We start from the raw sequence: 121,896 nt of genomic DNA, 5'->3' as shown, positions 1-121,896 counted from the left end.
TTTACTTATTAAACTGTCTTTATCTCAACCCATGAGTTTTCTCATTTTTACTCTTCTGATTCTGTCCCCCATCCCACTGGGGGGGAGTGAGCGAGCAGCTGTGTGGTGCTTAGTTGCTGGCTCAGGTTAAACCATGACGGAAGAGAAAAAGAGAACTTTGGTAGTGTGGACAATCTGCAAAGTGGATGATCTGCAAGTACATCAATGTCTCTGTTCTCTGCAAAAGAATCGTTAATAATGAATTTATTAGTGGAGGCTGGAGAGTATACTGAACTGGCTCAGAAGGAGCACATGTTACTTGTAAGTAACTTTGCAGTTAGCTGAGGTGTTAACAGCACAAGAGGAAAACTGAGCAGATACTTAGAAGATGCAAGTTCTCAAAAACTCAGTAAAGTCAGGAATGTTCACTGCTGAGAAATGACATTCACTTCCCTCAGCAACAATTAGTGTAGGACAGCATGGTGACAGAATAGTGCTTGTTATTGCTCACTTATTCTAAATGAAATGAACCAAAGCATATTAAATCTGCATTACACCAATTTTAAATATTTGAACAAACAAGTCTTCTACATATTAAGGCAGCGATAAATATGTCTTTACATTCTTCTAGAAACCCGAAGCCATTTCTCTTTAGTCTGCAACAGTTTCTGGAATCATTTCTATTCATTGACCGTAGCTAAATAACTGTACAAATTAAAATGTACCTAGTTTCTACAGAGCTTTCTTAAGTTGAGCAAGACATGGTGTCTCCACAGGGTGAGGTCATTCCTACCTTTATTTTCCTTGGACTCATTTTATACCTTTCTATATTCAGATCTGAGGGCTAGAAATCCCTGTAAATCACCACTCTAATGCAGCTAAAACACATAGTAGCAGATCAGAAACTGTTTGGTCATGGCTTGGTTATTTCTGGGTCCCTCTGTCTGTTTAAAAAGGGCAAATTCAGAAGTAGGTGATACATATGAACTTGTTATTATCTGATGGGGAAACACCTTCCACATTTGTCAATATCATTTTTTAAGCATTACTGATCAAAAAAAAAAAAAAAAAAGAAGGGAGCAGCAGATAGTGTTTATTTGGGCTTCAGTGTAAAAGTGTTTTTGCACTCTGTGCAGTGCCAGGTTAGTTACACCTTTTTCCCTGTCGGGAGTTGACATCACAAATGAAACCAGCACACAAACAAACAACAAAAAGAAAAGCTCATACAAGTTTAAAGTTTAAATATTTTCCATCTCTGTGTTTTTAACTAATCTTTGCCAAGTGAAGGACAAAAGTCAGAAGGAAAAAGTTATTTTTCAGTCTTGTAAGGTCAAGTTCTAAAAATAAGTGAAAAACATCTACACCCTCTGAAATGGTATGCTAAGGGTTTTACAATGGTTCTTATATATTTATGGCCATAAAAACCCAAATTATATAAAACATGACCAATAAGGATTTCAAAAAACATCTCCTCCTTTTCCTCCCAATACAGGATCAATAGTACCAATGGCACTCTTCACAAAGACTTCTCTACCCTGTTCTTAAATGCTTCCAGCGATGGAGATTCCACAACCACCCCAGGCAGCCTTCCAATGCTTTATATTCCCACTTTCAGAAAATGTTTCCGAGGGATGCTCTTTAAGCCCATTGCTTCTTTTCTTATTCACTATAGACTCAAAGAGCAGATTAGCCCCTACTTTGAACTAGCACTATATATTTGAAAACTTGCATGTCAATTCTATACTTTTGTAAAAGAGCCTGGTAATGTATGCAGCTTCCAGGTTTTATACAACTGATATAGAAACGTAGAGATGAAAAATGATCATAGTCATTGCAGACTGTCAACAGTTAGTCAGTTCTGAGATAAATAAAAGTCTTGAAGTCTCAACTAACTCTTAATCAGTCATGATTTTTGTTAATTGTCACAATACATAAACTATCTATGACTCAGAAGATACATTATCTATTGTGGTGAACTGCTAGATTACAACTGAAGTTGAACCAACCCTGCATATTTCACTCATGAGTAGATCAGTAAAAATCCCAATACATCAGAATTTCACAGCAGTTTTTTTCAGCTTGTACTTATTTTGAATGCTATTGTCTAACATTTGCAAATTCCAAAGATACACACTGTGAAAAGGACTGGACACTGAAGTTTGAGGCCCAGCAGCCAGCAGAATCTTCAGTCTTGTCCTACCTTTCTACTATGTGCTTCCAGACAAAACAAAAACCTACTTTCAAAAGTTTGCAAAACATAATTTTACAGCTTGATTATGTACAAATACTTATTTCCTCCGTTGCTAAAACACAATCTCAACAAACAGGATTCCTAAATGATCTACTTAGAGCTATTTGCAGTCCTGAGGTAACAACTTTTAGGTATCGATGCTTTATGGAAGACAGATTCATTATTTGACATTAACACCTAGAGCGATGCAAATATTAGACACAAAATCCATCAGTCAATAGGTAAGAACATCCCCATCCGCTCCCTGTATGGATCATTCATTGCAAGATGGGATAAATAGGTTGTGGTTTGTTACATGTTTGAAGAGTTACAGCTTGCTGCAATCTGTTTTATGTCTCTAACTTCAAATTCCTCAGGAAAGCAAGGCACTGAAGGTCACTGAAGACTTATTATTAAGTACTTTTAATGTTTTTATCATTTAATCAATGGCAAAATGCAATGACAGAGAATCAAGACTGCAAAATATTATAAAAGGGCATGGCTCCATTGTGCACTATGCTAACTTTATCATTCATTCTTCTTGTTGTTTTCTACCCTACTAATGGAATTTGACTAATGTCAGTAAAGCCATTTACATGTGCTAAAAAAAAAGAGTCACACAACTCGCTGTCGCAATAGGCAGAATGACATAACGCTGGGCCACCACCACAGTGTCACAGCGATTGGCACACTGTGACAGGGACATCTCCTGGGAGGAAGCTACTGCCTTATACCACAGAAAGTGGGGCCTTCCTTGAAGTAAGAGTGGAGTTCCAGAAGGGTCAACTTCCCACTTGTTGCTTTAACACTATTAAAAATTAGAAACACTAATAGAAATAGACTTTTATATTTTCTGCGTATGAAAGGCTGACTTTCAAGGGAACATCAGGTTTTACCTTAAACATTTTCTCAGAGTTTTGAATGCAACAAACCAAAAACACTGTAATGTTGGTGTATAAAAATAGCTGCAAAATGGTTTCTGAAAAAAGGCGCAGAGATGCCTTCCAATGTCTGAGGGAGGAATCCCACAAAAAAGAGACTGATGAGCCAAGAACAATTCAAACTTTGTTTTATCCTCAGGTCCTAACCCCCAACCAAAAATAGTAACCAGAACCAGTATGACCTGAGTAGCGGTTTTCCAATATTTTTGGCTGTTGAATAGCCAACACAATAAATGCACACTTACTAAGCAGGAGACATTTGTAAGCCATCAAACACATATCAAGAAATCGCAGACTTTACCACCTCCTTTTTTTTTTTCAGTTCAGTGAATGCTGGGGTAGGGGTAAAAGAAAGGTGCTAGTCTGCAAATTTCTAAGTGTGTCAGTAGGACAGATTCCCTGTGCCTCTGGACCTGACCTAGGAAGCTACCAGTAAGAGTCCGAAGCAGCTCCTGTCCCACAAAGTTTTGGTTTTTGATCTCTCTAATGAGACTCCAAACAAGATAACCAATTTGTACCAACCATGAGAGTGCTAAATGGCCTGACTTTTCATTGCCACATTACTCTTCTGAGGAAGAAAGAATCCTGCTCTACAGACATGGAACTGAATCACTCAGAAGCTAAGCAGCTTGCGCTAGGTCACACCATGCAAGTAAATTGAACCTGGAAACCCAAAGCTCATGCCAGCACTGTAATAACTAAACCGTCTTTCTTCTCTGAAGAAGGGGAATCTTCATTCACAAACATTGGCAGGAAAAGATACTAAAAAAAAAATGCACAGGCACATTCATCTAAAATAAGTGATACTACATATTGTCTGGGCAGCCTTACCACCACTGTAAATGGCTGATCTTCCTGGAAGTGACATATTCTGCCCACATTGGCTGAGAACGACACACGATGACATAGGAACTCTGAGAAGCATCTGCAAGAAAAGCTGCACTTTTACAGGAGAAGAAAATATCAAACAACTATAGCCCTGCAACAAATAAAAAGTGTCTAAGCGCACAGAAAGAACACTGCAGTACAGTTTCATCACAGATGTGATACTGAACTTCCAATACTCAGAGAGCAGCAGGAAGCATGAATGAGGCTAACCTAGACTGTTCAGGTACTAGATTACTTGGTTACCAGTAGTTCCATCCAAGGAGTCTACTTAGGAACAGCAGGAGACAAGGCCAGTGACAGGACTGGTGACAAAGCCATAATACAGGTCCAAGGTCTATCCAGAGACAGGGCTACAAGATCACCCTGAATGTTGTCCTTCATTTAAAATATGGTCCAGAACTTCCCAGTGGCTTGCTGAGTTTTGATAATCTAATTTGTTGTCTCCAGAAAGGTCAGCACTGTCAAACGTTCCGCACTCCTGGGTCCCAAACTGATAATCCTACCCCTTCCAAAATGCCTGAGACATTGTGTCAACGTAATCCTGTCTGAAGAGAACTTAGACACCTGGAACTAAAATGCTTTTTGCAAAACTGAGGGCAGGAGGCCAATCAAAGGACCCACAAATTTCGTATCGGCCCTCATTCAGTTTTGCTTTACCCCTCACTTCAGCCTGCCAAAGACAAACTATGACAAATAGAAGCCCAAGGGGTCGAAAAGCAGTGGCATGTGTAGATCAAGAAGAGCTGTCTCCCATCCTTCCCTTCCTCTCAAGCAGCTCACTATAATGAGGCTTACAGATGGGGGTGTACAATGCTGCCAGAGCTCCTTCTCCCCACCACCACCCTGCTCAAAACTATTCCCCAGCATATGTTGTAATCATACACCCAGGAGGGTTATTAAAACCTTACAGGAAACATCTCACATTTTTTCCTTTACTATTCATGCCATTTTCTATTAGGGACAATAAAGATTTCTAACACTGGATTAAGCTCATTTGCAACAATGAGCTACTATAGCTCCAGGAGCCAGCGGGAGCTCAGACTCATTGAGGGATCTGGGAATAATTAACTGAAATGTACTGGAAAAAAGGAGAAGACTGAAGGCTGTTTTGACCAAGAGGGATGCAAACTGATGCGATGGTTAAGCCATCACGTCTTGCTGGGAATTATTGTTGGGAGTATCATTAATGCTTAGAATATGCAGTTTTCTTCAGAAAAACTGCTTTGGCCATAGTCTCCCTTTTTGGTTTTTGCTACTAGAAGACACCTCCCAGAGTCATAATGACAATAACACAGTTTTACTGATTGCTTTCACTCGTTGCTCAGTATGTACTAAGTCACTTCCCAAAACTCCTAGGGATGGCAAACCTTAAAAACAGAAGCTCTTCTAAGCAGACTGGTTTTTCTTCTCCCCTAAATGATGTATATAATTCATCTCCGTGGTCAAACTTTCTTATTGTGTAATCCAGGGGTCTTCAGCAGGAGTGTAAACAGGAATTGTCTCATTACAGAAGGGACTGGAAGTGCTTAGTGCTCTGAGATCACACATGTAGGTGGGCAGACAGCACGTACACTTTTTAATAGTCTAGGGACCTCTCTTAGGGAGCATTGACTTGGATTTGATCATGTACCAAGACTTATTAAGTCAAAAGAAACATCTGGCATTGACCTCTTCATAGGCAGAACACTGAACCTGAGGGACCCTGGAAATCTACTCTGATATGTTGCTGGAGCTGTCTGCACATGATTAGTTCAGTAGCTATACATAAATGCACATACTGTGTATGAATAATACTATTTCTGTATCATATATACAAGTATGACATAGATGAGTATTTGCTGTCCTCAAATTACTGCCTTCAACCCACAAGTTGGCACATACCATTAGCCTTTTGACATGCAGCTTCAAAAAAAGATCAAGTTTCCATCATGCCTTTCAGCAAGGAAGATCCCAAGGAACTTGACAATCTATTCATACCTAATACCACCAGAACATAGACACCTTTGGGACAGAGAGCACAGCCAAATACATAACAGAGTGCAGAACAGCAGAAAAAAAGGGAAATATTTGGCTTGGGACTCCAGAGAAAACCTTGCTTTTTATACAGAGAGCCAAGGAATGGTTAGCATCCATTCATGGGAGACAGAACTGTGCTTTCTATGGTCACATCCCAAAGGCCCACAGAGAAAATGTGAACTTCACAGTTTATTCTGCCTCAGAAGTATGAAGTGGTAAGTTACCTTTCCCAACAAGCTGGACCAGTAGTTCTAATAACTGTGTTCAGACAGACCACAAAGCTGTCCTTTCTGTGGACATCTCAAGGGAACATTGAGAAATTTTCCATGCCAGAAGTTATATTAAGCAAACCTGTTCAGGTCTCCTGGATACATGCAGCAAAAAGCTGTAGTTTTTTAATAAGTGTTGATTCAAGATTAATGATAGTTCTCTTGACATTTCCTCTCTTACTGACTGCAACAGGGGCCATTTTTTTTTTCTTCCCATTTGCTCTTTCTCACATAACCCCTCCATAGCAATTAGCTCTACTGCTTACACTTAAAAAAACCCACCAAAAACCAGAAGGAAGTTATCTAGTGTGATTTAACAGCTGGAAATAAGCAAATCCAGCACCAAGCAATCAGGTCTTTTCAGGACACCAGCAATCAAAAGACCACTGTTGAGGTACTCTGTAAAAATGTAATTTGCAGTCAGCTGTTTGCAGGATACATAAACCTTTTCACTCTTGAAAATTAGAGTTAACTTGTACGAAGAGGAAGAAAGGATAGGTCACACTGTATTAGTCCCCCCTCACATCTTCACTGGCTATGGGATGCTGAAAGCACGAGGTCAGAAGCCTGACCGTTGCTTTCTCCAGACTCAACTCTTCAAAAAACTGGATGGGACAGAAAAGGGGGAAAAGATCACTAAATGCAATACTCTTTGTCTCATCTCAGGAAGAGGCTACACACTTAAGTTCAGTTTTAATATGAGTAGTTTAAGACTTGCATGCAGAAATATGACTTTTTCTTACACAAGGGAAACAGGGGGAAAAGCCTTTATGAATTACAATGAAAATTCTTCAAGTGTAGGCGCTTTCTTCGATTGTTGTGGAATCAGGATGACTAGGAGATTCATGGAGGGCAAAAAGAATAGAGGGATATAGGAAGCACCAGCAGATTGTCAAGGCTGTTCTCTAAAGTCTCGTTATCCATACATAAAATGAGAATCTTGAATATGAAAATAGAAAATGGGTTTATTATTATAGCAGAACCTTAGTATTCCACAAAAATCATTCTTCCTCTTATGATGGTGGTAGAGCAGAACACTCTCTCAATCTTTTGTGCTTATAGCCCACTTCAACTGATTAATAACTTTTGTTACATTTCGAGCAAACAAGATTGAGTCTTCTTCCTGGAAACTGCCTTTTATGCCCTCATTAATTGTTCCCAAAATCTTGACCACAAAAGGATGTGAGCTCCTCAAGGATGAGCAGAGAATGACAATCCCAGTGTCTTCTAGACAGACCCCATCATATCACAAGGCAGTATATTCTCCACACTGCTGTCCCCCTTCCAGTGTTTGCCTGAGGCGTTCCATAGGCTTTCTGTCAAAGATAATTACGGCTGTCATAGGAATGAATAGACAAAGATGTTCACAGGGCCCACGCTCTGGGGGTGGGGAAGGACAGGTATCGTCCTCAGAAGCAGGAGCACTTTGTCTCTCTCAAAAGAGAGATGTCATACAATACGAAAGATGAATTTTCAAACAGAAATAATAGCACAGAGCCAGGCAGCTGAGCCCTCATTCACGTTTGGTTAGATAACAATGTTAAATACTCACGCAGAAGTATCTCCCTACTCAGGCCTGAAAGCACACAGGTACGACTCCGAAATGTTATCCAAGTTGCAGCTTTTGCAATGCTAAAGGGAACATCTGTGCTACCTGGTCCAAACTATTAGAAAGTTATTAACAGGTGCAAGTCAAAAGAAACAATTCAAGAGGCCTATTAGCCTTAGACAGTTTCATTTGTGAAACTGCTTGTTTCACCAACCTCACGGATTATGGAAACCAAGAAGCCACTGGCTACTAAATGTGTGCTTTTCCTGGCGCACATACTGTCAGTTCATCTTATTGTAGATCTCTTTTCACATGCACATTTTATTTTCATAAGCTTTGAGACATTACAGATTACTGGCTTTATCCGAAAATTGTGTTTCTTTGTACATCATTTATAAACTCAGAGGAAAATTCAACATCATCCAGACTATGGGTTGGTTTTTATTTCACCCCTAGAGAAATGGAAAAATGGCGTGTACAAAGGCTCACAAGTGGTGGGAAGCTCTCCAGAAAGATGGAGTCTGGAGACTAATCCAAACCTCTTGAGTTTTCAAGAAAATATCAGACCAGAAATCTCACAGGAATGAACTGGCTCTGGAGATTTCTGGCAATTCCTTCTCCTGACCCCACCCAAAGCTGAAAAACAGCCACAAAAGCAAATTTACTCTTTTTCACAATATTTTTCAGTATCACGGTCTGTGTAAAGATCCAGAGTAAGTCCTTGCTTCATCTAAACTGCTCTTCCCATCCAAAGGTTGCAAGGGCACATGTGTAGCCTAACTGTGATGGTCACACAATTGCTCTAATTTTAATTCCACATGGAAGATAGAAGTTTGATCCTCTGTATTTTCGCAATGCTTCCTTCAATAAAGGCCAATTGCTTTTGGCTAGCACAGCAGTCAGTTTCTTCCATTAACCTTTATTCAAGCCAAAACACTTTGGGTGTAAGTGACATCGAGTTCCTGAGACAATGACGGCCAGAGAAATACCTATAATGAGAGTGGAATCCAAGAGCTATCCCTAAACTCCAGCTGCCTTGTCTCTCCTTGACATCTTTTCAGTCTTTGAATGCTTTCTGCACAAGCCATTACACCCTTCAACACTTCTTCCAGGAAAGCGCGCACAATTCCAGGAACCCCACGCCTCAGGTGCATAAATAGCAATGACAAAAGCAACTTTCTACTGGCAAGGCAGGAGACAATGTTGAAATTTTGAGTCTCTATACACAAATGCAGTAAAGGCTACCATTAAGGCCAATATTTCCCAAGGAAATCAAATATCAATGCATGGTTTGGATAGGAGATCTTCTGGAAAGAGTAATGAACATGTCTAACCCTGTATACTCAGCAAAATCTGATCTCACAGCCTGAGATCATTTGCTGGCTTCAAGTCACATCTGGGAGTTACTCCTAACACATCGGGAAGAGAAGTTGTTCCTAGGGAGATCCAAGTTCCACTTCTAAATCTCCCTATAAAACAGGAGCTTTTGCCATTTAGTACTGCAGGTGCCCCCTCCCTTTCTTTTTCTTTTCTTTTTTTTTTTTTTTTTTTTTTCAGATGAGGTTTGTGGTGGCCTCTAGTGGAATATGGAACAAATGGTATAAAAAGGGAAAAAAGGAGCAAGGCATGTGCAGCCTCTTACAAAGCTGACCAGGCCTTCAGTTATTCATAGCTGAATTCAGTGGGAATTTGTTTAAAACTATATGTACTTCCTAGTAAAGGTCTAATCTCTATATCCTAGCCTAATTGATCCATCAATTCAGACCACTTGCAGCACCATAATGAGTCATCCTATAAAGAAAAAACCTGTAATAACAGTTTCTAAATGATATTTTTGATGTTTCCTAATGTTCATGAAGTTGTCAAGTCCACAAGAATAATAAATACACCTTGTTTTGTTTCAGCCTTTCTGCTTCCTCAGTAAAGGAGGTGGATGCAGGTTGTAACTGGATTTGTTTTGAGCCCTAAGAGAAAAGTTCAAGATCAGTCTGGGATCACAGGAACAATTCAGGCTGTTCCAGTGCTCCAGCTAGCCCATGATTTGGCTTCTGACTTCAAGACACATGGACTGATCACGAGTGAATACACTATTTGACTAGCATTATAATGCCTTCCTCCCCTCCATTTCCTAGTAAGCCCTCATGCTCATAGAAAATACTGGGTTATTTATCCTGCCACTCCTCAGGATTATTCTAATATGGCTTTTCCATCATGACCTTGCATGCTTTGGACTTTCCACAAGCTCTTTATTACACAGTGCAACTGCTCCTGCTGTAGAAGTTCTTCTGCATCTTGGCTAGTGGCCCTCTGTCGCTCTTGATCCAAAGGAATTCATTGCCCAATGTTTAACATTACTTTTTTGTTTAAATGACATCATTACTAAAGCGCTGCTTAGAATTACTGCTCTCCAGACCTCTTTCACATCCCTTTTGCAATCACCTCCTCCAGCAGTCATAAACTGATCTGCTGCCAGGAAGGTGGTCTAATATGTTAGTGTCTTGTCTGAGATTGGAACACCGCTTACTTGCCAGCAAGCTTCCCATAGCACCTTTGCTCTGTCTTCATACTAAAGCTGAAATAAAGGCCGTAGGATCTAGTTCAACAACATTTCATTTTCTTAATAACATTTGCTAACAACTACATAAAAAAATTTCTGTGTTCTGGGTTTCCTCTGTATGACATAAGGCTCAAGGATTTCTGGACCAGAATTGAGAAGCCGTTTGAAAACTTCTGTTTGATCATAAATCAAGCTCAGTAATTACCTTTTTAGTAAAAACAGCCCCAGTTCACAGTTTCCAGACTCCACGATGGGTTCATAGTGTTGCCACAGGCCTTGCTCAGGGTCCAGGAATTCAAGCAGACTCCACTTTCATTATGGCACCTGTAGCAGCTTCTGCAAAGTGAATCTCAAACGGCACCACTTGATAATTGCTGGTCTGCGTGACACTGGAGGGAAGAGCATAGAAGGACTCCTTATCTCTCTATCTTTTCATAGCTCTTACAGCACCTTTCCATTTATTTACTCGCTGTCACACTGGCTGCCTTCCACAGTGGGAACTCCGCCTCCTCACATAGCACATGGAAAAGCCAAAAGCAAAGGCTAGCTGGGCAGTTAATTTGGAAGTGCTGTTGAAAGCCTGGCAGTAGAAGGCAGATTGGATCAGGTCCAGAGAAGGTCCCGAGGTGTTGCCATCAGGGTGCTGCTGCTCCCAAGGCAGGTCAGTGGGTCTTAAATTGTCCAGTCTGAGGAAGTCTCAGTAACCAGCACCACCAGGTTGGGGTGAGACAATCGCTCCACCTCTGCCCTGTCTTAGCAGCTGAGGAGCAGGCTATGAAACTGTACTGAGAAAGGGAAGACCCTTAGCAAAGGAACGACATGAAACACTCCTTCACATCAATCTGGTAGTGGTAAACCTTGTTTCAAGCAAGTGGGGGCAAATGCCCTGTATTTTAAGCCCACTGTCTTTAGGAAGCAGGTGGTATAATCAACTGAAATGTTCGCTCTCAGGAGTACTGTTAAAATCTGGGACCCCACTGTGCTCTTGATCTTTTCATATGCTGTTTGATGAAATTCCACCAGTGGCCTGGGTACATTTCCAAGGAACTCATGACTTCTGGGAAGGCATTACAAAGCTACACTGTAACCATTCATGACCTGTGTTCAGTACTGGCTTGGTTCCTCCTCAAATCCACAACATTCTGCAAAGAAAACATTCTTTCCACTTCAAGTAAGCTTCTCCATCCTGAAACCAGCCTGGTTCAGGCACCCAACCTCTTCTTGCCCTGCACTCACCCCCAGACATCAGAAATACAGGCTTTCTAATGGAAGGGCTTCCATGATGGCAAAACAACTGCAACACCTAATACATTTGGTCTCCCTCGATTCTAGATCTGGGTTTTTTTCAGGCAAGAAATAAAGGAAAAGGAACTGTTAATATTACTAGCCTTACCTATAGCTGCTGCTAGGAAAGTATGAAAGTTCTTACACTCATTGTTTTCTGAAACTTTAAGATCTGCAATGAAAAGATGAACTCTGCATTTCACATCAAAAGGAACTGAGATGTCCATGAAAAAGTCAGAGAGGATAATTCTTGAGAGCTGGAGACCAGAAAACTAATTGATTCATATTTCAGGACAAAGACCTTCTTGGATGCAGGTGTTTAGTCCAGCAAGAATCTGAACCACTCCTGTAAGTCATGTAGCCACATTATATGGCTAAACACACATTCTTACCTGTGTGTTTAGATAGCCCCCCCCCCAGCAAAACCCAAAGGGCAACACACCTAATTATTGGATTGCTTACATTATTTCATTTTTAAGACAAATGCCAAATTAACAGACTTCTCCCACAGCAGGAAGAAGGATTTACTTGGAAGGATTTACTTTATATGTAGAGAATGTAAGTATGTTATTCACTTAAACAAAAAGCAAAGAAAAAGACGGGGTGGGACTCAAAAAATACTGTTTTTCAAATGATTTGTTCTCTTAAGATACTCTTTACAAAAACAACCTCATATTTAACTCTGTGCATGCTACCTTCCCCAAAAGTTAAAAACATGTCTGTAAAGCAGTAATGCTTTAAGAGAGCAAGCTGTCACCACGTTGGAAGTTGTGTTGGTAAAACTCAGATTATTTATAAATTTAAATGAGACACCAGGGATAACCTGAAAATTCACCACTCTCTTATTTTCTCCACTAAAACAGAGGGAGGAACACCAGTACACAAGAGTCAAACACACATCAAAACCCTTTGCGAAGTACTGGATTTTACATTATACTGAAATAACCTCACTGCTTCTCCATCTGCCTCGGATAACTGCCAGAAATTAAAACAAAGAAATATGTAAACTCTTTGTAGTCAATCAAGAGCTTCAAAATTTGTTTTTAAGTTCAGATACAACCACCTCTGTTTTGAAGTCCCATTTAAAGAAATGTTGATGCCCCTTTAGAAACAGATATTTTTAACAAGTCTGCTCCTTTCAGAACTCCTACCAAAGACAGATTTAATAGGGAACAGATACTCTCAAATATCTGCTTCAATATATCCATCAATTCCAGCAATTTTTTTTTCTGGGATTTTAGAAAGTATGCCTTTTTTGCTAATGATCTTTAACTTCTGTGGCCAGTTAGAGAAGTAGATCACTTCATGTAGTACTTTTGCAACCAAAAACCTGCAGAAAGCCAGAAGCTCTGTTCATAAAAAGATTTTTCCCCTACATTAGTTCCTTGAATTCAGATTCTGTGCTAACGTGGCATTGTTTCAGATGAACACACACTTCAGCTATTTTCAAGGAGTGGGAGTTAGAAAGGTTTTTAATACATTTTTGGAGGGAAGGATTTCAAATTTTATACTGAAATGAAGTATTTTTAATTAGTATTTTAATGTTAAGTTACCTTTTCACAGTTTATTAGCTTTTTAGTATCCACTTAGCTTAGACAGTGAAAGAAAACTGGTTTATAGCACAGAGTTTACAGCTAGTTTCATTTACTGGCTTTCAAATATTGCTATTATCTTTTTATGTCACTCATCACCTTAATATCTAAATACCTTCTTGATTCAAGATCACTGAAGAAATGTCAAGATCTTCTCCTCCTTTTCCTTCATGGTTTTAAGTTACCTAACCATGACTTGTTTCAGGAACACTTTTTATAGCCACAATTGAACCTGCAGGTAAACCAGTTGAAACAGAAATATTACACAATTTGCTGAAGGATAAAAGCATTGAGATTCCCTTGATAATGAGTAATAGCCCTTTTCTGTGAATCTTCTATAGTATATTACTCGTACTCCTGAAATCAAAGTTGGGTTGCATTTACTATTGCACTTAGATTTCTGGCATCTTAGAGAAATTCTTACATTTACACAAAAATACTTTTCTCACATGCTTTTAGTTTGTGAAAACATTCTGTGTATTAAAGGGCTTTTTAAAAATGACCATTCAATCTAGTACCACTTGACAGAGATCTTTTAATGTGATGTTAAAATACCTGTCATATAAATTTAGGCATTAAGACTGAAGTCCATAAAGCTGTAATTAAAAAAAAAAAAAAAGTCTTTATTTCCACCTTACTCAGAACAGCCCTTTCTCACAGTATTATTGTTCAGATCCCAGAAAGCAGCATGCCCGACTAGTGATGCCTCTGTCTCACCATAGCTGGAAATACAGATTTACTGATATTAGGGATTAATAGACTGCACATCCTTAAACGTACATGTTGCATTACTTTAAATCTAGTGCATATTAGGACTGCGCTTTTTTTAAAATTCCACAAGAGCCCAATAAACCCTTCAATATTTACTTAAGGGGATTTTATGGTCCTCTTAATTCATAAAGGCATTTATACGAGCTCTGATCTTATGACATTTGCATCATCAGCCATTAATTTGTGAAAATTAAATAAACAAAAATAGCTCCATAATCTTCTCCACATGCCTACTAAATGCTGCAATACTTGTTGGTCCAATAGCTAGAGATGGAACAAAAATACAGCCAGCCCAACCGCTCCCTGTCCCGACACTACTACAGACATTCCAATAGGAAAAAGCTGAGGAAAGATTGTAAAGTTCTGGGAAAAGATCCATTTTAGCTATTAATGCTTATTATCACATTTTCTAAGGTCTATAAAGCTTTTTAAGGTTTATATGGGATGAAGGAGGCTATAGAAATGTTATGATCCCAGAACATCTTCCTAAACAAAAGGAAAATGTATGTTGCTATGTAGCTGCATCAAGCTGTTCTTTTTTTTTCCAGAGCTGCATTAGCTTTCCTTCTATGTCCCTCTTGTGGCAACTGAGCAGAATTGTAACATCTGCAATGGAATCCCTAATTCGTAGCCTTCAAAAATTTTTGCTTTGTTGCTGTGTTTTTGGTGCATTTTTTTCAATAAAAAATTTATTTTCTTGAAATAGTATAGTGGGGAATAGTTTTTCTTTAAAAAAAAAAACAACAACAGGTATTCTTTGCTCTTCCATTTACTAATACTCAGGCTAGGTAAACTAGGTAAAATTGTATGGAATTTTCATTTGAAGATTTGTTTTAAGGAAGAGACAAGCAAAAGGAAAAACAGAGAGAGACAGAAAATGAAGAACTTTTACAACAGTATGAGCTACCTGAACATTAAACAAGAAAAGAAGAAACAGAGATGTGAAGTGACAGAGCAGATAAGAAAGTTACGCATAATAAATTTACTGATTGCATTTATTGTTCTCTATGTTAATGTATTGCTAACCACAGTACTTATTATATAGATACACCACCATCAGATGTGTAATGTGTGAGCATTCCTTAAGCATTCTTTGTCAAAAACATCTGATCTCTGCTTCATACTCATTTTCCCCTAACCTGAATTGTTTTATCCCAGGATAAAAATACACATTTTTTTTTATCCAGCCCTGTCATTTGAAGTAGCAGTTTTGCAAAGATTCCTCAGACTCAGTTTGATTGGCTCTGAACCCCCCACGTCATGATGACACTTTCTAGCACTATCTCCATGGCTTGGAGTTTGCAGAGACCAATCAGTTTATTCCTTTTCATAACAGCTTGTTTTCAGCCCTCTCTTGTGCAGTCCTGAGTGGAGGATGTTATCAAATCCCAGTGCTAGTGTGTCTTGGAATTGAAATGAGTTTCAAGGAAAGTCCTCTGGCAAAGCCAATTACTTTGAGTCAGGACTGTGTTATTTCTACCAACACCTAAACTGCTGTATGCATCAGTTTTACACTTACAATCATCAGGAACCTTCATTATCACCCCTTCAAGATAATCACCCTAAACTTTTTAGCTCATGGAAGCAAGCAAAAAGCATGCTTTTAAAAATTAAATTCACCCACATTTGTTCTCTTGGATAGCTTCTTATGGCTAAGTATGTCCTGCGAATTCTAGCTTCTAACTATGCATAAAAATGGTAAAGCAGCAACATTTTCAGAGGATGTATTCCAGTTTTCTGAAGTGTTACCTTTTTAAATTTCATATTGGATGCACAACAGTGAAGACCAATGAGTCAGAGTGCCATCTCTCTGCATTAGCCCAGATTTAAAAGAGAAAACTTTCACAAAACATGGCTTACACAAAAAATATTGTCTAGGAGCTTTGCAGTGTAGCCTGCATATGTGCCTCCATGTGTATCTTTAGAAGCACCAAAGCAGTCCACAGAGTTTCCAGCATGCAGTGAACTACAATTAAGCAATAATACAATGAAATTCAAATGTACCCTCTTCACAAGTCATGCTTCTATATTGGTATAAAGACTATTTGCAGTCTCCATTTTTAAACACAGTAACCGGGAGCCCAATGGTCACAACTAATCACCGGTTTGATCCCTCATCAAAATATATCAAAGTGGACTGCAGGTTTTCCACACCCGATTCACTCTGGTTCTACTTTTGCCTTGTGTGACAGGGGAGCAGGCCATCCCGTGTGGTGGGGGATCTCCTCGCAGCCCTCCAGCTTCAGCACCTCAGACAGCAGCACCATCTTGTCCGTGAACACGGCCAACGGTCCTTGGTGCCTCCATATCAGAAGACCAATTTACCTTCTGATGGCATAGCGAGCTGAGGACCTGCAATTTTCAGCGATTTTCCAAACAGTGCTCTTTAAAAGCACTGTTATTTTCTGTATTATGTAGGGGACAGGGAAAGAAACCCAGCAGCACATCAAAGCTTTTATCAGTTTCCAGAACTTCTGAGGATTCTGTAAACCAGCCAAATGTTGCAAGCACATTCTGTTTATTAATAAATAAGTGTTCATACCAAGCAGCCTACCTGGTTTTATAAATCTCTTCTTCAATTCCGCTTTCATCCTCAAGTACGATTTCATATTTTCTCACAGTTATGCTTTTCTCTGAACTACAAAACAGTTAATTTCCAGTTTGTTTTAAGAAAGCACCAGTTTAGTTCATCCGTGGAAGCTTTCCAACCAAACTTCCGGCGGGTTTTAATTCAGTTGTGTTTCACCCTTAGGAACCAAGAGTCTCAACATTAGAACTGTCTTGTAAAACTGAAGAACTGCTGTAAGGGTATACACTGACTTATCTTGATGTCACCATGCTAAACTGGAGCCAATGTGACAGTCACAATTCAACAATCAATTTTCCATTCTGCTTTTTGATTCTAGTGGCTTGTTGGGTTAACCTACTTTAATCTGAATCCTGAATTAGGATACATTTATGATAAGCTATTGGTACAGTCTATTCTTCCTAGAGGCTTAAAGCTAGAGATTAATTATAACAGTCTGAAGGCAGAAGTGCTGACTCCTGTATTCTCTTTACTCATTCTTTCCCTTCCTTGGTGCACAATATTCCTAGGACAAGGATGCTTTTCAATCTTCATCTAGATCTTTTCAGCCTAACAGCTGCAAATCTGGTACATGCTGTTTCAGTTCCAGGCTTTATCCTACACCAAAAGGAAGAATAAAATTGAAGTTACTTATAAAAGAAGATACATATTTGCATCTTATAGTTGAAGGCTTTAGTAGGGACGAGGGACTGAGTATCTAGCCTTTCATATCAATGTTTTTTACAACACAAGTTATCTCAAAAGACATTTGTTGTGTGCTAGTTAATAAAAGGATGTTGAAATGAGGGCACCCAAATCCAAAACTTTCTGTTTACTTATGGGTAGAAACATGTGTCATTCACCTTCCTTGACCTTCGAGAATCTCCACGGCCAACTCCACTACCCTGACCTCATAGCAACTCAGCTTTCTGACTATCATGCCGTTATATTAGGTATTACAAGTATAATAGGTATTACAGCTAGAGCAGGTATTACTATAATACCAGATCCTTCTTAATCAACACGTCTGTCTCAAAACACTTCAAGCCCCTGCATAACTCCCTTACCCAAGCTACGTCCCTATGAGACCCTACACACTCGTTTCAAACAGGAACGTGAGGCAGGCAGGCCACAGAACCAGCGGCTGCAGCTCCAGGCTCACAGCAGGCACAGGGGGGATAAAGGCCCCCCCGTTGCCCCCCACAGGGGCAACCACCACCACGCCTCCCCTCACACGTACCTGGTACCACCGCAGGGCTCCCACCACCACCACCACAGAGGCCGCAGATCCCCCAGAGCCCATCCACCACCAGAGCCCCCCACCCCCGCTCATCGCCTCCACAGGGGTCGACAACCACCACAGCCCCTCTCCTCCCTCCGACCGCCCCAGGGTCCTTCGCCACCTCAGGGCCGAACCGCCACCTCAGGGCCGAACGGCCACCTCAGCCCGCCACCGCCTCCACAGCCCGCCCTTCCTCCTCACCTCGAAGACCCATTGGCTGGCACAGCCGTCAGTCAGAAGCAGGCTCCGCCCCTCCCCGCGAGGAGGGGGGGGTGGCACTAAGCGCCCCTGACAGCGACCCCCCCCCCCCCCTTCCCCCGCCCGCCAGGTGGCTGGCGGCCCGCGCGCGCGCCGCGGCGCCAACCCCCTTCGCGCCTTCCGCGGGAGCTCCTCCCCCTTTTCGCCTGCCCTCCCCAGGTGTGTGCGTGCTACGTCACCCCTCCCACGCGTACGGGGCGTGCTGGCGTCGTCGTCGTCGTCCTCCTCCTCCTCCGTGCGCTCCGCGTCACCGCTCCTGGCCTGGCGCGCGGCGGCGGCGGCAGCAGCCGGACGGTTCCGCTCGTAGCGCCTCGGGGCTCGCTTCTCCGGCGGCGCTCGCCCGCCGCCTCCGACCGCTTTTCTCCGCCGTTGGCTCCGGCCGCGTGGGATTCCCGATTCCCTCCTCCCGCCACCCCCCCGCCACCCCCCCATCCGGAGCGGGGCGGGCGGCGGGTTCGTTAGTGGCCGGCTCGCTCGCGCGCGCGGCCTGGTGCGCGCGGCGGATCCCGCCGCTCGCGTAACGCGGGCGCCCGGGCTCCCTGAGGTGAGGCCCGGCCCGGGTCGGGTGAGGAGAAGAGAGAAGAAGGGGGAGCGGAGCGGGGTGGGGTGGGGTGGGGGGGGAGCTGGGGAAGAACCGCTTCTCCTCGCCGACCGCCGCCATGAGCGTGGAGGCGTACGGCCCCAGTTCGCAGACCCTCACCTTCCTGGATACGGAGGAGGCCGAGCTGCTCGGCGCCGACACGCAAGGATCCGAATTCGAGTTTACCGACTTCACTCTTCCCAGCCAAACCCAAACCCCGCCCGGGCCCGGGCAGGCGGGCCCGGGACAGGGCCAAGGCCCCCCCGGAGCGGGTCAGGGACCGCCGGGACCGATCGAAGCACAGGTGAGTCCCCGGTCGGAGGCGGCGGAGGGGGGGGTATAAGGGGCGGGGGGGGGGTCAGGGCGTCTCCGCCACAGGGGGGGGGGTCCGGAAGGGGCGGGCGGGCGGGCCCGGCCGTGGGGCCGGCGAGGGGAAGCCCTGGGCGGGCTGTGGGGTTGGGCCCTTTCCCCCCCCCCCCCCCCCCCCCCCGCTCCGCTCCTCCGCCTCCCTCCCCGGCAGCGCCGGACGGGGAAGTGGAAGCCGCGTGTGGCTGCTCGCCTGCCCCGTAGAGAGAGGAGGTTGCCGGCTCTGGAGCGGGCTCGGTAGCCGGGCGTTTTGCTTCTGCCCTGGAAGTAGAGGGGGAGAGCGTTGAGGATAACGCTTGAAGGCGGTTGTCCGCTGGTAAAGCCGGCGAGGTCCGCGGCTGTTACCGTGACAGTTGTGTCGCTTTTCGGTGCGGTGTTGAAGGAAGAAGTCGGAAATGCTTCTGGATGTCGTTTGAGGTTCTTTTTCTCTTCAAAAGAAAGACGGCTATAGGTGGCATTTGGTTATCAAAAGTTGGGTGCTGAGGAAGTTCAGCGTTACTTCCTTTAATTTCTCTCTGACTAAAAGCAAAATATACTTTTAATTTTCTAATTTTTTTTTTTAATTCTTACTTCTTTGCCACCTTTTCTGCGGCACGGTTGCTAGGCTGGTTTGTTTTGGGTTTGTATGGGAGTGACAGTCGACCTGGCCTGAGATTTAAGTTGAGAGGCCTAGTTCCCCATAACTTAAAACCTGGTGATTTTATTTTTTTTTATTATGGTCTGTTGATGGTTGGTAGGTGCGTGAAAATTGTATTTATTTCACAATTTACAAAAGAAAAAGTAAAGAAGGAACTAGGGTTATATGCTCACAAGTGAAGAAGTCTTGCAGATGAAGATACTGTCTGTCACTGTGCTACATCTTGACTGTCTCTGTAGTAAAAACAAAACCCCTAAACTCTTCCACGTGTTTTAAAAAGTCAAACTTTTTCTCCATTTAAAATCATGGAATATTCTGCTAAATTTCATTGCATCTATATAAATACTCATGTAGCCCCATTCTTAACAGTTAAAGGTTTGTATGTTGTCTACATTTTAAAGGATGATTTTAAAGAGGAGTTGAAATGCTTTAGGTAACTTTTTAATCCTGAACCAAACATAGTTTGAGTGGGCTTGATTTTTCCTTTTACTTGCAAAACCTGACGTATCAGGATCTGTAGATGGTAGAGCTGTGGAAACAGAAGCGAGCAAACTGAAAACAGGCCAGCATGTCCAGGCGCTGAGAATCTACAGGTGTGCAGCACAGACTGAAGGTGGTATTATCCTGTCCGAGCCGTATCAGGTTTATCCCAGGACAAATTTGAATGATTTTCTTGTGCTTGAAAGTGCTCAGCGTACAGCCTGGGCAAAGCTGCCGTGCGGTGACTTGCTCCAGGTTAGTGTGTTTATGAGGCAGAATTAGCAACGTGACCCTATGGGCTGCATGTTTATTTTCTGTTTGCTTTTACAGCTTTTGAATTTGGGTTTGGTAGACTTTATCTGGTTTGAGCACTGAGATATCAGAATTATTAAGCAGTGGTAGTAAAATCTTGTCTGTGTACACAGCCAGACTATACATTAATTGATTAAAAAGACAGTTTTAGTAAAGTCTTAGTTTTTAAAGCTTTAATGGGTTGTGATCATTCCAGAACTTCCTAGTAGAGAAAATGTGGCCAGAAGAAGAAGAAAAACCACCCCAAAATAAGCCTCATAAGCTAAAAGACCAGATGAGAGGATTAATTTGTCTGTTTTTTGTCTAAACATGTTTGAAAAGCCTTTGAAGTGAAAAGAAAAAAAATTATCTGGAGAGCACATTCAGGTACTAGTATGTCTATAACCATCTGTCCTGGCAAGAAGGAAGAGATTTTTTTATTATTATTAGTTTTTTTAAACCGAGTGCATTTATGATGTTTCCGCAAACTCTTGTGGTCATCCTGATCCTCGTTTATACTCTAGAAATTTAGGGTTTTTTGGGGGGGAGGGTGGGGAAAGGGAATGGACTTATTGCAACAAGAACTCTCAGAAGATTAATAAGTATAGTGTCCTCCTGAGCTGAAGTACAGCAAACCCCAGATCCCTGGATCTGTTTAGACTTGCACGTTTCAATGGTCTCATGAGCGATAAGATCAGAAATTGTGTATTTTTAAAGATTCTGGGGAAAATTTTGCTGCCTTCAACAAAAAACTTGTTTTGCCTTTTGGCAGGGGATGTACTAAATAATAACTTCTAAGGCCCTAAAATGGATCACATACATTTTGCTTAATTAAAAGTTGTCACTGTGATTATAATTAAAGCTACTTGAATAAATAATCTTTATTTGAAGCTGATAAACATTGGAGGTATATACTTTTACTCTGCTGTTCCATATTCTGGTATCTTTTTAGTGTCCTAGTGTTTAAAAATATTAGTTGAGCAACACAGAGTGCCTAATTTCTTAAGAAAATGTGATTGATTTAGGCAGTCTATAAGAGCTTCCTTTCCCAACGTATATTTAACTAATAGTTTAAGAGGATGTTGTTACAATTGATTAGTGTCCAATTGACAAAAGATAGTGAGAGGTTAGTAGCGCAGAAGCAATGTCTGCTGTTTTCTCTTCAGAAAACTATATTTCCATTGTTTACATGTGATTAAAATCAAACATAGGAATAGATATTTCTAAATATTTTAAGATAAATTCTGATTTCTGCGTTATTTTTTCATTCTTCCAGGCAAGGACTTAGTTTATGATGCTAGGAGGCAGTCACATGCTCAAGGAGTCTGATGGACAAGGCACATGGTGTTAATGTGTTAGCTAAGCTGTTTGAGTGGTTGAAGGAGGCTGGGTCAGCTATTAGATTTTTGGTCTAGACTATGGAGGCTGGATTTAATTTCCAGTTCTAACAAAGACTTTTTGTCTTAGCAAAATGCCTTGCTCCTTGTTGCGCAGGTCCCCATGTGGAAATACAGCTTACTCCACAGTGCTTTGGAGGTGGTGTGCAGGTGAATGTTCTCAGTAATATCCCCTTCCTTATTTTGAAAGAGAAAGCAAATCAGTATAAGAAATTATAATAAGGTACTGTAAATAGCCTATAGCTTTAATGTAAACAATGTACAAACAAAAAATAGTTGAATTACCCATGCAAGTCTGAAAGTGTGTATTTTTTTCTAAAGCATGAGGGAAAATTACCTGAATCAGGACAGTGTGACTGGGTGTCCTGCGGCTACTGTGCAGTGTTGAAGTGCATTGCCATGACTGATTGGACTGCAGTCTTGTAATGAGTACTCCTAGCAAAATACCTACTTAACTGCAATTAGTTTTCTTGTTACAGCTTGAAATGTACCACTTTAAAGTAGAACTACATGAAGTGGATATAGCTGCATTCACCTGTGGATCAGCTACAGAGGTGTGGGGGGGGTATGTTAGCCAGAAGGATGGGGAGAGATTGAGATGACAATATTCTGTTACCTCTGATTTGGGGACTCGCATATGGTCAGGAGAAGCCACTACATCGTCTGATTTACCATTGTGTAACTCTGTTCCCTGGACCTTTACTGTTGTCTCTTGAACAGTATTTTAGAGGCCAAAAAAGGAGCGAGGGAGGGACCAGTACCGTAGTGGTAGTTTCAGAGTGCCTCAGTGTTCAGATTGCTGTAGCTGTTAAACTTGCTGTGCCAGAGGTTTCAGTCAACACTTTTAAAATAGAGAAGCCCCCCCCCCGCGTCCCGGCTTATACAACAGTTGATGGTGCCAGATTTTTAATAATATGCACATAGGCTAACATCACAGTAGGTTTGAGAACAATAGTTGAGTCACTTCCTCATTGTGTGCCTGCCAAGGCCTAGTACTAGCTGCTGGATTTTCATAGTAACAGGTGACATCATTCCTGCCTAACTCTCTGAAAGGGTAGGAGCTCCCTGGGGTGTAACTAACAGTCACCTGGTGCAGAAGTACAAATAGCTTGCAGTTGTAGTTTCTTGTTTTTCTGCCTTAAAAAAAAAAAAAAGCTTTACAACTTCATTACTGTTCAGCAATCCAATTTTTTATGAGCACCCAAAAAAAATTTGAAACTTGTCAACTGATGTGTGTAATAATGTGTTATGGCTCTTTGGAATAGACTGATAGAAATGGACCTGTGAATGCCTGGTATTCGTGCTTCTAAGAAATTCAGATTAACTTAAGGCTTTGGCATTCCACCTGTCCCATGATCAGTTATAAGTTATCTTCACATTTTGTAAAAATGGCACTATCTATTTAAAATGGATACTTATCTTCAAACATCTGTGGAGATGCAATTACACAGTGAGCTGATTGGATTTGGGCTCATCATACTAATGGGTTGTTGTATGCTACTGCAATTTCTTCGTTTTTTTTCCTTTTTCCCCTTTGCTTCTTTTCACATTCTATACTGATGCTTCCTCTTGGCTGATCTTTCTATTAAAAGCCAGTACTTGAAGGTAACATCATGTTGTGGTTTAACCCCAGCCAGCAACTAAGCACCATGCAGCTGCTCACTCACTTCCCCCCCCCCCCCCTCCGTGGGATGGGGGAGAGAATTGGGCGGGGGGGGGGCGGGGAGTAAAACTTGTGGGTTGGGGTAAGAACAGTTTAGTAGAATGGAAGGGAAGAAAATAATAATTACAATAATAAAAGAATTGGAATATACAGAACAAGTGATGCACAATGCAGTTGCTTACCCCTCACTGACGGATGTCCAGTTAGCTCCTGAGCAGTGATTCCCCCTCCTGGCCAACTCCCCCCAGTTTATATACTGGGCATGATGTCACATGGTATGGAATATGCCTTTGGCCAGTTCAGGTCAGCTGCCCTGGCTGTGTCCTGTGCCAACTTCTTGTGCCCCTCCAGCCTTCTTGCTGGCTGGGCATGAGAAGCTGACAAATCCTAGACTTAGTCTAAACACTGCTTAACGCAGCTATGTTTTCAGTTGTTGCTATCAACATTCTTCTCATACTAAATCCAAAACATAACACTATAGTGGCTACTAGAAAGAAAATTAACTCTATCCCAGCTGGGATAGAGTGAAACCAGGGCACATGAATAGGAAGTCATACCATTTAGACTGGGTTTTGCAAATGCACCTCATTTCATTTGAAGATAACGAAACAAAGTGCTATTGAGTCCAGTTCCTTACTGCTGAGGGCAAGTGTGAAGTGGCTTACACTTACTTTTAAATTTAACTCTTGCAATTGGCTGTTAAATTTCTATATGCAATGCTGAAACTAGTTGGCATGGAATCTAAATGAGACTTTCAGAGAAGTAAGCTTGTTTTGATTTTCTTATGAGTTGCAGCTTTAAAATGCTACAGCAACTATTTTTATCAAATTTCTTTTAATAAAGGTTTAGCGTTCTTCTCACTGTGGACAGCTTTCTCATCTCTTGTCAGAGAATTAAGTTACAGATACCAGCTAAACTGCATTAAAAGTCGAAGTGCAAAAGAGTTATTAAAATACTGTCTTGATAGACAAAGGCCTTGAGTGATTCTTATGCTCCCATTGATTAGCTAGTTAAAACTTTCAGAAATAAGTATTTATCTAACCTTGTCTAACCCAATACCTTTAGAAACAATTGGAGGTTTTAATACATCTGATGGGTTTGCTTTGATAGGAAAGCTACCTCACAGCACTTGTCCCAGATGTTTTCTTAATATCGTGCTAATCATTGCAGTCACTGTGGTAGTCCCTCTCCCACCTTTTTCCAGTCAAAGTTAATGTGGATTATGGACTGTATGCTTATTCTCTTGGATTTTAGCAAGATGTTGCTAGACAGGTCAAAGAATCAAGTGATTGAGTGAACAGGATTTTGGAGTGGGTGGGGATCTAGCCATCTTGGGGGTTCTTGACAGCTTCATGTTAAGATGCTGCAGCTTCCTGTGGCTGTTAGTCTGTAGAGATGCAGCTGTGGAATTAAACCCAAACACCTGTGAGGCCCAAGGGGCAACAGCTGCTCTAGCCATGCCAAAATCTGATTTGTGACATTCACACTTCTTGATGCTCCTGCCTCGTGGTAAATACACTGTACTCAGTATTGCCAAAAAGGAGTTATTTTTAACTTGACAAGACTTGGTGTGTAAAAAGTGCTGATACAGCACCAAATGTTGCAGAACTTCATGGTTCTGGCAGTTAAGTGTATTGTCAGTGGAAAGAGCACACCTGTTCTGTGTGTGCTGTGTTAGCACACTTGATCTCTGAAGTGTGTTGCTCTGAAAACTTGAGCTGTGTTACTAGTTTTGATGGACTTTTACAGTTTTCTGGGATAACTTAAGCATCATTTTTTAAAGGAAATCATATCATAGCTAAAACAAATTTAAAGTAATGCAATAGTGACTGTCATACCTGATGTATTTAAGTGTGTTTCTTTGATTGTAATATGGTTGGTACATCTTGAACAAACAATACTGCCTGGACAGTTAGACACTCTGCTGAAAACCAGTTTCTGTTATTTCTTGCACTATTTCAATTTTATTTTTTTTTCTAAATTAGGCTTATATGACAGCAGGTTTCTCGATTACCTGCTCTCTATTGTCCAAGTGTCATGAAGTCGTGCTTCTGATACGTTGGCAGAGGGAGAAACATTGAATTAGTGGATAGACAACAGCAGAAATGGGTGGGGAAAGTCCTATACAATAAAGAACCTGGTTTTGGCAGTAAAATGAAGGATGAAAAAACAATGTTTGATACTGCTGGAATTGTCTAAATGGAATTTCGTGTGTTGTGTAAGACTGTATGGAAAAATGTGTTCTGCAGAAAAGCAATCTCCTTTTGTTAACTTTCTTTTACTTATCAGTTGTAGTGTAAATAATCCTGTAAAATAGGAGCTAATGAAGCAAATATTGATTATATAACTGGTATCTGAAACTGGTGTTTCAGCTCTTACCAGCATTTTTCTTTCCTTTTGAGATTTTCCAAATTAAACACAAGTTTTTGCTTTGAGGAGTAGGGGTTACTGTCTTCGGCTTTATGTTTTGGAGTCTGTGTTGATTGTATAACTTAAGCACTGACCTCGTATTTCAGGTTAATGGACCTGATGGCATTCTACAGAATGGAGCTGTGGATGATAATGTGGCTAAAACCAGCCAGCTTCTGGCAGAATTGAATTTTGAAGAAGATGAAGAAGATACGTATTACACAAAGGATCTTCCTGTGCATGCTTGCAGGTAAGACCTAATCTTTGCCAGAGGCTTATTATTTCCAGAGGGCAGGAGCGCTTCGTGTGAGTGAAGGGTGTATGCTTTGAGGGTTTTTTGGATTGTGAGAGCAAATTCCTTGGAGACATCTATGTACTGGTAGGAAGATAGTGCCCTCTGGTGAGTTCTTGTGTACGCTTACAGCTGCCAGGTCCAGCAGGTCTTTGACCTCTCTTGAGGAATAGGAGGCTAAGCCAACATAAAGTTGGTAATGGTGGGAAGTGTTAAAATACTTGTGACTCAGAAGTTTACCTCGTATCTGATGCTTTTACCAACACTTGTGTTCCCTAATTTTCACTTTCCCTTATTTTTATACACTACTACGTAGTTTAAATCTTGTATTTGAATTTTCCTATAAGCAAGTACCTAATCACTTCCTGTTTTTTCATTTTTAATTCCAGTTACTGTGGTATCCATGACCCTGCTTGTGTGGTTTACTGTAACACCAGCAAAAAGTGGTTCTGTAACGGGCGTGGAAATACATCTGGCAGGTAAATGGTCAAATGATGGAAATAAGAATGACAGTCTTGTTTTAGAATGTGTTTGTTTTGAAGTGGTGCAATGGCTGTGACTTACATTTTGGTGATAATCGAAGTCTAGTGACTTAAATGTGAGCCTCCAACCTCCTCTTTAGCTTTTATGCTGTTATCTACTTAGACCTTGATCTCAGCAAAGCTTGAATCACTTCTGTGAAATGATCTTGCTGCTTCTTCCCTCATCCTGTCTTCCTGCAAAGCACAGTAGAACTGATGCTCTTGACCAATGGAGTTTTTGGAGGCTTCTTTCAATTACCAGTAACATAAAAAGAATTTTTTAGGCATTCCTTATTCTTTCACACTCATTTACCCTAAAAACACTCATGTGCTGAGCAACCATTGAAACTGTGTTAGCAGTATCTTTGCTTGGATGAAAAGAGCAAGATCTTACCAATGTCTGCCACAGTGTAAATAGATTTTGTTTGTGTCTTTTAGTAACTGAGCTGATATATTAAGTTAGGACTAAATGTGATTTTTCCTATTAACTTCATATAAATGTATGTCCTCTCTGGTTTCAGCCACATTGTTAATCATCTTGTGAGAGCAAAGTGCAAAGAGGTGACTCTCCATAAAGATGGACCTCTAGGAGAGACTGTCTTGGAATGTTATAACTGTGGATGTCGTAATGTGTTTCTCCTTGGCTTTATTCCAGCTAAGGCAGACTCTGTGGTTGTTTTGCTGTGCAGGTGAGAGAATGCCTTTGTTGGCATGTTTGTGTCAAGTCTGTTGCATAACCTTATTTCTAAAGGGCAAGGCTTGCTTTCATTTTGTACCAAAATATATTTTATACTCTAATTTGCCACCATTTTTCCTTTAGGGGATTGTACAGACTTCATGAAGTAGATAATGCAATAAAGGGAAATCCTCTTATGCTAGGCAAATGTCTTAGTTCTATAGAAAAGTATTTCTCCCAAATGAAACAGTCCTTAATGGAAGAAAGGTGTGTTTCTCCCTTTTTAAAGTGGGATTTTCAGTTTTGGAAGAGTAACAGATCAGTTCAGGAAATTACTCTGGAGCCCTACTGGAGTAGTGACTGTATTACATAGTATGTTTTTCTGTCATCTTGTAGAATCATTTGAAGATGACAGTAGATTGGAAATTGTTCTCTGACAGGTTCTATCAGAAATCATGATTTTATAATTGCATGTATTTTAATTAAATGCTGTCACTTACGATGTATTTGACAGTAGGTGTGTTTCTATGGAATGAGTTCTTCTATTTGTTTAAACAACAGATGGGAAGTAATCCCAAGTGTTTTCTGATATATTGTATGTGTGCATAGTCTCAATGGACTTTCAAAGGTGAGTGTCATATTTAATATTTTGGATGCTGAAATTTTCAGTTCTAGAAACACCCAATAAATACAACTTATGATGCCGAGCCTTCCCAGTTTTGAAACGGCAAATATAGGAATTAAAAAAGAATTGGCCCAGCAGGTTAGGGTTGTTTTGTTTTTTCCTTTTAAATGAGATACTTGAGTTGTTCTAAGAGTATGATAAACCTATTTTTACACTTCACATGGTAGACTTTTTCTTACACTTGTCTAATTTAAAATTTTTTTCAATATTTTGGTTGTGCAGGCAGCCATGTGCCAGTCAGAGCAGTTTAAAGGATATTAATTGGGACAGTTCACAGTGGCAGCCTCTTATCCAAGATCGCTGTTTCCTTTCATGGCTGGTAAAGATTCCATCTGAACAGGAACAGTTGAGAGCACGTCAGATTACGGCTCAACAGATTAACAAACTGGAAGAACTTTGGAAGGTATGTGCTGCTTCTCAAATTCCAGTTATGTTTTACCAAGTGCCAATTTTGTGGGTTTTATGAAGGAAGAGCAAGACTGTTTTAGCAACTGTATAAGGCAGGGAATTTACTCAAATCAGATGAGGTTTAAATCCTGCAGATTTGACAAGCAATGCAACGGGGAATTGATCAAAGAATTCAGGAGATCATTTACCAAAGTAGGAAAGTTTCACCCTTAGGTTCTTCAGCTCTGTTCAAGTTGCACTGTCAGGCAATCTGAAAAAACATCTTTCCTTCCCTCTATGAAGTCCTTCATTTGTTTCTGCTTTATGTGATGACTAGCTGAGTGGGGAACTGTTAGTCCATGCTTGATATTCCATTACTGCTTTTTGAGAGGTTTTTCTGTACATCCTTTAAAGCATAACAAACCTGACTGGATGTGAGTGAGAATGATATATAATGTCTTGGTGTAGTTCTAACAAGTGGTTATACCTTGATATAACTTCTGTCGTAGTAAAACACGGTATTGGTAGTCCTGTTATACAGTGAGAGATTGTCACTTGTCTGTACTTAAAACTTTGAAACAAAACATTTGTGCTTTAAATTCTAGGAAAATCCATCTGCAACCCTTGAGGACTTAGAAAAGCCTGGTGTTGATGAAGAACCACAGCATGTCCTGCTTAGATATGAAGATGCTTATCAATACCAAAATATATTTGGTCCTCTAGTCAAGCTTGAGGCAGACTATGACAAGAAACTCAAGGAGTCTCAGGTAATATGCTTGAAATATGCCTGTTTGAGGAGGCTTCTGACCAGTTCTCTGGTATCAAACACATGGTCACTGTCAGCAGCATAGAAGGATGGCTCAAGTGAAATAAATGTCTTAATTACAGTACTACTACATCGCAGTAGTTACAGTAGTAATGATGATGTTTGATAGCAGGAGAACCATGTTCTATTGTAGAACTGTGCAACTTGGCCACCTTCTTTTATGTTATCCTCATAACCTGCAGTTACCTTTGTCAGTCAGAGTTTCCAATCAAACTTGAATTATATGAGGTCATGCAAGCACTTAGTGAATGTTTTAAAGGTGGGGGGAGAAAATAAAGCAGGTGGTGATTAGGATTTTGTTTCTCATAAACTCTTGTAGAACAGAATTATCTTCTGCAGATGATGTGAACTCAGTCCATAAGAATAAATACAGATATTTGTCTATACAGTGATATTGAACAGCAAGTTTTGTGTTTCGCCGCTATTTTAAAGTATAGGACAGTGAGGACCCTGGTAGTTGGCAAACTGCTCTTTAAGAACATAATAGATGCCTTTTCTTTGCCATTAGACCCAAGATAACATCACAGTCAGATGGGACCTGGGCTTGAACAAGAAAAGAATTGCTTATTTCACTTTGCCAAAGACTGATTCAGGTAATGACAGCTTGATTGTATGTTTTGTCTGGGTTTTTTTTATGCCTGGTGAATAACATCAGTGTTTAAAGAACTGTGATGATCTGGCCTGGGATATAAGATAGTACTGTAAATGTTCTGTGTTGGGGGATGATTGTTCATTGGTGAACATTTTTAAGAGCATTTTTTCCTTCCTTTGTAGATATGCGTCTTATGCAAGGAGATGAGATCTGCTTGAGGTATAAAGGAGACCTGGCCCCTTTATGGAAAGGAATTGGTCATGTTATCAAAGTTCCTGATAGTATCCTTTACTTAGTGAGCCTTCAGGAAGGCTTAATCCAAGGTTGAAGTCTCTCCAAGAAATCAGTAAAAGTGTGCAAAAGTAATTTTGAGATAATTTTAATTTGTTGTCGGGATTTGCTAGGAAAAAAACCACCCAAAACCAAAAATCAAAATTGGGAAAAATAAAATTCAAATTTTTGCTATAGATTACTACTTAACGAGGTTCTACAGATTATGGTGATGAGATAGCCATTGAACTGAGGAGCAGCGTTGGAGCGCCTGTGGAAGTTACTCATAACTTCCAAGTAGATTTTGTATGGAAGTCTACTTCATTTGACAGGTATTGAGAAGGCACTTCAAAACTTGGCAGATAGTGGGTGCCGTTGGTGTATATATCTTCCTTTACCTTCAGTGAGAATTTTTGAACAAGAAAAGCTGTATTGTTTCATGACACCAGCAATCAGAAATCTGAGTGTGCCCAATGTATCAAGTCGTGATATCTGGTTCATAGAGCAACAGGCCTAACTTTTACTAGAAATAGAATTAACCTGAATGCTATCAAATTGTCGATTTTTCTCATTTTGAAGGCACATCTGAGGTTTGTTGCAAATACATCAGGGAGAGAAAATTACCTTATGTTTAGTAATACTTGGAATATAGGAAGAAAAACTGTTTTGTAGTTCGGCTTCCTGAACACTGGTCCATCATGAAGTGTTCTCTGATTTTAGTTGGCATTCCTAAACTTTGAATTGCTTTAACTAGCTGAAATTCCAAGACATTTGAATCAGCTGTGAGGTCAATAGACTTCAGATATGCCTGTACTGCATTTTGTAAGATATGAGTTTGTTTATTATCCTGAAAGAGACACACTGAGTACAAATTTTCTTCCGATCTTGCACCTAGAATTACTGTCGCGGATTCTGTCAAAGGCTGGTGTTTCTCTACAGGTTTTTTCTGGTTATAATACTTCATAGTATTCACATGGGGAAAAACAAGATCCGTGTTCTCGGAGTCTAATTTTTGTCTCTTAATTCTGTTAGTATTCTACATTGTTCTCTTGTCCCAAGGTTTATTTTAATTTGTGCCTGATGTGTAATTAACCTTTGTGTAGGACACTTGTGGATAGTTGTATTTGAGGTCATACTGATTTTTTTTTTTCCCCTCCTTCCCTCATTTCAGAATGCAGAGTGCTTTAAAAACATTTGCTGTGGATGAGACTTCAGTGTCTGGGTACATCTATCACAAACTGTTAGGTCATGAGGTAGAAGACGTAATTATTAAATGCCAGTTGCCAAAGCGCTTTACAGCACAAGGACTTCCTGATCTCAACCATTCTCAGGTAACCTCATCTCCTTTTTACTACACACAAAGAATATGATAAAGGATGTACAAATAGAGGTTGTAACTTCTTATGCATTGAATGCTAAATAGCAATAAAAAAATTTTTAATAGGTTTATGCTGTGAAGACTGTCCTGCAGCGTCCTCTGAGCCTTATTCAGGGTCCCCCTGGTACCGGAAAAACAGTGACATCAGCCACAATCGTCTATCATCTGGCTAGACAGGGCAATGGGTAAGAACTATTCTCGCTAAGTCTTTATGTGTGAGGCTACTTTATTAATGGTTGAAGAATCAACTTGATTTAAAAAATCAAAATAACTTGTATCATTGAACTAAAGGTTTTCTAGAAGTATATTTTTCTGGGAAGACTTGTGCTTATTTCGGAAAATATTCTTCCCCAGCATATTTTTTAGGGGACGTGTTGTAACACTTGATTTTATTACAAGTCTAATGGAATAAAGTATACAGCTCATTGAGACTTACTTTTTGCTTAATCTTTTTCAAGGCCTGTGTTAGTCTGTGCTCCGAGTAATATAGCTGTAGATCAGTTGACTGAGAAGATCCATCAAACTGGACTGAAAGTGGTTCGTCTGTGTGCTAAAAGTCGTGAGGCAATTGACTCTCCTGTATCCTTCTTGGCATTGCATAACCAGATCAGAAACATGGATAGGTAAGAAATGGTTGAGGGGGGCAGGGGAATGAAAAAAACAACTTAAATATTGTGATGGACACAGCTGACTAACTGTGTAATGATGACAGCATGCATTTGCTTGATGTGATAACTTTTTTGGTTCTATACATGTGTCGTATTTAGTTTTACAAGTGAATTTCAATCTAATCCTACCAAGTTGTTAATTAAGCCGTAAAGCAAAATTAAAGCAAAATTCCTTTTATTTTTTTTGTTTTTCCCAGCATGCCAGAGCTTCAGAAGCTGCAGCAGCTTAAAGATGAAACTGGAGAACTGTCATCTGCTGATGAGAAACGTTACCGTGCACTGAAACGAACAGCAGAGCGTGAATTACTTATGGTAAGGTTCCATTGGGTCTAGCAGCTTAAATAATTGCCTTCTCCCACTTGAGGCTTAGTTGCAATTTGCTGGTGGAGATCAGAGTACAATTTAACTTTTGGGGGGATTTCTGGAATGGTATTGAATACTCTTCCATGTAGACATATTGTCTGTTGATATCCTACTTGATTAATTTCAGTTTCATTTCTGTCTCAGAATGCAGATGTGATCTGTTGCACGTGTGTGGGAGCTGGTGATCCAAGACTTGCAAAAATGCAGTTCCGCTCCATTCTGATTGATGAAAGCACACAGGCTACTGAGCCAGAGTGCATGGTGCCAGTTGTCCTGGGAGCAAAACAGGTAGGAGCCATTGGATTTCTTCAAAGAAAATTTCATTAAAGAAAGAGTTTATAAATAGAGAAAGTAGCATCGAGCAGTAACATTCACAGTATAGGCATGCAGGGGTACAAAATTCTTTCCTTTCGTGGAAAACGCTTCCATAATATAGATCTAAATGACTTTATTTTGTGTTAGTCCTGTTAGTTTTCTGTTTCCATGGCATAATCTTTGCCTAGAACATGTTGGTCCTGCTGGAACAATCTGGAGACTAAGTAAGATTTTATTCAGAAATGGTGAGTTGAAAAGCTAGCTGACACTAAAAGTTTATAAGCCTTAGATTAGATCTGAAGCTTCTTACAAGTCAGACTGATTAGTTCCTAATATATTTTATAGTAGGATATTGCTGTTGTTTCTAGCTATTGGGCAAGTTTCAGAAAACAAAAACTTAGATATCTACAAACTTTCTTTTCCACAGCTTATTCTTGTGGGTGACCACTGCCAGCTTGGTCCTGTTGTGATGTGTAAAAAAGCTGCAAAGGCTGGCCTATCTCAGTCTCTCTTCGAGAGGCTTGTGGTGCTGGGGATTCGTCCGATTCGCCTGCAAGTGCAGTATCGCATGCATCCTGCACTTAGTGCTTTTCCATCCAATATCTTCTATGAGGGTTCACTCCAGAATGGTGTTACTGCGGGTAAGCAAGAATGGTACTACTGCAAATTACTTTCTTTGCCGTTCATTAAGGATCAAAGGAAGGATTCTTTAATCTAGATGAGTTTGTTAATACTTTAGCTAAAAAAGAGAATTGCCACTGCACTTCTGAGTCTTTAAGGTGCTTTGATATGAAAGTGAGTGTTCTTGCTAGTTAAGCAGTGCTAACTTTTTTTACTGTTTTTGTGCTCTTCAGCGGACCGTGTGAAAAAAGGGTTTGATTTCCAGTGGCCACAGCCAGATAAGCCGATGTTTTTCTATGTTACACAAGGACAGGAGGAAATTGCCAGCTCAGGCACCTCTTACTTAAACAGGTAAACAAAATTCAACACTGAGATATAAACTTACACTGGGACGAAGTATTTTTAAATATCTCAAATGTAAGGGAGATTGTTAAATGAAACTATTAATAATCCTGTGACACCCCTTGGAGACAGTCACAATTAAATGAAGTCAAGGGAAAGTGCAGTATACAATTCCCGCTGCAGACCAAATATCTTGGCATTTCTCTATCCTTCAGAATCTCTGCAACAAAATTAATAGTATTCTGTAGTCACTGTGACTTGTGGTGCCTTGCAATGTGAATAAAGGCATAAGAGCTAAATAAAGGGCTTGTGTTTTTGAAGAAGAGCTACTTTCTGTTTCTGTGCAGGGTGGGATCTGTACTTCAAATGAGCCAACCCACAGACCTCAGATGTGTTGTGTGCTGGGATACAGTACTTCAGTGCTATTGATTCTTATGTTCTGCAGTAGTTCTTCTAAATTAATAAAATGCTGTTTCCTATTAACAGCTATGATTGAAATTGCTTGTATGCTTTTTTTTAATAAAAGCTGCCATCAAGGATAGTGCAGACTGAGCTGCATTTCAGACTTGATTTGCCCTAGGCTCCCTTTACAGTAGACAAAGAGAAAAAGGCATCTCCAGAGGGAGCAGTTCAGATCTTAAGTGTGTTTGAATTGTTCTGTGGAGGCGCATGTTTTCCTTCACTGGTAGTATAAGGAGCACGGGACAATTAAGTGCCTAATACGTTGGATGAATTTGGGCCAGCAAGTAAACTGACTGCAGCTGCAGCAGGAAATACTGATCAGGTTGCATTTTTGAAGTCAGAATTCCAATAGCTTCTGAAGCAGAGTCCTAAGTCTTAGATTTTGGTGGGGGTGTGAAAGGGAGGGGAATTAAAATTTCTTTTTTGTATCCCTTTTTTCTGCACATCCCAACTTCTTTTTCAAAGAATGAGCCTAAAACACTTTGCTCCTCTTGGTTGCATGCATTCGTTCATGTGCCTGGAAGGGAAACCAGACCAACTTATGAAAAATATCTGCTGTGATATTTTTAATCTCAGTCTGTTTCATGAACAGCATGTGCAAGACTGCTGAATGCAGCAAGCCAGATTGTGCACAAACAAATGGCATGATAGTTGGCTGACAGGGAGATTGGCATTAAAAACATTCTATATTTAAAACTTTAAGATAAAGCAACTGAAGGATCTGTTTGCACAGCAGGCTGGAACATTTTTAATGATCTCGCTCATAAAAGTACACGTGTACATTTAACTCTACTAAGAAGTTCCATTTGGAATGATGGCCACCATGAATTTTGCTATTCCAGGAAGTCTAGTTGTGTAGTTCTGAGAAGGTGGAGGTATATGTAAGGAGAAATTTCTGTGTCATTCTGAGACCTTTTTTTTTTTTTTGAGATGTTGGCTTTTGCCCATATTCCTCTGGCTGTGAATATCTGTGTATGGCCTAAGTTAAGAGGTGGTAGTGGTGAATGTTCCTGCAAAGCTTAAGCCGAATTAATCTGAGTGCTTGAACAGTCTAAAATTGATCTTTTTCTTGAAGTAGCCTTTCTGACAAAACACTAGCAAGGCATATATGTTAAAGTTTTTTAGACCCATTAACTTGCAAAAAGTTAGCCCTAATGCCTTGGTTCTCCTTAGATAAACAAATCTGTCTTTCTAGGACGGAAGCTGCCAATGTGGAGAAGATAACTACAAAGCTATTGAAAGCTGGTGCCAAACCAGATCAGATTGGCATTATTACTCCTTATGAAGGTCAACGATCCTATCTGGTGCAGTACATGCAATTCAGTGGTTCCTTGCATACAAAGCTCTACCAGGTATGGCGTCATTGCAGAAATGAGAACACTTGGATGCAGAGAAGCTAGAAAAGTCAGATATTGTGAAACTTCACAATGTTTTCATTTTTAGTCTGGCTTCTTAGGCATCAGTCTGTGTTTATTCTTCAGTAATTTTTGAGTTTAGCTGATTGTGGTTAAAATAGACCAGGGAGAAGAGTTTAGACGGTATCAAATGCCAGTAAGTGTCAGGGGAGCAGTTGGCCAGATAAAAGAGAAAGCCCTGTTGAGGTCTCTGTTGAAAGGAAGGCTTCAGTGAGTCTGTCATCTGAGGACTCATTGAAGCACAGAAGGGAGAGGTCATGAGTGCTTCAGCTGTGGAAAAGCTTTAGCTTGTATCTTAGATAAAAGCATCATGCCAAAAGACGTGCAGGAAACCAAGCTCCATAAATTCTGATGGTCATACTATTTATTTGCTGGAATTCTTCTACCAAACATTAAAATCTGTTGCTACAAACAAGATGGTTGTATGTTTAATATAGTCTGTTTTGCAATATTGAGAACTTGGTCAGTGTTTTCACTGAAGGAAAACTTGGTGGAAATACTCTTACTTCTGCCAGGAATGATCTGTCCCTCTGATTCAGGTTTCTTGGTAGCTGGGAGCAGCAATGCTAATTTGGAGCTGTCTTACTACGAGGTTTTGGAATAGTCAGAGGTCTTTTTGGCAACATACCTAGAAAAGGGATGCTTTCCATAGTGCAAATGCCAGTTTTAGGGAAATATGAGAATCATAAAGCAGTGAACACAAAAGTAATTTGTCCTAAACTGAGACTGTCTGTTCTCCTTTAGGGAAACTATTTAGTGACTAGTGGAATTACCAAATCATTCGTCATTAGAAAAATAACATTTTTGTCAAATGATTGGAACTGCTAGTGCATGGCCAATGCATTTTGTAATGCCTGTTGGTAGCGTAGCTGTTTTGCACTGTGCTTCCGTGATTTACATGTTTTCCTCTGTTTCAGGAAGTGGAAATTGCAAGTGTGGATGCCTTCCAGGGCCGAGAGAAGGACTTTATTATCCTTTCTTGTGTGAGGGCCAATGAACACCAAGGAATAGGGTTTCTGAATGACCCCAGGCGTCTTAACGTAGCTCTTACAAGAGCAAGGTAAAGTAAAATTGGGCAAATTTTTCTATTCTAGAGACCTAATCCGGTCTGCTAAAGCATCGATACAGTCTGACTAACAAAAAGTCTGTGTTTTATGGGTAGCGGGCCCATTCCCTGCTGCACCTGGTTTAAGGAAGCCTTGAATGATTTCCCCATTCCCTACAATTTACAAGAGCAATTTCAACCTAATCAGTGTTACCATTTGGCATCAGTAGTTTGTAGAAGCTGCTGTGTCGTTCCCCTTTGTTTGCAGGACAGAAGTCTTCCCTTCATCTGCTGCTTCATCCTTTCCAGCAACCTTTTTTTACCATTTTGCTTCTCTTAATGGATTTGATTACTGAGAAGGGTAATGTGGAATCAACACTATATTGGTTGGTTTCCTTGGTTTCTGCAAGCTTTCAAACCAATACAGGGTGGTGGTTGGTTGAGTACACTGATGTGTTTGGCAAGCCTGCAAAAGGAAGCTTGTGATGATTGAGAAACTGGCTGCAGCAATCTCTTTTCAAGTGTTTTGTCATACTACAGAAATCATCTGCTGTAAACAAAACAATTGTCAGGGTCTCCTAAACCTACCATTGTGGACTTCTGTTAGGTGCCTTGATTTACTGTAAAAGAGATAGACTTTGAGGCTGTTCTGACTTTAAAAATAAAGCCATGTTACATATTACTCAAAGTTAATTTTAGTTTTTCTGTTTATCTGTTGTTGTACAGGTATGGAGTAATTATTGTTGGGAACCCAAAAGCACTGTCTAAACAACCACTTTGGAATCACCTGCTGAATTACTACAAGGAGCAGAAGGTTCTGGTGGAGGGACCACTGAATAATCTCCGGGAAAGCCTTATGCAGTTTAGCAAGCCCCGGAAACTTGTCAATACCATCAACCCAGTAAGTTGACCTCTCCTGTCTCTCAGGTGTTTGTGGTGTGAAGCAATTGGGGGTTGATTGATCAACTATAAATGGATGGAATAAACAGTCACCCACATAGCCTCACACACCCACAACTTTCCATTTTTGTTGCCTAGTTAATGCAGTGTGACCCAATTAAGTTGCTGCTTCAGCTGTTTCTAAGTTGAGTGCTTGTAGAAAAGCCTTTTTGGTGCTTTTTTTATTGCTCTTTATTTACTGCAAAATTTTATGAGGGTGTAACTTATGAGGTGAATGAAACATAAAGTAACTGTTTTGTGAAGAAATGGCAAGCTCATTAGGCATGTGTACTTAATAGCATTGTACTCTAATCCTCAACCTGCAAGTTTTATACTTAGTCCTTTAAGTAGTTATTGGGGAGAGAAGCTTGTCAGCTATCACAGAAGGACAGTGGTAGGAATAGAGCAAGGGGAGAACTATCATCAGAACCTCAAAATAGACTGAAAATTCACCAAATGTTTCACAATTTGAGATAGGCTGACTGTAGAATCTTTATTACTTTATCTTGTTGTCATGATGTAGTTGAAATGGTAGTCGTGTGTTTTCCAGCACTTGTGAAGTATGCATGATCTGTGGAGTTTTACTGGATTTTTACCCAAAATAGCTTACACTGAAGCTGCAGTGCAAAGTTTTCTATGCAAAGGCTTTGTCTAATTCCTATAATGCTTCCAGGGTGCCCGTTTCATGACTACTGCCATGTATGATGCACGTGAGGCTATTATTCCAGGATCTGTCTATGACCGGAGCAGTCAAGGTAAAGGAAGCTGTCAAAATTAACATCTTTATAGATTTACTTTTTTTCCCCAACTAGTCCTTGGGGTGTGGTATCTTACAGATACCAAACTTCTAAATGTTTGAAGAGCCACTACAGAAAAATATGGGATTTAAGAACTGAAGATGTTTGTGATGTGCCTGGATTTTGCTCTCTGTATGTAGAAGCCCCTACAGTCTAATGTGATGTCTGCAGAGCAAATGAAAAATGAGGGGGAAAGGGAGTGTGTGTAAGCATTTCAGGAATCTTAGATGGTGCTGTAAAAGAGTAACTCTGTAGGGATGAGCATGTGTTAGATGAGTCTCTGACATTTTCAAGTGTGGAATAAATGGTGAACTAGAAATATTGGTGGTTCTTGGCAGCGGTAGGCTTGTCCTTTCAATTTTTGGTCCTGATTTATCCTGCTCACAAGTCCTCCCAGTACTGTTAAAAGCAGGAATGTTAATTGATTTTTAAATATTCAGGATGCCTGAAATCACTGTGGCTTTTCCTCCCCTCCCCAGGGCGCCCATCCAACATGTACTTCCAAACCCATGACCAGATCGGGATGATTAGCGCTGGCCCCAGCCATGTCGCTGCTATGAACATTCCTATCCCTTTCAACCTTGTGATGCCACCGATGCCACCACCGGGATACTTTGGCCAGGCTAATGGACCAGCCGCAGGTATGGGGGGCAAGGGTAAAGCAGTACAAAAGCCATGTTTTAGGTCTGAAGTCGAAGAATGGCTTTTGTTACTCTCGCAGCAGTGCTGATGAGAGTAGACGTGCTTCAGTAATAAGTCTTAGTTGTATGGAGTACAAACCCAACAGCACTGCAGCCTCCAGTGAGTGTCCCTTTGCCATGCCTACACTGGTGGTTCTGCCTTTTGATTTCTCTGCACTTGCTACTTTGAGTACATATAAAATGTCGCCTCTTGCGAGTGATCAAGTCTTTATAGAAACAGTTAATTCTCACGTGTTTGCATGTGTCAGACTTCTCACTGTTGGTTGGGATAAATGCTTTTCCAGGACGTGGGGCGCCAAAAGGGAAGACTGGTCGTGGTGGGCGCCAGAAAAATCGTTTTGGGATTCCTGGAACTAGTCAGTCAAACCTTCCAAATAGTCAAGCGAGCCAAGATGTGGTGTCCCAGCCTTTCTCCCAGGGTCCACTGACTCAGGGGTATATCTCCATGAGTCAGCCATCACAGATGAGTCAGCCTGGGCTCTCCCAACCAGAATTATCACAGGTAAGCAGAATTTTGATGTGTAGTCTGCTCTTTTTCCTGGGTATTGTGTTGCTGATCTGTGTGTATGTACATCCTTGTTTCCTAGTACTGAGGAAAATGGAAACTAAAGCCATTTTCAATGACAGCCACAGCATTTCATACCCCTCCACTTGGTGGACTCTCTAAGTACACTCAGGCATAGAAGTGAAATGCTACATGTATCGACTTCAACTTGAGCTGTAACTTTGAACTGCTTGCCTATTCAACAGCCAGCTATTGCAAAAACCTTTGTATTTGTGGAAATTCTGCAGCAAAAAGTAGATTTTTAAAAAACTAAAACACAACCAAACAAAAGAAATCCCCCAACAAAACAAAACCTCTCAGACTTTATCATTAATCATGGCTGCCAGGTATTCTGCTTTGTAAGGGAGCACTTGAACTTGATAATGAGTTAGAGGCTTAACACACACTTTCATTTTCAGGACAGTTACCTTGGTGATGAGTTTAAATCTCAGATTGACGTGGCGCTGTCACAGGACTCTACTTACCAGGGTGAACGTGCATATCAACATGGTGGAGTGACGGGACTGTCACAGTATTAGAGTGTAAGGCACTTGAGGTTCACTCCTCTGCTTCTTACTCCCCGATTTAAGTTCATGAACACAGTGTTTGCCTTAAGAGTGATATCCCTAATGCAACTGTTGTTTTGCTTTCTTGCTTTCAGGTTGAGGAAGAAGAGCTAAGCTTGTGTGGAGCTTAGTTCATCAGCATTTTATTCTGGGTAATAAAAAAAATAAAATAAAATGGATACCTGTTTTCCACTGCTAAAACTGAAGCACCACTGTGTGAGAGCAACAGGAGAAAGAAACCAACCAACGGAGAGGAGAGAGAGAGAAAGGAGCGCGCGCGAGAGAGCCCACTGCTAGCTCACTGAGACAAGGAGACTGACCGGAGAGGAGAGAGAGCACTGAAGGACTGGCTGGCGCCTCACTGGGAAGGCAACTCACCCTGAAATGAGTGGTCAGCTGAGTCCCTGCTCCCCCAGTCAAACAAGCTCGAGAGAAGGGCCTTAAGCAGGTTTCACTTCATTCCATACTTCTCTTTGCGAGCAGGGCATTACTTTTCAGAGCAGATGGGGAGAGGAAAACCCTCATCTCAGAGTTGTTCTCGTTTTAAAGGGGTACTATATTTTAGCAGTAACTGTTTACATTTTAGAAGCAGAGTATCAGAGAGAGAGAGAGAGAGAGAGTTCCTGACTTAAGTGACAGCAAGCCAAGCAGAAATCCAGCGGAACATAGCTGATGCTCAACTCTGAGATGCAGGTTTTGTTGTCCAACACTGGCTCTGAAATCCTAGTGTCATCGTGTCGCCCACATTCTGAACGGGTCTTTCGTGACAAGGTGGTTTTAAAGAGATTCTTTCAAAGGAGCACTGAATTTTTAGAAGTTTGTCTCTGAATTCTTAGTGGTGGACCTGGGAGATCCTTGTTCTGAGAAGCTTACAAAAAGTTTAAAACAAAACTAAATTAGAGCACCAACATTGAGAACTTTCAGTGTGATTTAAAGTTGCAGCAATCAGCCTCTTCTTCCTACATTGGATAGCAGTTAGAGTGAAAGGAGCCTGCGCGCTCGAGCAGGAGGAGGGTTTCAAAGTGTTTTCTGTATGCTTTAATTGGCTACTGTCTGGACTCTACTCTGTGAAAAACAAGCCTTTCTGTAAGATGAACTTTGCGCTTGAAAGGGGATGGGTTCCTGTGCCCTTCGGCCCTGGAGGAAAAGATGCTAACAGGCCTGCTTTACTCACTCCCTCAGATCTGGGGAAGAAGTAGTGGAAACTGGGGATTATATTGGTTTTGAAGTAAAGACTCTACAATGTTACCGAAGCAGGTTGGAAAAATGGACAAAGCAGGCAGTTGTTGGAAGGTGGCCTCTGATAGCTGGGTATAATTAGAGATAATGGGTTAGGCTTTTGTGTGGCTTCTTCGGTGATTAATGCAGATAGCTGAAAGATTCAGGTGTTGAAAACCAAACCCGGAGCCTATTTTTCAGGTAGTGGACACGGCTGTGCCATCAATGCTGGCTTGAGAAATAGCTGGAAGTCAAAACTGAAAACAGCACATAAGAGAAGCCATCCAATTTCTAAGTTGTACCCATGTCTTAAATAAGTCATATGGGAACACTGGGAGCATTTTATTTCTGTCTAAACCTTTTTAGAAACAGCGCAGAGAATTTAAAATTCCTACAGACCCATTTTTATCAGATCCCTAAATTAGACTAACCTCTACCTCCTAATTGGCAAAGAACAGTAGAGTGTGATTCACTAACCTAGGTGTTTTTAAAGTTTGAATTAAGTTAGCTTTATACTCAAAGGGCTCCAAGTGTTTCTAGTCTTTTTTTTGGGGGAACTCAAAATACCTCTCATATGAATGTACTTAAATGACGTAAAACCCACTTTTTGTAACTGGGGGGAAAGCCCTTTCATTACTGTCCTTTCTGTAGATTGTTGACCCGCTTTCATAACCTGTATTTGCTGTAGTTTTTCAAGAGTGTCTCTCCCCCAGTGCAGACCTGGTGTAGCATACCCACAAACCGTGAGTAGCGTGCACATAAACATGGAACAGGTGTTCAAAATTTTTGTTCAGTCCTGCAGTGAACATAGTTCAAGAACTGCAAAAGAAACTTTCCAGAAATGAAAACCATTCTTTTCTCATAAAAAGCCTCCAGAGTTTAGACTTCTAAAATGTGAAAGAATGGAGACACAGGCCACCTTCCTTCCTTGTAAGATGGACTGTTTTATTTATTAACATTGCCGAAGGGCTTTTTAATTTTTTTCCTTCTGTAGGCTGCGTAGTTGCATAGACTTTTCCGATAGGTTTAAGCTGTAACCCTCTGTGCAATGCAATCCATTGAGTAATGTAACCCCCTCCTCTCCCCTCACCCCCTTTATTTCACTGATGGGAATGCTTGCCTCTGCTTTGTGCTGGTTTTTTCCTTTGTAGCAGTTACTCTGAGTTTTATAAATCCAGACATCAGTGCTAGCACGGTGTTACTCTTTTTTGATTTTGTCTCAGTTTGTTTTAAACCTGTTTGTCATCAATAAAAATATTAATAAACAGCTCTTGCATTCAAGGTGGCCCCTAACTTTCAATGATGAAACCATGCAACACTCATTAAAACTTTAGTCTGATTGTATAAACTTCAAGTTTATTACTTTTTTTTAAACACAGACTAGTACAAAAGTGTGGTGTGTGCATAGCGTACATGGGTAAGCAAATGAACTGTGAAAACTCTGTTAAATGCCCTACCCCTTTTCCCTCCTCTGGCTCAAAGGGGACCACGAGGAGCCCCGTGGTGGTGGTCTGTGCCCATGTGTGTGGGGTGCAGGGGGGGAGCTGCAGGAGTTACAGAGGGCTGGTTCTAGAGGTGACCAGTCCAGCCTGGAAGATCTCTGCTCCCTCCTGCCTCCCCTGTGCTGCAGTAAACACAAAAATGGCTTTTACCTCTGTTACAGGCAGTTGCTCAGCAAAGCTCGGCCTGGCTCCGGTCACAGCTCAGTGTCTGCTGAAATGCAGCTTCAGCATTTAGGGCTGGTCTTGGCACTGCTCTGGCTATAAGCTGATTACAGCTACTCCAGGGCTGTCTCTGCTGTAACTCACCTCCTCACACCGCTCCCCACGGTCTCAGTGCTTGGACAGCATGATGGAGGCAGGCGATTGCCCTCCATGATGTTGGAGAACCAGGTAAGGAGTGAGCCTGACTCGCTGGGTGTTAAATGAGCTGAGCCCTTAATCTGCCACAGCACAGGCACAACAAAACCTAATACTTAAGGGTTTTCTTAATCCTGCCCATCTTAAATTTGAAAGAAATGGCTCCTGCTTGCTTTAGTTAAGTCAGTCCTACTCTAAGCCCTTAAAACATTTGAGTGCTTGAAATGGGTTTCAGCATAGCTCTTGTTCAGCTGCTGGAGTAAAGCAGGGCTGACCTGCCCTGGAGCTCTCTGCTAGTCCATGGCACTGTCAAGAAACACATTTAGACCTGAAAACATTAGTACACTATACAACTAAAGTACTCGAGCTACTCCAGTCCTGGTCATCAGCTACACAGTTCAGGGGTGTTAGCAAAAACACTGTCACAGGGGATGGGAAGACATTTCCTCTGCAAACCCAACAGTGGTTAAACCTTCAGTGCTTCCCTGGAGGGAGAAGGCCCAGCTTAGCTTGGTAATACTTCATCAGACCTTGACAATACAACATCAGTACAAAAACAAACAAAAATAATCTATGCTATGGTGTCAGGTTCACATTTTAAAAAAAACGATGACAAAAGATTCAAGTCTAACTCAGATTCCTTTTCAGGAAAAAAAAAAAAAAGCAAAGCTGCAGCTGTGTCAGGAAAGCCTCACCTGGAAGGGCTGGTGCTAAACCTCAGCCCAGGGCCCCACATGCAGCTGTGTTGGCTGTTTAACACAGGCCAGCACAACACAGGGAACAGCTTTAAACCTCTAGCTGCAATCAGAATTCACAGCCCACATGCTGGAAGGTGGAAGAAAAGCAGCAACTCCTCCATCAGTGATCACTGTTGCTCAAACGAGGTGGTGCAAAGCTGGGTCCCTGCTCCACGGCACTGCTCCGCTAGCTCATTAGTGGCCTTATCAGTGAGAGCGCAGTCACACTATTGCAATAGGCTGGATACCACAGCCCACAAAAAAAAAAAAACCAAACAAACCAAAAAAACCAAACAACCAAACCCTAAAATGCACAACCATGTGAATGTGCCTGACATATTGGGGCTGTAACACCACTGTGCTGTGCTGAGCTGCCGTTGCCTGATGCTCGGCTGCCATCTGGCTCCAGCCATGGTTCAGGCCAGTGAGCAGGGACATTCACACACACCGCCCTGGTCTCATCAATTTGCAAATGAAGTAAATTAACTAACTACTGACTCACAAGCAGACTGGGAGGGAACAAGATGCCACCGACTCCACTGCACCACATCCCCCTGCTTTACCCTTTTTTCATCAGCCAAAAACCGTCCGTCACGCAGCAACCTGCCCCTCAGTCTGCAGCTCCCAGGGGCTGCATTTGGCACCCAGCACCTCTGAGCCACCTATACCCCCACCCCAAACCGCCCCATCACCAACCACACAATAAAAAAAAAATAGCTCAGGCCTGAGTTCCTACAGCAAAAGAGAAACCCGCGCACCTCCAGGCTCTGCCTCCCCCGTGGGAAAGGATTCAGTCACACAGAGCCGCAGCGATGCGGCTCGTGCCGTGACACCATAACCTCTTCCTGCAGCAGGACCGGAGCCACCGCGTCACCTCCTCCCAGCACAGCCGCGCTGCAGCCTAAACCCTGCACCCGAGCAGCAGGGAACCACCAGCATCATTTCACAAAAAAAAAAAAAAAAAAAAATTTAAAAAATCATTTCTTTTTGCACAGAGAAAGCTGCAGCATTTAGCCAAAAAGCCAAAAAAGCACAAGCCCCGCTGCTGCTCTCCTGAGCAGGTGCCTCACTGGCACCAGCAGCAGCTTGGCCAAGCACAAGACGGGTCCGGGATTCACAACCTGGTGCTGCCATCGCCCGTGGAGAACGGAAGAGACAACCAGCATCAGACTGGATCATAATCCCGGTAATAGTCTGCTGGCTGCAGCAGACGGCTGGCTTGGAGGGCTGAGCACCCAGCTATTACTAAATCACAACTCCAGTAACGATCCCTTCGTGCCAGACCTCCACCCTGGAGAAGGGCAGCCCAGGGTGGGCTCCGACACTCCACGCACCACCGGGAAACTCCCTGAACACCAGCACAGAGGGGATTTAACACGCTTGGATTTATTCCATCAATCACTCAACATTTCAGACGGGACCCCACGGCACACGCTCCCCCAGCCGCTCCGCTATCTGCAGCCGCACTCGTCCACCACCATGTCCTCGTAATGCCTCAGCACCACGTTGTCGTTGTTATCGTAGTAGAGGATGGAGATGGGGGACAGCCTGACGGGGACGCAGCAGGGCTGGGGGGTCCCCTCCGGGTCCAGCGAGTGCACCATGGTTTGGAGGATGGCGTGGTTGGTGCTGTTCAGCTCCGCCGTCAGGGGAAAGGGACACTCGCCCAGGCAGTAATTAGCCATGTAGCCCTGCGGGGCGATGATCCAGTTCTCCCAACCAACGTCGCTGAAGCTGATGTAAAGCCGCCGGGGCTTGCAGAGGTTGCTCGGAGTGACGGGGGCGTAGTGAGCGCTTCTCCTCCTCCTGGAAGCCTTGCACTGCTGCTGGCTGAGGGTCACCACCAGGAGAGAGGTGTCCAGGAAGGAGTCGATGCTGGTACAGAGGTTCTGCGGCCCCCCGCTCGCCGGGGCTGATGCACCATCGCCGCCGCTCACCGAGATCTCCAGGACCAAGCCCAGATTCCTGCTGCGCGTTCTCCAGTCCTTCGCCACCCCGCTCAGGTTGAAGAGGAGAGACTTGTGCAGCTGGGCGAAGGACTGCTCCACCAGCAGCTTTCGGCTGTTCTCGTGGGAGGCCATCCCCCGGAGAGACATCTGGGAGGTTTGGTAGAGCCTCAGCTCAAAAACCTGCCCCTGGCTGGAGGTGTGGTAGGAGTTGTGGCTGAATTTGATCTCGAGCCGAGCCATCGTCAAGCTCTCGCCCTCCTCCAGCACGGAGAGGTTAAAGTACAGACGCTTCTGCAGACACAGCAACCTCTGGGGCTGCCCGTTATGAATGAAGTGGCCTGACAAAGAAGGAGAAATAGAGGTGGTGGTCGTTGAACCCTGTTACGCTGAGCGGGATTCAGCCTCCCAGCACTCCGACTTAAGCTCCTGGCTGCACGGCAAGAGGAAGATGGGGCTGACAGAGGCAGACAGCCAAGCACGCCTGCAGTCGTTGGATCAAGATGACAAGGCTGCAGTAAGGGCTATCAGCCCGATGGCACAAACGCTAGCCCGGGCTCCAGCCTGCGGCACTGGGACGCTACAGCCATTCCAGCATCTCCTCTACTTAACATCTTGGTGCATTATTTTTCCCCAGCTATAAATATCTCCCCCCCAGGACAGGGGGGGTTGTTGTGGGCGCCGGCTGTTTGGGATGGAGGGGAAAGGAGGGCAAATAGCAGCAGACTTTAGGAACTGGTAAGCTGCCCGTTTTAGCCAGCCCGAGGTTTCCATTGGAAACCTGGAAACACAAGAGAAGCGAGCTCCGGGGTGTCTCAAGACCTAGAGGACACCGACCAAACAGTTCCCAAGTAACTGAGAACGGCTCAGAGAGGCCACAGGCTGAAGCAGCCAGATGTGCCGCATGGTCAGCCAGAGGCATGAGGACAATAAGGAGGAGGGGGGGGACACACACAGCCAAACGGCCGAGCATCCTGTCGCTGCCCCAAGCTGGGTGCTGGTCTCACTCGCTGCACGCACGGCCCCAGCAGATGGAGGAGTCACCTCCACTGCCGGGAATCCAAAGGGTCGAGCCAGTCAGCCGGGATCAAACCGGCATCTCCGGACTGCGTTAGGTGACTCCAGGACAGAGCCTTACACAGCTCCACACCCTCACCGGCTACCTTGTCTACTGACTCATTTCTAAACCGTAAATAATTATCTACAACATCCAAAGGGACAAGCGTTTACACAGCAGTGATTTCTCCTGGAGACCAATTCTGGGCACTGCCCTGTCCTCCCCCAGCCTCTCCTACCTACACCCGAGACACAGAAAAGGAAGGACTGGAGCAAAGTCTCCCAGCCCAGAGATCAGAGGGGCTTCCAAAAGACAGGACCCAAACCATGGCGATTCTGTACCTTGGTCAGCGAAGACACGGATGATGTTCCCAGGGACATTAAATTCCTCCACCCTACAGGCATCCGCCAGGTCCTTGTTTGTAGAAGGCAGCGTCTTTCTCTTCTGGAAGATCCGCCAGAGCACAGATGGCACAGGAACGGGGGTTTTTGGGCTGGGCTTGGTGCTCAAACCCAAGGATTTTAACAGTAAACTTTCCTGCAAACTTAACTCCATCCCCAGAACCATGCTAAGGAGAGCCCAGGCGAGGCTGGCTCTAAAGCTGGGGAGAAGCTGCATTGCTCTGCTCTCCTTCCTGCAGACAAAGAGCAGCCTGAGCTGGGGACCTGAAGAAGGGGGCCAGGGGGGTGTTGATTGCCTGATTGGAGCCTTTGATCTAGTTAGTGCTCAATTAGCCCAGAGGGATTCCCAGGATTGGGCAGAGGGTGTGAATGGTCCCTCCAGGCTTCCCAGGACCTGTTAACCCTTTGAGGCTGCGTGGCAGGAGGGCAGCTGCCCTCCTCTCTCAGAGCTCCTACAATCTCTCCCACATCTCCACACCATCAAGGTCCAACCACAGTCCTTGGTGGCAGGGAAGAGGCTGTTCTTCCCCACACAAAGCTGCTGGCAAGTCCAGCGCTGCTCCCATCCACTGTGGACATCCCACCCAGATCCAGGAGGTGGCACTGACCAGGATCTCCTCTTGCTCCCTCCTCCCAAATCCGCTTTCCCCCAACCCCAATCACAGCATCCAACACCTCTCTCTTTAAGGCCATCAACTTCCAGCACCCCAAATCTTCACTCAGCTCCCTGCCGCACACACCACCCTGCCCACAAGACACACAACCCCAGCACCAGCACGAAAAAGACATCAGCACCCACCCCCAGCACCCACCCCCAGCGCAGGGTCCCTGCCCCAGCCAGGCAGAGGGAGCCCCGTGGTCTCCCCCTTTGCACAGCCCCTTTCTAGCCATCACAGCAAAACTGCAGGCAGTGTATCCGACATTACACGCACACAACGCTGGCCGACGGGTTACCCAGCTAAATGTCGAAGCCTGGGCAAGTTGGTACTATAAAATTCAGTTTACCCCCACACGTGCTGACGAGGTACCGCCGTTACCCCAACTCGCCACCATCGCTGCCCCAGCTTTCCTATGACTGAGCAGAAAGAGGCCTGGGATATCAGTTCCCTTCATTTCCTTCTTCCTGCAAATCCCGCTTGAAAGCCAAGGAACTAAAGCACTGAGATGCACCCCTCTGAAACCCTGCTAGGCGATGACAAGTGAGAAGGTGACAGGTCCTACCCCAGCTTGGGACAGTTTCCATCAGCCCAAGTCACGTTTTGCTTTCTGTTTACCAAGGAACTTTCCCTGGGGCTCTCACAAGGAGCCTGGAGTTGAATCAATATGACAGACCAAACAAGGAAAAAAAAAACAAAACAAAACACCAAACCAAACAATTAACCACCCTCTGATGCCTGGAATTAATGCCCTGAATCCCCCACCTCCACTGCCTGTTGTTCCCAGCTGGGACGGAGCTCCACGTCCCAGGGAGGACCCAGGAGCTGTGGGTCCTGGCCCTGCGAGAGAAGAGCTGCAAGGCTCAGGGTCGGTGCTGCCTGGAAAACCAACACGAGGAGCAGAAACTATTTGTTCTTTACTTGAGCAAGCAGACATTGCTGGGTGAGAGTCTAGAGATCCCTCAGCAAGGGACCCTGCAGGTCTGGGACTGGCTTTTTAAGCAATTGTAAGACTTACATAGGCTTTTTAAGCAATTTAAATCGCCTGGCGCTCATCTGGCAGGACAAGAGGCTGGAATAATGCTCCAGGGCTGGGTTTCCAGGCAGACCTGCACATGGGAACCGTGCTGTGCCTCCAGCTATCTGTGGGCAGCTCCGTATTAGTGATTCCTCCTGAGGAGGAAGGCTCAGAGGTGCAGTGCATCACCTCTCTAGTCCCTGCTTGGCAGCTAGAGAAGAGCTGGCCTTGGGCTCCCCTCGCCTGGGACGGTGATGCCAATGCAAGAGAGGATGTTTCCCTCCCCGGTGTGATGCTGGGTCCGAGGACCCTTCAAGGGCCTGAGGAAGGGTCGGTGAGAGGGTCCAACGGTAAAGACGGGGAAATCACAAAGGGACTGAGAGTAGCCGAGGGATGGAGTGACAGAAGAAACACCAGGGGACCTAAAGCCAGCTCCAAATCCTACCTGGACCAGCAAAGCCACCAGCCTCTCAACTGAACCAGCACGGACTGGCTGCAGAAAGCACATCAGCATCAGGTGAAGCCTGGTCACAGGCAAGCCCCAGGAGGGGCCTGATCCTGTCAGTGGCATCTCTTCCCCAGCTCCAGGCAGGGGAGGAAGGGGTACCAGGGATGAAGTTCTCCTTGTGCCTTTCATTTGCTGGGTTTGAGTGTAGGGTCCCGGGTCAGTCCCCAGATCCAGCCAGGCTGCCCAGGCTGCAGCAGCCACGCTTCCCTTATAACCGCTTGTCTTTTACAAGTCCATTCTTCAGGTGCATCCTGTGAAAGAGAGCAGAGCGGACAGTGAGCCTTGGTCTCCACACTGACTCTCCCTCCCTTACTTTCACAGATCACTACTGAGGTCAGACCTGTCTTAACAGGCTCGCACAGACAATTTGTCCCCAGTCAGCCAGACCTGTTCTGTGGGATCCAGCACCTTGCCAGACTTTGTGTTCACCACATGAAGTGCAGATGCTGCTCAGAAAGAACAGCCTCAAGCAAAGAGCCAGTCCTACAGAGTGAGCAGGGGAAGGGGTGGGCGAGGATTCACAGGACAGAAAGCTGGAGGGACACACCACAATGCCTAGGCATGGAGATACAAAGTCCTTCCCGATACCTGCAGCAAAGCTTTATATTCTGTGTCAAGGCATCCTGCTCTTCCACCCTCCAGCCCAGTGGTGAACCCTTTGACAGTGGCTCCAGTGCCCTGGGAGCTCTGCCAGCACCCCCTGCCCTAGTCCACAGATGCTGTACATGTGTCATCCCCCCCTGCCCACATACCCTTCTTTCAGAGCATTGGGCAGCTGCAGTCCAGCCTCTTTCTTCTTGGCCGTTGTGGTTTTCTTGCTGTCCTCCACGTCATACTCGCGCACATCATTCACCTCTTGCATCTGCCCCATCAGCACCTTGGCCACAAACAGGACGATGTACTGTGGGGTGAGAAACACCATCAGCCACAAGCTCCAAGGCTTAGAGCCGTTCCACCTAACCTACTCACCCCCGTTTGCTAAGTGGGACCTTTCTCTGCTGTCCTCGACCCCAAGAAAGGCAGGGCAGATCTCTCCGGGATGACCAAAGCCCTGGGACGTGGTCGATGACCTGCAACTACTCATAACTGACTTCATCCCCACAGGATGATAGACTCAGATGCTACCCTGCCCTGCCCAGGGTTGAGCCTGCTGACGTGAGCCCTCCATGTCCACCCTTTTCACCCCCTTCCCAAAGCTTCAGGGGATGCCAGAGCATTTACACCCACATCAAGTTCCAGCCTGCCCCAATTGCTGTTATCGCTCCCTCTCCACGGACCCCTGGGGTGCGAGACGGTCTGAATTCCAGCGCAGAGCAGCCCCCCCCCCCGCCCCAGGCACTGACAGGGGTTTCCCTTCTCCCCCCCAAGCCATCCCCCAAGTCCTCCGAATCCTCCTCCATCCCTGCAGTCCCCCCCAGCTGCCCCCAAGACAAGCAGGGAGCCGGCGCCATGCAGGAGCAGCAGAGGAGGGAGAAGCTAGTGTAGGGGTTGCTGAGCTCCCCCTACTCACCAGAAACCAGTAGATGTTCATCAGAGTGAGGACAAGGAGCAGAGCATTGAAGAAGAAGTAGAAGGGGATATTAGGGACCGACTGCAGGCTGGAGTAGCAAGTGGCGTAGAGCACCTTGAGGGGAAACCAGTAGAGACGGAACCAGAACCTGCCAGGGCAGAGGGAGCAGGGTGGGTTTAACGGCCCAGAGGGATCCCAGGAGAGACATGAGACCCAGCGCAGCTTCCCCCAGCACAACCCCCTGCCTGCAAGCAGCCCTCACCAGCTCCCCTTGCACCCGGCAGTCCCTGCTCTTGGCATCTGGCTTGGGTTTACAGGTCTGGCTCTAGATAGGACTTCACACAGACCCTGTGAAAGGGCAGCTATTGAAGGGAGAAAATACAATTTCTATGGGCAGAAAAGGCTTGGCACCAGCGGCAGGGCAGAGAAAGGGCTTTCTCAGGGTAGAGAAGCAGGTCTATGCTGCAGATTACCTCAACTGGATGGGAGACAGGATGGAAATATAACTGGAAGGTTTTCTTAGTCCCGTGCACCCCTAGTTTATCACTAAAAACCCTTCCCTCAAATTGAGAGCTCTTGTTGCCACTGCTGTTTTCAGAGCAGCCTGTAGAGAGGGTGAAAGGAAAGAAAGGGACGAGTGAGGAGTGACAACCTGCAAGTTACCCATCGCTATTCTTCATCTTTGTTTTCCTCCAGCCTTGCCCTGAGAGGAACAGCAAAGCTGGAATCTGGGACAGCCCTAAGTCCTGTTTCCTTCTTGCAAAATTGCTTCTTATTGCTAAAACCAAGCGAGTGGGAAAATGGAAACAGCTCCTCCTCCCCTGGGGTCATTTGTCATGCTGCAAGCGAGATTTCACAGGCACTTCTGTGGTGACAGACGGCAAAGTGACTACAGAAGGATTCCAAGCCCAGCATGGGGTCAGGCTCTGCGGGAACCTCTTCCCAAATAGTTTTTGAAAGGGCTGGTTCCCATGCACACAAACCCAGCCGGCTGTACCCCGAGGCACCAGGGGGATTGCAAAAGCTGGCAAGGACGGTTGGAAGTGGGATCAGGCAAACTCACCAGCTGACACTGAAGGTGAGGCAGCCGATGTTGGAGATGATGTCGTTGAGGCGATGATAGACTCCCCCCCGGTGCTTGAAGTAGACGTTGAGCTTGGTGAATTCCAGCTGCACGTCATTGACATCGTGCAGGAAGAGCACGAGGATACCCACGTTGTGGTACCTGTAGGACAAAGGGGAGCAGGGAGGGAGACGTGTGGGGCAGCGGGTTGATGTTAGCACCCAACACCCATGGTCTATCACACCGGGAGCAGACAGACTCCCTGAATAATCCAGACAACCAGACCTCGTAGCAAGGCGGGTCTGGCACTGGGCAATGGCTCATGAGCACTGGGATTGCTGCAATAGCATGGAGGCAGGGGAGAATCCGCACCAACCCAGCAAGAGTCCTCCTGCTACGTGCCCGTGAGATGCACGTGAGCACAAAAAGGCTGCGGCTTTTGCTGCGTAGCTGCCCAAGGCTGGCCTGGGACACGTTGCAGAGGGACAGTGTCAGAGCCAGGGACCTCACCTGAAAGCGTAGGAGAAGGCTATGAGGGTCAGCGTGACCACGTGGTGGAGAAGCATGACAACGGAGTCCTTGCGCCATGTGTCCATGTAGGCGGTGGCGTAGATGGAGTGTCCGTAGAAGCTGCACTGCAACAGGTAGGCGATGGCGATGTCTGTGGGCACATCCATGCCTTTCTTCCAGTCTGGGGTGGGACAAAAGACACCCGGGTGAACCCGGAGCTGCGAGCGCAGAGCTTCTGTCAACAGCAGAGAGACGGGAGCGCAAACAGTGGGGAGCAAGCAGCAGAGCTGCCCCAAGCAGCCCCAGCACTTTGCTGTGCTCAGGTGCTCCAGCTCCCTTTCAGGAGGTCATCGCGGAGGCGAAGGCTGGAAGGGAACCCAGGTATCCTGGCTCCCAAACTCTGCCTTTGGCATTAGACCCTTTGGCATTAGAGCCAGTCCCTCTCCTAGACCTAAGGGAGAAACCTTGATTTACTTTTCTCTCCTACTTGAACTACTCAATCCCATTCCCCTCCAAAGCTGACACATCCCAGCCCCTGCTCTCTGCAGTAGCCACTAGGTGACTCTCTCTGTAGCAAAATGAACGGAGACAGCCTGTTGTGCCCTTTCTGTACCCACAGCATCACAGAAAAGGCAATTTAGGGGTTCAGTCTTCTCTTTTGCTCACCCCAACACCCGTCCCCTTGTTCAACCCAGGCATCCTGTGAATCTGGATATCCTAATCCATACCCACTTCTCCCTGGTTCTTACTGTACCGTAAAAGACGGATGGTGGGTCATAGAAGAAGGGGTAGTCGGTGAAGAAGAGCAGGTAGATGCCATATGACCAGGATAACGTGTAGAAAAGCAGCTTCCAGGCACTCTCAGGCATCTTGGCAGCATCTTTCGGCTGCAAGTTGCACCACTCCCCGAAGGGCTGCAAGGAAAGGGGAGAAGTATCATCACACAGGGCAAAAAGAGAGGCCCTGGGGAGCCCAGGGCAGAGTTCACCAAATCTCCAAGAGACCTGAGCACCGCATGATGCATGCGCTACCACTACCAGACGGGGCAAAACCAGGGTCAAAACCCCCATTTTTCTGGCCTTCTTGACAGCACAAATAAGGAGGTCAAAGAGGCTCTAGAGAGAGCCTGAAGCAGGGAAAAACATGAGGCTAGAGATCCTTCCACTCAGCTTTGGCCACACTGGAAAGCTGTGAAAGCAGAGCCTCGTGGAAAAGGCAGAAGCCTACGGCATGCGTCCCACAGTCTGGGCACCACTCCATCACCCTCCCTCCAGGAGCAGGGCTGACCACAGCTGGCTTTTGCAGAACAGAGTCAATAACTAATAAAATAAAAATCAGGTCCTATCTGCACTAGGAAACCCAGAAGAGGAAGCCATAACAATACTATCTTGTGCATACGGACCTTGCAGTGCTGCCAACTCCCAGAAAAGAGCGTTTCAACTGAGGAAGCAAAGGCTCCTAAACACGCAGCCGCTGCTGTACCCAACCAGCATGGCACAAGACTCCCCTGCATGGGAAACCAGTGTTGGAGGGGGCCAGATTTGCAGGCAATGAGTCAGTAAAGGCTGGGGCACTGGCTCCTCTTGCTCTCTCACACCTTCCCATGCTCACCCACATTCCCAGCAGCTTTTTCAGCTGACCAGCACTGAAACGCTGCTGGTTTTTCCCCCGCTGTGGTTTGCAGCAGCCCTCCCACCCGTCGGGACTCAGAAACAGGAGGCAAAGCCTCCCCAAATATGGCCAAAGCGAGGGAAGGGAGGACAAGCAGTTCTGCAGGCTGCTCACGCTCATCAGAACGAAACTTTCTCACCCCAAGTTCCCCACGCTCCCGAGGATGACGAGTACTGCCCAGCTCTCCCAACACTCGTGTTCTGTGACAGTGAGAGCTGGGCCACCGAAGGTAGGGACAACTTGGAAATCATAGGAAAAGCAAAGCCCCAGCATTAAACAGCCTCAGCTCCCCAGGAGTAAAATGGAGCAGCTGACCCTTCGTCTCAGACGGTGCGGTGGAGAGCGAGCGATGCTGCATGCTGAGCTTGCCCTTAGCTCAGCTGGGGCTCCGGGCACGGATTTTTTTCCCTCCGTGGCAGCTGAGCAACGCCAGGCACCATTTCTGCTTCTCATCACAAGCGTGACAGAGCCGTATCAGCCCAGCCGACCTCCGCAGCCCCCAGCTGTGGCTGCAGGGGAGCAGTCAATGCAGGGGAGTGTTGCTCAAGGTCCAGAGGGAATCATTGCTGCCTAAAACACAGATAACACCCAAAGGCCCCCCCCCAAAGCTGACAGCTCCCCAGGGAGAGACCAGATAAACTCGAGATGAAAACAAAATGCCTGCAAAGTAACCGTACCCTGCCCCAGGTCAGCACTTTCTGCAGCCAGCGCTCGGCTCCCCGATGCTCAAAGGCTATATTAAGGCCCCAGCTGTCCCCAGGCGGTGGCTGGTCTGGCTTTTAGCCCCTCTCTGCATCAGATTTTCAAAGGACTCAGCTCCAAGCATTGTTCCAGCCCAAAAGCGCTTTGTTCTAAGGTCCGAATTTCCCAGCGCTGGTCAGACCTGGAAGCACCAGCCCCACAAAGGTCTGCCAAGTTGTCCGTATCCCCTCCAGCTAGAGAGGCACAGCTCTGGCCTCCCGCTACGCATCTCGCATTCAGAGCATGGCCATCCTCATTGAGACCAGGAACACGCTGCTGCCAAGGCTTCTTCCAACAGGAGCCACGGTAGGAAAAAGAGGAGGAAGCTTGAAGGGTGAATAAATAATGCAGAGACAAAGTCCTGAGCCCAGAAAGCATGAATTATTTGTGTCTCCATAGAGTGGAGCACAGAAGCAGCTCAGATATGGGGACAGCTCACCATGCTACCACGACAGCAAGCTGGGGCTGAATTTAGGATGCTGAGCTCAGCCTCAAATCCCTGTCGCAGCCTTGCTGCCGATCGCCAGCCAAATCATTTTGCTTCTTCCCTGCGCCTCGGTTCCCTACCTGCAAAGGGGAAACGACACCAGGTTTTTACCCCAGGCAGGCAGAGCTGATGACAAGGACCATCACCCGAGGGGCACGCACGTACTACTGAGACGACCTGCATTTTGTGGACACTCGGACCCTCAGCAGAGAAGGCAGCAGCGCAGCAAATTGCCACCGTGAGCCTGATGAACAGTCCACTGCAGGCATGGCAGCAGCTCCCAGTCTGGAGCAAAAGCAAAATCCAGGGAAGGGCTACCCCACTCCAGCTTGTGGGGGCTGATGCTCAGGGAGGTTTTAGCCCTCGCTGCATATCTGGTTAATGACAAGTCCTGGACAGAGCCCTCCTTCTCCCTTAAATAGCCACGGGGCATCTCAGACCGTACCCTGAGCACTACGGAAATGGGAGCTGGCTCTGGGGCAGACACAGGGAAGGATTAGAAGAGAACCAGCATCACGGAGGGGGCTGGGGGGGGGGACAAATTAACATCCCTTGGGAGGGGTCCCACCAAAACCTGGACCGCTTGCACGGGGAAGCGCAAGCCCAGGAGATGCACAGACCAGCCCCGCACCACGCCGGAGGTGCATCTGCCCTTTCCCTGGGGGTGGGAGATGGACAAGGTGGTGGGATGTCCTCCCATCACCCGGCTGCCGTTCCCACGGCAACGGTGCAGAGATGCCTGTTGCTACGGGTGACGGGTGCTGCGGCGGGAACAGCAGATCTGGCTCCGGCTGAAAGAGCCCAAGGCTCTTGGCAAGTGATGTAATGGGGCTTCGCTTAAAGGGCAACTGGCTCTTCCTCCCTCCTCCTCCTCCTCCTCCATTACCCCCACGCAAACCTTCACAGGCATCTTCTGATTCACTTGTAAAATTAACCGGGGGACTGTTCCCCCGCAGCACCCGCTCGGCACGACCTGGGGGGCTGGGGGAAGGAGCAAAGCCGTGGGTGAGAGCGCGCTGCGAGAGCGGTTTGGAGCTGGAAAGAGAAACCGAATGGAAACCGTCACTGCCCACAGCTCCGCTGAAGTGTCAGAAAAATACTCACAGCAAAAAGCAAACACATGCTCTCTCCCTTTTTACAGCCTCCGGCACTAGAGGAAAGCAGCCAGTTCCCTTAAATCTACAACCGGCTAAAGCAGCAGGACACGAGTCCTTCCAGCAACCCGGCAGGCTTGCAGTGATGGGTTATGAATCGAGGCTTGTTACAGAGGAATTGTATCCCCCCCGACCGCCCCCATCGCCTCTGCCACCTCCCCAGCCTAGAGACAAGGGCCCAGCCAAATCCCAGCCATGCCGCGTCTGGCTTCTGGGCACAACGAGTTCCCCAGAGGGACACAAAGGAATGGCTGGCACGAAGCATCCTCAGCCCAGGGAACTGGCAGCTTTACATCAGCTTTTACTCAATGCAGATGATAATGATGAGCAAGCAGAGCTCCAATTCAAAACCTGGCCACAACCGACAGCTACTGCCCCTTCCGCGGCGGTGGCACAGCTCCCCGCAGCATGGTGCGTGCCTCCTCAGGGCTGTGACGGTGCCTTTCCACCCCAAGGGACTACGTCCCCTCCGTACCCAGCCTGGACGCTGCTCCCGGACCCGCTGCCACATCAGGGATGGAGCACAGAGCCTGCAGAAGGGGAGAGCCGGTGAAATGTCACTAAACCCAAAGAAATGAGTCTCCTGGAGCCTGTGGACCCAAGGGCAGTGGCTGTCACCCCACTAAGAAAGGGGAACAAACTGAGCACAGCATGAAGAGCTCCAGCTCTCATTGCTCCGTCCCTACACCAGGCAGCGAGCTGCTCGGTGCCTCAGTTTCCCTGCCCGCACAGCAGCTAAGACACTGGGAAGCTTCATGAAGCTCCGAACGACGCTTTCCAGATAAACATGTAGGAAAAAAAGGCGCTATGACAATAGCAACAAACCAACAGACGTTATTTCTTCCTTGGTTCCTCTGCAAGGAGTAAAATTTGCCCCTAAGAGAGAAAAGCAATAGAAGACACTCTTTGAAGACAAGACACAGCTGCCCACAGGGTGCTGCGGGGGCTGAATAACCTCCTCATGCCTGACTGCTGACACAGCGGCACAGGGAGAGCAGCCCCCGCTCCGAGACGCAACAGCGCAGCTTCATTCCTGGGGTGAAGAAAAGACCCATTGTTGTGGCTTTCTCCCCTTGAGTTTCCAGGGTTTTTGCTTCAAACTGGCAGGCAGAGCACAGCGGGACGAGCCGAGGAAACGGTGGTGCAGCAGAGCCTTCTCCCTCCCCTGGGTTCAGTCGGCGTCCTCTGCTCTCAGCAGAGATTGTGTTGGGTGGCCAGTTTTTGGGACAGTGATAATTTCCCCCCCCCCCCGCCCCGAGCTTCAAGTCACACGCCCAGTGCTGGGGCTCAGAAAAACAAGTCTTGACAATACTGTAGGGTGGAGAAAAGTTGCAAAAACCACTGAAAGGGATAATAGGGACCCTTGCTTTCCAGCTTCCATATCCTTCCTGGGGCTATACTGTATCACTCACCTAGAAACGCTGCTTTCCAGAGCACATTTTTCAATTTACACAACACTTTTCCTTGCAGAGGACACTGCAATGTCCTACAAATTTTGACACCACTAAGAGAGCAAGCTGACTAGCGTCTGGGCCAAAAATGGAAAACATTTACCCATTGCAGAGAAAAGGCAGACAGCCGTTAAGGACAGAGGTGATACCTGACGAACATCACCAGATTCAGAGGCAGCTTTTGTACAGAATGGATTTTGCTCACTGACAGACTTAGCTGACTTTGGGGACTTTAATTCCCAGCAGCAAAGAAGGCTCAGGGTAGTTTAGGGCCGCAAGTGTCTGCCTAGGCTTGCCACAGCTATTCTGGATCATCTTTGTGCATGAATCCAGGTGTGCTCTTAGTTTTATCTGTTCAAGTTCACTGCACAGCTCAAGACCTGCTTGGGAAAGGAGACCTGCTAGCACAGGCTTGCGGAGCTCCAGGCATTTCACCAAGCCTTTCCCAAGTGGAGCTGCCTGGTCCTATTCCAACGGCGCTTGGCCTCGGCACTGCTGGGCTCAGCTGCCCTCCAGGATGTTTCACTAATGCAGAGATGCTCAGGTTGCTGCTTTTTAATCAAACTCCACAGAGCCTGGCTGCAGCCGCTCTCCACGCAGGGGACACACCAAGGACGGTGGCTTTCAGAGACCAGTGGAGCTCAGACACTAACCGTGGCAGGAAGACAGGGGCACAAGCACCAAGGAGGCTTCCAGGGATGGGAACACTTGCCTAGAACCAGCTTGGTCTTCATTTCTGAAGGTGGTCTGCAGCTCCAGCAAGCTCGTACAATCAGACATGGGCTGGGTATCATTCACGTTTGTGCACTCAGAAGTCAAGGGGACAAAGAGCAGAAGCTCTCAGGGCAGACCCCAGAGAGGAAGGATACCTCCCTCTGCCCTTTGCAGAGATGCCCGTGCCCCCAGTATAGCTGGCTTTGGGGGGGTCTTTCCCTACCTAGTAATCCACATTTGCTCAGCTAACTGGAATCCTTCCTACGCCAAAAAAACCTCCTTTCCGTATTTGCACCAATAAGGATTCTATGAAGGAGCAGCAACAGGCCAAAAATTATCTTTGCGCTAAGGATGATGGAAAAACCACGTCTGTGCACAGGCACTAGCTTAGCTGTTGTAACAGGTGAAAGTCCACACTTTCAAATCCTAACCAAACCCCTCCCATCACAGGCACAACCTTTACCACTTTTTCAACCCAACTGCGAGACCTTCTGTGACAAAGATGTTGCAGGCTAAATGCTGCTGCAGTCCTCAAAGAGAGCGAGGATCCTACCTTCTCTTCTCTCGATCCCAATGACAAAAATAGGGCCATGCAGATAGCACAGGAAGAGGTATATGGCTTTAACGCACTCATTTCTCAGAGAAGCGGTCACAGCCAGAGCTAAGTAAGGTGCACTTTACACTCCAAGCTTCAAGGCCTTGTGGTAAGAGTCGCTTCCTCTTCAGATGCAGAGAATCACAATCCAAGTGGCAAGATTTATTATTTATGAATAACATGCAGGAAGGTAGCGTTCTCCAGACGCTGAGTGGATTCATTTTTTATAACTGTGAGTGTTTCAGTTCTTGCAGGGAACCTGAACAGATTCAAAATGAGTAAGGATACTCTTTGAGTCTGCACGGGGAAGCAAAGTCCTGACCATGGGAGAAGTTTCCTCCCAGGGTTAAACAGGAGGTCTTTTTTTCTCCCTGACTTTCCTCCTGAATGACCCTGGCTCCACCGCTGCCCATACAGGGGCCATGCAGGACAAACTGATTTCCTAAATACTGCCAGAGGTTTTAGAGGAAAGCCACAACCTCCACCTTTCCCCGTAGCAACTCCAGCAGAATAAAGGGAAAAGCTTCAGATCCTTTTAGAATACATATACGGACAGAGAGTTGTCTCTCCCTACTGCTACCTTTCCACCTATCTGCTGGGAGAAACTGATGCTATCACAATTTCGCTTAGCATCTCATCACTATAACACATGCAGATGTAGCCACAAGAACCGGCTCTGATCAACCCGCCTCACTCTTCTGCAATTACAAGTGTGACCCATTTCTCCAAAGGAACAATACCTCGGCACTCGTAGGAGCTGCCAAGCATCCTCTGAGGGCACTGAGCAGACTCCACAGCACTAAGAGCTTTTTTCACGCTCTGATCACCGCTCGCTCTGTAAAGGTGAGCCTTACACAACGAGAAACTGGAGCACAAAAGAAATTACCTCCAATTTGTTACGACAGACCTAAGGCTACCTCTGTTCAACCCACTCCCAGCGTCACCAGGTGCTGTACGCTGCCCATCGGTAGCCACAGGCAGGCAGCAGTGCAGCTAACAAGGAGAAATTCAGTCCTATACAAAAAGCCAGCAGGTTACCTTGCCTACATGCCAGTTTAGCAGCTTCAAATGACTCCAGAGGACTTAGACTGGAACCTTACACAAGGTCAAGATCCACCTCGCATTACTGGATAAGCAAAGCCAGCTCTGAGCAGCAAAGGAAGAGCCACTTTAAAGGCAGGCTCGGCAGCAGATAGGGTAGAGAGGGGTCAGCAGTGACTCCCGATAGTCTAATTATGGGATGCAAGGCAGCTGTCTTCAATCTGTGAAGCAGCCTCCGAAAAGCGGTTCACCCAGGGAACAAGGCCTGTCCCACCTAACTGCAAAGAACCACGCACGCTCTTGTAGCTACTCAAGGCCTGATGCCACCATACTCAGGGGTAGGTGAGAGAAGGGTTCTCTGCATCCCCGAGAGCTGAGGGCTATCCCCGACCCAAAACACGGCATCTCCGTCGCTTCTGCCTTTCCAGTCCCATCAAGGCCAGGGTAATTGCAGAGCAAAGCGCACAGCATCTCTCTAGGAAAGCGGCGTGGAAAAAAAATCGCCTCTGCTGGGACTGAGCCATCAGAAGGAGAGGGGAGGTCTTATTTCATTACGTACGCTTTTCACAGAGAGATATTAAACAGAGCTGCTCTTCGCTCCCGGGGATGTCCTGCTCATCCTATCCCTTAAAGCACTGTATTAGCGAGGAGGGGACAACCCGGCCAGCAAACCCGTTCGGAGGCCGTGAGGGTTGGATGCTCGCATCCCTGCATTCCCCACGCTCGGGAGAAGGTCAGCCCAGCACTGCGGTACAGCAGTTATCCCCACGCCATCCTCTCCACCGCCGCGCCGGGGAGGGAAAGCGGGGAAGGACATTTTTCATGCAAACCACGGATGACACGCAGAAATGTCGTCCTCTTCTCCCCCCCCCCCCCACGGAAGAAACAAACCCCCAAACCCTCCCGGGACGCAGCTAAGGGGACTGGGGAAAGGGGAGAGAGCTCTCCCGCTGCAGCGGGATGCTCGCTCCTCCAGGATGCGGCTCCGGGGGAAAGGAGAACGGGCTTTCCCCATCCAACCCGTCCCCGGGATGGAGGAGAGGAGCCCTCCCGTACCACGGGCGTCCCCGGGGGGTACGTGTGTGTGTGTCCCCCCGGTCCCCATCCCTCCCCGGCGGTACGGACTGACCCCAAAGAGCCTGCGGGCGGCGGCGCGGCGCAGCACGGTCCATCCGAGGGCGCAGAGTCCGCAGAGCAACACCTCTCCCCAACCCAGGTAGGCGTTTTCGGTCCAGGTCTGTCGCGATAGTTCCCAGCCGCAGTCTCCGCAAGCCTTTATCGCTTCCGTCAAACTCCCGTAACCTCGTTTCAGCAGTTGCCCGTAACCGGGCATAGGTTCGGGAGCCGGCATGGCGATCCCGCCGCCGCCGGTGCTCAGCTCTGCCCGCCCATGGCCCGACCGCTGCCCGCCGGCTCCGCGCAGGCTCCCCGGCGGGGCGGGACGGGGGACGGGACTCCCCTCCCCGCCGTTACCGGGCCCTAAGAGCCGCCCCCGAAACAACGGGCCGGCCCCTTAGGGGCTCCGCTTAGACCCCCCCCCCCCCCGCTGCCGGGCTGATGGGTGCGATCGGCGGCTGGAGAAGCCGGTTCGGCCCCGCCGGAGGGGAGGGCAGCGTGCCCGGAGGGGAGCGGGGGCTCATTAAGGGCCTGTTAATCAGCGCGGAGGGGGGAGCAGCGGCTCGTTAGGTGCTCGTTAGTCAGCGCAGGCGCTCGCTGAATGAAATTATTTTACGTGCCGAAAAAAATAAAGACCAAAAAAACCCACCGCGACCGCTCTCTTGAAGGATGAGCCGTGACAATAGGCTGGAATCACTCCAGTAGCAACAAGCAGAGACAAAATACTAATATTTCAGTATCAAGAGAAGACAATTGGCGATACAACAGCAGAAAACTGCCCTGCCTGCCAAGGTGCACCCTTTGGGTGGCCGTGGGGGCGGGAAGTTACCCACAACCTTGTCCAACGACCCAGAGCTCCTGCAGCTCTCCACCTTCAAAATACCCGACTCAACATTGACTCTTAAACGTTATTTCATTTGATTTGCAAAGAGAAACATTTCTCCAGATCTTTCTTTTTTTCCATACCTCTCAGCAAAAGCCTCCAAGCAGCAGCAGATTCATCCCTTCCCCACAAAGCAGTTCAGTGGAAAGCAATCAGGTGTTTCCACTCTACCATCACAGCTGAACTTTGGCACCTGCTGCAGTTAAGAAGGCTCTGGAATAATGAGATACACCTGAAGAATGCAAACACACGCTCCCAAAAGGCCACCCCTGATCAAAGACTTGACTGGATGCCTCCTCCAGAAGGCAGGCAGCTTGCACTCAGGCTAGCTGCTGATTCAGATAACAGAAACCTTGTTATGTATATGTTTAAAATTAAAAGCCATATGTCCAGAGTCACACACAGACATTTGGCTCGCTCAGAGAAGCATGAGTTTAAGATGAAGATTCTCCTAAAATACCAAATTTAAATTGTTTAAATTGTCTCATGGTAAGTAAGCCACAACAGGAACCTCAGACCAACGGCGCTGGAGTGGCACAGGGGTATTCGGTTTCAGCCAGGGAGGAGTAAATGGAGTTCAGTTGTGCTCTAATGCACCAAAACTATTGGATAAATTGCGGCTGTGGGATCCTGACTACTAGAGATGGAGCATAATCATCATCATCCTCACAGGCACTCATGGAACTGTAACTTGAACCAGCTTGACAGGGGAAGAAAACGACAAAATATAAATGAGTTTTATCTCATTTAAAGTCATTGCTCTGACCACAGCCATTCTGCCTTCGAGTTCTCTGGAACCTCTCTAATTGGTCTGGGGCAGCAATGAGAAAACACAAACTCATTCCTTTCGGAGGTCCGAACAACATGTTCCCCTATTCTCACACTGACAACGCTGGCTCCTGCTATGCCACTTGCTTTTATTGTTTACATTTTTAAGTCAATTTATCATGGCCCATCAAGTGGGTAATGGCTGCCCTGAATACACAAGCCCCTTTCACGTCTCCCTCAGACAGCTCCACAAAGGAAACATTCATCCAAGACTGGACCATGAATAACCCCTCATTGAAAATAGCTGCTCACTAAACAAGCCAAGGAGAGAGACAATGAGCCCTTTCAGAGCAATCACGGCCGAGGTGGGCACAAAGGAAACGCCAGTTGGACACATTTACAGTGTAGTATAACCTCCCCCCCCAAATGCAACCCAAATGATAATTGAAAAGATAATTCAAATATTAGAGTTCAGGAGGTCCCAGCTGAGAGTTCCAGTTGGACATCTGCTCTTTGCATCTCTGCCGCAACGCAATCGCTCCACACATACAGTAGTCTGAAACGCTAGACAGGAGTCCGAGGCTACAGAAAAGCGTCATCACGTAGCGCTGGATCACATTATGTTCCACGACACGTCAAGTTCAACAACCACCACCACACTTTCAGAAGTGACTGGTGACAAGTGCACTTCCACACGTACTGCAGGGTGTTACTTTCCTGGCTCCAAGACATGAGCTACTGCATGTTACCAATTTAAGATTAAGGCTGAGCCTATTACAATCGGATTATTTTTATTTTGGGGAAGCTTTCCCTCTCACCAGCAGTAACCCCTACAGCTGTGTACGCTTCTTCCAGAGGATGCTGAAGTTAAAGGAGGAGTCATTAGTCAGGCTGAAAGAAGATCCGTAAATCAGGATTCATCCACGTACAGAATGCAGATGCTTAAAATTAACCTTCATACTCTTCCCACAAGTATAGCCTCGGTACAGATGACAGGGCTCAATCCCAGAGTGGAATTACCTGAATTCCAGAAATTGAGGGGCACACAGATCCAGAAAAGGCTTTATTAGGAATGTTTAAGGTACAGTGTTGCATACTCTTGACTCGCACTGTATTTTAAACAGAGTTCAGGACCCAGGTAAGCCAGAACACAAGCTTTTCAGCTACCAAATTCAAGTAGCTACGAGTTATATACAGGTTTAGCACTGGCTTGCTGGATTGCAAGACCCTGCCACAGTGAGTTAAACCAGACTGACTTGCAGAGGGCATTTTTCCGTGTTACCAGAGAGGCTTTGCACATCAACCCCAGTTCCCAAGGTACCACAGAGCAGGTCTGCAGCCTCGTTCCCCTCTCCTCACGCGCTGGGGGCATACTGCATGGCTAGCCGGTCAAAGTCATTCTCCTTCAAATCAGAAACAGAAATAAAATGAACAAACCTTGAACTTTACTGATAATTTAATAAAACCCGCATTAGCTGAAGAGACTACCACTATCACAGCTCACTAAGGCAAAAGGAATTCTAAGAAGCAAGATCACCTGTATCAGTTCCTAATTTTTTTCAATTTGTTCCATTTTCCCTTCGCTATTATCTTTATCCTTCTTTCCCCACTCCCCAAATTCTCTCTTCCAGAAGGATGTTTCCTCTATTTAAGCATAATGTCTGATGGTGACAAACTTCTGACTCGGATTAAGAACCCATATCTCAGAGCTATTCTTTCAAGACGTTACCAGGTTGGGGTACATCACTCCTTTGCTTAACACCTGGCTTTAGTTTCCCAACATCTCTCACAAGGGCTAGAAAATTTCCTGGGAAGTAATGTGACAGAAAAAGAACATGGACCTGCCCCCTCAGAACTGCAGTCATGTTTACTGGTAAAGAATCCACTCGCCCCATCAGACACTGGTATGAGGCAAAATAAATTCAAACTTGTATTAGAAAGTAATTAGTACCTTTGCCTGATACTCCTTTATGAACGGATGGTTTTTATGCGCATCTTTCAACTGTGACAAATAGCGATTTGTAACCTGATGGGATGAGAGAGATAAATTTAGACATTGAGATAATATGAGAAGCTGAGAGTTTAAAATATCACACTTCAACGTATTTGTTTACAGCGAGCGAAGACCTGATTTTCTCAGTGTCCTGAATGTTAGCAGCCCCAGGTAAAACCAGTAAGACCCATGCATACTCTGCAATGCAAAATTTGACCTTAAATAGCGGTTTCAAGAAAACAATCAGTGAGAACTGATCTCAGAACTCAAGAGATTCCTTTTTTCTGCCCAGGCCTTCCTCTCAAGTATACGCCATTGTCTACAACATCTGTATTTCCACACTTTTATTGAATACTGAAGATGCGAGCTCCCCGCACCCCAGAACTATTCTATTTTGTTAATGCCAATCCTGACGAGAACATATAAAATGGCGGAAACCCAAGCAAAGTTACCACATGCACTAGGAACACACAACCTGCCCTCAGCGGCAGGAACGGGCTGATCATATCTGCTTGCTGAGTACAATAAAACAAGCCTCACCTCTGGCGGTTTGCCCAAGTGCTGTGACAGGACAACAAAGTTGATCAGGGTCTCAGGATGGCCACTGTCCTGAAAACAAGAACAATCACCTGATCTATCTGACTTACCTCTACCGTGATTAAGTGTAACAACCGGCACAGCTCTGCAAGAACAAGTTCTGCCAAACTTATAGCTCACTTGACTGGAAAAGGCGAAGGAGAAGGAAAGGTAGGTATTAACAGCAACCACCTTTAGCGATATATATCAATATATTGGTATTTTCGTGAAGTTTAACAGCGAAAGTCCTTGCTGTTTTTACTCTATATCCCCCTGAGAGCAAATCCACCTGGCAAAAACAGAAAGTACCTTGTCCAATGCCTCTTGAAGTACTCCCTCTGCATCGTCCCACTTGCCCTGAGCCATATAGCAGGCTGCTTGTCCGTTAAGTAGGAGGAGGGTGGAGGAGCATTTGTCTGCCATCTCTTGGAAGATGTAATAGGCATCTTGTAACTTCTCACCACCCTGCAAAGGGAGGAGACAAACACCCACAGTTTCATTACCTGTACGTTCTTGCCATGTTGAAGGACTAGGCACAAAGTTCATTTCTAGGGTTATAAAGCACAGGTATGAGATGCGCAAGAACCAGTGTTAATAGCTGTTGGCATGCATGTGATCTCCTGTACCACAACAGATCACTGTCAGACCATAGATGAAAGAAATGCAAAAATAGTAAGTACCACCTAAATGATCAAAAGATCCAGGCTTCCATTCAAGAAGAAAAAAAAAACCACTTCAAAAGAACCACTTCAGATGTTTGACATAATAAAGGATTATGAAATGAGATTTTTATAATTACACGCCTGGCTGTAATTTATAATTACAAGCCTAGCCTGGCTTTGGACCTGGCTTTTCAGAAAGTTCCAGCTTCAGAAACGTTCTACATGCAGTGGCTTCCACCAGTCAGAGGTGGGATCCCTTGCGGAAACTAAGATCTTAAGGAAAATCTAGCAGCACACTATTGTAAGGGAAGGGCTATATATGAGAGATGTCATAACAAAACCAAGTGAACACTAAAAAAAAGAAGTCTTAATAGTACAACAGGTTATTGCATGCATAACCTTGGACTTCACTGAATTTTAGGAGACTACTTATTTTCAATTGCCTGATTATCTGGACTGCCAAACAGTGTACGTTTTTGTCCGATTCACGAACATGCTTAAAGACAGTCTGCTCTAAGCACAGGATTACATTTTTTTCTTGGAGTTTAATTGCAAGGTCTGGATGCTAGTAACACTGCAGCTTTCCATTTTATATTTTAATGTTTTGTGAATCATTTAAGCATGGTTTAGCTCTTCCCTATGTGAGCTGAAGGCTAAGGAGCACAGATGAAAGACTGACAATCAAAACAGCCAGTTAGTTTGCGAAGCCAGCTACCAATATTTTCTGTATACTTGGAGGAAGGGGGAAAAAAAAAACCCCAAACCCAACAAAACCCCTGCAAGCTTTTCTGAAAGCATGATGTGAAAAGAGCCATCAGGAACAAGATGTGGAGCAGTGATTCTCAGATGTTGTAGGCCAGGGATCCCCATTTAAGATACTCACTATGGCCAGGTTCACCCAGGCAGTTGCCAGCTGAGTAAGAGTCGCATCCTCGTCTTGCTCCTGCATTTTCTTAAGTTCCTTGCTGCAGAACCAAAAGTGGGAGTCACACAACAGAAAGACAAGGCAACTTCTTTCGAGACAGAAACAACATTGTAGTTTCTTCTCTCAAGCTCTTCCATTGCTATAGCACAGCAGCCACAGCAAGATGGTAACGTGGCACGAACACCTCTTAATATTTCACGGAAACAATCTGTGAAAGACCTTCCTGTTTTACTTCCCTATGGGAAGTTAGAAACCCAGGACTAGACATTCAGACCACATTCTGCTGAAGTTAAGATTAAACCTAAAGCTCCGTCTCTTCCATTAGCTGTATCCAGCTCTATTATCTCCACAGCTTTTGCAACTTGAAGAACAAAAATGTTCTGCAGCGCACCCATACCTACACACGAGTTGTTCTGCCCACTGCAGGTGTTGAAATACTGCACCCTAGGGGAGGCTGGGTGATGAAAATTCTGTTATCTAGGCCCACCCCACAAGAGCACACCGTTAAGAAGCAAAGGTACACAAACCTACCGAGCCAGATCGAGCCTGTCAAGCTTCAGAAGAATCTGTATCATCATGGCCATGCTGCAATGAACAAGAGCAAAGTGATTTTCACAGCTGCAGGCTTTACTGCTCCCTGTGCCTTGCCTGGAAGCCTGCTGCTGAGCAGACAGGGGCACTGCCAGCACCCAGAGACAAGCTTCCCTGCCGTTGGGAACCGACAGAGCAGGTGGCTCTCAGAGCAGGACCCAGAACGGGGATGCTTGCTTCTAGCTCCCAAGTGCTCCCTCACTGTATTGACATAACGCTCACCTCAGCAATTCTGAGCACACATCAATCAATAAATCAGGTTCTTAGGTTTCACAAGGGAGCAACAGACTTGATATTGTAGGACGAGCACCAAATCACTTACTACTAAGAAGGCAAACCTCAAAGTAGTTTCTCAATGGTTTCAAGGCTTTTTAGAGATAAGCTGGGCCTCAGCCACTTCTACGGCACCTCTCCCTAGACAAGAGAGAGGCTTTGCTAGCACACACCTCCGCGATGCCAGGGTGAGTTACACTTACCATTCCAAGCTCTCCCCTTGATGGAGAGTACGCAAAGCTGCATCGGGATTTTTGTCATGGAAATAGATGGAAGCAGCCATCAGCAAGAAAGTAGTATTAGCTATATCAACACTTTTTGCCATTTTCTTGTCCAAATCGGCAACGATTCCATCCCTGTGAAGACCAATAGTGAGAATTTGGGAGTGTTTCGTTACTTAAGCCAGACGAAAAGATCCTGCCCCCACTCAATTCTGCTTTTTTGAGATTCACTGCAAAACCACAGAAAATCACGATAAAGACCATGCTTCTACATGAAACTTTCCACATGGAAGTATCTTCCCTGTTAGACAGGGCTTGAGTTCCAACTTATTATCCTTACCTTTGACTCTCATTTGAAAGATATTCCGCAAACATCCTCACTGCTTGGAGCTCAGGACTAGCACTGGCTTTAATTTCATCCAGGACAACACCGTATTTTCTCTATTGAAAGCAACGAAGAAAAATCTGTGACTTACTAATTTTTTGGGACACAGGAAACTATTGCTTACTTTCTAAAACCTCAGCGAGAATGACAACAACAACAACCAGGAATAGCAAATTTCTACTTTACGTCTCACATCACACTCTACAAACACAGCCAAATTTCATAACCTCCCAAAGAGGACTATTTGCCTATATGCCATTTTAATGTTGATAAAGACCTCAAAAAGGTCTCATCAGGTCACCCTGATCTTACATATAACATGTTGCAGTTGCAATGGCATTTCTGTCAGGGAACGCAACATGTTCCAGTGCTGAAGGAGGAATTATTACCAAACTGCGTAACGCTGCATTCACAGGACTCCGATTCACAACCTCCTCCGCTCCAGCCCTGCAGTCAGATTATGCTGCTACAAACGCAGCACTTGCAACCTCACCTGGGCGATGTAGGCTCGGAATAAGAAAACATCCCTCTCCACTTCCTTCTCCGGACTAGATGGCTGGAGGGATGACAGAAAACAAGAACCTCTTTCAGGGAACCGTGCAGCCATAACCGAACCCCGCAACAACGTAACTCCACACACGAGGAACGATACCCACCCACACACACGCACATTCTCGGGGCCCACGGGAGCCTCCCCCTTCCACCCCGGAGTCCCGCTGCTACAGCAGGGAGGGGAGAAAGCACCCAAAACAGCCTGGGACGAGGCGGGCAGGGACGAAGGGCACTCGGGGAGCCCCCGGCTCCCTCCTTGAGACACCAGGGCGGCCGAGGGGAGGCAGGTCCCAGGGAGAGACACCGTTCCGCGGGCCAAAGCACAGCCTGCTCCCCCACCCCCCCCCACCTTGACCCGCTGCGCCTCGTTGATGGCGGCCTGGTAGGCCCCGATGTAGAAGCTGTTCTTCACGTCAAAGAGCTCGTCGGCGTCGCCGCCCTGACCAGCAGAGCCCGCACCCGCCCCGGACGCCATTTTCCCCCCGCCTCAGACACGTCTCCGGAAGCAGCCGAGCCCCGGCGACTGCCGGGAGCCGCGGTCTCCATGGAAACCTCCCTCACCAGCCAATAGACACGCAAGGAGGCGGAAACGTCACTACTGCGCCGGAAGCTGCTACCCAGCAAAGCAGGCTGGGAGAGGGTCAGCAAGAGACAGCCAATGAGGAGGGCGGGTGGGCGGACGCGCCCGCCCGCCCGGTGACGCGAGGCCGGAAGCGGCGGATGCAGACCTGGACGGCCATGGCGGAGTTCCGGGCGCTGGGCCTGGCGCCGTGGCTGGCGGAGCAGGCGCGGCAGGTGGGGTTGAACCGACCCACGCCCGTGCAGGCCGCTTGCATCCCGCCCGTGTTGCAAGGTAAGCGTTCCCGGTCCTCCGGTGTCTGCTTCCGCCGCCGTTAACGGCCGACTCAGGATCCCGGTCTTTTCTGTCTCCCTCGCAGGTCGCGATTGCCTGGGCTGCGCCAAGACGGGCAGCGGGAAAACGGCGGCCTTCGTGCTGCCCGTGTTGCAGGTGCTCTCCGAGGATCCCTACGGTATTTTCTGCTTGGTGCTGACGCCCACCAGGTACGGAGCGGCTCCGGGAGGGCCCATAACCGGGACAGTCGGTCCCCACCGCGGAGACTGGTCCCACTTCAAGCTTTCTTTTCACCGGCAGGGAGCTGGCGTACCAGATCGCCGAGCAATTCCGCGTCCTGGGGAAGCCCCTCGGCCTGAAGGACTGCGTGGTGGTGGGCGGCCTGGGTGAGTACCGCTACCCGGTGGGGGGCTGGAGCCTCCGCCATCCCTGTCTGGCTCTGGTAGGGTCAGGCTGGGAAAAAGCAGAGCGCCCGGGGAGGTTCTCTTCCCACAGGGTTTGTTTTCTTCACACTGAGGAGGTGTTATCCAGCACCCAAGGCAGCCAGAGGCTGGTGGGAATGAGGAGAGTGAGGTTTTCCAGCTTTAAGGACAAAACGATTTTAGGATCTGCGTTCAGTTGGCCGTAACTGGGCTCTGCGGTTCTTGTTGCAGACATGGTGGCACAGGCACTGGAGCTCTCCCGGAAACCCCACGTTGTCATCGCTACGCCCGGCAGGCTGGCAGATCACCTCCGCAGTTCCAACACTTTCAGCCTGAAAAAGCTAAAGTTCTTGGTAAGGCAGTTTTCCAAGGGTTTGAGGTTTTTTTTTTATGCTTCTAAGATTTTTTTAGCTCTGTGGGTATGCATGCAGGTGAACTCATTTATTTTCAGCTGTGCCTAGGTTTTGGACGAAGCTGACCGGTTGTTGGAGCAGGGCTGTGCTGACTTCACCGCGGACCTGGAGGTGATTCTGGAGGCTGTTCCGGCACGCAGACAAACATTGCTCTTCAGTGCCACGCTGACCGATACGCTGAACGAGCTGAAGGGCCTGGCCGCGAACAGACCGTTCTTCTGGGAGGCTGCATCCGAGTAAGTCTTCATCTACTCTACCGAGTAGATGAAGAATCTGATTTCCTCTCTGTTATCTTGTCTCCTATCTTTCATCTCCCTTGTGTTCCGTCTTCGCTTACCAAACCGGTACTTCTTGGTGCTTTGCCTTCCCCTCCCAACAGGGTGCGGACAGTGGATGAATTGGACCAGCGCTACTTGCTTGTACCCGAAGCAGTCAAGGACGCATACCTTGTCCATTTAATCCAGACCTTCCAGGACGAGCATGAAGACTGGTCTATTATTATCTTTACTAAAACCTGCAAGTGAGTGCATTGTTCCTCATGATTGCTCTTAATGTAGACATGCCTTTACACTTCTAGTTCAGATTCCAGATTCGCACTGTATTGGGTGTTAGGCTGGGACGGTATTTGCTTCCTTAGTCTATTCTGAAATTTGGTGGAGAAACAGCTTTCCCTTTGAGCAATCTGGGACTGAAGGGCCACCCAGAAAAGTAGCATGCCAGAAGGTCAAGCTGCTTTAACTCCCTGCATCTTCCTTTCCTCCTGCTGATGGATACTCGAAAAGGGACGGGGAAAATAGCTCTGTCTGCTCCCCTGGGCTGTTCCCTTCCTTTGGGTGGTTCAAATGACTGGGATTGAGCCGTGGAGCTGGTGACATTCCCCCGAGTGCAAGTGGGAACTCCGTCACTCTCTGGGGTGGGTGGGTGTGCAGTGGGTGTCCTGTTCCCTACTGTCAGAGTGCTTCAGTAACGAACCGTGTTGTGGTAATTGTAGTGGGAGGGCTTCTCGAAGAAGCCCAGCTCTGTCCTGATCCATCAGCTTTACATTTGCCTGTTACATTCTGATTTTTTTTTATTTTTTTTTTTCCCCCCTTCAAGGGACTGCCAGGTCTTGAACATGATGCTTAGGAAATACAACTTTCCTTCTATAGCTCTGCATTCCATGATGAAGCAGGTGAGCGATGGACAGATCTGGGAGATGGATGCTTCCAGCTCCATCCCTGAGCCAGACGTCTGTCCAAGTCCTACAGCTCCTGTGGATCACAACATCCCTCATACAGACCTTTCTCTTTACAGCGGCAACGATTTGCAGCTTTAGCAAAGTTCAAGTCCAGCATCTTTAAGATTCTCATTGCGACTGATGTCGCTGCCAGGTGAGGGAAAAACATCTCTGTTGCCAAAAGTCTTAAGCCTGTTTTTTAAGCACCAGAACCACTGTGGAGATGAGGCTGGGTTTAGCAAGAGGAGAGCTTTCAATTGCCCCCACTTGGGTAGGACAGGGTTGTTCACTTCTGTTGTAGAACACCTCTGAGCTGTGTTTTGGAGCTCACTGGTGTGTGATGTAGTGTGTGATCCTGGCTTGTTTTGCTGCAGCGGGTGTGTGTTCTAGCAACAGAATGATTTCTCTGAGGCTTAGTGTGTTCTCTGGGTGTAGGAGGGAATGGCAGGCTACAAGGATACATTGCATTTTGTGACTGTTGGAGAATTGCATGAGGAGAGGGTTTGTCCTAGAATCAGCTCGAACCAATAAAGACTATATTCATGAGAATACGGGGCTTTTGGAGAAAGCAGAGGACAGGAACTTACACTGCATATATTAAAAGTGTTTCTCAACTTCTGTTCTCTTTCCCTGCATTCCAGAGGTTTGGACATTCCTACAGTACAAGTTGTCATCAATCACAACACTCCCGGCCTGCCAAAAATCTACATTCACCGGGTTGGCCGGACAGCCCGTGCAGGTGAGCAGGGAAAACCGCATGCTGTTTGCTGGCTAAAACTGGAATCCCGGTGCTGGGGCTGAGCCCTGAATGGGTGCAAGGAGGCTGCACAGCAGCTGCAGTGCAGTCTTTTCAGTCAGCGCCAGACCTGCTCAGATCACTGGCTTGGCATCCTGCCTTAAGATTGCAGTGATCACCCACCCTGACTTGGGTCTGATCTGCCAATAGTTAACTGAATTTTCAGAGCAAATAAAGACCCCTCTGAGCACCCCGTCACCATACTGTGCGAGGCTGACTCATGGGGATGGATGGAATTTGGCATGGGTTAGGCTTCACCTCCCTCTGCTTATCAAGATTCATATATCACTGTGTTTTCATCATCCAGGTCGGAAAGGAATAGCTATTACACTGGTGACGCAGTACGACATCCATCTCGTACATGCTATTGAGGAGGAAATCAGTAAGTAGAGCACCATTAATGCTACTAAAATGTGGGATCATATACGTTCCTTTGTGTTTATGGTACCTGTAGCCCTGATTTCATCAGTGCAGGATGCATGATCCAGAACATCAGCATAAAAATGGTTTCTCTTCCCTGTGTGGCTAAGGCTTGGAAAAGAGCAGGAGCACTTGAATCTCCATCAGCTTTGATTCTGCTCTTCAGTGTGCCAGGCATGAACATATTTGTCTTCCTGTCTTTCTAGTGGAGGAGAAAGTGCGTTGAACTTTCTCTGTAACCTTTTTATTAAAGCAGCCAGCTTCTTCCTTACTACTGTGTATGCTGATGTGGACGAAAAGAACAGGTTGCTTTGCATAGGTTCAGACTTCCTATTTTTTTAGGAAGTAGACCTAAGAAATGCAACATCTTGTGCTATGGGGAGTTGTAGGCAGAGGGGAGGATTTAATCCTCTGTTGTAGGCTGAAGAATTCAGAGTGATCACAGCATATGACAACAATTCCACTGATAATCAGTGGAACTATATTGGGGTTTTTTACTAGCTGAGAATCTGCCCCTGGATTGTGTAACCAACCATGGTCTGTAAATGTTTCGCCCTGATTTAGAACTGAAGCTGCAGGAGTTCTCTGTGGAGGAGCGGTTTGTGCTTGACATCCTCACCCAAGTGAACGTCACCAGAAGGGAATGTGAAATAGTAAGTGTGCAAACCTAAAGCCCCTTTGTTCAGAGGACTGGAGACCTTGGGCAGCTGGGTGTAACCAGGAGATTCATTGCAGTCCCAGCGTGCAGCTCTGGATATCCGGCTTTGGTCTTGAGCACATAAATCAAAATATTTGTTCCTTTTTCTAGTGGAAGCACTTGGATGTGTGTGCATGGAGGGTTGTTTTAGTTATCTTCCCTAGGTTTGCTCTGTTATTGCACATTTTTGCAGCATTTTTATGTTGCTGAGTATTGCGGCTGGTACTTTGGGGGGAAGGTCTGCAGGCTCCCAAATGTGTGCACAGCGATGAGGTTCTCCTGACGCTTTAGAGCCGTCCTGCTTTTCTCTGTGTCAGACTCGGTGCTTGGTTACTGATTGCCCTTTTTGCTTTGACAGGAACTGGAGGGAATGGATTTTGATGAGAAGAAGGAAATAAATAAGCGGAAACAAATGATCCTTGAAGGAAAGGTGAGAGTTGCTGCTAGATAAACTACTTTGATCGGTAGCTGGTATAATGCCATTGATGTGGAAAAAGAATGACAGTTCTTCCGTCACTGCTGTGGTTTGTCTGTCTCACTCTCCTTTGAGGTGGTGAAGTTTTACCTTAAAAGGTGACTGATACTAAAAAGTGCATCGGAGTAGTGTGTCTGACTTTTGCAGCCTACTCGGTCACAGGCTAGAAAGCAGCGTGGGCATCTAGGAAAGGCAAAGGGGCTGGCACTGTCCCTAGGCATGTCACTAATGTCCTGGCATTTGCCATTGCAGGATCCAGATCTGGAGGCAAAAAGGAAGGCAGAGCTAGCCAAGATCAAGAAGAAAAACAAGCAATGCCGTGAGAAGGTCCAGCAGACACTGCAGAAGAAAAAGCAACTGCAGCTGAAGAGGAAACTGCAGAAGAAGATGGAGCGGCGGAACAAACTGCATGCTAAGGAAGAGAAATAACATCTTTTGGCCTGACTTGCTTGGCTTGGACTGCCCTGATGTTGTTGCTGCTTTGGGAATACTGGGATCTAACATGTTTTAATGTGGACGCTTCTGACCTGAAATGAGTGTCGGAGAGTATGGGGTAGGTGGGTGAGGGGGAGAAGGGACACTTTGATAAACGGTCTCCGTTATTTTTCCTTCCTACGCAATGCTGCTGGCTTGGGCCATTCCTGGCAGGCTGGATCAGTCTCTTGGAAGAATGTCTTCCGAGAGTATGTTTCCTTCCTCCAGCAAAGACAAGGCCAGACCTGAATTCTTGGTGACGTGAAGGGAAATAAAGATCCTCTGTCTCTCTTCCCCCTTCATTCAGTCATTGCTCTTTCCCTTTCAAGGGCTGGTGCTTGCCACTCACACTTGTTTATATCAACAGATTCTCCCCTGAGCCAGAGTCTAAAAATACTGTGACAAAATGAGCTTAGTCCCCGTCTGTGCCATAGCCCAGAGCTTTCTGAGAGGAAAATTCCTGGATCACGTGGGGAGGTTGTATTGTGTGGCTGGTCCTGGGGTCTTCTTGGGATAATTCTGCTTTATAGATTTCAGTGATACTCTTGCCTATGATTGTCTGCCTTGGCTCAGACTCCAGCCCTGGCCTGCTATCTGTAGGGATAGCAGAATCATGGTTTGGAGACCAGGGGTGCTGGGGACTCTGTTTTCCCAGATGATCGGTCAGTTTAAAGACCAATTCTGGCACAGAGGAAGGGCCCCAGGAGCAGGATAGCCTTGTTTCTTGTACCATCCAAGAGTTACCAGAGTGGTTTATATTTGTGTCTGCTCTGTAGGTTTTTGGGCCTCCCTGTGTACATTTGCATCACATATGTTTGGAACAGGAGGTTGGTTAGGCTGGAGGGGGCTAAGCTCTCCTAAGAAACAGTTGTGTTTCCCCATGGAGGCAGAACTTAAACTCCCAGAGTAGCTCAGGCCAGAGTTTAGCCAGCTCTGTTCTGATGTCAGGTTTGATCCTAAGTGCCTTCTTTAATGTTCAGAACTTTCTATGACTTCAGACTGAAGAGCTGTTCTTTCTGTCCTCTGGCTTACAAAAATAGTTTCTATGGTCAGTGCCCAAATAAATATTTATTGCAACAAATGACTGGATGTTTGACCTTCTCCAACACGGGGGGGAGTTGTGGGATCTTAGGGGTGGGGAGCAGTACTTGTGTGGGCAAACAGCTTGGAGATAAAATCAGTTTTATTTCAAGAGATGAGCTGGATAAGGATTGAGCTTCTTGTGGGTGTTTTATCCCTCACTCCCTTCATGCAACCCGAGCCCAGTGCTTCTCCTGGGAGCGTGCAGTCCCTGGGGTGCCTTTGCCTGACTCAAGCTGGTCTGTGTGCCCCGAGGTCTTGCAGAGGAAAGCTGGTGTTTCCCTCAGGGAAACTCACAGCCATGCACAGCAGGGCCTCCTGGTGCCTTCAGGCCATGCAGGAGCGCAGCGCTGACATGGGCTGGGGAGGTGTGGGTCCATCTGGCTGCCTGGTGGCAGGCGAGATGGGTGTGATACCATCTGGGGTTTCTGAGATGTCTGAATGTGTTTCTTACTTTGTCCTCTTGGGTGCCCTCCAGGAGGGAAAAAGCACTCAACAGTCTGCCTTGTAGCACAGCTCACTGTCACTGGTGGCAGCTGCTGCAGCGGCAGCAAATAGGTTTGTATCAGACTGATGCTTTATGAATACTAAATGCTTCTACAGCCTTGTGGAGCAAGCCTGTTAGCTGTAGATTAAAAAGACATCCTCTCTCGGACAGGCTGCTCCTGCCTTCCTGGGGAGGGTGTTGATACTGCCTTTAAGTGTCAGTTGTTCCCCTCCCTCTCACAGACACTGCTTAACCTGCTGTCTGAAGTCTCTTTGCTTCAGCCTGGTGGGGGTTTCTCTGTTTGTCTCCTTCCACAGGTGACGTGGGGTTTGATCAAGGCTCTTGTCTTGAAGCTTTATTCAAAATTCCTTTTAATACATCCCTTGTCTTTCTTGAGCAGCCTTCTCTGTGAGGGTAGGACACGTGCTGGAAATAAGAGCTCTCTGTAGTGCTGACTAGATGTTCTTGCTTCAGATAATCGGTTTGGGGAGTGGCTGAATAGAAAAAGAGGTTGCTGTGCTAGTTGAATGTAGAAAGATGCCTTAAATTCCCAGATTAGGAATCTACATCTTGCCCAGGGCGAAAGGACATTGGGTGACATTTCTGTATGCGCTGACGGTACTGCCCCCCAAGTAGGATATTCCATTCTGGGCTTTCTAAGCATTGTCATAAACCTTTGGGATCCCCTAGGAATATAAGGACTTCCTTCTCGTCACAGCCTCGACTGTGTTTTGGCTGTAAAAATCACTCTCCTCTGTGCGTGACTCTGCCTGCCAGTCCCCCAAGCAGGAGCTTGCACACTTCCCTGTCTGTGCTGTGCAAGAACTGGCCCCAGCACAGCCATCGCCTCTCGCCCGGTGCCTTCTGCAGGCTCTGCTATCCCCTCCTTCAGCCCAAGCTCCCCAGTTCTGGGGGGGTTTCCCTGGCTGGGTTGCCATGGAAACTCTTCTCAATTCAGCATCTCCGGCTGCTGCTTCTTCTCTCACCCCCCGGACCGTGTGCGGCTGCTGCACACCACGCTGGCACGGGGGCTGTGCCGGGGTGTGCATGAGGGAATGATGGTCCTGCACCCGTGCCAGCCCTCCTCATCCTCCTGTCTCCTCTGGGTGTGAAACCATCACCCGGCCCCACCGCTTTGAGGGGCTCAGCAAGCATGTGCTCCTCCGTCTCCCACCTCGTGGGGCAATTCTGTCTGGCATTTACGCTGATGGGTTTGTAGGCATGTGCCAAGACTGGCTGTCTTGTGTGCGTTTAAGGAATTATTTGTCTGTTCTGGAGCATTTCCCCCCATTTCTGCCCCTCTTATGGAGGACCAAACATCTCTGAGGAGTGTTTCCCAGAAGTTTTGCAGGGAGAAGGGAGAGGCTGGGATCCTCCTAGGTAAGATACACAGTATTTGATAAATCCTCCGCACTGGCACTTCTGCTGAGCAAGGAAATGTAAAAAGTGGGGACAGGTTTGGGAACACAGGAGTCACCTTCAGGAGCTGGCATCCCCTTCATCTATGGATGCTGTATCAGGCAGGAAAGCTCTGGATCTCTACAGTGAAGAAAAGGCAGCTGCAATGAAATAGTCTGGGGTAATCTCTGGGCTGGGCTTTCGGTTCCTCTCTGCTGAGAACAGCAGTGCTGCATTGGAGCTTGTGTTCCAGCTTTGCTGCTGCTGGCTGCAGGCGCAGCCATTTTCAGCTCTCCCCTTGCAGGGGCTGCACTTGGTGTGCACACCCCACCTCTGTGTGCATTTCACACAGCTCTATATCCACCTGGGTTCTTCCTGCTGTCCAGAATCTCACCGGTCCAGCTTGCCCTGTGTCAGCTGCTGCTTTACCTTTGGATGCTCTTTGCAAACACGAACTAACAACTCAGCTGTTTTGAAAGCTTTAAAAAGCTGCTTAACAAGATTTTTCTACCAGGAATGGCCTTTTCCCCTCCAAGCAGCTTGTGTGCAGCTCTAGGGGGGGTCGTGCTGCCAAGTTAGCCAGTAGATGGCAGTTGGTGTGCTCTGGACACCCCCACTGCTGGCTCTGGTTCTTGTTCAGAGGGAAACAGAGCACGGGGCTTCTTGGCTGGGCAGCTGGGTATTAAAGATTCAGCTTGAGAAAGCAGGGAGACAGTGGGGGGACAGGGACTGCCCATACAGCAGTCAGGCCCCAACCAGGTGCTGCTGCTGGCAGGATCCTCCTGGGTCAGCGCTTCAAGCCTCAGCGCTTTCCCTTTACTTGCAGGGCAGGACTGATCCTGAACCCTGCAATGCTCCAGCAGAGTTATGGCTGCTTCTCTGTTCCAGGGCTCTCCTCCCAACTTCTTGCAGTTTCTTTGTTGAACCTTCACCTTCCCTGCTGCACCTTAAAGCTCTTCCCTGCCAGATTTTGTTGATTAAACTCCTTATCTGTGGCACACCCTCATTCAGGGCTTGACTGCAGCTGCCTGGACATGTGTCTTCCATCTGGGTATGACATGCTTGACATTGTAACTCCCCTAGTTCCTCCCCGCCAGCATCAGGACTCCAAAAATGGGACAGAGGGAAGGAATACCTGGAATTTTTTTTCTTCTGTTGCTAAGAAAACCTCCCTGCTAGCTCTGTTTAATTCATAGCCATCTCTCACTCCCTGCAGCAGCTCTGTCTCCTGGGAATGCATCCCTGCATGACTTGCTTTGGATCCTGTCACCTCTGCGACAGAAAGCAGTTGTCAAGGAGCAGAAGACTCTGCTCCAGGTGTGCAAAGAGAAGCTGTGAGCACAGCACTACCCTGTTGCAGTGGCTCATCCCCATGCCTTCATCTCTGCTCAGTACTTCCCAGTATCATTCTTGAATTCCCAAGCCCAAACATCACAAGCTGTGCTGCTTCCACGTTGAGACCACAGGAGAGGTGGCACTCATGCCACCAATCTCTAGGCTCAGACACTGTTTTCATCTACCCATAACAAGGTCTGGACATTAATATTTCCAGCCAGTAAGGCTAGAGTGATATGTTTGCTGTCTGTTGCCTGCTGGGATTTGAAACCCTGTTAGCCCAGCATCGGTGGAAACAGAAGGCAGAAACTAAATACAGCATTCTCTCTCACTTGTTCTACCAGCTAGCAACAGGGTGAGGAGCTAGAGCTGAGGCAGAGGCTGCCCCGTTCTCTCCGGAGCACACAGTGCCATGGAGTACATGAGCAAGGGGTGATAATTCACATTTGTGGCAGCCTATACAAGTCCCAGTGAACTAGAATGGGGACATATGCCCTGCAATAGCTGGCGCTGCAGACTGCAGAGCCCTTCCCTGCATGCCATGGGGACAGAGGCGATAGCAGCCTCCTGCCCCTTTCCACCCGGCGACTTCCTACAGCTGACAGCAGCATCCAAGGAAATGGAATTTGCTACCTTTGATTCTCGTTTCCCAGGCTTGCACTCAGCAGAGGCCAGGGAGCTGAGTGGATGCAAACCATGCTTCAGCTGTGAGCTGACTGGAGCGTGCAAGTGTTGCTCCTTTGGATTACCTGTTGCTGGAGCTGCCAGTCTCTTGTGTCTGGAGTGTTGCTTGCTCTTACCACAAGTGTCTCATTTCCAGCATTATTCCAGCTGCTGCTTTTTTGGTAGGGTGAAGGGAAGCTGGCGGAGGAGGTAGGACCTTGTGCAGAGATGATTAGTGCTGTAGCTCGTGTTCTTTTCCCTCGGAGCAGAAACTGCCTTTACACACCACAATCTAATAACGATAATAATTATAAATTACTCTGGGAAAGGGGACTGTGAACCTCACTGGATTTGGGGGTTTTATTACGTGTTCGTGGACATTTTCCAAAACACACATTTAATTGCCTTCTCTGGTGAACACGGAAATTGTCTTCCAGTGTGTGTTTGGGGGGGGGGGGGTGTAACACTTACAGAGTATGCTTGCCTGTGCTGTCAAGTGTAAACAGACCATTTCTGAACTAAAAATAACCTAGCCTCTGAGTAACAGAGCAGCTGATCTCTGCAGCCCAGATGCAGGAGCTCAAAAGGGTTAGGTCACCTATTTTTCATTAATGGTGCTATTTAATTACAAATTCCCCCAAGTGTGATCCTTTGGAGATTTAAAACAAAGTGCCTCGTTGCTTTCCCTCCATCAAGAACTTGCTTCAGTGTGTTCTTACAAAAATACAGATATCAAAGACAATCTGTTAAGTAACTTTGATGTAAGGCTGCCTAACAACACAACACGCATTACCAGGGGGTTCTGCAGCAGCTTTTTGGGAAGAGAAAGATTTTTATCTCTTGTTTAAAATCACTCAACGGACTTAGGGTATTAACCAGTCTGGCCTGTGCTAACCTTTTCTTCTCCTGGCTCTCCAGGCACCTTGTAGATGCTAGTAATTTAAGTCCAACAGTCCTTCAGGGAGGGTAATTATCTACTTTGTGGAGGAGGAGGAATCAAAGCCTGGAGAGGTGAGGGAGTCTGCAGAGCAAGCCAGTGGCAGAGCTGGTGGTGGTCTGCCACGCTGAGTGCCAGGCCAGCTCTAGGTCTGGACTAGATTTGCATTCCTGCTCAGCCTGGAAGGCCTGTATTGGCATCTGTCAGATGGCATTTGCATTAGACACATCCTTTTTCTGAGGCTCTATTATTGGCACGTCCTGTAATAGCAAAGATTCATTTCCTCTTGCTGAGCTGGTCAGAAGGACCTTGTCTTGGGTCTGGATTCAGAGCAGAGAACCACACCTTGCTGCTGTTCATCAGAACGTTGTGCAACAAGGGGAAGGTTGCAAGATATTTTATTTGTTCATCGTGATCTCATATGTGAGCCATTTTCCCTATGTTCCCTTTATTAATGTTCTGTCTAGGTTTTCTATGAATAATTAAGATCCTAATTTGCCAAAAGAATTAGGTCTCTCAAAGTACCTGCAATCAGTAGCATTTCTCCTCCACCAAGGAAGCCACTGTTATTCAGTCGCTGACAGTAATTGTTATTGTGAGACAGAAGTAAACACAAAACTGCAGCCTTGCCACTCAGCGCTGGCTTTTGTAACACAAGATTTTCTCTTTTTGAAGCAAGAGAAGCATAAACAGGGAAGGGGTGAGGGTTGGGAAGTGCATGGTGGGAATGTGTTAGAGTGCTGCTGTTCTGAAACACAATTGAAGTTCTTTTTAAATGCTCAATAGAGTGGGGCAGATGGAATTAGTGCTTTGCTGCTATACCATCTACAGTAGGGTTGTCTCATTGCTAACCACAGATTTAGGGCATTTGTGGAAATAGCTGGTGATGAATGGGTTTTCATTAGTTTGGAAGAGGGGAAGACTGCAACGGAAAGTACCTCCCAGAACCATCCATCACGCTGCCCTGCGATGCCTCAATAAAAGACTTTTAACAAATGCTGAGCACAGGACAGATCTCATCAAAAAGCCACTATTCAGATTATTCTGGCAAGGAAAAGAATTGCAACTAGCACCCGTGGGGAAGAGCGTAAAGGAAAATGGCCTCTGTTCCTGGTTCCTGACAATGGAAGAGCAAAGGAGCACAGCCAGAACTGCAAGTAGCTGACAGAGCGATGCACAGCAAACGCATGCAAAGTACCGCTGGCCTCAAGGTACCCCATGTGCAGGGAAACGGCATCTAGCATCCTGCCAGGGACAGGGCAGCTCCAACCGCAAAGTTTCCAGGGGCTGACAGCACCGTTTGTTTGCAATGAACAGGCGGCTCAGAAAGTTTAGGGATTGGGCTATCTTTGTTCCTACTGCAGAAGTGTTGATTTCACAAGTGCTGAGTGGCGGAATTTGCACTTAACAACACGACTGGGTGTGATACTTCCTCCACTAGACAGAAACATGACTTCCAGGGGGTTACACCTCCTCAGAATATCATATATTGGGCTGCTGAGTCTCTAGAGGAGGCACTAGTTCAGGATCCCTGCACCACCACTGCAGATCACCCCTGTCTTGTTGGTACCCAGATGATGCCCTATCCACAGTCTGAATTCAGCAGCACTCTCAATGCTGATTTTTCACACCATAATGATGGGAGACCTGGGGGGCTAGGACTGCTTCCACAGGCACCTTGTGTGCAGTCACACCTGGGCTTTGGCTTCATGTGGGACATGAGAATAAGCAGCAGCCGTTTTCATAGCATTAGGGCTTTTTTTTCATGGCATTTTTTTTAAACAGAGTCTGGCCCCAGCTGACTCTCAGCCTGACATGAACAGGTTGAACACTGTGCGAAACAAGGAGAGCTTCCTGCAGGATGGCAGTGGAAGATTAGTTGGAGATTCCTTATATTTGGGACTTGTTGCATGACTTGTAGACCTTCTTGCACTCAGCCTAGACCGTCAATGGGTCAGTTGTCTTTGCTGTAGGTCTAGGTGGAGTTCTCCAGTGATGCTAGGTTGTGCTTCAAGTTTATAAAATGCATAAGGGACAAGAATAGGCTTAAATAGCATAAGAACTGTGTCTCACACTATACTGCTGCCTGACCCAGGTCAGAGCAGGTCCTAGGGAGCGTGGCAGGCAGCATGGTGCTCCATGAAGCTGTCAGAGCTACTGTTTCAGCTCAGCACCCCGCCGCAGCTTGCGCTGCCTCTCCCCGACTCAGAGGGAGTCCTGCTGGGATGTGCAGCAGCTTGACTCAGGTCCTCCCTCTCACTTCTTGGGAACGGTCTGAGCATGGCCTCCCTCGGGAGAGATGACTCACCCAGGCGTGGAAAACATGGGTCTGGTCAGCCCCATCAGTGAACAATACACACACAGGCACTGGCCAAGACACTGGGCTATGAAATGGTCACTGCCAGAATTTAAGGATCCATACCCAGCTCTACCTTGTAGGTCACAGCCACAGAAGAGAAGTGTGAGAGGGTAGTAGTAGAGAACATAGACTTTTGCTCAACTTTCTCCCATACTCCCAAGTCCCACCCTCCTCCTTCCATATTACAGTGATGGAGATGCAAACCAAACACACCTTTCTTGGAGCTGATCTCTATTTCAAAAGAAGGCTGCTCCTGTAGGAATAAAATATGAACACTGGCATGGGGTGGTAAACAAGTCCCTAGAAATTTTTGCTACCCAGTTACTTCCTTCCCTTCTTAAATACCCTGAAACAAATATTACTACAGTAGCTGCAGCCCCATACAGCTGTTGGAATACTCCATGAAAAAAAAAAAAAAAAGGTAGTAAAAAACAACAAAAAAAAGAAACAAACCCAAAACAGAAAAGCCCTTCCCTGGCTATGCAGGTCTGGAAATCTCAATGTTTCCTCATCACCCCTGGGAAAGGGAAGGGCTTTGCCTAGACACAATCCAGCACAGAGTCACCAGCAGTTCTCCACTCCAGCAGATTCCCAAGGTGCCAGACCTAAATCCTGCCCTGACTTGCAGGCAGTGCATGGAAGCTGTGCGTTCTTCTCGTGGTCACCAGGTGAGTGAAAGGAGAGGCAGGCCCTGAGGAGCCACACCACCTTTCCACAGGTCTGCCGAGGTTCGGCTGGGTATGGAGAGGGCAATACTTGGGCAGCCAGTGCTTGCTAAGTACCGGAATTTCTGCAGACCTGCGAAACAATCCCAGGATTACTGCTGTCTTTGCCTAACTTATAGCGGCAAAGAAGGCAAAAAAACAACAACAGAAGCCAAATCCATCAACACTCCTGTAAGGTTACTAACTACTTCTACGCAGACACTGCTCTGTCATTCAGCACAGGGCTAAGCATGCTCCTAGGTAACTACGGGGGCACAGCAGGCGCTGGAGGGGACGACACAACTTTCCAGGTTTCTGTGGTGCTTCCCTCAGGCCTTGCTTAATTCCCATTACTAGACAACATTTACGATAACTCACAAACTTCCCACAGGCCCCGCAGGGCACCAGTCCCAGCATGCTCCAAACACCTCCTGTTCTCATTTAATTTGGCCAAGCATGGCAAGCTGGGACCCATACCCTTCACAAGGAATACTGCTCGACTGACACAGAGCAGGACATCTCTGTGGACTATTTCCCAATAAAAAAAGAAAAAAAGAAACCAAGAGCAAATGCGACTTGCTCCATTTAATTTCAATTAACTGCAGCCCTTAGAGGCCAGGAGAGATGCCAATCTAGCAGTTTGTTGGCCATCCCCTCAGGGATGTCCCATTTCTCAAATGCCCCTTTCCCAACCAAGCCTCTGCTCTTCTCAGCTTAAAGTTTTAACAAGTCATTATATCCCACTGTGTTAAACTAATAAGAGCTTTAAAACCTGCAATTTTCTCCTCTGGAGGACGTGACTGAACAGTGGAAAGGACACACGGTCAGACAAGAACCCTTCTCTGCAGTGGGGACTCTGCTACCTCTGGAAGCTCCTGACAGTGACCAGTGTTACTGGATCCTGGTAGAAAGACATAATGTAGTTAGGGCTGGGGAAGAGGAAAAGGACCAACTGCTGTCCTCAGTGTGCTAGAACTTCTCCTCCCTCCCTAGGTGAGGAAAGAGGCAGCTTATTTGCAAAAAGGCAAGTGGTTTCCTAGAAAACTACTGAAAAAAACGCGAAGGCTGCACAGCCCCTTCCCCTAGAAAACTGTAAAAACGTTGGAGACACAGTGTGGCAGCAGGGAGGCTGGGAAGGCAGCATGGGGACAGCTGCTGTCTCTGGACCATGCCACAGCCATGGCAGGGTCCAGAGAAGTCTGGCTGTGACTTGTAGATGCTCACTGGAGAGGATTCAGGAGCTCAGGTCCTCTCTGCCCTCTGTCTGGGTGTTCAGTGGGCAGTAAGTGGCTGCGGCTGGTCTCCACACTGTCCAGGCAGCTGCTGGTATGTTGGCATATCCTGCCCGAACAGACCTCGAGGCTGTTCTGTGACCGTAATTGCTGTCAGTGACCAGTCCCAGCTTGGGCTCCCCTCCTCCGGAGGTGTCTCCTATGAGTGTGCTGCTGCTCAGTTGCTCTCGACCAGCTTGGCTAGTCCCTGCCGGATCTCACTGAGCTCAAATATCTTCACATCCATTATCTCTGCCACCTTGGTGACCTCGTTCTGGATCTTCTCTCTCTCGGCTAGGGTCTCCGCCAGCGTCTGCTCAGCCAAATGAAGGCGCCGCTCCAGCTCTGCATTGCGTGCCTCCAGCTCCTGCCGAAGGACACAAGTGCAGTGAGGTGGCTACCCAACACTGATACACGCTGCTCACAGACCACCACCCATATCTCCACAAAACAGCCCTGCTAGCACCCCAGAGCCAGGCTACCCACACCCAGCCAGCGCAGGTCTCCATCAGTTCTTTCACCAAGAGATCTCCTTATCTCGAGCCATAGCACTCCAGCATGCACATGCATGTGAGCATGTGTTCCCCAAACCCAGGCCATCTGCCCACAGTTTGCAACTGCGTGTAAATGCAGATCTCCTCACATGCCTATCATCTCCAGGTATGATGGCATTTGATGTTTGGAGATATTATTCTGCCATGAAAGCCAGTGTCTGTGTATGGGGCTGAGCCCCACAGCAGATCTCCTTGTTCAGAAGCTCGGAGGTAAACACAGGCAGGCAGTGCCCCCAGAGACTGCACAACAGATCGTGCTTCCATCTGTGTCCTTGCCCTGAGGTGCAGAGCAGCTTGCATCGCTCCTGCCAGCCAGACTGAGTCAGAGCTCTGCTCCCCAGCCATCCCTGGCCATCCAGCAAGCTAAGCAGGACATCACCTGTCCTGCTCCAGTCCTACATCAGGGGCTAGAGGAGAGTACGTGAAGGCCAGGTTTGCTATTGCCTGCTGATTGTGTCCCATGTCATATCTCTGAGGGATACGGGAAGGGTGAAAGAAGGCAGAGATACAGGCAAGGACCTGTTCCCACCATCCAGAGACAGAGATAGGCATGGCAGCTCTGCGGCATTCACTCTTTGGCTCAGAGGAGAAATGGGGACGGATTCCTCTACTCTGGGTGCTGAGATGTCCCAGATCTGCCATCCTTACCTGCAGCTTCTGCAGTGTCTCCTCACGCTCACCCTCTGCTTCCCATCGGCCACACTTTTGGCTCTTTAGCATCTGAATCTCCTAAAACACAAGGAGGAAGACCATCATGTCAGACCCACTCCTGTCCCAGTGGGGCCACCTTCCACCACATACCCCAACCAAGGCCCCTTCCTTCTCTCCAAGGATCACATAACCACACTCAGCCCCAAACTTTAATACCTCCCTTTCTAACCTTCTACTTCTGCTCTACCTGCTGCCTCCCTCTAAGCTGTTAGTCCCTAATCAAGATGACCAGCTGAGTGCCATCAAGTTTCAGTGGTCTCTGCACCCTGCTGCACCCTTGCTCAAGATCAGATCCCAGGCTCCTGGGCTCAGGGTCTCTGCTCAGTTGTTCAGTGAAAGCCTTTGCACACCTTTGCCTTGCCCCAGCGTTTTTTCCTCTAACCTGAGTAGCTCTGGGGAGGGGAGAGAGATCTCTTCTCACTAATGATCAGGAACCCCAAAACACCTCCCCTCCCCAATCCCTGCTTTGTGGCTCCAACCCTAAGGCTCTGTCCACCCACCCTGCTGAAGCATGGCCACCAGAGAGTCTGCAGATGTGCAAATCGGAGAGGTTCTCTCCACATCTCCTCCACAGCCTCTGTAATTAAAGCTCTGCTTTAAATCATTCATGTAAATGCAGTGAAAGCCAGAAGCAATTACTACACTAGAGGCTAACTGCAGCTGCAGACAGCTGAGAGGGGAAGGGGTAAGACACAGCCCTGTCATTTGTGCAGTGGCTGAGACTGTCCACTCAAGGCTATTTGCATGGGAAACTCCCAGCACATTACTCTCAGCTTTGCTTCTCTGGGGAGGGAGACCACTGAGGGGGCTGTGCTGGCTTACAGAGGCTCCTGGCTTGCATAGGCAGCACATACAACAGCACGAGGCATCCTCTGATCTCATACAAGCTGTAATGACAGACAGGGTGTTGGTGATTGACAGGCCACCCAGCTTCAGGCTTTGCTCTGCTTTCTGGGGTATTACCTCGTCTTTAGCCTTGATCAGTAGTTCCAGCTCCTCCAGGGTTTGGCTCAGCTCTTCCTTGTTGTTCTCACTGGAGGAATCGTGAGACCCCTGTGACTCCAGTTCTGCTACCTGCATGGAAGCAAGCACAGGGAAGGCACACTCAGAGATACAGGAATGTCTTGACACCTTATCACCCACAGTCTTTCTCTGTCATATTTTGGCTTCCTTGCAAACCCAATCAGGCTTACAACAGGATAGCAGCTCCCACCCTGGGGCTGTTAGGAAAAAATTCTCTCCTTCTGCTCTGCCTAGATCACACACAGAAACACATTGCAGTGAAACTCGGTCTAGAGACTCTCTCTGCTTTCTCCTGTAGTTCTGCACTTCCAGCAAAGCTCAACTGGCTGACATCAAGCACATGAACCTACAACCCAAAGTGACAACTAGATCCACCTCCATTTACATCCCTGGGCAGAAATTGCATTTACATCCCTGGGCAAGGGAGTTACTGCAGCTCAACCACAGCAGAGCTGGGAGGAAGGGTTTGCCCAAGTGTGCTCCCTGTTCCTGAAAAATTCATCCCAGTGGCTTAGATTATTCATGAAGAGGATTCATTTTTAAAAGCTCATTGAAAGGTCTGCAGCAGCTATTGCTGGGGCCCAAGCGCTCACGGGGCCTGCACTGAGCTCTACAAGTGCAGCTCCAGCGATGGATACTCTCACACAGACAGGGCTCGGACCCTGGTGTGACACTTTCCCAGAAGCAGGGACAGCAGGACAACACTGGCTGGATTGGGCCTCTGCCAGGATCCACGTAAACAGTGGTTGTGAGTTGTCAGACTCATGGGGCCATGGCCAGAATCAACCAGCTCTGGCCCCAAAATGCTCCAGTTCAGGGACAATAACCTAGATGTTTCACCAAGTTACAGTTTCTTCTGTGATTCTGCAAAGTCACCAGTGGTTGCCTTTCACCCAAGGCTCACAAAATCCTCACTCCTAGCTCCTGGCTGTAAGAACAGCCACAAAACAGCTGACTATGCACAGAGCAATGGCAGGGAAAAGTCAGTCCCCAAAACCATACATATACATATGCACAACCAAGACCTCTGCTATACTTAGGGCAGGCTCCTACTGCAGAGGAGAAAATCCGTTCCATGCAGCTATTTTCCTGTCTGACTCCAGCACTGAGAATTAGCAATGGGCACAGTGAATCCTGGGGGACACCTGTTTACTGCATAGACTGGCCACACAACAGCCATCAAGTGGAAACAGCTGTTAATTGCTATAAATCCCTGCTGCCTTTTGAATGAGCTATCTAGAAGTGAAATTGCTTTATGCCACCTTCTCCAGGGCTCCAGAGTCCTTTCCCAGCCAAACCCCAACTGTCCTAAAACCCCTTCCCAAGTACTCCACAGTTCTTCCTTCCCAACAAACCCAACCGTGTGACTGTCACTCCTCTGCCCAGATGCACACAGGCCTCCTCAGTTGATCTGTGACCTCTCTGACATTACATGGGTCAAATGATCCTATTGTTCCAACTGAACAAGGGCTTGTTTGTACTGCGCCACCCGGGTTTCATGATGCTGCAGCTTGGATTCGAGCTAATTATAGCAGAGCAATCTTCATCCTTCCTGTCAGCAGCCAGAAGATTGCCCTGATGCCTAGCTCAGGGTGGGGGCATGGGCCTTACCCAGTATTGCTGGCAGCTGGGAACTACCCCCAGAAAATCTGAAGGGAAGCTGGTATTCTTTGACTTTGTGCTCTGGTTTCCTCCCTTCATCCACAGGGACTCAGCACACCCCCAACTCACTCTGCAGTAAAACAGAAGCTCTTGCGAGAGCTCCCTAGTTACATGGCCTTATTCCTTGACATGTTTTCCCTGCCAGGTTCATACAGCATCCTGGATTTCCATCCCATCTCCTGCTGACACCCATGGAAACTGATGGGAGAATGGGGTCAAGGGCACCATCTGCCTCTGGGACAGGGCTTCCTCTGACCTGCTCTGCAAGAGCCCTCCTGTGCTCACCCGCTGCCGCAGCGTTTCCGTCTCCTCCTGATAAGCAGCCAGCTGCTTCTTCCACTGGTCCACGTTGGCGTTGGCTTCATGGAGAGCAGCCACTAGCTTGTTGTTGTTGTCCTGGAGGCTGAAGAATTCCGCCTCCCACTGGACCTCGCTCACCGAACTGTGTGAGAGAACAGGGGAAGTGTGCAGGAGAGCGTAAAAGAGTCTCAGCATGAAGGTTTCTTCCCCCCGTGCTAACATGCGCTGAAACCATGCTCTTGGAAGCACTGGGCAGCTCCCTGTTTTCTGTTTGGCTTTCGTATCACTTCCCAAATTTAAATGCTTCTTCCAGCCCTGAATATGCATCTCTTTCCTTTATTTGTGGATATTTGACTTTGAGGCCACGTGTGCTTGCTTGAAACTGCAGAAACCACACTGTGAGATTAATGGCGGAGGGGAGGGGAGATACAGCTACTATAAAGGAGCTTCGCAATGTGGGACTGTGAATCCAATTTTAAAAGCCTTGTTAGATCTGAGTTTGCTTTGAATAAAACCCTACCACCCCAGACTCAGAAGGTAGCAAAGGACACTTGCTTTTGATTTAAAAATATTCTAAGTGTTCAGCTGGGAGCTCAACAGGAGCCACAGGGCAGAATCCAGCCCAGAGTCTTTTGAACAGACAAAGAACGGAAGCAGCAGGGACTTTGCTGGAATCATCAGGGGAATTAACACAAATGCAGCCCTGGGCCAGCTGGAAAAGTGTGAACATCTTCTGGTATCACAAACTACTGATCTGTAGATAACTGGCATCAACTCATCCCCGCTGCGGGCACAAAGCATTCTCCTTCCCACGCCGCCTGAACAGCAGATTTCACCTCCAAGCTGGAATAACTTTTTACTGGGGAAGAAGCGAAATCAGTACAGTGGATGGTCTGAGCAGCAGCGGACATGGGGCTTTACTCAGCTACCTAAAGAAGTAGCGCTGGGTCAAAAGCATTAGGATAAGGACATACACCAAACCCTGCCAGAATAGACAGTTTAGGAGTCAGGAGCAGAGAGCACTTGTGGCAGCCTCACCCTTCTGAAAGCATCTTCTTCAGCCGCTCCTTCTCTGTTGTTATCTCAACATCGGCACTTTGGCTCCGGAATAGTTTGTCTTCTCCTGGCCCATTGGAGCTGATGATGGGGCTGGGAAGTACCTGGGGGATGAGGGAGAGGTGGTTATCACGCAGCAGTGAAGACAGCCCATGTAACCACAAGGTGTCTGCAAATTCATTCTCAGCCTGGGTTCACAGGGCTAGTTCTCAGTCCCTGTGCTCTCGTGAGAAAAGCTGGCTTTCAGTCCTAACTCTTAGGTAGCACTGTGCTTGTCTGCATGACAAGGGGTGGCAAAGACCCTCATGTATGGCTCAGCAGCACCACTCATGGCACAGTGATGACTTCAGAAGCTATGTGGACACAGGGCTTTCTCTTGGATAGGTAGGTTAGCGCTTCGCTCTTCCAGCAGCTGCCCCGCTGCCCTGTCCTCCCTTTCCCTGTCTCCATGCCATGCTGGGGCAGCAATCCCAGTACACAGACACCCTGAGCAGGTGGGTTCACAGCTTGCATGCACCAGCTATTCCTCCCTCCCGACTTGAGGTACTGAATTCTCTGGCTCTCAACTTCTCCTTGACAAATGCCAGCGATGTTACAGCCCGTAACCCGAGTCCCACGGCTGTGCACAACACTTGAGCTGCTCAAGCTGGCCATTTCAGGGTTTTGCTGAATTCTTAATAGGATTTTCTTGCTGGTTCTCAGAGAAGCGGAAAGACTTAATAAACTCTAAACACAGACCCGCCAGGCCACCTGGATTCAGTCACAAGTCCAGCTTCTGTACCTTGAATTAAGACACCAGGTGCCACTGGGACAGTGTTTCTCAGGCTCAAGGGAGGGAAAATCTGCTATTGCTCAGATGACTGTGGCACCCACCTTCCAAAGGTGTGGGAGAAGAAACTCACAGCCCTTGCACCAAAATATACCCTCCTCTATGGCTCCATATTTCTCTGTACATCAGAGCTAGCAGAGGCAAACAATTTGTCCTCCCAGGCTGGAGGGAACTGACAGTGGAGCAGAGATGAATATGCAGAAGCCAAAGCAGACTTTGCGTCTTCCAGCCCCTCCAGAAGACCCTGTCTGCACAGTCTCACAGCAGAAAAGAAGCTTGGCACTGATGGGGCAAACTGAGCTATAAAAAGACTCTCTGAGCAATGAGTCTCTGGGATCCTAAGTTGGGGGCTGTGAGACCAGGTGGCTGGCGAGTCCACTGGGGTTCATAGGTAGCCCTCAAATGTCTGTGGTAAGGGCAGCCACCTGCCTTCGGAGTCGGCTGACATCTATAAATAGAGCAAGACAGGGCCATAAGATGTATTGAACACCAGCTTCATGAAGCCTTCCAGAGACTGACTGAGAAGTGACACCTGCAAAACACAAGCCTGCCTCACCTTTACCACAAGGTGGGGAAACTGAGGCAGGGAAGGGGCAGAAGTTTCCTGTTGTGATATGTTGAGCCCCTGTGAGTCCAACTGAAACTGATAACAGCTGAAGATGCTCCACACTGTTTTGTTGCTTACATTATCCACAGTGACATACTCTGGGATGGGGATTGGCCTAAAAGGTAGTAGAGGACAGAAGAGAACTGCTATCCTGGGATTTCCCCAGCTCTGAAAATCTGAAGCCTAAGTAAACTAGTGCAGATGGAGAAAATGAGGGATAGCTGATTTATTTCAGGAGACAGATCTGCTCTCTGCTCACTTGCAAACAGAAACACAATCAATTATTCAAGGATGAAACTCATGTTTGAAGCTCTACTAATGTAGAGACTGCAAATCAGCAGTGGGACAGCGAGAGAAGGGATGATGGGCTGATGTATGTACAGGCTGGGGAAGGCAGGAAATGCAGGATAAGATCTGCATGCCCACGTGGTGGGGGACACTGCATGTGTCACTGTGTCAGCATGCTGGCTGCTGGATGGCTGCAGGCAGGGGCCATGCATTAATGGTGTCCAAGCTCTCCCACTGAGAGACAAGGCAGGCTGAATGGGAAGAGTGAGCGTGGGTTCCCATTGTGGCAGCTTTGCTGCTGAGCGAGGTAAGAAGAAAGAACAGAGCCTTAGGCTGTTTCCCTGATCTGTGTTTAACCTTCACCTTCTGACCTCCTCATCCCTTCTGTTGCGAGTTGCCATCGCAGCATAGGGGAGATGAGCATGTCCTATTGTGGCACCTGATGAGTTCTGCCTGCTGTAAACAGGATAAGAGGGAGTATCTCTACTCCCAGCCTCCACCTCCTGGCCAGGGGAGCCCCCATAGCTGCAGCTGGCCACAAATCTCTGTCTTGGGCAATTATTACTGACCAGAGCCTTTTACCTAAAACTTTGGTCCTGCTATGAGTGCTCTACTCTACTCCCTTCTTCATTTGCCTCCCATTAGGACGGGGCTTAAAGTTAGCAGGAGTCAAAAGCTAGGCACGTTTTCCCCATTTTTACACCCCACATGACATTTCCAGTCTCTGCAGAGCCACCACCTCCACCTCCCCCTCTTTTCCCTGCAGGCCAAGGTACTGTTCACACTCCCTCCTCCTCCTCTGCTGCCACTCCATCTGTACTCAATCCAGAGAACGCAGCGTCCTCTATCCTACAGCTCCTCTCCTACTGCCAGGAGCTCTGGGAAATGCAGAATCACCTCTGGAGTGAACTATTTGGGAGGGCAACTTCACCATCAGCACCAAACCGCTTCACCATGGGAAAAAGCAGTGTAGAGTTCTCCGCAGCTTATCCTCTCCCCTCCATCCCACTGCTGCTGGAGTTGGTTTAGCTGTACAGGGAGAAAGGTAACAACTGCAAGTGCAACACATGCGAGAATGATCTGTGATGGGCTTAAGCTTTCTGGCTTGGTCTCCTGGGGGAAAGAAAATTGAATGACTGGTTGTCATGCGTGCAGTTCTACCTTAGGGGAGAGTTCCCAAGAGGGGGAATAATTTCTACTCTCATAGCACAGCTTCTCTTCCACAGTGGAAATATGTCAGAAACAGAAGAAGTCTGGCCAGAACTCCTCAGTCACCAGCTCTAAGAAATCACTTTGTCTTTCCATGGACCCCCACGGACAGCTCCATCACCTATCAGAGACACTTGGAGAATAACCCCCTGCAGCCCAAGAAGAGGAAGAAAAATGGTTGGAAATGCCACATGTCTTCCTTTCTATGATCTTCAACCGGGCACCATGCACTCCTTCATGCTACTTGCCTGTTACTATCACACTGAGCCCAGGGAGAGCCAGCAGCTCTAAAGAAAAAAAGAAACACAACAAAACCCACCAAACCAAAAAATCCCAGCCACCACAACAAAAAACCCCACACCTCTAGCATGGCTTTATAAGACATCAAATGGTTTTGATAGTTTAACTGGCAAAGATGGAGGAGTGTGAACCTTCCCAGGAGCTCCACTTAAGCACTAATTAGTTAATCTACTTCATGTGTTTCAGTAGAGTGACCTCAGGGCCACAGGTGTAATCAAAATGTGAAGCTCCAACTTCAGTGTCTGGCAAGAAAGCTCTCAGAAAGAAAGGGATGAGAGCAAGAAGTTACTAGAGGAGATCAGCACAGTGGCCATTTTCCCCAGCTGTCATTGCTCTGCAGCAAGCTTTACTCATGCCTCTTTCCAAGCATTACCTGGTGAGATGTGATATTCAGGGCAGGATTGGTCAGCTCTGTTTTATCCTGGGACTTCTCCCTCGCCAAACGGGCTGCTTCTTTCACTTCCTGGAATTTCTCTGCAAACTAAAGGGGAGTGGGAAAGTCACTCCAGTGCTATGCCAAAATGCAGAACAAACTAGAATTGATGGCTGGGTTACCCATCTCTTTGTAACTTAGTTCAACATGCTTTTTAATTTGTCTTCAACTAACAATAAAATTCAGGGAATAGCCCCTGTCTGCCCCTGCCCATGATGCTGGCACTCAGGGCTGTGGGGTTAGCTAAATAGCAACGACAGAAATTGAGTCTGAAGTCCTAATTCAATTTGTGATGCTTAAAACACTCTGCAAATATTACTTTAAAGCTTTTCCTAGCATCTTTGTGTCCTGCATTAGATTTTAGCACAGTGGGAACAGCATTACATGAGGTTCCTAAAGACTTTTCTCCAGAGGCTGATCTCCCCTTCAGGGTTTCAGGGACATTCCCCCTGCTAGCATCAGGTTTCTGCCAGCACCTGAAGCATTACCTGGGAAAGATGCTGCTCTGAAGCAAAGCCCAACCCATAGACCGTGTTGGCTCGGCTGTCTGCCCATTGTCCAAATTTCTGGGACGTCTTTGTGAAGGTCATGTTGGGGGTAATAGTGCTGTTGATGATTGCCTGTAGAGAGAGGCAACAATGAGAGTCAGAGAAAACTCCAGCCCGCCACCCGGGGGTGGTGTTGTGGGATAGATCACTATAATCCCTGTGTACTCTAGGAACTAGGGGTAGAAAGCTCAGGTTTTTAATCTATAAGACAGCAGTTCAGGCTTTTGGTGACCAAAAGTCCTTTGAGTCCAGCTACGTGACATGAACAAATCTCAATCATCTCGTCTACTGAAAAAGAAAAAAAGCCACAATATCATCAGCTTCCTCCATTGCTGGAAAAGTTGATAAGAGACAGCATGTCTCTGGGGACTTAACAACTTTATGATGTTCTCCATTTTCATGGCAAGCAAGAAAAAAAAAAAAAAAGGCTTAAACAGCAGTCAGGACTAGCTATTATGAAACACTCTGTGCTGGTTAAGGTAGCAACAAAATAAATTCCCTGGGAAGATTGCCTAACCTCTGCCATTGGAGGTCTTCAAGAACAAGTCAGGAAAATGCCTATCAAGAACAGTTTAGGGAAAGTTAATCATATTTTGTGGAAGTGACTAAACAGACTACCTCTGAGACTCCCTCAACCTCTGTCTGTCATTTCATTCTATCTACAGGAGCTGGTTTCAGCACAGGATAAAGGATCTCAGAAAAAGCTTGGGTTTTGCATGTGTGGGGGATGAGAAGAGAGTGGGGCAGGGAGGGGCGACATCAGACCCGAGGGCACATTTTTCATCAGCACAGATTCTAGTGTCTAACACTAAATACACTTGAGCATGGAGGCAGTGTTTTACCTTCCCTTCCCTGCAGTGAAGATGCTAGAGTGCCCATGCTGAGAACTGACCAATGTGACACCAAAAACATCAACACCAGAGCAGACTTCAGCTGCAGAAAAAACTGCTGTCAAGCTGTGCGATATCATCAGCAAATGCCCCCTACCTTGGTGCCCCCCACACTGATGATCCGGTACACATTGCGTGTGGCATCGTAGAAATATGAGACAGTCAAAGCGTGCTTGCTGGCAGGGATCCAGTTCCGTTTGGTGGCAGGGTCGATCTGGAAAACATGGGCCCTGGTGCTGAAGATTGGCTGCTCCCTGCAAGAGAAATGAACAGGGCTGTCAGGGCAGAGGGGAAGCTGAGCAACGAGGGAAGCGCATCGACTTCCTGGCACTTGTGTTGCATTATGCACTGCCAGCAGCACTTCTGCTATTCGCCTTCTCTGCAGGGATCTGAGACACTAGGTGCTAAGCAGCGCAGCCCCCACGGACGCAGCATCTCTCAACCAGCAGCCCTTCACTGAGCCTCTGTGCAGGGAGTAGCAGCTCCCCACTGTCTGGACTGGTATCATCTAGTGTCCCTTCTTATTAGGGGAGTTATGACCCAAGTTCTCCATCATTCCTGGGAATTGCTTTTCCAAGACCTCTGGGCTTCTCTGTGCTCTGTACAGGGACCTCTGCATCCTTGGCACTCTTCTAAAGCCCATTTTAGAAGCTGAAGGAACACTGACTGATGCCCCTGCAAAGTAAAAACCCACAGCTGTTTATGCCTCCTATTTGCCCACCATCCAGGCAGCATGATGACAGCAGCTTTCACTGCACACTAGCGATCTTGGTCTACAAAAATACCCTTGGCACAATAACAGAGCTACCAAGGATGTTTAACTCCAGGTACAGGATTTTACCTTCCTCTAGAGCTTCTCTGTGCTCCTCTGCAGTCTTCAGACATTTCCAAAGACCACAGCATGGTCATGTCAGCAATAACAGACTATACCCTCAGGTTAGTAGATCTTATATGCACGTTCACCAAAGGATGGGCACGAAACTTGCAAGCAGAAGCGCAAATAGGACATCACAATCTCATGTTTGGAGCATACCAGATGGCCCTACACAACACAGCCAGTGTGGCAGTTATGCTAATGATTAGGGCTTATATTATTTTTAGCCTGACTTGAAGCTTTCTTTCACCATCCCTCAGCACCTTAGTGGTCAGTTCATGGCAACTTCACCAGGTATATGATTTCTCTGGTTGCTGTATTACTTTTACTTCATAGGATATCTCCAAGTTGGAACTCTAGGGAAATGGATGGATGGAGGATGTGTTTGGGATGTGAGCACAAAAATCACCTTCCCCTCAGCACAGCTCTTCCTCCCTTGACTCATGCTTGGGAAGCGCATCCTGCAGTGAGAGGTCACATTGCAGGATTAAAAGCAAGTCATTTAATGAATTAAAGGAAACACTTCACCACACAATGTGCAGCTGCTGCAAGAAAGCACTGAACCAAGCACTGCCTGGATTTTGTAACCAGTAATATCTGAGCTGAACTAAGGAGTTGAATCTCAGGCATCAGGATGTAACTTGAGTGTTTCAGGAGGCAGGAAGGAATGTTTCCATGACACAACAGTCCAGGTGCATCAGGGCTTGGGGTCATCATTTGACTTTGGTTAAAACCCAAGACACTGGCCATTGCCACACTCCTTGCCCAAACCTAGTGAAATCTGATGTGATTGGAAACATCCCACACCCCCATGACAGCTGCAAACAAGGCATAGTCACAATCCTGCTACGTGCAAGCTCCCAAAATCCAGACATTTATATTTCCTCCCCGTTCCAAGTCCTCACAGCTGCAACGAGCAGACTTTCCCATCAATCCAAAGACAAATGTACCTGGTGCTTTCCGAACCCATCACCAAAACTTAGGAAGGAAATAAAATGCTCCCTGTTACCTCCCAGTTTCAAGCCTTGTTCCCAGGTTACAGTCCTGACTCAGATCTCTTGTGACTGCATGAGGGTCTAAACCAGCCCCTTCTCCGCATCCTCTCTGCCTGGTTTTATTCAGCCACAGTCTGTTTTTGGAATGAGATTCAAGTTTTCCAGGCTCCACTAACAGATACTAACTTTTACATGGATCACGGCTTATCCTTTGAGACACAGTATCTACAGAGTAGGGAAAAACTAATGTTTCTGCACCTTAACCCCCAAGTCCTGGGCTAGTGTCAGAAAGAACAGAGGAAGGACATTACCTAGTTGTTGACATTTGTTAGTAAGGGTAAGACAGACTACAGGCCAGTGGAGTTAGTATGCGTCTCTCCTCCAACAGCTTCCTTCTCAGGTCTCCTAGCTGGACTGAGGCTCCTTTTTGGTTTTGCCTCCACAGTGATTCATTTCCTAGCGATGGAAAAGTCAGCTGTTATTTATCACACAGAGCACAGACAGAGCGTTCAACCAGGCAGCATTCAGGGGCTTCATTTGTCCCAAACTCACAAAGCTTGTAATTTGTAATGATTTCTCATCACCGAACAAGTTTTCTTCCCTGTCATGGGAGATAATTGGGTGAGCTGTGTAACTGGAGTAAATCGCTTTGGCAGCAGGCTCTGGCTGTTGGGAGAGGGCCACAGAGGAGCCTGGAAGGCTCTAGTGTTTCCAGCCATGCACACGTGATGCTGGCTGCATGACGGAAAACCCTCCTCAGAGATCACCCCTCATGCACGGCAGCTATTCCTGTGCTCACTATTCATCGGTGAGGTCGGCACCCAGAGTCAATGGAAACCATCCTGCTGACTGCAGCAGGTTTTGGACCAAGTGCTGCTTCAGACAGCCCCCTGCCATGCACCCTGACCCAGAGCTCTCTGACATTCCCGGAGATAACCCTTCTCTGCCCACAGGGACGGGGTTTGCAGCTGCACCTGGGAATCCACCCACCATGGGCATTCCCTGCCCTGTGCTCCACAGAACCAGGCACGATCCCAAACCGCAGCAGTGATGAGCCCCTGCGGCTGGCCCGTGCTGTCTCCCCACAACATGAGACCGAGCTGTGCTATTCATTTGCTTTGTAAATTAGTCTCTCCAGTAAATGGCCCTGCTCTCCTCCATATCAACTGAGACTGCATATCTGAAAAAGGGAGCAAAAGTGTAAGAAAGTGAATTTGCATGATGAAGGATGCCTGTAGAAGGGGTAGAGCGCCCAGATCTCCAGCCTCTCTGCCAAGTCTGCCTTCAAGCAGGTCAACTTAGAATGTCCTAATACTTGGAAAACCCCACTGCCTTCCTACTGATCACTCCAAGACAGGAGAGGAGGCCACTCAGATGTCAACTGTCCCGTAACTACAGCGTCACTAACCTCAAAAGGCAGCATTACTTTCCTTCTGAGCACCAGGAGTAGAAAGTAAAATGTCACTGTAAGGCCTGTCAGTCAGTAGAAAAGCCCATCTTCACAGGGTTTAGCTTATGTTTTTTCTAGTCACACAAGGCTGACTTGGCTGCTCTCTCGACCAACACACAGCCCCTGGGCATGCATGCTCTTTTCCTGGTCTCAGGTACACCAAAATATGCACCGCTGATGGTGTTGATGGGGAAGGGCGCTCTACTTTTTGTGCCTTCACGTAATCACTGCTGTCTCGACACTCCTCATACATTTGTTCGTGCCTTATGGTCTTCCCTGGAGCAACAAAACTTCATGCTGTCTGCGAGAGGTCTACCCCTTCCAGTTACAAACGCGAAAGTCTTGCAGACTCTCTGAACAGGCCCGCTGCCAGTTACACCAGATGTGCTTTGCTTCCAACAGATAGCAAACTGGCAGCAACAGCAGCAGGGCATGTCGGCAATTTCACCTGCCTGCCCGGTGCCAAGGAGGGAACTCCTGCACCCAACTGTCTCCGAGAGAAGCAAATGGCAGAATCTCCTGCAAGTATCTTTCAGGTCTCCCCTTTCCTCACCACAAATGGGAACAGTTCCTGCCAACTTGCACGGCCCTAAATAATGGTGACTGGAGATTGCTTTATGAGGCAAGGACGCTATTGCCTTCTCACAACTACTCGAGTATAGTGCCAGCCTGGCATGGGGACAGTGCTTTCTAGGAAGCAGTTGCTTAAGCTCTGTAGGTAACACTCAAGGAGAGCTTTGTGCTCTGCTTGGGAACAGCACTGAGATGTTCACACCCCCTTTGCAGTGTTTGTGCAGGGGGAAAAAAAAAAAAAAACCACGTTGGTTTTTGTTTGTTTTTAAATCCAGCAAATGATACAATTTGTATCCAGCTAGTGTAAGAATTTCATTGTCAAGGATGCTGGCTAGCCTGGAAACCTGCCTTTCAGTACTCACTTACTTGTCTGACAAGGTTAAAGCAAAAGCTACAAAACAAAAGCTCTCCTACAGTCTAAGTGGTGGAGCACAACAAAAGACATGCCTACTCAGAAAGAGTAGGCAGCAATGCAAACCAAGAGAGAAGAAAATCAAGAAAGTCTGCAAATCTAGGGGCACATCTCTAAGAAGTCACAAATGGCTTATTAAATGGAAAATGGCTCTACCTCACCCTTTCTGTGATCCCTCAGCAGCAGAGAACCATGGCAGGGTTTGACACAGCTCAGCACAGCTGAGTGGATTAGCAAGGTGGGGACACAGACAGGACTGCAGGGCACTGGCATACGTGTGGAGGGAAGTTCAGGGCAGGAGAAACACAGGTGCTGAAAGCCAGATCTGAGATGCATGAGCGGAGTAATGTCTGAGGAGCACTCGTCTGCATTCAGCTTGCTTCTAGCCAAGCTGCTGACCTCTCGCTTCCAAAAACACTACAAAGCATTTAAAAATAGTCCTGAAAGTGCCAAAGATTCAAACCGTCATGTTCTCTCTCCCGCTACAGCCCTCCTTTCCCCTGTGTTTTAAGTGTATATGCTGGATACACCACACATCCCTAAATGCTGACACTTCTTTTCCTGCTCCCAGCTGGGAGTCCCCGTAACAATACAGACATAGCAGTGAAAAGGGCATGTGTAAATAAAACCACTTACATCCCCCCAGGGCTGTCCTTTGCAGATAATTAAGAAAAACCAAAGCAAATGACTGAAAGGACAAAGATCTGGCTGAGACACAGACATGATCAGCAAGTGCCTGATGGCAACTGGAAAAGATCCAGGTCTCATCACTACCAGCATTTGTTCCCAGCCCAGGGGGGAAGGGCAAAATTCAATATCCCACGTTCCACTGACAGCTTAAAAATGACCTGTCCCCAGTCAACGTTCCCCAACACTCCAGCAGCAGGCTTCCAGCTACCAGGGAAAACCAAAGAGCTGAAAATGAAACGAAGAGGTGATCTAACTGATCCAGCTATTCCTAACGTGTTCTTCACATCAACAAAGCACCTGGCTCCAGGATGCTCCCCAAGTAAAGACCCAAATGCCTCCTCTTGTGGTTTCTCCTTAAAGAGAAGCTGGAAGAAGGTCACTGGGTGTTTGGGGAGGACACGTAAATATAGGGTATGGATCAATCGTTTCCAATTTGCTCACTGACTGGAGTTTCTGACTCAGTGGTCATTAAGACGACATGTAAAACTGCATGCTGGTCTCATTTCCACCTTGGCTCTCATATTATTCCACTCTCTACAGCATCCAAATGGATTTCCTAATGAATAGCTGGTTATTTCACCATTGCCAGGAGAGTAAATCATTATTTGTCCTCTTAATTTATCGTCTCAGCAGAGTAGCAATGGACTGAGCAGGCCAAAGGGACCAAGTTCGCTAAGGCTGGATGAGGGACCTCATCAGGTCAGGACACACTGACGCACTGCCAAGACCCTGGAGGAGAAGCAAGCCCTGCAAGCACTGCCCTGTGCCAAGGAGGTACAGATGGCATCAATTCAGTCCCTTGCACCAGCGCCACATTTTACCTAGCAGGGGAACAGTGGGCTTCAAAGGTGCCGAAGTCTGGAGAAGACTAAAACTGGCGCTGCCCCCTCTATTTTGTGTAATCTGAACACATATGTCACTGGATGCACGGACTGTCCTTGAGTGTCCCGTCTGGATGTGGGCTCTTTACAGGTACACAGGCCTCTTCCCAAGTGGGATCTTCTAAATTAACCCAGTGCCACTACAGAGAGAACACAAATGAAAGGGAGATGAGCCACCTTCCAGAGAGGCCTCTCCAAAGAGAGACTGCAGCACCTCCTGTTAAGAGACAGCACCAGGGACTGGTGCCAGGAGCGTCCCATGACGCACCTGCAATGCGTGGGATCGCGTGGATCAGTATATATACAGGCATCACACTAACACAGGCTCACCACGCCGCAGTAAAACAACGTCCAAACTGAAGCAGAGCTGCTGACACCAGGCTGCTGGGAGCTCGGCTCGCCTGCCCTGCCTCAGAGCCCATCTCACGCAGAGGGTTCATCACACACATCTACCTACGCTTTGAGCAAGTCACCTTTATTCCCTCTGCTAGGTATGTCTCTAATAGGGGGATTTCAGAGTCCTCTCTCTAATCCTCACCAGAAAAATACTCTCAAACATGCAGACGAGTCTAATAGCAGAACAGAAGTAAAAAGGTGAAGAGATTTTTGGTTTAAGCCACAGGAGTCCCAGACAGAGCTGGGAACAGGACATGTTCCCCACTGCATCCTCCAGCGTCCTGCCACAAGGTAACGGCATACAATCCCGTAAAGAAACGTATCTCATTTTAGGGAATAGCCCAGGTTAGAGGAAGGGACAGAGAGCCTTTGAAAGAGCTGTTCAGCAAAACGTTAATGTCTAAATTTCAATAGCACTGTGGCAGCTCCAGTGTGTTTCACTGCATGCTCGTTCCCTTCTCTCTTTGCCCCACCCCAACTTCAGCTGCCTGTTGGGGTCTCTACACCTCAGAGAAACTGTGTTTTATTGCTTTTACTTTCTCAAGGTATTTCCAATGCAAATAGCACCTCTTTGGGAAAATCCTGTTTGACAGTTACAGGCTCTCTCTTCAGCAGGTTCGTAAAGCTAAGGGCAACTGCTAAAACGCAGCCCTCCTGCCAAACATCTTTGAAAGGGAGAGGAAAAAATCAGGTTTTTATTGTTTACTTTAGATCTTTTATTGCATCCAGCAATGTCTTTGCTCCGATAGCTTCTACACTGGGTGTGGGGAGGGGTCTCTTTCTGACTGCACGGCTGCATTTGATTTATGCTTTGTCCTTGTTCTTCTCCGATTTTCTGTGCAATCTGGAAGATTTTTCCCACTGAGATCCTCTTATGTTTTTCTTCTCAGTAATTCTCACCTCACAATCCTGTCTGCCTGCCTGTGACATGGCCATTTAGTTAACTGAATTACTTATCACATCCTGCTCACCTGCCCCCACCCTTTGCTGCATGACCAGAGAGAAGAAACCTTATGTTTGCTGTGGAAAGGGAAGCTTTTAGAGTCACCATTCCCCAAATTTATATTGATGTTTCTGTCCTGTTTTCAGTTCCAAAGCGAGGTGTGCGACAAAAGAGCAGGATTCAAACCCAGACACAAGTAATAGAGTTTTAAGAGAGAGATTTGGTGGGTGAGTCCGAGTTCAAAGCACTCCAGGGACACAAATAGTGAATAGGTCTGAGGTTTAGAATAAAGTCTTTTAGCCACTTAAGGCAGCAGTTGGAATGTGCTGGGGAGGCTAAGCTCGGTCCTCATTAACTGCATTTGCCTTGGTGCTCCTGGATGGGGTTCAGTCAAGGGCATCTCTAGGAAGTCCATGTGCTGTTCCCCAGCCTGCACCTCCTCTCACTCACTGCAGCTTCTCTTTGCAGGGATATTCATTTACTTGTCAGAGACAGGAGCCTCTCTGCACTTGGACGCAGACAGGATAATCACTTCAAATACTTTGCTCTGCATCTAGGCAGCCTGTGGTCCCCCTTCACCTAAAAACCAAACCAAAAATGCCTTGCAAGAAATCACAAAATACCAGATCAGCAGAATCATTTGTTTCTGTGGATCATGGGCACAACACTACTCAGCCACGAGGGCAGGGAAGGACTTTGGGGGTGCGATGTTCCTACTGACAGCAGCAGGATACCTTCAGAGTGCAGAGACCTAGGAACATATTTCTGCGCTGTGGCTGGGCTCAACGCTCAGCCACAATGAGCAAGCCCCCCCCAAAAAGAGGTCGTCTTCTGATAAAGGCCCATTGCCAGCCACAGCAGGAGGTGAGGATTTCCCAGCTGCTGTGGTGGGAACTTTGCAATTCTCACTGCCATCTTCCCCAAAGTCCTTTCTCTCTGCAAGATCTGGTTTCCTGGATGGGTGTTCACAGGGCAGCTTGTGCAGAGCAGAAAGGGGTACGTGAGAGCATGTGAGCACGAAAGATATGTGGCTCAGCTCTGGCACTCAGCCCACCGCCACGCTGAGTCAGCTGGGAGGCCGTGCTGGCTGCGTCAGGGCCAGGGCTCTCCCTTCTGTTGGATCGCTAGCCAGAGCACTTGGGTGTGAGAAACCCTACCAAGCAGCACAGTCTGGGATAACTTAAGGGAGGGGGTTGGCCAGGGTGGATGGGGGGAAAAACGTGTTTCAGACAGACAGAGCCCAGTATTTCAAAAGGCAGAACTGGAGCAAAGAGAGGCCTGAGAACCAATCTCCTCCTCCACTGCTGTCTTTGTTTCCTTTTATCTTCCCTCAGCAGCTTGAATAGCTGCTGACTGTATGTCAGTGCTGTTTGGGGAAGAAGTGTGGGTTAATGAGAGTCAAACCTCATCTCTTTCCCTTTGCATTTCTCCCCAAAGCCTATCCCTTCCTCTGAGCCAGGGACTGGCTGTAACTCCCTCCAGAGACTATGGACTCTACTGCTTTACTGTAAATGGGTGCAGAGAGCTTGCTTTGATATTGCCTACCCAGGATTTGGGCACAAGCCCCCAGGACACTGACTGTTAGACACTGAACTGCAAAACTGCTTTGGGAACAAAGTTTGGGAGGACCGATTCCCAGCCCTTTGTTCTAACCACCAGGCAGGTTTTCAAGCTCTCATAGCTGCAGCTTTGCTTTCACTCTGTGCTGCATAACGTGACCTTGGGGAAAATGCATAGATGCTGCTAGTGTCCAGATGGGATTGAAGGGGGCCGGACTTCTACCCAACAGCCACAAAGGGAAGGTGGAGTAGTGCAGCTCCAGTAATGGGAGGTGGCGAGGGGCTGCCTTCCCTTCTGCCTCCCCCAACTCCCAAGAGATTACCCAGCAGGGCTTAGCACAGGAATGAAAAGCAGCTGCCTCATGGCCTGTCTGCAGATAAAGGGCAGCAAAGGAATCCTGGCTGAATATGCTCCTGTTGGATCAGCGTGGGGAACAGCTACAAGCATGCAAGGTCAGGCACAGAGACAGGGGATCAAGGGCATTTAAAGACACAACACAGCTGAGATTTTTTTTTTCCCCTTTTGGAAACCAGTCTCCATCTACAGAGCATCTTGGCTGCTGAACACTGTGCTACTGGCTGTCTACAACACAATCTGTGCATTCACCTTCCTGGGACAACTGTTACTTCTGCTACTAAGCTTCAGCAGCCTTTTCTTTTGAGTCACACAGACCGTTGCTGGAAGTCTGTACAGCAATTAAAAGTTAAAAAACCTAGCAGAGCTAGACTGCAGCAAAGTAATTCTTTATAAATTTGAGAAAAAACGTCCAGCAATAGTTAGAACCAGAGAAGTAGAGATACATGCACATCTCGAAGTGTTCCATGCCTCCAAAACATTCTGCCTCTGCCTCTTTGTTGTAAGCTACAGGACCCATAGTACTTCCAGGCACAGATGCCTGCTCAGCTTCACTAGAAAAAGTCCCCAAGATCTGCTGCTATTTTTGACCTGCCCTTGCCAGAGCTCCCAAAGCACAACCAACAGCCTCTTTGACAAGGACAGTTCAAATTGGCTGTTTAGCAGAGGTCAGCAGGATGACAGTATAGGTAAGAGTGGGTGAATTAATTTGCTTGATATATGTGACAAGCGGGTAAACTCTATACTGCTCAAATTAGAAGCCAATAAGTTGCATCTACCTGTATTTATATTTGACAATGCTATCAGCAGAGAGTCGGAGAAACATAAGGATCTATTGAAGACTCAGCTAGGACCTAACTAAATTCACTTCTCTCAGGATCAAGTGTTACTTAAAACTGTCCTCTTCAGAGAGGAAGTGCTAATGCATTAATACCTACAGCGCAGTGGATACAAAAGAGTCCATGGAGAATTTATCCATGAAAACCAGAACATGATATTACAAAGAAATCTAATATGGAGGCACAAAACCAGAATCCCTGCTTTAAAAATAAGTTAACTAAAACCAACTGCCAGAACGTGACCTAAAAGGGGATGCGCTTTTAATCTCTTTTGCATCCAAAGTAATTTAAACGCTGCTAAAAGCTACTCAGTATCCCTGTGTGATCAACATACAAGCAAAAAGACACTTTTATCTCAGGAGTTAAGTGGAAATAAGGAATTTTGGGTGGAAACGTCAACTCTGGCTTAACAATAGTTTTGCTACTACACCACTATAATTATACAGTGAAGTCTAAGCAGACTGAGATGGTGACACTATCTCAACATTTTCCATGGGACCTGGCGACCCTCTAAAGAAACCACATAGCTGATGGGTGTACCTGCGGTAGGTCCAAGAAGGATTCATCTGCTAACTCTAATAAAGTGCTAGTCCCAGGCTATCTGCTTGTTAAACCCTTCCTGGCAGTTGTAGAAGTTTTACAGTAACTTTGTGGATCACAGGAAAAGTTACAGGAAAATAGGGACACTTTCTGATTTAACCTGGATCAGCACATACTCTGCCAACTTCAAAGGGTCTATGCCAGATTCACACTGCTGTCACTTTTGATTCTTCACCTCTACCTTTTCTGCCTCTTGAATCTGTGCTTGACTGTTCTATCATTTTATCTAGGTAGCCCAAGACGAAAATTAGCAAAAGGAAAACAAACCCCTAAGAATGTTGTTTATTTCTCTTGTACTGTCAAACCCACACATTTGGAGGGAGTTGATCAGACAGGCTTCCTACAGATCCACTGTGCTTTCAAACAGCCACAAAGACTTTATTGCACAAGAAACTCACAACAACATGTCAGGTCCTTAAAGTTACATGATTGAGACTTATAACTAGGACATAAATTAAATACCAGACTAAGCCCCTATTTCCATGCCAAAATCCACTGCCACATCCATGCAGCATTATTTCACTCTTGGAAAATCCAAGGGGGATCATAAACTCAATCATCAGGGATTTTCAACCCATTTAGAAATGCAAACAGGATCCATTTTACTGAATGCCAAAGTCACAACAGCCAAACAAAATCCCTAATTTCTAACTTCTGGGAAAGTTTGTGAATACAACCCAGCTCCAGTCCTCCCACTCACCTCCCAGTTTGGATTTCATACAACATATAGATCACTAGAGGCTTCCCTTACATACGAGTTTATTTAAAGAAGTTGCCGAGACTTGCAATTACCTACTTTCTAACCCATAAAATAAAAGGCAAGTCTGAACTTTAAAGCTTGCAATGTGGAAAAAATGCAATTTAAAACCTTCATTTCTTTTGCCATTACCTTAAAAATAGCTCAGCGGCCATGAATAACAAAAGCAATTCAAGAAGAATAAACTGCCAGTCTCACCCCATCTCTGCCGGGTGTCAGCTTCTTTCTCTCCCGTCCTTTCTTCAGCTGCCTGAGATTCTCTCCACGTTTTGATTTATTTCTCCCTTCCTCTTTCTTTCTGTCTTTCTCCGGATCCGGATGCTCTTTAAATTTCCTCCGGAATTTCACTTTGAAATCTTGCTAGTTTTGCTGTTGGCTCGAAACGCCCAGTAATCCCCGAGCGTGCTGGGCACCGAGGGCAGGGGCCGCCCGGACCCCCCCCTCCCCTCCCCGCTTTCCCCGGGCTGCGGGCGCCCACACCCAGCACCGGCCCCGAGTGCTCGGCGGGGAACTTCGGCACTGCCCCCCCGGCCGCCGCAGTCCCCAGCAGTTCCCCCTCTCGGCTCCCAGGATCCCTCCTTCCCTTCAGCATGGGAGGGGAGCGGCAGGATTAGGTGGTGCTTTTGCAAGCCCTTTTAGACAAAGCCGTCTGCTGCTGCTCCGGCAGCCCCGCAAGTTTTCCCCCCGCAGTCCAAGAAGCACAAGCCGCCTCCCGACTCGCGATTTCTTTGTTCTCTCTTTCCCTTTTTTTTTTTCCTCCTTTTTCCTCTCCTCTTCCCTATCCGCTTCCTCCCTCTGCTAACTGCCCCATCTCGGTCACGTTTCTCTCCGCTTCTTCTCCCGACTTTATTCCCGGGGCCGGGGCCCGGGGCCGGGGCCGGCTCGGCGGCACCACCTGCCGGGCAGAGCCGGCCCTGCGCCCGCCGCCCCCGGCACCCACCGCCGGAGGATTACCGCCGGCTGGATTACAGCGCTGCCCTGGGATCGGAATGGGCGCTGGCTACCCAGGGAAACAAAAATCGCTTTCTTTTCTCTTAGTCTAGACATCTGCCCCTCGGAAATCGGGCGAGCTTTGTCGCTCCGTCTTTCATGAAGTCATTTGTACAAGTGGAATATTAACATAAACCGTGAATACATTTTTATGAAATGGGAAAATACCCTGGGAAGAAGGGAGGCTGAAAGGGCTTGGGGGAGCGGAGTGGGTAATTAGCAATCAGCCACTCCCAGCGTGCCGCTGCGGCCAGAGGAGCTAATGCATGCAGTCCTCGGCTGTGATAACCAGGCACGGAGCCGGAGAAGAACCTCTGCTCTTCTGGGGAACCCTCTGCCCAGGTCCAGTGCCCACACCTCCGGGATGCTGAACAACTGGAGACGGCTCACGGGAGAGCCGTGAGAGAGAACAAACCACGCTCGGTATTGAAAGAATAAAAGTGCTTCATCTATTCATCAAAGACAGGGTATGGTGTGACTTGATCATAACCATAAAAAAACTTCCTGGTAGGAAGAAATTTTATACACGAGTGCTCTTCAGTTCAGCCAGCGCAGGTGTAACAAGCTCCAAGGGCTGGAAGCAGACGCAGAACAGGTCAGTCTAGGAATAAGATGTGTTTTTCATCACAAGGGTAGGGAGGCACCACTAGCCTGGCCTCATGAAGGCAACAGAAGGCCAGACCAGGAACGGATCTTTTCATGTCTTCTCCTTATATCCAACACGTTCGCAGCAAAGATTTTGCAAAGGGCAGCTGCTCTGGGCGCTGCTCGTGTTCTGTTCTGTAGGCAAAGCCCAATGCGCATCCAGCCTGGTTTTTCCACACAAAAGAAGGACAAGGATGGGGCCTGCATGTGAACACTCCCTGTTCTAGTGTGTTTGTGAAAAAAATCAGAATTGACCACTATCAACTGTACTGGGCAGGGTGCAGTTACTCTGGGCTTTAAGTCAGTAACTTTGAAGCTGTAGACAAGGTTTACACAGTTTTTTCTGCAGGTAATAACTGTGCAAGCTTCTCATACAAATGTGCCTAGTAAAGAGCCTGAAGTTTGGCTTTGGCAGGAAACTATTTCCGCATTGCCTCCCAGACGCCCCTACCAGTACACTCAAATCCTGATCGAACACCAACACTTGATTCCCACAAGCGCCTCCGTTTCGCCTTAAAATATGCCACTACTTTAACACGAAGCTTCCCATGAGCAGACTCAAGTGTCACTGCTGGATGATCCCAGCCCCCTTTACACTCCTAACTTATCAGGACACTTTAATAGGAAATCTTCCCAAGAGAGGTTTTGTTAATCCCAGCCAGTTCTGCACATTAATTTCTCCATGAGTTAATAACTTCAGAACTTGCACCAAAATAGTAAGCTCTGTGCTAGTAATTTTACAATAAAAGGTGGAAGTAGCATTCATAATTTGGCAATATTCATATCAGAGTTCAATACTAGCAGCATAAACACTAGCAATAACATCACTTCTCACACTCTGCTTTCAGTGTTTTACTTCCACCCCTACTTTGTAGGGTGTGTTTAGAAGGGAGATGTACTGACACGTGTAATTCTCTCCAGTGTCCCCACTACTACTGCCCCCGTGTTTGGGGTTATGGTTTGCTGCCAGTAATTTTAAATGTAACATCAGACAAATACATTCTGAGCACACTAAGGTAATACCCTGTTTAAAACAATGGCAGCAGCTGTCAGCACAAAAGATTTTTGGCACCAAGAGAGCTGAATCGAGGTTAGAAGCAATGGGGAAGGTTTGCGTTTTCACAGCTTATGGGTGTACGCTCAGGAAAGTCACTGCAGGGTGCAAGTTGGAGCAGCGCTGGATGGCTGTTCTGAGCTGGCAGCTGAACAGGCAGCTCAAGGACTGCCTCGGTGCTGTCGCAGCGCTGAGCACCAGCAGTTCTCTTGCCCCATATTCTCCGTCCTTCCTACGTGCAGCGTGGCAACTAATGACAAAAGGACTAAAACTGCAACGAAGACACTACTGAAAGTAGGGCACAGTATCTTTCATATCGACCTGTTAACTGTAACTTATCTATGACTTCTCTTAGAAGCTAATTATTTTACACATTTAAATTAGGGTAATTAGATCAGCAGGAATTGAACTAAAACCAAATTCTGGTAGCCTTGTGAGGATTTTCTGAAATGGGGTTTTATATTCCATCTGCACTTCCTTCCACTATGGGAAGAGAGTTGAGTGTCCCCAAAGATAAGAATGGAAATTTCGATCACTTCCTATGTTATTAGTTACATACCACTATCCAGTCTGCATCATTAATTTCCATATAGCCCTTTGCATATAGGGAGTAGGAATATAGGTAAAGGAACCCTGCAAGGAAGTAGGCTCCCTTTCAAACTGTGAGACAAGATATGCACCTCACATCTTGGTTTCTGCATTGCACTGATACAATCACTGAAACACAGCCAGGCAGGTCTTGGCATAATGGTTTGCCAGCAGCTGTCCAGTCTTCCGATGTTCAGACATCCATTTTATATAGTTCTTTTGTCCACACTTTGTGCCTATGGCTTCACCTTGCTAGAAAGGCTGATGATGTTCCCACCTTTACATCCTTCCACAGAAAGTGCAAACACTGCTCTGTTGGTAAGTAGCAGCGTTACAGACAGACACAGTAATCTGTAAATTTGCTTCTTGCAAGTTCAACAACTGACCTCACCTTCCTTCTATGGTATTTGCACATAATACACAAGAACCTGTTGTTATGAAGCGTAACAGAATAATAATTTGATCCAGGGAGAAAGAAGGCATCCAAAAAAAAGACCGTGACTTTGCTCCAATGTAAAGAAGCTTAACCTATTTACGTTTTAAGGGAGAAAAAACACTGAATAGCCGCTTATCTGCTCTTCCTTCCTATCCAGGTATCTATATTGTACACGTCATCTTCATTTCCGAGCGTTCCTGTCTAACTTGAAAGCAGGTGTCTTGCTACAGTTGGTACAGACTTCCACATAGGATAATCCATTTTGAAGAAGGCTTCTCCTTCCATAGCTATGTGAAAATTGGAAAAAAATGAGCCGTCCATGTCTAGAAGAGCATCAACCTTGTACTTTATGCACATCTGGCAAGAGACAGAGTGAGGCAGCATAGCCTTTTGTTCAGGGATTTTTGTGATCAAGAACCCATGTTATTTTCCAAACAAGAAAACATAAGAGAACATTTATTTGAAAATGGAGAAAGAAGTGTCTCAGAAAAAATGCTCAACTTTCAATGGCCTTTAACAAAAGAAGTTACCATGTCTGAATTTTGACCACACCTCAGAAATAAATTCAGAACAACGATGCAGTACAGAAGTTGATTCATGACATTTTTGGACAGAGGAAGATGTAACATAAAGGTCACTAAACACACATTAGAAAAATAAATGCGTGCAAAGTGTTTTGAAAGCCTAAATAAAGGGAAAGCAGAGGAAAGTAGAGAAAGATAAAATATAGGAAGATGACTCGGAAACTTCTAACAAAGCACCAGATCTGACACCAATACTCACTATGGTCAGTGACAAGTAATTTAACCTCAAATGTAAAATGAGGATAGTAGCAACCTCTTGGGGCACTGGGAGACTTAATTAGTTGCTATTTGTAGATTAAACAGAAAGTCTGAAGGTGAAAGCACTGAACGCTAAGTATTATTAGCTTCTGAAGTATTAATTTCTGTAATTGGGCAAGCCCAACATTACAAAAAAGTGGATCAGTGTCAATTTTTGAAAGAAATTTATTCTTATGGTTCTATCATGTCAAAAAGGTACCCAAACGAGGAATTTTGCTTTTAAAAGTAGTAACTGGTAACACATCTATGTAATACACAATGCAGCTTGTCAACTTAAATTCAGAGTTTCTGACTCCTACCCAAATTTACATTCCACGTTCCTTAACAGGAAACATCATGTCATCTTAACCAAACAGCTCTCTGAGCTGCAAGCTCCCAGAGCTCTCTGTGAAACTTGCACTGTGCAGTGCACTGACGCTGCACTCCTTAAGAAAAGCTCACAAGCATTGATTCATTAATGTTCAAACATGTTCGTTTGTGTGGCTGAACTCTTCCTTACACTGCCTGATCCCTCTGTAGCTGGTGCTGGACTTCCCAAGCTAGCTGTACCAGTGTTTTTTTGGCTGGTTTCTCTGCTCTTCCAAGGCAGAGATAAATGACCCTTGTAGAAGTTCCAGATGAACAAGAAAAAGAAAAGGAAAGCAAACCCAGCCCCCAAGAGTTTTAAAACAAGCTTCTCTCTTCGGCTGTCCGCAGATTTCTGTTTTGCTGCCTCGTTCAGTAAAGAAGGCGGTACTGAAGACTGAAAACCCTCAGCTTCTGCTTCATTATGCTTATTTGCTGTGGCAATAACATTTGCTTCCTCTGTCTTTTCTTGGGCATAAAGGGCATAGCGGGCCACAGTGATAATGAATTCCTTCCCTTTGGATTTCTCCACCGAGAGACAATCATAGAATCCAGCCGCATCCATTGTCACATTAAATATTGCTATTCCTCCATCATAGAGGAGGTATTTAGAGTCCTTGGCCTGAAGTCTGCTCCCATTAAACTTCCACACTATGCTTGCCAGATTCGACAGAGGAACACATTTAAGATGAACATTGTTTCCAAGGGTAAAGAGACATTTTCTCACACTATTTTCTGAAATGATGAAGATAATTTTTTTAAAGTAGGAACACTGGGGATTTAGTTTAACTTACATAACCAAATACATACTCAAATCAATATAAAATTTAATTCAGCAGTCTTGACAATGGGTAATGAAGAGGTAAGGGTTAAAGACTAAGAAATCCCATTACTAACAGTTCTGATGATCAGTGAGTGACACCTTGCAGGCCTTATTCCCACTGATGTGTCACAGAACGGATATGGGACTAGAAGTTTAAGACTTCCACATTTTAATCTGATTTTGCCTCACCTGTACACATAACCATGCATAAATAAATTCACCTTTGTATGCCTCAGCTTCTATATTGGTTAATGACATCTCTTCACACAAATGCTTTGATGTCTGCACAATGCTTATATCAGCTATGTAAAAGTTCCCCAACTGTCCCGCTGATTGCCTTATTATCATTTGTCATGCAGTCTAAAATATACAAGACTAAAGACAACTCTGACTTTAAAGAGACATTAAGTGGAGGTAAGAGATACATCTTGTGTCACGAAGAAAGCAATGTATCTTCCAACTCATTACAAAGCCACTGCATAATAATACCAGATCACACACACCTGCAATTCTACATTAGAAGTAATTAATTTCCCAATCAGACTAAAAATAATCAAAGTAATTTTAAATGGCTGATAACAAATAGCCTTCTTTTTAAGTGTACTCTTGAATGGTATGTCATGTATCTGCAGAACAGCATCCTAAAGCAGCGAGAGATTTAATAGGACATCTGATATGTCGTGTGATTTCTGCAAAGTGGGAGTGGGAGGGACACCAGTAACTTCAAACGGGTCACATTTATGCTTCCCTTGAGAGTAAGAGTTTCAGTCTGAACTGAGGTATTCTGACATTTAGATTGAGAGAATTAAGAGCATTAGGCAGTACCAGCTCAGTGTGGGGTTTTTGGGTCTTAGTTCAAAAGCAATAATCAACATGATTTTAATTCTGTGTTTTTCTATAATGCAAGAATTCCAGTGACACAAACTGAACAAGCATTTTGACCACATGAAGTTAAAATATTCTTTCTTAAAACAAACATTCACATACCTACACTAAGGCAGCTGGAAGCATCCCCGTATTTCACACTTTGAATTAAGTTCCTGGGAAAAAAAAAACAAACAAAAACAAACCACCAACAAAACAAAATCCCCAAAATCAAGCAGCTGAAAACACAGACAAGAACTGTTCTGGTTTGTATAATTCCATTTCTAGGAATCATCCTAGTTTTGCGTTACAGACATTAAGAGTGCACTGATAAAGCAATCTCACACCAGGTGTGCAGCTGAAATAACAGCTTTTTTACTTACTCTGTATGACCAGTTTGATTTGCCAGTAAAACACATTCATTAGCAGACTGAGACCACGCGCAGTAAGGATCCCTTGCCAGGACGCAATCCAAGCAGTACTTGTATTGGTGGCACTCAGAAACTGGAAGCTGCACCACTTGAGATAGGGACCCTACATAGAGCATTCCCTAGAAATGCAGGAGGGAGCTCTTTTACAATAGTGAGTGAGATTTTAAGCTGTTATTTTCTAATATGGATTGTAAGATTTTCTGGTATTTATTAAAAATATCAGTAAACTAAAAATCTTGTAAGAATAGATGGTGATATGAATGAGGAAAAAAACTAGCTTTCCATAGCATGTAAAATATCAGAGTTCCTTCCCTAATTTTTTAATGAACATAAAGGCTTATTTCAGTTATATTTTGACACACACAAATTCTTCTTCTGCAGAAAAAAGATGTTTTGTACTTCTGTTATTAATGAATACACGATAGAAGCAGAATTATGAGACATTTACAGGCTCTTTAAAAGCCAGAAAGAACAACACAGAAGAGCAAGGCCTGAGGCAAGCTATTACAGCAGTCACTTTCCATATGTAGGGACAGAAGTTCTACCTTTTCAGAAGACAGCTGGAGAGATTGTACGGGCTCCGGAGACAGAAACAGCTGTAGCTCTTCCACAATGAACATTTCCCCATCACAATTGAAAGCTTTATGCAAATATCCATCATCTACATAAAATGAAATGTATTTCTAAAGATAAACTTGTTTAAACATAGCATAACATTTTAGCCTGATAATTCATGTTGAAATTAGACAGAGATTTAGAAGACATTCCTGGGCACAGGGAATTTTTTAAATTCTTCAAAGCTATTCTTATTTTTTCTTTCAATAAGAGAGAAGCAATGATTTTTTTCCGGTGAAAAAAAAGACCTCAAACAATCCCTGAATTTGCAAATATTATTATGCCAAGTCTCCTTTGATATGGAAAGTTTCTAAAGAGAGCCTTTTAATGTCCAACAAGGCAAACACATTTAATCTAACTGGGATGAAAATATTAAACTAGCAAGACAGCTTCTGAATGCAAAACTTCAAACAGAGCTGATGAATACTTTTACTTTTTTTGAAGTCTCAGAAAAAAATTCTGGAACAAAATACATAAAAATGGATAGTAACTTTTCCTAAAATAAAAGCACTTACCTGTTCCTAGAAACATAACATCGTATGTTTGTTTATCTAGGCCAGTGACTCTGTCTACTACAATCCTGGTATAGTTTGAACCTCTCTTCAGTAGCACCGGTCTATTACCGATTGGATTTACAGAATTATCCATTAGAGGGTGATCTCTAACAAACTGCAAAACTTTGTCAGGCAAGTCAGAAGAAGTATTATACCCAATACTCCGGGCAAAATTATCAATGCACTAGAAACAAAACATAACAAACATGATTACAATTGCTTTTACATTTCACCAAGGTATATAAAAAAGGTACATTTCCTTCTAATGATTCAGTTATTTCTATTTATCTTCAAAAGATAAAAATAATTACTTTCCTCACACTTTACAAACTAGCTAATAATCCCACATCTCTTGTGGAGCAGAACTGTAAGCAAGGCAGCTTTTCTAGGAACCTCTGCATGATGGAATGAGAAAGCAGCTATCTCTTTGCTGATTATAAACACTGCATTTATACTGGTAAAACACGAGCTAATGATTTGCTACCAAAAAAAGATAATCCAGAGGCTGTTCTTTAGTTAGAACAAGTAAATTCATATTTACAGCACCAGGACGTGGAACTGGCACTTCTCCCCTATATACCATCCACTTAACAGGGGAATGTTCTACAGTTACTGGTCCTTTGTAGCTTCCTTTGGAGAAGACTTCCTGAATATTTTTCATACTGTATGCACAAACAGCTGATATGTCTAATCTTCCCCTTAGAAGAAAAAAAAAAACAAACAACAAAACAACACACAAAATAAAAGCACGTTTTATTGGCTTTTATATAGAAAGAAATACTCTAAAATAACCCAATTTCCACAATGCACACTGCTGTATCTTTTTCAGGATTAGTCAAAAGATACCTAACACTAAAAATACTTCTCTGTTGCAGTTTTCATGATTCACTAAGCAGAGAATAAAACAAAGACATTCATAAAAGATGGTATTAAATATGTTTTTGTTAAAAATCAAGGAACGGCCCTCAAATAAATTGAAACAACTTAGAAAATGAGGACCTTTTGACAACCTTTCTGGTAAACAGATGGATGAGCCCAAGTATTATGGTAATCAACATTTTGACAGGATTCTCCTCCCTTTGGCTCCACACTTCTTACACACACCATTAGTTCTTTTTCTAATCCCTTTCACTTGTCTTACTGAAAAACACAACACTTCTCTTTGCCTCCAATTATAATGCTTTTCAAAATTATGACTGAAAATTTAGGTAGACTTTCAGGAGTGTCTGGATCAGACACTGACGTGATTTCAGTTCTACCAGTGAATACCAAGTCTAAGTCTCTTTGCCACACCCAAAGGAATAAACGTTCTACAAATTCCTATCATAGGACACATTGAACCCAACCTGCCATAACCAGAAATAAAATTCATGTAAGCTCCAGTGGGTATAAACTGACAGGTAAATAGGTGGCAGCAGGTTAAGCTGCACAGTGCTGACTGTGCTGCATTCTGATGCTTTTATAAAACATGAGAATTACCTACCCACAGCTACTTTGTCATTGGTATTTTTTGACATGTAAAGTTTTGATATACTTTATCTTGGTTTTTTTCCATTAGTCAGAGCATTAAGAAAAAGCTAGTTAGCCCTAAAACTTGTAAGGCATTTCCTTGGAGTTCTGTTTTCATTTTCACAGAACATCACATTAAACAAGCAGGCCATGACAGATACTTCTTTTGGAACAGAAGAATAATTCTGCACCTTGAAATGTCAGCTATTTCCTTTAGTGCTATAAAGACCCAAAGAATCCAGGGCTTTGTGTATGTAATTATGTAATTTTATATGTAATTAGTTTTAATTGCCCCACCATCCGACTAGAGAAAACATAACTCTAAAAACTTGGCTTAGGAGAAGCTTTTGGTTAGTCTTTAATTGAAGGCTTTGGCCCAGGAACCAAAAACATTTTGTTTCAGATGATAATGTTTGCTCAGTTGGATCAAACTGTAAGAAAAACAAATGTGGTCCATTAAAACATGCAGCGCAAGTAGCTGGTAGCTTCTTGTACTGAGTTAAAGCCAAAAGGCTGTACTCAGGCTATTAGTGCTGAAATGAGAACCCTTACTCAGTTCATTACAAACTTTAGTAGCATACGTAGCCCTGTATCTCACCATTGTTGGGAAAATATTCCATAAAATATGCTGTCCTGCCACTTCTTTCTCCTAAGTAAAAAGATGTCCTGGACAATATTGAAATGGAAGTTTAATTCTGGAATGGAACAGGAAAGGCGGGATTTTAAAAATGATGTCCATCTTCTCTGCAGTATGCGTTTTCCACCAAGATCACCCTAAATGAAGGAGTAACACCAGAATGCATAAAGAAATAGATGTAATTTTCACCTAATAGCATTGTTTTGGGGAAAAATATAGTTGGCCTTTCAATAAAAATCTCAGTTCAAAGGCAAAGAAAAAAGGTTTAAATGTCAAATGCAACCTGAACAGCTGGTTCTGTTCTAGCAGGAAAAAGAGGGAGCTAGCTCAGAAATAAAATGTCTGTGACAGAATTTTGTTTGGTTAGCCAGTGTAGATACCATTGTTAATCACTCACTTATGAAACTTCATCTGAAATACACTAAACAAAATCTTTATACTACAAATACTAACTCTGCAGATACGGGCAATTCTGGACACCAGAAGCTTGTCATAGAACTCAAACTCAATAGCTGTTTCAGTGAAGAACACATAAATTTTATCATCATCTCCATTTGGATTAGATTCACTTTCACGCACTATTTCCATGTTGACAAAGCTTGGTTCTGAAACACATAAATACACCAAACATTTTAAGTTTATTTCAAGAAAAGCATAAATGCCAGATATTATTTTAAAATTAAGTCTAATTGAACTTTTTTGTGGACTAGTGGACAAGGGAAGAGCTCAGAACTATTTATGAATCTATCAAACATTAAAAGAAGGAACTGTGCTTTCATAAATGAAAAGGGGCTGTGGCTCGTCTCATCACTGTAGTCCATAGTCACGAATTCTTTTAAATTCTGTCCTTAGTTCAAAAGCTCACACTACAAAATTGATACATAACATACTACTACATTCTAGAGAGAATTCGTATACCAAGTTAAAGTTCAAGAGACTGAAATATATAAAAAAACTTCTTACCATTTAGCCACAATGTTTTAAACTCTGTTCTTAGAGGATTTCTCATACTGCGAAGTATTATAGGTTCTGTTCCCAAAAAATTATTTGAAGTAGCTGAATAAAATTCCCCATCTGTAAAGATTTGGAAGAAACAAAAAAGTATAAAGTACTTATTTTTAAAACGCAGAGACATATCATAAGGAACCAATTGGGGATGGCATGCAAAAATAGAATTAGGGTAACAGTATCCAATAACTTAGTTTAGATGAGGAAAATAATTTCAGGTTGTATGTCAGTCCAAACATACCTACAAAAACAGACGCATACTTTGGAGTTGGTTCAAACGGACACTTTCCTCTGCTCTCTTCAGCTCTTCCTTGCAAGCTTATGTTTGTCCCATGGATAACCTATGGCAAACATTCATTTAAATAGGATGCAAAAAAATAACATTTGTTAAGTAATTTTCTGGTCTTTCATACTTCTGTAAATGAATTAGGAAAGTTTCTAATTTTCAACAGGAATATTTTGAGAAAGGCATTTAAAGATCTGCCATACTACTCCAATGTCTTCAGTAAAACCTGTATTCAAACATAATTACCATATGATCACAAGTTGGGTGATACGCGTTGGTTCCACAAACATATAAGTTAGAGTCATTTATCTTATGGAGGAAGAGGATGTAGTTCTGGCATCTTATCTAAAATAGAAAAGAAAAATAAAATTTACATAATGTAGTGGATTGCATCTGAAAATTTCCTGGTGTCTTAGCAGCAAGCAAACAAACCCAACAGATTGAAATGAACTTGCTTTTACTTTGTTTATTAAAAAGAAGCTTGATACTGTAGCCATTTTCATTTTAGCTAATAACTTAGAGGGGGAAACAGAAGTTCCTACCTTGTCCTTTCCTCTATGAATACATTCCAGTTGTCTTTCCTGTGTAGCAAACCAGTATTCCTAAAAGCCAAAAATACTTGTAAGGTGGTATGTTGCGATTTTTTTCCCACAAAATTATGTGTAAAAAAATCCCTAAATGATCCTAACTTCGAACCTACTGGGGTAAATAAGCATTTTCCTATATATCTACGTAACATACAAGGCATAATAAATAACCTGAAGAGAGGTACTGCTTTGCTTAAAAAAATAAAAGATTCTGTGATAAAGTTTCAAGCCTTGAAATAGTAATACTTCTATACATTTAAAGTCAGAACATTACGTTGAATTTAAGAAAACCACAAGCAAAGTATTTTTTTAAAGAAGGTATGGGGAAAAAAGTCTTTAATTTACCCTGGCTATTTCTCTAGAAATATTATTCAAGTCAAGCGCAAATACTACATCTCTGCCTCCAACAAATAAGGTATTAGTTTCCTCATTCACAAGGAGAGTGGAAACATTGGATAATGCTTCTGTCATAAAAGTGTTTATATTTCCAGCTGCAAAACATAGAAGATAAGTTATTTTAAAAACATTTAACACTACAATCACATTGTTATGTAATAAAAATTCCAGATTGACAACAAATTGTAACAGAACAAAGGGAAAAGCTTGTACACATTTCCAGAACATTTTCTAAATAATATGAAAGTATTTGAATAAATGCATGGATATTCTTTTCCCAATTTATTACAGGAAAATAAACAACACTATTATTATTGCCTATAAGCCAGAAGCTCCAGCTACAACAATTATTGTTCAAGGCATTCCTCACTGTCATTTGGATGAGTGCATCCACAACACTTGAGGTGAAAGAGTCCACAGCATTCTTTGTATGCCTAATAAAAAACAAACTCCCAACACCGTGCTATGTTTCTTTCTGCTTGTGAAATTACTATTTTTCACTTACTTTGGTATTTTACTGTTTTTCTGGGAATGCAGTTTGCAACAGATGCTTTTGTATCTTGTATTAATTGCAAAACCAGGTAAAAGACAACAGCAGTGCTACTCATTTTCAGAGAGTCAACTAGAAATAGGTTCTTCCTAGTTTTTATTACTTTTCATTAAATAATTACAGGCAGCAATTTCTTCATGGTTCTTGAAAACGTCCTGCAGAAGCCCTCTGAAGTAAGTATCTGTAGTCTTCAAGTATTTTCTGAAACTTGTCAAAACCTCTTACATTTTCTGTTCATACAACTACTTCCAGATGTCCTAAATTAAAAAGAGTTTAAGTTCACGGTAATATTTGGTTACCTTCATTTTTTTAAGAGATGGACAGCCATGCTCTTTTACAGGATTTTGTAGCTATTACCTATATTTATACTCAGAAGTAGACACTACTCTGATGGCAATTCCAAGCTATTACCAGCAAACCAAGCTTTGCACCATGTCTGTGATTCTCATTTGCAAGCTGCAATGTTTCAGATTTTCTGCAGGGTATCTAAGTGTTATTTCACAAACAGTAAGAACAAGTGGGAACATTTTGCAGCAGTCAGCTATTTTAAGTATTTAAGAATAATCACAGCTAAAACTGCTTTATTTACAGTAATTTACCATGTTTTATATGTATGTTATATAAAAATAATACATATACATATCAAATCAATCACACGTTATGAAAAAAGACTTTATATTTTATGAAGTTAATTAGAATCAGGTACTCTTATGCCTGGCATTTTGGCAGTCCATCTAAATGAATATGCCTTCCAGCTGATGCTAGAAAACTGATCAAAATTAAAGCTAGGTAGCTGTCATCTACAATTACAGAAACCACAAAGCCAGATTCCAAATGTGCTTTCATAAAAAAAGGAATCTCTGCTCTTTCTGTACTTTCATCTGTAAGCAAATGCCAACAGCTGAGGAAACCGTTTGCATTAGCACAAGCCAAGTAAAATATCGTTTGGGTTTGAATACATTTAAATTAGTAAATCAGGCTGGAAACTTCAGAAAACTATTAAGTAACTTCTGTTAGCCCCTGTATTGTAACCCAGGGTGCGAGCCTGCATAGACAGATGTTGCCCACATGCACAGACATTTCCTTGGCCAACAGCACCTATCTCCTAGGACATATGGTATTTGAGAGCAGCCTTTTTCCACCATCCTGTTTTATACTTTCCCGTGACCCGCTCTGTTCACAGCACCCAGGACAGCTGGTCCTGGCAATAATGGACACCATAAGTTTGCAGCTGTCCTGTCCCATCACATCTTTGTTTCAACAGACAAATCTTAATGCTGACCCTAGATTCCCACAGCACATTTTGCTTC

The 121,896-nt window shown here is 45.7% G+C and overlaps 7 protein-coding genes and 1 long non-coding RNA gene across 13 annotated transcripts; 2 read left to right on the top strand and 6 right to left on the bottom strand.

The window, feature by feature from the left end:
- Positions 1-6,831: 6,831 nt before the first annotated feature.
- Positions 6,832-17,937, bottom strand: LOC142035644 (uncharacterized). Its single transcript, XR_012651928.1, has 4 exons — positions 16,631-17,937; positions 13,421-13,537; positions 10,635-10,818; positions 6,832-7,639 (listed from the first exon to the last, which is right to left on the bottom strand). It is a non-coding gene; the product is annotated as an uncharacterized LOC142035644 (long non-coding RNA).
- A 478-nt stretch (positions 17,938-18,415) lies between these two features.
- UPF1 (UPF1 RNA helicase and ATPase) lies at positions 18,416-42,909 on the top strand. Of its 2 annotated transcripts, none has more exons than XM_075037886.1 (24): positions 18,416-19,066; positions 26,113-26,255; positions 26,687-26,776; positions 27,340-27,507; positions 28,402-28,582; positions 29,172-29,333; positions 29,901-29,985; positions 30,167-30,265; positions 30,478-30,586; positions 31,426-31,585; positions 31,699-31,817; positions 32,091-32,255; positions 32,498-32,612; positions 32,808-32,951; positions 33,406-33,619; positions 33,833-33,950; positions 35,599-35,755; positions 36,736-36,878; positions 37,590-37,764; positions 38,476-38,557; positions 39,079-39,240; positions 39,585-39,802; positions 40,264-40,386; positions 40,506-42,909. In XM_075037886.1, exons 1-23 carry the CDS (start codon positions 18,842-18,844, stop codon positions 40,381-40,383), a joined length of 3,354 nt encoding a protein of 1,117 aa, XP_074893987.1. In that variant the 5' UTR covers positions 18,416-18,841; the 3' UTR covers positions 40,384-40,386; positions 40,506-42,909. The 2 variants fall into 2 exon arrangements, with proteins under 2 accessions (XP_074893987.1, XP_074893986.1); XM_075037885.1 differs by having other exon boundaries at positions 30,469-30,586.
- A 198-nt stretch (positions 42,910-43,107) lies between these two features.
- GDF1 (growth differentiation factor 1) lies at positions 43,108-47,852 on the bottom strand. Its single transcript, XM_075037894.1, has 2 exons — positions 47,569-47,852; positions 43,108-46,511 (listed from the first exon to the last, which is right to left on the bottom strand). Exons 1-2 carry the CDS (start codon positions 47,843-47,845, stop codon positions 45,676-45,678), a joined length of 1,113 nt encoding a protein of 370 aa, XP_074893995.1. The 5' UTR covers positions 47,846-47,852; the 3' UTR covers positions 43,108-45,675.
- Positions 47,853-49,902: 2,050 nt separating this feature from the next.
- On the bottom strand, positions 49,903-62,098 carry CERS1 (ceramide synthase 1). Of its 2 annotated transcripts, none has more exons than XM_075037895.1 (7): positions 61,877-62,098; positions 53,648-53,807; positions 52,894-53,074; positions 52,384-52,545; positions 51,321-51,468; positions 50,563-50,711; positions 49,903-50,061 (listed from the first exon to the last, which is right to left on the bottom strand). In XM_075037895.1, exons 1-7 carry the CDS (start codon positions 62,096-62,098, stop codon positions 50,019-50,021), a joined length of 1,065 nt encoding a protein of 354 aa, XP_074893996.1. In that variant the 3' UTR covers positions 49,903-50,018. The 2 variants fall into 2 exon arrangements, with proteins under 2 accessions (XP_074893996.1, XP_074893997.1); XM_075037896.1 differs by lacking the exon at positions 61,877-62,098 and adding an exon at positions 54,880-55,147.
- A 2,466-nt stretch (positions 62,099-64,564) lies between these two features.
- On the bottom strand, positions 64,565-70,220 carry COPE (COPI coat complex subunit epsilon). The gene is made up of 10 exons (XM_075037884.1): positions 70,042-70,220; positions 69,634-69,696; positions 69,096-69,196; positions 68,738-68,890; positions 68,202-68,255; positions 67,629-67,710; positions 66,393-66,548; positions 66,048-66,116; positions 65,466-65,540; positions 64,565-64,917 (listed from the first exon to the last, which is right to left on the bottom strand). The coding sequence occupies exons 1-10, from the start codon at positions 70,165-70,167 to the stop codon at positions 64,870-64,872; spliced, it is 927 nt and encodes a 308-aa protein (XP_074893985.1). The 5' UTR covers positions 70,168-70,220; the 3' UTR covers positions 64,565-64,869.
- Positions 70,221-70,393: 173 nt separating this feature from the next.
- On the top strand, positions 70,394-76,531 carry DDX49 (DEAD-box helicase 49). The gene is made up of 13 exons (XM_075037883.1): positions 70,394-70,545; positions 70,631-70,754; positions 70,846-70,931; positions 71,199-71,320; positions 71,429-71,616; positions 71,760-71,900; positions 72,476-72,551; positions 72,674-72,750; positions 73,238-73,335; positions 73,700-73,774; positions 74,377-74,465; positions 74,868-74,939; positions 75,237-76,531. Exons 1-13 carry the CDS (start codon positions 70,413-70,415, stop codon positions 75,411-75,413), a joined length of 1,458 nt encoding a protein of 485 aa, XP_074893984.1. The 5' UTR covers positions 70,394-70,412; the 3' UTR covers positions 75,414-76,531.
- Positions 76,532-80,560: 4,029 nt separating this feature from the next.
- HOMER3 (homer scaffold protein 3) lies at positions 80,561-108,285 on the bottom strand. 4 transcript variants are annotated; one of them, XR_012651927.1, is made up of 10 exons: positions 107,559-108,285; positions 96,200-96,356; positions 95,153-95,284; positions 94,605-94,712; positions 90,981-91,102; positions 89,928-90,084; positions 87,921-88,031; positions 86,895-86,975; positions 83,931-86,059; positions 80,561-80,713 (listed from the first exon to the last, which is right to left on the bottom strand). XR_012651927.1 is itself a non-coding variant. In XM_075037881.1 (10 exons), exons 2-10 carry the CDS (start codon positions 98,294-98,296, stop codon positions 85,871-85,873), a joined length of 1,071 nt encoding a protein of 356 aa, XP_074893982.1. In that variant the 5' UTR covers positions 98,297-98,427; positions 107,625-108,285; the 3' UTR covers positions 80,760-85,870. The 4 variants fall into 4 exon arrangements, 3 of the variants coding, with proteins under 3 accessions (XP_074893982.1, XP_074893980.1, XP_074893983.1); XM_075037881.1 differs by lacking the exon at positions 80,561-80,713 and adding an exon at positions 98,283-98,427 and having other exon boundaries at positions 80,760-86,059; positions 107,625-108,285; XM_075037879.1 differs by lacking the exon at positions 80,561-80,713 and having other exon boundaries at positions 80,760-86,059.
- Positions 108,286-111,977: 3,692 nt separating this feature from the next.
- Positions 111,978-120,717, bottom strand: LOC142035384 (semaphorin-4E-like). Its single transcript, XM_075037463.1, has 14 exons — positions 120,542-120,717; positions 119,986-120,131; positions 119,596-119,655; positions 119,300-119,398; positions 119,009-119,108; positions 118,723-118,833; positions 118,213-118,364; positions 117,721-117,896; positions 116,155-116,311; positions 115,575-115,797; positions 114,990-115,105; positions 114,397-114,563; positions 114,137-114,189; positions 111,978-113,061 (listed from the first exon to the last, which is right to left on the bottom strand). The coding sequence occupies exons 1-14, from the start codon at positions 120,642-120,644 to the stop codon at positions 112,436-112,438; spliced, it is 2,289 nt and encodes a 762-aa protein (XP_074893564.1). The 5' UTR covers positions 120,645-120,717; the 3' UTR covers positions 111,978-112,435.
- Positions 120,718-121,896: the final 1,179 nt, after the last annotated feature.

This window comes from Buteo buteo, chromosome 10 (genome assembly GCF_964188355.1).
Source record: "Buteo buteo chromosome 10, bButBut1.hap1.1, whole genome shotgun sequence".
Classification (NCBI taxonomy): Eukaryota; Metazoa; Chordata; class Aves; order Accipitriformes; family Accipitridae; genus Buteo; species Buteo buteo.
The sequence above is the reverse complement of the archived record's forward strand: the minus strand, read 5'-3'. Positions and strand labels throughout refer to the sequence as shown.

Bases quoted from the DNA above. Each gene is read 5' to 3' on its own strand.
- LOC142035384 (XM_075037463.1), bottom strand. From the start codon at position 120,644: ATGAGTAGCACTGCTGTTGTCTTTTACCTGGTTTTGCAATTAATACAA. The intron at 119,656-119,985 runs GTAAATTAAAGA...TTTGGCTTTTAG, and splicing joins TTTCTAGAGAAATAGCCAGG to GAATACTGGTTTGCTACACA. The intron at 116,312-117,720 runs GTGAGATACAGG...TTTTCTTCTAAG, and splicing joins GGAATATTTTCCCAACAATG to GGGAAGATTAGACATATCAG.
- HOMER3 (XM_075037879.1), bottom strand. From the start codon at position 107,581: ATGGCCGCTGAGCTATTTTTAAG. The intron at 90,085-90,980 runs GTGAGGCTGCCA...TCTCTCACACAG, and splicing joins AAGAAGATGCTTTCAGAAGG to TTCGGTGAGCGAGGTCCAGT. The intron at 88,032-89,927 runs GTGAGCACAGGA...GCTTCCATGCAG, and splicing joins CGGAAACGCTGCGGCAGCGG to GTAGCAGAACTGGAGTCACA.
- COPE (XM_075037884.1), bottom strand. From the start codon at position 70,167: ATGGCGTCCGGGGCGGGTGCGGGCTCTGCTGGTCAGGGCGGCGACGCC. The intron at 66,549-67,628 runs GTGAGTATCTTA...CTCCCTTTGCAG, and splicing joins CCTGGGTGAACCTGGCCATA to GGTGGTGAGAAGTTACAAGA. The intron at 65,541-66,047 runs GTGAGGCTTGTT...TCATCCCATCAG, and splicing joins ACTTGGGCAAACCGCCAGAG to GTTACAAATCGCTATTTGTC.
- DDX49 (XM_075037883.1), top strand. From the start codon at position 70,413: ATGCAGACCTGGACGGCCATGGCGGAGTTCCGGGCGCTGGGCCTGGCG. The intron at 71,321-71,428 runs GTAAGGCAGTTT...AGCTGTGCCTAG, and splicing joins TGAAAAAGCTAAAGTTCTTG to GTTTTGGACGAAGCTGACCG. The intron at 72,552-72,673 runs GTGAGCGATGGA...TTCTCTTTACAG, and splicing joins TGCATTCCATGATGAAGCAG to CGGCAACGATTTGCAGCTTT.
- GDF1 (XM_075037894.1), bottom strand. From the start codon at position 47,845: ATGCAGCTTCTCCCCAGCTTTAGAGCCAGCCTCGCCTGGGCTCTCCTT. The intron at 46,512-47,568 runs GTACAGAATCGC...CTTCTTTGTCAG, and splicing joins CCGTGTCTTCGCTGACCAAG to GCCACTTCATTCATAACGGG.
- CERS1 (XM_075037895.1), bottom strand. From the start codon at position 62,098: ATGCCGGCTCCCGAACCTATGCCCGGTTACGGGCAACTGCTGAAACGA. The intron at 53,075-53,647 runs GTACAGTAAGAA...GTCCCACCCCAG, and splicing joins CCCACCATCCGTCTTTTACG to ACTGGAAGAAAGGCATGGAT. The intron at 50,062-50,562 runs GTATGTGGGCAG...TCTCTTTCACAG, and splicing joins CCCAATGCTCTGAAAGAAGG to GATGCACCTGAAGAATGGAC.
- UPF1 (XM_075037885.1), top strand. From the start codon at position 18,842: ATGAGCGTGGAGGCGTACGGCCCCAGTTCGCAGACCCTCACCTTCCTG. The intron at 27,508-28,401 runs GTGAGAGAATGC...TTGGTTGTGCAG, and splicing joins GTGGTTGTTTTGCTGTGCAG to GCAGCCATGTGCCAGTCAGA. The intron at 38,558-39,078 runs GTAAAGGAAGCT...TCCCCTCCCCAG, and splicing joins CTATGACCGGAGCAGTCAAG to GGCGCCCATCCAACATGTAC.